Source organism: Mustela nivalis (genome assembly GCF_964662115.1).
Source record: "Mustela nivalis genome assembly, chromosome: 1".
NCBI classification, from domain to species: Eukaryota; Metazoa; Chordata; class Mammalia; order Carnivora; family Mustelidae; genus Mustela; species Mustela nivalis.
In genome coordinates, this window is record NC_139020.1 from 33,303,729 (window position 1) to 33,447,907 (window position 144,179).

General features: G+C 35.4%; 1 pseudogene across 1 annotated transcript; it reads left to right on the plus strand.

Moving 5' to 3' along the window:
* The first annotated feature begins 46,564 nt into the window (after window positions 1-46,564).
* On the plus strand, window positions 46,565-47,748 carry LOC309841197 (dnaJ homolog subfamily A member 1 pseudogene; annotated as a pseudogene). The gene has a single exon. The product of its transcript is annotated as a dnaJ homolog subfamily A member 1 pseudogene (transcript).
* Window positions 47,749-144,179: the final 96,431 nt, after the last annotated feature.

A 144,179-nucleotide genomic window follows, 5' to 3' on the forward strand; every position in this document is an offset into this window, starting at 1 on the left:
TCATTTAAAGGATGAATAAATTAATGTTCACTTGTCCCAGAGGATTATTGGAAAATTCCAAAATTTAAATAAGTATCCTAGATGACTTACAGGGACGTAAAGCAGCATCCTCATACATATTTAAATTTAATTCTTTTTTTTTTAAAGATTTTATTTATTTATTTATTTGACAGGGAGAGATCACAAGTAGACAGAGAGGCAGGCAGAGAGAGAGGAGAAAGCAGGTTCCCTGCTGAGCAGAGAGCCCAATGTGGAGCTCCATGTGGAGCTCAATCCCAGGACCCTGAGATCATGACCTGAGCCAAAAGCAGAGGCTTTAATCCACTGAGCCACCCAGGCACCCCTTAAATTTAATTCTAATTGTGATTTTGTGGGGCACAAATAATTTGTTTTGTTTCTTGAAAAGTTACATAAAGATAATTAAGTCATAATACTTCCTTGAGGGAGTTAAGATTACCTTAAAAACCACTGCTTAACATATTTTTTCATACTTGATACAATTTATAGTCTCACAAAAGCTCTATGACTCCTTTTGTGACGAGATACTGTTCTCCACATCATTCTCCTACTTCTCATGTTCATTTCTTGTTTCTAAAAGACCTCATAGGAAGCAGAAAGATTCCAGTTGTTGAACAGATTACTGAATTTCACAAATCCATACTGAAAGAATGATTAGTTAACCTAGTTCTCACAACCACAACAGTCTGGTTTCCACTTACCTAATTTTAAATAGGTAACTGACAAAACATGAAGCAGTTAAAGGTTGGGAGGTGAGTAGTGGAAAGGAGAAAGGAAGGAGAGAAGAAAGAAGTGTCTGATGTTTGTTTATGAGCAAAACAAAAGGATAGTATAATAGATTTGCCCATTTCCCTTGCTAACCATGCATTTTCAATAGTTCCTTAGTATTTATTTTCTTGAAATTCTTATCCTTTCCAAACACTGTCACCTTTTTTGATAAATGTGAGTTGATTTGTAAATAAGTAAAATTCAACTGCATGAACTCTCAGCATAAAATAGTGAGCAAATACATTCAAATCTTGTCATTGCTCATAAAGCCTTCAAACTCAGAGGTTTCATTTACCAGGAAAAGAGGAAATGAACGTAATTGCTTTTCAACAGTGAAACAAAATGCTTCCTTTATAGGACATTTCAGTTTTGGAAGGCAGTAGGGAGAAGGTGGTACCATTGTTAAATTGCTAACTGCTATTGGGAAGTTTTCCTAAGGTTAAGAGTATAACGAGTCAGTCAACAAACAATATGTGTGGCAAGTTATCCACCAGTACTACACTCAATGTGCCTCCTAGGTTTAATGTTGCATTAACTTCATTTTGCCTTAACTTCAAATCCATTATTGAGTTATGGGTCCACAAATATCCCGTTTCTGCCAGCATTTATTTGTAAGATTCTTCTGATTGCATTGAATTTCCTATGCTGCCTCCCAATAATGACATGTTTCAGCTGTGAGACCTTATTAGGAAATATATGATGCTTGCAGTTTTGCAGAAGTTGATTCCCCCCTGTGGAATAATCTCCATTCTAATTTGACTGTAAAATTCCCATAAATTATTTCAATCTCATTTTAGGCTGGGATATATTTCATTGATTGGTAATAGCCTTAAATTACTTTTTATTGTGATTGTAATGTTTTCTTGTCAAATAGCAGGAAACAGTAAATTACAGAGTAATTTAACAGGTGGAAATATACACAAGCAAAAACGGTTAGAAACAAAGATAAACCATTAGAACAAATTGCAGTCTGCACATACCTAATCATTTCTTTCATGTCTATGGCTTAAAAAGAAAGTTCTTTCTTCCACAAAGTTTAATTAATCTAAAATCCTGAACTAGCATGCAAAATAAAACCTGTAAATTTGGGAACCATGGAATCATAAAATTAGAATGCAACAAAGTATACTCAATGCCATTTATATGGGGATAAGAAGGTTTCAATTTTAATACCAGGAACTCCATACTGAAGGACCACTGCTAATCTGTATTCCTTGGCCTTAAATAAGCTTTTCCACCACACACTCAGACCAAGTGATGTCATCACTCTCAATGAAAGAGAAGTGGGCTGCTTACAAGAAGTATAATTGCATTCAGAGTATTATAAGCATTGGCTTTCGTGGAATTTGTGTGCACACTTCAGATGGAAGCCTTCAGGGATTTCTAATGGTGTCTAATCGGAAGTGAAAATTTATGAAAATCAGTTTCTTTCATAGGAGAGCTGAATCTGCAAAACCTCCTACTTATCTAAGTGGCACTTTTATTTAATCTAACATGAGTACTCTGTTTCCAAACCTAAATCAGATCCATTTTGCTGTCCTTAGAAGATACTTCTTTTCTAGAATCCACTGACATCATTAAAGGAGAACATCATTTTGGAGATTTTTCCACAACCATATAGTCATGACTTGTCTTTTGGAAATTTTGGAAATTATTAAAATTTACTAAATTGATTAAAGAAATTAGTAATAGTGGTTCTTGCATAACCAAAGCACTGAAGGAATGCAGAAACTCAAAACAATGATATCCCAAATAGTAAATGATGTTTTATTTCGAAAAATGTTGAATGCTTGTGTGTATATGGAAGTATGGGAATATATGTGTGTGATTTTGTTTTTGTATTTCTATTTCCTAAAAAGTAAAATTTAAGTTCTTTAACTTAATTCAATATTACACTTTAACCACTGGAATAATATGTAATGTATAGTTAAATTGAAACAAAAGTACTATTTTTTGTTTGTTTGTTTGTTTTTTAGGAGGTAACAATACGGTAAAAATAACATGAGTTCATGAGCCAAAAAGACTTACATTTGATCCCTGGTTTTTCCATATAATTTTTACATAATTTGTTCCTGGAATCCTTTTCTACATAAATTTAAAGTAGGTAGAATAGGGCCTATTTTGAGTTATAGTATGAAGATAAAATATAATATTTACAGTTGCCTTTAAACCTTTCCTGAAATAATGTCATAACTTGTTTAGCATAGACTAAATGCTCAAAAAATGTTAACTAAATTTTAAATTCAATTTTACTAAATCTAAGCTACTAGTTTGTAAGACACAATGTTATATCCCACTAAAACAAGTACAAATAAACAATTATACTAATATTTTAATGGTCCAGTATGACATGTTTAGCCTCATTAGCTTCTATTTGCTTTGAAAGGTCTCTCTCTCTCTCGCTCTCCCTCTCTACTGAAAGGCTTGAAATTTCTTATGCCATCAATTTCATTTCTATAACAAAATATACATAGTTTCAACTTTTTGTATCTTCCTCTTTTAGGTCTCATAAACCACTTTGTAGTTGGCTTGTTTCATTCATATTATGTATGCCCTGTTATTTTCTTCCATGACTGAATGCATTCTCAATAACTTTTTTGTTTCAATGCCAAATCAGTGAATAGTCATTTTTTTCTAAATTTTTAAATAGTTTTTCGAATAATACTTAAATGGAAGTTACATTCAATATGTGAAATGCCAACAATGCATATAAGTCAGTAGAAATGGTTACAATATGAACTGTTATGACCAAATTGATGCCTGCATTGACAATGACAACCAAGTCATCATGACTGCCATCTGGAACAGCAATATACAATAGCAAATATACAATGCTGTTGATTGTAAGTTGCAATTCAATTTGGAAGATGATAAAATGTGAAGTATTTTGCATCTGAGAATGGATGACATACAGGGTTATTACTGTTCTGAGACATTTAGCACCTGTTAAGTTTCTATTATATTCCATAAACGCTTCTTGGAACTGTGCCTGGCCCTAACGATAGCTAGAAGAAGAAAACATTTTCTGTGACCTAGAGAGACCAGTTGAAATGTTATCATGGTGGTAGCAACACATTCTAATCTCTTGTTGGGTTCAGGTCTACCTCTCACCTAGTATATCCCCCAGATCATGGAGTTATCAGTGGGTTTCTATAATTGAGATTCACTGTTAATTCTGGTTAGAGCTCTTTAATGGAAGAGTTTCTAAATGGAATAATCCATTTTAGGTTCTTTTGATCAGCTTCTCTTACATAGCTGGCAGGTAAAATAGCCCCCCTGAAAAGCAGCAATCTAGCCTTTAGGATACCTGATTAAAAATGGGTGGAATGCACAGCAGTTAGAGCTTCCACTAATTCAGCTATTCAACTCATATTAAAACTTAACTACAGTCATTCACTTTTTTCTTCATTAAAAAAAGATTAATTATTGATTCCTTACTGTAAATGAGTCATTATGTTATGTACTCAAGATAGAGCACAATTAGTGAGTTGGAAACAAAATATGTTTTGAATATAAAATCCTAACTAATAATAAAAACTTGAAAATTGCTTAACATATACTCTCTACATATGTGCTGTAGACTTGAGGTAACTGTGGGTATTTAGGTGAGGAATCAGTAATCTGGGTTATTTTTTTTCTCAGAGAAGATTAGTTTAATGGTTAATAATATACTTTAAGGCACTATAGAGTGCATAAATATATGCATTTAAAACATATACATTTCATGAAGTTCCAACTAGGTATGATTTTCATGTGGTTAAATCAGACAATAAATATGCAAACATCTAGTAAATCAAGTGATTCTCACCTGCTCATTTGATAAAGGTTGTTAGACATGAACAGGCAATAGGTCAAAAGAAATACATTGCAGCTTATGAACTGTAATTTACTTAATGTCCACAAGAGTCATGAAGTAAAAAAACTATCTGAACCATATGGAAACAATACAAGATCTATAAAATATTTGTTAATGAACTACACAGGAGAGAATAAAGAGTTTATGAAAACCAAATGAAACATTATTCTACTTAAAAAAGAAAAAAAACTGAAGGGACAAAATGAAAAGAACAAATAACTATGGGAATATCAAACACAAGAACTAAATGAACATAATTACCAAACTGCAATAATTGTAAAAGTTCAAAACACAGAAAAGAGCATTTCTCCTTTTCAGTAGTATAGCAATTTTGGTGTTATTTGCCTATTATATATAGTTCTCATGCCTTCTGAATAGTTCATATAAAAATAAAAAGTTTCTGGCATATTTATCCATTTCTATGGTTATCAGCAAAGGACAAGTCACACTCACCAGAGAACATATTTATAATTACTAAAATTGAGATCAAGTCTATATTTAGCTTTCAGGATTTTACATTGGGAATTCTTATACATAGGGTCTGAGAAGACCATGAAATCAACTAACACTTCTCTGCAAACTCCTCTAGCAATACATTTACGTCTTAGAAACAGTCACAGTAGTTCCCCTTTATCTGAGGTTTCACTTTTCATGGCTTCAGCTACCTGCTGTCAACTGCCATCTAGAAACAGATAATCCTCCTTCTGACATATTATCAGAAGGCCTAATGCATGTAACAATGCCTACACCATTCACCTCACTTCTCATCATGTAGGCATTTCATCATCTCACTTCATCACAAGAAGAAAGGTGAGTAAAATACAAGAAGGTATTTCACATAACTTTTATTATAATATATTCTTATAATTGTTCTATTTTCTTATTATTTTTGTTAATCTCTTACTGTGCCTTACTTCTAAATTAAGCTTTATCATAGAGATGTATATACTGGAAAAAAACATTGTATATGTAGGGTTTGGAATTACCAGCAGTTTCAGGCATCCACTGGGGATCTGGAATTGTATCCCCAGGAAGATAAGGGGGGACTACTGTATTTCCCTTTTTACAAAGGCAAGTTTCACTATATTGAGTTAGAAAAGTCTTGATCTGAACCTCCTGCCAATGTCAGTCAAATGTCATCATTTTTATGGGTTGGTGGCCACTGATATGTTTTCTCTGACTGCAAAAGTTGAACACATTAATTATTAAAGATAGAAAATATTAAAAATAGCCGCAAAACATAAAGAGGAGAAATTTTTAATGTTGTCTCTGGGTATGAGATTTCATTTGGCTTTTGACATGAAACAAATTTTTTTTAAGATTTTATTTATTTATTCAGAGAGAGAGAAAGACAGAGCGAGCAAGCACAAGCAAAAAGAGCAGCAGGCAGAGGGAGAGGGAGAAGCAGGCTCCCCACGGAGCAGGGAGCCCAAGGCAGGGCTTGATTCTAGGACCCTGGGATCATGATCTGAGCCAAAGGCAGATGCTTAACCCACTGAGCCAACCAGGTGTCCCCCCCTTTCTTTTTAAAGATTTTATGACATGAAACAAATTATTAAGAATATCATGAAATATGTAAACCTGAGCACTTCCATTAAAGTCTGAGGGTTTTTTTTGTTATAGAGTTACATTGACCTGGGAGATTATACTTTCCCAGTATATATTAAAATGCCTTAATTGGCCAGACCACTACATCATTTATTCCTAGGTGTTTCTCCAACCATCTAGTCCAAAACATTCCTAGAATATAGACATTTGCCTTTCTCAAATTGAATGAGGTTACCTGAAATGCCTTATGTTTTATCCTGTTATCTCCTGTGCAACTGAAGGAGGCAAAGTTACTTCTGGTTTTTCATATTTAGCAGTAAAACTTGTACTTAAAAAAGCCTTTTAAATTGGCAGCATATTGCCCACTACTTTCTTGTTAACTTAGTCTCATCATCTATTTGTTCTGTAGGTTTTCTCTCTTCACGGAGAGCCTCTCCTTTGCTGCCAAAGTTAGTTATCTTTCAGAGCCACCATGATAGCATAGAATAGCATGAGCATTTTGGGGATTGTTTTTTTCTAACAAAATTAATGTCACAGAAGAATTTTAATTTCAGTGGTTTATAGCAAAATTCAAAATGTCTTTTATGGTGTTTTTCCTCAGTTTTGTTACCATTTTGGCTTAGAAATTTATTGTACTTTAATGACTGAGTTCTGCCTGAGATTAGATTTAATTCTTCGAGGGGTGCCTGGGTGGCTCAGTGGATTAAAGCCTCTGCCTTAGGCTCCGGTCATGATCTCAGGGTCCTGGGATCGAGCCCCGCATCAGGCTCTCTGCCCAGCGGGGAGCCTGCTTCCTTCTCTCTCTCCCTGCCTCTCTGCCTACTTGTGATCTCTCTCTGTCAAATAAATAAATAAAATCTTAAAAAGAAAAAAAGATTTAATTCTTCGATTTAACACAGGATAAATTTCCTAACACAATCAACTATTATGTAGGAATTAATATCTTCAGCAGATTCAGCTAGTGAAAGCAGATAGAAAGCCAATCTTTAGTTCCAGATACAAATTTGACAATGTCTTTTAAACCTGATTTTTTTGTCATAGAAAACTGATATACAAGAATTAAAAAACCAGAGCTACTGAGGGAACTTCCAGAGGTAAATATTCCCAAGGATTTTTTTTTAAATGCTAGATTTAAGTCTATTTGCCCAAATCAATACTTTTAAATGATGACAACAAATATAAATATGTTACACTACTTTAAGAATAAACTATAAATATATATGCACAATAAAAAACATCCGGAAGATGCTAGGAAAAAGAAACAATTGAATGTATAGGCATATTAGACAAATTTTCACTGATCATCTGAATATTTCAAAACCATTTTAGGAATGATGTATTCAAATACAAATGCAAAATGCAGAAATTCCTTCTTTTGCATCATTATAAATAAACTGGAAGTAAATTCTTCAAATGATAAAGATTTTATTTACTATCTCTTAAAGCATCCTCTACTTTGCTGAACTACTCTCTCCTTATAATTTTCTTGTATAGATCCTACTCCTGCCCTGCCTTATTCAAAAACAGTGAATAAGTTTACTCTCTCTACGTGGTTATTCTTTAAATATTTTAAAGCAACTATGAGAGCTTTATCAATTCTTTAACCACCTAAAATAGACTTTAACCATTTACATATATAAAGTATAATTAGAACTAGCTAAACTAGCCTGACTCTGAAGTAATCTTGTTGTCAAATTTCATCTTAAAACATAGTCTTAAAAACTGAATTAATATTTCATAAGTTGCCCAATTAATGCAATACTCATGGAAAGACAAAAGTAATTGGATCAATAAAAGACTTTATAGACTTATAACAATATTCTACTGAAAAATTGATTTCAAATAATTACGTGTCTACAATTGCTCAAGAATCATACATTTATTTTAAGTTTCTCCTTATAAGGAATAGGGAAGAGATTCCTGATTATCTAAATATTTTTTAAAAGCTTTTTTGGTTGTATAAATGTATTTAAATGCATTTGGTCTAAGCTCATTCCTACTTGTCCCTTCATCATCTTGTTCTAGTAGAAACCTGATTCTGAGGACACTGCTTTCTCTGCTCTTCTCTTAAATCTTGGAGGTTTTATTTTATTTTATTTTTTCTCTCCATTTCTGTACCACTGTTTCACTAGCTTTTCATTCAGTCTCCCCTTCTTCTTTCTATAAACCCTCAGCTTCAGTATTATGTCATCAACTTCCTCACATAGTTGCTAACATGTGTGAACCTACTCCCATTTCTCAATTACTTAAGCTCCTGACACACTTACTGCTTACTCAAATAAATACGTAGATATCACTTTCCATATTTGAATTTCTCAATACCTTAGAATTTGCTTCTTCAATTATGCTATTCCTGACCCTTCCTCAGGTACTTCTCTCTTGGCAAACTCTAGAACTTCTCATTACCAAAACCACAGCTCCTTTGAAATATTATTTCCACATATATCAATGACCTCAAGCCTACCCTTTTTTGCCTCTTTCCAATAACCACTTCACTCACTGAGATCTCTAATTAAGTTTTCAGACATCATCTTTCCTTAGATGTCCTCTCTTCCCCTTAACAAACCTGAATAATTAATCCTTAGAATCATTCCCTTAGATACACCCTAGATTCTCTTTTCTCTATCACTTGGTTGTTCTCAGTTGACAACATCACACCTAAGTTCAATCCAATGCTTGGACATTGGATTCCAATGCTTGGACTTCACAGCAGTACCTGCACAGGTAAAAACAGCTGAAAGAAACCACACAAGTGCTTTCACCTCATGTTTATAACCTAAATAGTAAATGAATCACAATTCTGTTCATTTACACTATCTGTCCCTTCCAGTCTCTCTATCATTTTTCTAGAACAGGGTTTGCTAAACATTTTCTTTAAGGGCCAGATAGTAAATATTTTTAGTTTGCAGAGCACACAGATTTGGTTGTAATTATTCAATCCTGCCATTGTAGCTTGAAAGAACCATATACAATATGTAAGCAAACAGGTATAGTTATACAATAGTAAAATTTGAAATAAAGATCTGTGCAGCAGGCAACATTGTCAACCCTCATTCTAAATAATTATTTTCCATCTTATCCTTTCTCTTCAAACCTACAACAGCTTCTCTACTTTCTCATTCAATGGAAGGCTTTGCTTTTCAATTAGAAGATGGAAGCATCAGAAGCAAACGTCCATTGAAAACCACCACTATATTTACCTACTTATCAATATGTCCTTCCATATATCTGTCTTCCCATATTTTACCAGAGAACAACTGTCCATGCTCCTCTTTAAAGCCAGTCCCTTCACTCACTCAGAATATCTCATTCTTTCCCTGGTTTTTAATGACATATTTCCAAAGACTTTTTCATTTTCTCTCCTCTAGCATCAGTATTTATTCTCTATAAAACTATAGGCATACTATTACTTTTCTTATTTAAAAAAAATAATATATACCCATTATCTCTAATTTTTCTTAAAACCATTCCTATTGGTTATCTGTCCTAATAGGATACTAAATTTTTCTTGTCAATGTCATTGATAGCCTTCAAATTGTTAAATCTACTGGATTTCCTCAGTTTACTTGATCTATCAATAGGTGATCACATAATTTATAATCTAAATGAAAACTTTTTTGAGAATGAAAAGGCACATTTTTGTCATAATAAAGATACCAAGTTTCATGAATACTTCCTTGGAAAAACTGAGTTGAATCTTCAATAGCTTTTGACAGGATCAGTCTCCTACTTGATACACTCCTTTATTTGGCTTCCAGGATGCCACCCACTACCTGATATCTTCCTACTTGACTCGTCACTGCTTTTCAGTTCATGTTGTTGATGCCACCTCTTCTTCCCTATCTCAGGCCTGGTGTTCAGTTCCACAGAGCTAAATCTTAGGCCCTTTTTTCCTACTGCCCCTCTACCTTTGTTTATATTACCCACTATCATGAATTTCAATGCCATAGATATGCAATGACTCCTAAATTTATTTTTATGCTGGAGGCGCCTGGGTGGCTCAGTGGTTTAAGCCTCTGCCTTCAGTTCAGGTCCTGATCCTGGGGTCCTGGAATCAAGCCCCACATGGGGCTCTCTGCTCAGCAGGGAGTCTGTTTTCCCCTCTCTCTCTGCCTGCCTCTCTGTCTACTTGTGATCTCTCTCTCTGTCAAATAAATAAATATAATCTTTTAAAAAAATTATTTTTTTTAATTTTTCATTTTTTATAAACATATATTTTTATCCCCAGGGGTACAGGTCTGTGAACCACCAGGTTTACACACTTCACAGCACTCACCAAAGCACATACCCTCCCCAATGTCCATAATCCCACCCCCTTCTCCCAAACCCCCTCCCCCCAGCAACCCTCAGTTTGTTTTGTGAGATTAAGAGTCACTTATGGTTTGTCTCCCTCCCAATCCCATCTTCTTTCATTTATTTTTCTCCTACCCACTTAAGCCCCCATGTTGCATCACCACTTACTCATATCAGGGAGATCATATGATAGTTGTCTTTCTCCGATTGACTTATTCTCTTACCTAGATAAATAGTTTCAGTGACTATAACATTTTCCTCTATGGTACATGTGCAAACCAATCCTCACAGTGATGATTTTAAAACAGAAATTAGGTCATGACCCTCTGTTTCTATGAACTAACCTGCAAGCAAGGTAAAAGCCAAGTATCTTTATTTTGTATGACATCCCTAACCATGTATTCATCTTCAGCCATGACAGTCTCCTTGCTATGTTCCCTACCATCAAAGAGATTTTCTAGACCTAGGGATGTGAGATTGGCTGTTTTTTGTTTGTTTGTTTGTTTGTTTGTTTTTTCTGCCTTAAATGGGCTTCCTAAAGATATCTCTACAGATTGTACCACCTCCTCCAAGTCTTTTCTCACATGTTTTCTTTCACATGTCAATGAGCCTTAACTCGACCATTTATTTAAAAATTTTGTCTGCTATTTGTCACCCTAATTTTGATTCTTCTTTTCCTTGTTTTATTTCTTTCTCTTTAATATTATGTGGTTTATTGCTGTTGTTAGACTTTTCTCTTTTAGAATGTAAGCTCCACAAATGTCTCAAATATTTGCTTTTTTTTCTTATTTAATACATACCAAACACAGAATATATTGCTCAGTAATGAGGCAACTAAAACTATTTATTTATGTAATGAATGGGTTTGTAAGTTATTGAATGCCTTATTTTCACTTATTTATGTAAGTTATAAACCATTAAATAATTTCTCATTCTTTTACTTATTTATTTTTAATCTTACACACTTAACTCATCCTTAGGTAAATTAATAAGAACCTATGCTTTATTTAACAAAAAAATGAAATTTGTATTCTCACATGTGTCAGATATCAATTCTGATTCTAGATAAGAATAACTTTTTAATTCAAAAACAGAATTTAATACAACAAATGAGTCTTGTCCTTTGAAATGACTGCCTTGGGAAGCCAAGTATTTTACTGTAGTCATGCTGTCATATTTGGAAGTATTTTTTATAATGCCTACCTTCAGAATAAAAATCAAATGAGGAAAACCAGTCTCCTAACTATGTATTCACAGCTTATTTTTTGACCAGAAATTGTACTGTCGATTTGATAAGCCATCTTATTCTCTATGTTTAAGACGACATCTGGTTTTTACCTAATTTAAAACCTACCCTCAAGACATAATTATTTACCACCATTTAGGATGTTCAGAAGAATGAGTAAGAGATTAGAAAGGCAATTCAAAAAATACATTTCTGGAAATAGCAACACATTTGAATGCACTTTTAGAAGAAACAGTCATTTGAATATTTGAATTTTGAAATGTTTGTTAAAATATCAGTAGCATCACTCTATAGTTTTACTCTCTCTCCTCCACTGAGATCTAGATATAAAGCTCTTTAAAAATGTGGAATAAGAAAGATGGTGGAGAAGTAGGAGATCCTGTTTCAATTGGTCCCCTATAGTGAGCTAATTATCTACCAGAACACTCTGAACACCCATGAAATCAGCCTGAGATGTAAGATTATACACTTCTGGATCTCTACAGGGGCAGAAGATGTCAGTGGAGAGTGCTGACTTCCAATTGCTCTGAAGCATTCCAGGGTGCACCTTGCCTAGATTGCAGTTGCTATATTTAGCTACACATCCCTTCAACCACCTCTCACCAAAATGATTAGGAGGAGGGACACCCAATAGAGGAAATATTCAGAGACTGTGCCCTCTCCACCAGAACTATTGGATGTGGACATAAACAGTATGTCAGAAAGGGAATTCAGAGTAACAATTTTCCAGGCAATGGCTGGACTGGAGAAAACCATTAGTGATGACAACATGGAATCTCTAAGGGCAGAAGTGAAAGCTGCCCAGGAAAAACTTAAAAATGCTATCACAGATATCCAATCTAATCTAAATACTCTAACAGCTCAGTTAAGTGAGGCAGAAGATAGAATTAGTGATCTAGATGACAAACTGAGAGATAAAAAGGATCAGGAGGAGGACTGGAACAAACAGATTAGAAACCAGGAAAACAGAATTAGGGAAATAAATGATGCCATGAAATTCTCCAGTGTCAGAATTACTGGGATCACTGAGGGGGAAGAAATAGAAAGAAGACTAGAAGATACAGCTGAACAAATTCTCAATGAAAAATTTCCCAATCTGGGAAACACAACCAGCGTTTCTGTCCTTGAGGCAGAAAGATCACCCCCCAAAATCATGAATATAGAAAGACCTCGAGACACTTGATTGTGGGACTAATGAATCATAATTTTAGACAGGAGCTCCTGAAGGCAACTAGGGGGAAGAGATTCCTCATGTACGGAGGAAGGTCCATCAGAATAATGTCAGACCTGTCCACAGAAACCTGGCAAGCCAGCAAGGGCTGGCAAGACATATCCAGGGCACTAAATGAGAAGAACATGCAGCCAAGAATACTTTATTCAGCAAGGGTGACAATCAAAATGGATGGAGAGATAAAGAGCTTCCAAGACTGGCAAGGTTTAAATAAGTAAATGACCACCAAACTGGCACTACAAGAAATATAAAGGGGGTGGGGGCTCTATATAGGAAGAAAGAACCCAAGAGTGACATAGAACAGAAATTTACAGAGACAATCTATAGAAACAAGGACTTCACAGGCAAAATGATGTCAATAAAAACGTATCTTTCAATAATCACTCTCAATATGAATAGCCTAAACACTCCCATAAGAGGACACAGGGTTACAAACTGGATAAAATGGCAGGACCTGTCCATATGTTGTCTACAAGAGACCCATTTGGAATCTAAAGATACATCCAGACTGAAAGTGAAGGGATGGAGAAGAATCTTTCACGCCAATGGGCCTCAAATAAAAGCTGGGGTAGTGATTCTCATATCAGATAAATTAGATTTTAAACTAAAGACTGTAGTGAGAGTTAAAGAAGGTCACTACATCATTCTTAAAGGGTCTATTCACCAAGAAGATCTAACAACTGTAAGTATTTATGCTCCCAGTATAGGAGAAGCCAACTATGTAAGACAATTATTAGTCAAGATAAAGAGTCATACTGATATGAATACATTAATAGTAGGGGATCTTAACATGTCACTCTCAGTAATAGACAGATCATCTAAGCATAAAATCAATAAAGAAACAAGGGCATTGAATGATACATTGGGCCAGATGGACCTCATAGATACATACAGAACATTCCACCCTAAAACAACAGAATAATCATTCTTCTCGAGCGCACATGGAACTTTCTCCAGAATAGACCCCATACTTGGTAACAAATCAGGGCTCAATCATACCGAAAGATTGAGATTATTCCCTGCATATTCTCAGACCACAAGACTTTGAAAATGGAACTCAACCACAAGAAAAGGTATGGAAGGAATTCAAACACTTTAAAGCTAAAGACCACCCTGCTTAAGAATGTTTGGATCAACCAGGAAATCAAAAAAGAAATTAAACAATTCATGGAAACCAATGAGAATGAAGATACATCAGTACAAAACCTATGGGATATGGCAAAGGTGGCCCTAAGGGGGAAATACATAGCCATCCAAGTCTCACTCAAAAATATTGAAAAATCCAGAATACACCAGCTCTTTTTATATGTTAAAGAACTGGAGAATCAACAACAAATTAAGCAAACTCCACACACAAGAAAGGAAATAATCAAGAGAGCAGAGATCAATGAGATAGAAACTAGAGATACATTAGAACACATCAACAAAACTAGAAGCTGGTATTTTGAAAGAATCAATAAGATTGATAAGCCATTAGCCAAAGTAATCTAAAAGAGAAGATAGAGGACCCCAATTAATAAAATTGTGAATGAAAAAGGAAAGATCATGACTAACACCAAGGAAATAGAAACAATCATCAGAAATTATTATCAACAGTTATATGCCAATAAGTTAAGCAACCACGATGAAATGAATGCATTCCTGGAAACGTATAAACTTCCAAAACTGAATCAGGAAGAAATTGACAACCTGAATACACCAATATCTAGTAACGAGATTGAAGCAGTGATGATAAACCTCCCAAAAAATAAGAGCCAAGGTCCTGATGGAGTCCCTGGAGAATTCTATCAAACATTCAAAGAAGAATTAATACCTATTCTCCTGAAGCTGTTTCAAAAAATAGAAACAGAAGGAAAACTTCCAGACTCTTTTTATGAAGCCAGCATTACCCTGATCCCCAAACCAGGCAAAACCCCACCAAAAAGGAGAATTTTGGACCAATATCCCTGATGAATATGGATGCCAAGATTCTCAACAAGATCCTAGCTAATAGGATCTAACAGTACATTAAAAATATTATCCACCATGACGAGGTAGGATTTATCCATGGGACACAAGGGTGGTTCAACATTCACAAATCAATCAAATGTGATAGAACAAATCAATAAGAGAAGAGAGATGAACCGCCTGGTCCTCTCAATTGATGCAGAAAAGGCATTTGACAATATACAGCATCCGTTCCTGATTAAAACGATTCAAAGCTGGGGCGCCAGGGTGGCTCAGTGGGTTAAAGCCTCTGCCTTTGGCTCAGGTCATGATCTCGGGGTCCTGGGATTGAGCCCCGCATCAGGCTCTCTGCTCCTCGGAGAGCCTGCTTCCTCCTCTCTCTCTGCCTACTTGTAGTCTTTGTCTGTCAAATGAATAAATAAAACCTTAAAAAAAAAACAATTCAAAGTATAGGGATACAGGGAACATTCCTCAACTTCATAAAATCTATCTATGAAAATCCCACAGTAAATATCATCCTCAATGGAAAAAAAGCTGACAGCCTTCCCTTTGAGATCAGGAACATGACAAGGATGTCCACTCTCACCACTGTTGTTCAACATAGTACCAGAAGTCCTTGCAACAGCAATCAGACAATAAAAATAAATAAAAGGTATTCAATTGGCAAAGAAGAAGTCAAACTCTCTTTCTTCATATGACATGTGAAGATGACATGATACTTTATATGGAAAATCCAAAAGACTCCATCCCCAAATGCATACAGCAATTCAGTAATGTGTCAGTATATAAAATTAATGTACAGAAATCAGTCGCTTTCTTATACACTCACAATGAAAATATAGAAAGGGAAATGAGAGAATTGTTTGCATTTACTATAGTACCAAGAACCATAAGACACCTGGGAATAAACCTAACCAAAGAGGTAAAGGATCTGAACTTGAGGAACTATAGAACACTCATGAAAGAAATTGAAGACACAAAAAGATGGAAGAGCATTCCATGCTCATGGATCAGAAGAATAAACATTGTTTAAAATGGCTATACTGCCTAGAGCAATCTATACTTTCAATGCTATCCTGATCAAAATTCCACCGGCATTTTTCAAAGAGCTGAACAAACAATCCTTAAATTTGTACAGAACCAGAAGAGAGCCTGAATTGCTAAGGGAATGTTGAAAAAGGAAAACAAAACTGGAGGCATCACGTTGACTGATTTCAAACTTTACTACAAAGCTCTGATCATCAAGACAGCATGGTACTGGCACAAAAACAGACACACAGACCAGTGGAACAGAGTAGAGAGCCCAGATATGGACCCTCAACTCTATGGTCAAATAATCTATGACAAAGCAGGAGAAAATATCCAATGGAAAAAAGACAGTCTCTTCAATAAATGGTGTTGGGAAAATTGGACAGCTATATATAAAAGAATGAAACTTGACCATTTTCTTACACCATACACAAAGATAAACTTGAAATGGATACAAGACCTCTATCAAAATCATAGAGGAAGTCATTGGCAGTAACCCCTTTGACATTGGCCACAGCAACTTCTTTCAAGACATGTCCCCAAAGGCAAAAGAAACAAAAGTGAAAATGAACTTTCAGGACTTCATCAAAATCAAAAGCTTCAGCACAGCAAAGGAAACAGTCAAACAAAGAGGCAACCCAGGGAATGGGAGAAGATATTCTCAAATGACAGTACAAACAAAGGGCTGATATCCAAGATCTATAAAGAACTCCTCAAGCTCAATACACACAAAACAGATAATCACATCAAAAAATGGGCAGAAAACATAAACAGACATACAAATGGCTAACAGACACATGAGAAAATGTTCATCATCACTAGTCATCGAGGAGATTCAAATCAAAACCACATTGAGACACCACCTTACACCAGTCAGGATGGCTGAAATCAACAAGACAGTAAACAAGTGTTGGAGAGCATGTGGAGAAAGGGGAACCCCCTTACACTGTTGGTGGGAATGCAAGTTGGTGCAGCCACTCTGGAGAACAGTGTGGAGATTCCTTAAGAAATTAAAAATAGAGCTTCCTTATGACCCTGCAATTGCACTAGTGGGTATTTACCCCAAAGATACAGATGTAGTAAAAAGAAGGGCCATCTGTACCCAATGTTCATAGCAGCAATGGCCACAGTCACCAAACTGCGGAAAGAACTAAGATGCCCTTCAATGGACCAATGGATAGAGAAGATATGGTGCATATATACAATGGAGTACTATGCCTCCATCAGAAGGGATGAATACCCACTTTTGTATCAACATGGACAGGATTGGAAGAAATTATGTTGAGTGAAATAAGTCAACCAGAGAGTCAATTAGCATATGGTTTCATTTACTTGTGGAGCATAAGGAATAACATGGAAGACATGGAGACATGGAGAGAAGTGAGTTGGGGGAAATCATAGGGGACTAACCATGAGAGACTGTGGACTCTGAGAAACAAACTGAGGGTTTTGGAGGGGAAGGGTGTGGGGTGTTGGGTGAGCCTGATGGTGGGTATTAAGGAGGGCACATACTCCATGGAGCACTGGGTGTGTTGCATAAACAATTTTGGAACACACGCACTCAAAAAAAATTAAAGTAAATTAAATTAAATTTTTACATAATGTTGAATAAGACAGTAGTGAGAAGATTACACAGAATCTTTAATGTTATTCTCATATAGTATCATTATCATCAATAACAATACAAGATTTTTTCATTTCTCCTTTTTACATGCAAATTTTAAATGTCTATCCACTCCTTCTTCTTTTCCTAAGTTTTCTCCATTACTAACATTATGAAAATACTGCTTTCTGCAAACCTAAATACACTGACAATTCTTTTAAGTGTATACTCTCCCTTTGGTCAATGTATCTTATTAATCCTTATCTTAAGACAACTGTAAATATACTAATTATGTATATTTTGAGAATATATACTTCAAAATATTATGACAAAATATGACCCACAAATAGATCAGAACTTAATTTGGAAAGCATTAAAGTTTAATAAATTTTAATAAAATTTAATAACATGTGGGGAATATATTATTAATATAATTTTCACTTAAATCATGCCTCAATTTCTTAGATACATTTCAGTTACCCATCTTTTGGTGGACATAAAAAGCTCATGCTCACCTTTTTTGTTTATTTCATAGTAAAACATGGAATAAAAACAAGTATAATATTAACAAATTTTTCCAAATTATTTGTACTTGCCTCACCTCCTAGAGATTATCATCTACTTCCATTATGTGGTTAAGGTTAAATATATTTAATTTAGTTAAAAAATGTAAGGACATAATAAAATACTAGTGTGTTGATCACATCTCATTTCCGTATACCATTATCTTATTAATACTTTCCTAATTTATCTCCCATTTTAATTAAATTCATGTTATTAAGATAAATATGTCCATCCCAGTTAAAAAATAATTTTAAGATACTTATTTTGTGAGGATGCTGACTTGATGGCATTCTTCACAGAATAAGAGAAAACAACTCTAAAATTAAAAAGGAACTAAATAACTAAAGTAATCTTGAAAAAGAAAAATCTGGAGGCATCACACTTCCTGATTTCAAACTATATTATAAAGCTATGATAATCAAAAAAGCATAGTATTGGCATAAAAACAGACACACAGATCAAGGAAACAGCATAGAGAGCCCAGAAGTAAACCCATACATATGTGGCCAGTTAATTTATGACAAAGAAGCCAAAAATATACAAAGACGGAAAGAAGAGTCTTTACTAAATGGCACTGGGAAGATGGACAGCCAAATGCAAAAGAATGAAACTGCACCACTATCTTATACAATACACAAAAATTAACTCGAAATAGATTAAACACTTAAATATAAGGCATGATTTGGCATCAAAAGCAAAGGCAACAAAGGCAAAAATAAACAAGTGGGATTACATCAAAAAGCTACAGGACAACAAAGGAAACTATCAACAAAATGACAAGCCAATCAATTGACAAAGGAAAATACTTTCATATCATATATTTGATACAGAGTTTGAACTCATATCTCAATAGCAAAACAAAACAAAACCCAAACATTCCAACTAAAAAATTGTCAGATATATCATATCATATATTTGATACAGAGGTTGAACTCATATCTCAATATGATCATATATATGATCATATATTTGATATCATATCATATATTTGATACAGAGGTTGAACTCATATCTCAACAGCAAAACAAAACAAAACCCAAACATTCCAACTAAAAAATTGTCAGAGGATATAAATAAACATTTTTCCAAAAAAGATATACAGATGGCCAACAAGTACATGAAAAGGTGCTCAGCCTTACTCCTCATCAGGAAAATGCAAATCAAACTCACACCTGTTAGAATGACAATTATCAAAAAGAAAGAAATAACAACTGCTGATGACAGTGTGAGAAAACGGAATTCTAGTGCACAGTTAGTGGGAATATAAGTCAGTATGGCCATTATAAAAAGCAGCACAAAGTTTCCTCAAAAAATTAAGAATAGAACTACCCTAGGATTCAGTAATCACACTATTGGGTCTTCACAAAGAACATGAAAACATTAATTCAAAGGCATATTGCACGCCCATGTTTACTGCTGCATTATTTACAATAACCAAACTATGGAAGCAGCCCCAGTGTGCTTCTGGGTATTTAACCAAAGAAAGCTAAAACACTAAGTTGAAAATATATCTGCACTCCCATGTTCATTGGAGCATTAGTTGCAATAGCCAAAATACGGAAGCAACCTAAGTATCCATCAATGGACGAATGCCTAAAGAAAATGTAATATACACATCACACACACACACACACACACACACACACACACACAAATATTATTCAGCCATTAAGAAAAGGGAAAAGGAAATCTGGCCATTTGCAACAGCATGGATGAAACTTGAGGGCATTATGCTCAAATAAGACAAAGATAAATACCATATGATATCAATTGCATGTGAAATCGAAAAAACAAAACCAACCAAACAAAACACTCTGAACTCATAGACACGGAGAAGAGATGGGTGGTTGCCAGAGGCAGATGGTGGGGGGTGGGCAAATGAAAGAAGGCAGGCAAAAAGTATAAACTTTCATTTATAAAACAAATAAATCTTGGGGATATAATATGGTGACTACAGTTAATAATATTGCAATGTATATTTGAAAGTTAAGAAAGCGAATCTTAGAAGTACTCATCACAAATAAACTAAGACAATATGTTTAAGTACCCCCATTCCAATTGCAACAATATTTTAAAGACAATTATATCACTTTATATGGATACTGATTACATTTATAAACATGACAAAATATATAAATCCATATTTTCTTATTCTTTTTTTCTTAAGGCTGTATTTTTAGGATTTATTCATATATGAATGTATGTATAAATTTCCTTAGTGCTTATCTATCTGAAAGGGAAATCAACCAGATTTCTTGAGAAAAATAAAGTTTAGGTGGAAAATGTGAATGGATGAACATTTTACATTGTTGATGTCACAATTCTTATGTTTTATTAGGCTTTAAGCTTCCTTAACATACACATTCTAAGTCATAGGAGAAAGTAACAGAATAGATGTGACAGGATAAATTCAACAGTGCTGGCTTTCAGATGAATTACAGTTATCTGTGTTGAACAAAAGTACACTCTAATGTCTTGCATAAACAACTATTTATGTAACTGTAAACAACAGATTATGTATTGACTTCATGAGCACATAATTCCCTTTATGTACTATATCTTTAACATATAGTTATTTATTGCATTATACAAGTTTCCCCCCAAACACAGAAGTTTAAAACAATAAACATTTATTATCTCACATTTTCATGGGTCAGGAACTTAGGTATGGCTTAGTTGGGTGCCCCTTTATCAAGTTCTTTGAAAGGGCTACAGTGAAGAAGCCCCAGGGTCGCAGTTTCACCCAAAGGCTCCTCTGGGGAGGGATTCACTTCCCAGCTTATTCATGGGGCAGCATTCAGTTCCTCATGAGATGTTGGACTAAGGACCTTCTCTGCTTTTCCCTAAATGTTGACTAAAGACTTCCACTGTTCACTAAATAGGCACTTAACAACACAGACACTCCCTTCCTTTTGAGCAAATGAAGCAGCCAGAGAGCAATATGATGAGGAAGATGAGAGCTAGTCCTCTTTTAACCTAATCTCAGAAGAGATATCCCATCACTTATGCTATAATCTGTTTGTTAGAAGCTAATCACTCGGTCCAGCCCATATTTGATGAGAGGATAATATCAAAGGGTGTGTGCCAGGAAGTGGTATTAAACAACTGACATTAATAATTTAACTTTCTCTTCTCTCTCTGTCTCTCTTTCTCTGTATCTTCTTTGTTTCTTAATTATTAAGGAGGCATCAAAACAGTTGAGGAAACAAATACAAAACTATGTTAATAAAAATGGTGTCTTTTACTGTGTGAAAGAGGTTTTGAATTAATGGCATTAAGGGGAAAAATGACACTTCACATCCTTATTAGTAAATATCAATATTCTCTACTTTGGTCAAAACCACGAAACTGGAATTCTGCATTATTTTCTACCATCATGTTTTTGACTAATTACCTTGCCTGCTACCAGAGTGTCCCACTAGATGTAGATTTCTGGTCCAGACTTGGCCACAGTACCAGTATCATACTTTATATCCTATTTTTATCAACAAATTTCCTTAGAGTTTATAATCTTATCTCTATACTCTAGCTTGTGCCTTAATATCTAATCTCAAACTAAATTTATGATTTGCCTATCTACTCACCCTGAGTCGGCCATGACTGCAACTGTCCTATCATTCTTGATGGCACCTCCCAAACTGTGAGGAATTCCTGATCACACCAATTTTGCTATGCCATTGGCTGTTACATCAACTGAATAACTTTTTAGTCAGGAGTTTTTCTTTGCAAATCATCCTATGGGTGAATCACACTCCTCCAAATCTGTTATACCTGATCTTTCTTCCTTCCCTCACAGGTAACTCTTCTGAGGTTCTACCATTTCTTATCTGAAGCAATAAAGCAAAATAGATGAATCATCATTTTTTAAAAACTATTGATTTTCCTGTCTACTAAAAATCCCTATCCCTCCCCACCTTTATAAAAACACATTCTTGGGGCACCTGGGTGGCTCAGTGGGTTAAGCCTCTGTCTTCACCTCAGGTCATGATCTCAGGGTCCTGGGATTGAGCCCCACAATGGGCTCTCTGCTCAGCAGAGAGCCTGCTTCCCCCCTTCTCCCTCTGCTTGCTTCTGCTTACTTGTGATCTCTATCAAATAAATAAATAAAGTCTTTAAAAATAAATAAATAAAAATAAAAACATTATTTTATTAATTCACATCTCTTTATCTTCACTTTATTGGGTTTACATGTTAAACCCAGTGTAGTATCATAAAAATTTCCTAGTTGACTATTATTCTGTTAGATACAACTGTTCTGTTATGAAAGATTATGTGTATTCTTTGAATATTAATTTTAATTTATTATTACTGCCGATGTACTTCAATATAATAAATCCAGGAAATAATAGGCACATTTCTTACGACTCTGTTAAGGAAACAGTGGGCATTAAAAGAAATCTGTGGCACACATTTAGTTTTTAGAAGTTTGAATATGAAATGTTTGAATATGGATTTCTTCTGCTATATCCTGTTTTGAAGTTGCTGATCTCCTTTAGCATTTAAACTTATGTCCCAAGCCAAATTTGAGATGTTTTCAGCCTGTTTCATCAAATATTTATTCTTTACATTTTTTTTTTTTTCTCTCCTTCTGGGACTCCAGTGACACTGAGGTTAAACTCACTGCTGTTTTTCCACAGCTTCCTGATGATCTGCTACTGTTTTTTTTTTTTTTTTCCTTGCTCATATTTGATAATCTGTATCGATCTATCTTCAAATACCTTGGTTTTCTTCTGTTCTATCCACTATGTTCTTGAGCTCTTCTCATGGATTTTTAAAATTATTTTATATCATTTTGGTTCTGAAGTTTACATTTGATTCTCTTTTATACATCGCATTTATCTGTGAGAAGTTCTATCTTTATTGGTTTCAAGTATATTCACTCATTTCTTGGCACATAGTCATAATGACTACTTTAAAGTCTTTGTCTGATGATTCCAAAATCTGTGTCACCTGGGAGAGAGTACTTGATTATTTTTCCCTCGGAAATTGCTATTGTTTTATGTTTTTCATATTTTAACTATTATTGGATTACATATTGACATTTTAAATATTGTTTTATGTCTCTGAGTCTTGTATGAATTGTATGAGGAGTCTTTGTTTGTTTTGTTTTAGCATGCAATTGACCCAGTTAGGTTCAGGCCATGGCTTCTACCACCCTCTGTGGGCTATCGATCCAAAGTCAGTTCAGTTTTCAAATTCTTTCAAAGCTACTTATTATCTGTCTAGTGTGTATACCACACAATGGTTAGTCTGTGGCTTTGAAGGTGATCTGCATCATTAACTGTGTTTTCAAATCCTTTGCTCAGATGCATGTAAATGAAACTAAGGGGCGAGGCCAGGAGTTCATACATAACTTTTAGGAAGTTACTTATTTTTGGGTTTTTTTTTTTGAGTTTCCTTTTCTCCACGACCTTCCTAACACTCTCCCAGATGCCATCCCTCCTAGTATGTTGGACAGAAATTTAAAACTTTGGCTTCCCCACTTTGCCCCCTCCCATGACTTTTCTGTTCTGTAACCAAAAGAAGATGGGAAGAGAAAAACAAAAACAAACCAAAAAACTACAACTTTCCCTATGCTCTTCCTTCCGGCCAGAGACACTCCCTCCACTCAGACAGCAGTGTTCTCTTTACCACCACAGCCTTGGGATTCTCTAGCAGCTGGAGAAGAGAGAACAGAAAACCAAGGATTTCGGATTTCTCCCTCATTTTAGGGCCACTGTTCCCACTTGCTTGAAGAATAGAGTTCTCGAGGAGTACTTCCTGCATGCATTCAGTATGAAGCTCCAGGTTTTAAGGTCTTTTGTAATCCAAGATAGGAGCTATTGAAGGAAATTTACCACTAATTCTGTGGTATGTGGGGTTGATGCTTTCCTTTCACAATCTATTTGCCACCATTTATTTTTCAGAGTCTCAGGTAGCTGCTCCAAGCATTCACTCTGAAGATTTTTAATGTACTCAGTGGGAGATTTAGGTCCAAGTCCGCTTATGACATTTTCACTAGAGCAGAGATTGTATAAAAGATTTTAATGGTATCATTCATAAGCATTTAAAAAGGAGCCGCAATCAGTAAGGTGTTGTCTAAATTCATTAATGTTATGACACTGAAACCCAGCTTCTTGCTCTCATTGCCAGAATAACTAAACTTGCTACCTGAGGAGTATTTGGCAATGTCTTGTTGAGAAAAGCAAGTGATGGGATCTTCTAGAAACCTTGATATCTGAAACTAGTTTATGAGGAATATAATACAGACTATTTTGTCTTTTTCAAAAGTATTAATTTGTGGGGGAACAAACAGTAACTTCAGAGTGGTTCTGAATATTCATCACACAATTCTAAGCCAGCCACACATTCTGGCTTGTAGCAAATTCCCTCAATAGTATGCCACTTTCTAGGCCACTTTGACAAACTAGACCAAAATAAGAAGAGACTAAACTTATTCAATTTGTTTCTCAGAACTTACTATCCCCAAAAGAAACATATTTAATCTGCCAGTCTATAGTTTTCCAAGCAGCAAAGCAATCAGCTAGCCACTGGCAAAAGCCCAAGAATTAGTAAAAACATACTAACGTTCATCGAGGGGTATCATAGCCTGAGCTATGATAAAAGGCTTGAATCAAGTGAATGGAGCAGTAACGTCCACTTTTGCCTTCTCGTAGCTGACACCAATATTGAGCACCCATGGCATCTCAGTACAGAGATCTGTAAGTCAGAGGAGGCTTTGAAGTAATGGGACTCCAAAGGAACCAGCATGTCTTATAGGCAGCTCTTCCCAATCATGATAACCCACTCAAAACTTAAGAAATGGAGAAATACAAGCATGTAACACATCTACTTCTGCTATAAATTCATATAGGAAGTAACAATACATTGATGTGGACTACAGTGCCCCTATCCCATAGGTCCCATTAACTTCCCTCTCTTCTGCAAGTGTCAGCCAAGCCCCATCAATTGAGGTGGAGTTCACATCCCATCAAATGAGGTGGAGTTGACAATGTGACTTAGAGAGTATATCCAATTTATCCATGAAAACTTAGAGTTCCTCTTCTCCCTAAAGTTTCCCAGCATACTCATATTTATGTATATATGCCTGGACTCCTCTGGTGACAGAGTCATTAGCCACACTCCTAGTCATCTTTCCAATTAAACAACTGCTATCACAGTAGAAAGTAAGTAAAGGATCAGAAGGTACAAAAGAAGAAAATGGCACTTCACTAACATCAAAGAACACTTATTTTCAGTTACAAGTGGCTCAGTGGTTGCTCAGTAACCTAAATTGTAAAATTTATAGTCTACCAAAAGCTAGTAATTTGACTGTAAGACTCTCATGGCCGACAATGTTTACCCTTGGGTAGCCCTTGATGCAACAGCAACAGAAACACTGCTTTCCACTTATGGCAATGTGATTTACACTCTTTGCCTAACTCAGACTTGACTCATAAAGCAATTCTATTCTTTGAGTCCACCTTAATTTGGGACAATAGATGCCCTATTTCTAGAACATCTCTAATTTCTCAATTAGCTAAAGTATAAGGGCTAAATAAGTTTTCCAGGGCAGTGAGGCTGCCAGTTGTAATTTATTTAGATTTCTACATGTTGATTTTTTTTTTTTTTTTATTTTTCAATGGGTCACCTTCATCAGCATTGTAAACACAATCTGAGACAATAAGATTTGAACACTAGTCAGGTTCTCATCTGTAGTTTCCTGGGGGTGTTTGCCTTAGATACAGCTCCCCAAGATGGCCAAAGTTCCCTTCTAAGAGCAGGGATTCACTGAAAAATTTCCGAGATCTTTTATAGTCATCTTCAAACCAATGTAATATTCATATAATAGAATATAAGAAATGCTTAATGGTAAAATGGTCCAACTATCCCCATTCATCCTTAGCAAACCTTACATGCCCTGCTTCTTCATACCACATGTTAACTAGCCAAAATTCTAACAAGTCATCTGTTTTCATTCATATAGATCTTGAATAGGCTCCACCTACCCATCTCTCCCTGCTCCTCTTTCTACTATCGCTATATTTTTGCTTTTCCAGAGCGTCATATATTTAGAAACATAGTTTATCATCTTTTCAGATTGACTTCTTTAACTTATCAATATGCATTTAAGATTCCTTCAGATCATTTCATGGTTTTATAGCCTTTTTTTTTTTTTTTTTCCTGAAAAACATTCCATTGATGGCATGGATGCACCACAGTTTTCACCTGCTGAAGAAGAACATTTTTGCTTCCATCTTCAGCAAAACTTTTTTAAAGCTGTCATAAACAGCAAGCAGGCTTTCATTTAAACATAAGCCTTTAACACATGTGGGTAAATAGGAGTACCATCACTGCATCTTAGGATATGCCTATGTTTACCTTTGTAAGGAACTGCTCAACTGCCTTCCAAAGCAACTAGCATTTTGTATTCTCACCAGCAATGAATAAGAGTTCTGTTCCTGCATATCCTCCTCAGCATATGGTATGTCATTGTCTAGCCATTTTAGCCATTTGAATGCGTATAATTGTACTTCATTGTTGTTTTAATCTGTAGTTCCCTAAAACTATGATGTTAAATACTTTTGCAATGTTTATTTGCCATTTGCGTATCTTCTGTGGTGAGCTGTCTTGATTGTGTACATTTTTTTAAAAGCTCAATAATGTAAATAGTATATGAAAATTATCCTTGCTTATTCCTCCACAAATAAGAATGAGCTTTTGGAATGCCAGACCATTGCTTTTAGGGAGGAGCTGTATTCTTAAGTTTGAAAGAAGTGAAGCAGTTATCTGGAGACCACAGAGTTGACTACAGCTGCTGAGGAACACTATCTTTGCACCATATCTGTCTTCTCTTCTCCTGAACACTAAACACGTTAGCCTCTTCAAAGTTAGATGCAGCCCATGACTGAGTTCTAACCAATAAAAGATGAGTTGACATAGGGTCAGACCCTTCCTATAAGAAACTTTCACTAATGATTCCCTCTGCTAGATGGACATTGGTTAACTCTGGAGTCAAACACTGAAGACAGCAAAGCCTCAGAGCCTGGGGTTCGGAACAACTGTGCAAAACAATATACCACCATGATCATCACTGCCATACTCACCACACGCAGTGTTTGGACCTTATGTAAGGAAGAAGTAAACCTCTATTGCATTAATAACAGGTCTTAAGGCTTATTTGTTATAGCATCTAGAGATATCCTGCACCTACAGGGGTCTACCACCTCAAGGATATTCGAAAATATTGCTTTTAACAGACAAATTTGTTTTCATATATGAAAGGTTTTCTCATTTATATGCATGTCAAATTCCCTTTAATAGTTTTAAAAGATTCAACATCAATAAACTATGAACAGAAAAACAAAAGTAAATTGTTGAGGTGGTTAATCAAACACTCGTATGTCAACTGAAGTCACTAATTCCATTGATAGAATTGTCTGAGGTTTCCATTTTCTTGCTTGTAAATAGTCATATAGCATCCTAAGATTTCTGCAAAATCTCAGGGTCTTATGCCACTTGGTGACCTCCAAGCTCACTGACAACCTTTAAGTTCAGATTTCTGTTAATTTACTTGAATGTGTTAGTCATCTTTTTCTAGTCCCCCCCCCCCCGGAGGAATATAAGCAAAGGAGTCACCTAACCTATTTATTTAATACATGCACAGACAGTCCCATATGCATACATGAGCTCACACATACCAACATTCATTTATACATTCTCACATAAAGTCTCTATGTTTATCAGACTTCACTGAAGATTGAGCAAGATAATTATAGCACAGAAAATATAGCAGTGTAATTATAAGCCTCCCTATCTATTGAAGTTAATTCTATCATCCTACCACTATGTATTTTTTACTTCCCTGTTTTTATCACACCAAAGATAACCTCATATTCTCCTCATCTTTTTGATTCTCTTTTAATTTCTTTCTCCTCCTTTTGATTCCAAAGAAATTTAGACTTTTTTCTTTTGTACCCTCTTTTTCCAGACTCTGGTTTTTCTATACATTCATGGACTATCACGTTATCTTCCTAAACAAGACAGTATTTTTTCCTTAGATGTTCCAAAAGAAATTAATTTATATTTTACCTTTAAGAACAGTTATAAAAACTAATCTGCAGCCCTAACTGCACACAATGAAATAGCACACTCCTTTAAAATACTTGATTCATTCTTTTCTTTTGAATGTCAATGAAAAACATAATTGCTTAGTACATGTAATATTTATTTTAAATTTTTGTTCTTGACTTTTTAAAATTAGACTTATAATACTATAGTAAGACATAACCCATAAGTGACAATGGTTAAAATAATTTATGAAAAAGTCATTCTTTCATTTTATTGTAAAAGCTCAGCTAAGGACCAATGAAATTTAGTAAACTGTTTGTATCCTATACGTTTTCTTATCAGCAAATGTCAAGCCACAGTTAAGACACTGAAGATGGAGTGAGAAAGTATAAAGATTCATGAGAAGATTAGGTAATTGTTAACAACAGCAGACAGGCCTTATGAGTGTTCACTATTTTGCCTTTTGTCTCCATTCTGAGGATTTGAGTGAAGGCCTTTATAGTTATGTACTGCATAATGCTCACTCATTTACACTAACTGGAAAGAGCTATTTTTCAAATTCTGTACACATAAGCTCTAGTGGTTTTATATTTCTATATTGTTCTAAAATACTACATCTTCAGTAGAAGATGTTCAAAACTCCCTGATACGACTGACTGACAGGAACTTCCATGCCAAATTTTAGGAGATGTTCTCTTTGGTATAGCATACAAATTAAAAGATAAGGTTTTTAAAATATCTGGTTGGAAGCAAAGTATGAACAACTTGTGGTTAAAGAGGTACAATCGAGAAAACTCAAGTCCCCTCAACCAAATTTCTCCTACCATCCTACCCAGGAAAAGCCATTCCTACTATTTGAATCATTTACTAGGATTAAGATAGTAACTTCACAGGAAATTACCGAAAGAATAATCCATGAATCTTCATGGGCTATTATCTCAGATAATATATACTTAGATAGATACATTTTAATACTATGAGGTTGGGGACAACAAATTAGAGACATGAAACAAACATTAGATGTTAAGTGGGAAGAGCAGGCAAGACTATGTATACATTACCTAAGAGGTAGTATAGAATAATAGAATGAGGGAGAAAGATGGGGACTTATTTCTAAAATCATAGCAACTTAGCATAGGATTTTTGCTATCACAGCTGCCTAGTATTTTGTTTTGCTTTTTTTCCCTATTGTAACTTCATTCTGGGACATTCATTATCTTAAGATTCTAAAATAACACATAAATGATCTGTGTGGCTTAATAATTAAATTTACCAAATTTGATAGAGGGAAAGTAAATATGGCTATATTGTCTATCAATAAATAGACAATATAATTTTAAATAGTTAATTATTTTTAGTATACCAGAAAATGTCAAACACAAAGAATAAATCTAACTTCCCAAAACCAAAAAAGTGTATAAACTCTATATAGAAAAAAAAATTATTGAAAGTTATTTGGTAATATCTAATTAAATTGAAAAAAGTCATATCTTCCCTTTACATAAAATTGATTCTCTTTATTTCTTAATGCACACAAACTCCCAATATAAAGACACTTTCTGAAACTCTTTGTCAGAGGATTACCCTCAAGCTAAAGGTAAAGTGTGTAAATTATACACTTTAAGTGTGTAAAGTGCACAAGTGTATAAATTACATCTATCAGGGCAGCCTTTTCTAAAGGCCTGATGGATTATGGATATAAATACTCAAATTACACTGGTCTTGATTAGACATTTCTGATGTGTTACCTATATGCTCGCAAGCTTTCTTCTGATACTTAACCAAAGTAATTTAATGGGAATTTACTTGACACAGAATCTTTGTAGGTTATTCACAATAACCAGGGTCCAGAAACAACCTAAGTGTCTGTCAACTGATAAATGACTCAAGAAAATGTGATACACATACCGACACACAATGGAGTAATATTCAGCTAAAAAAAAAGTAGGATATCCTGTCATTTGGGACAATACGGATGAACCTAGAAGGAATTATACTAAGTGAATGAAGATAGAAAGACAAACTACTGCACAGTATCATTTATATGTGGAATCTAAAAACAAAACAAAAGAGAAACAAGCAAATGAACAAACAAAATAAAGCCAAAGTCACAGAAGCAGATAACACAAAAGCAATTGCCAGGAACTAAGAGTGGAGGATGGGAGTAAGGGCGAGGGTGATAAAGGCTGTAAACTTTCAGTTGTAAGATGAATGAGGTTTGAAGATCTAATGCAAAACATGGCAACTGTAGTTGCTAACACTATATTGTATAACTGAAATTTGCTAAGAGAGTAGAACTTAGATGTTCTCATCAAAAAGAAAAAAAAATTGTGAGGTAATGGATGTAAATTAACCTGATGGGACAATCCTTTCACAAGGTGTATGTATATGAAATCATCATGCTGTAGACTTTAAAACATCCTACAACCTTATTTCTCAATTATATCTCAATAAAGCTGAAAAAGAAAGAAATTAAGATCGTGTGACTCTACAACCAAGAAAAGAAAATCTTCAGCCTCCTTCTAATAAGAGTGACTTAAAAATGGTCTTCTAATTATGACAATTATATTCCTTCTATTCCTTCTTTTCCAATCCATATACATATATAGATTTTTTTTTTTTTAAGAGGGGGAGAGAGTGGGGAAGGGTAGAGGAAGATGGAGAGAGAGCAGCTTAAGCAGGTTTACATTCAGCATGGAGCCCCAGTCAGGGCTTGATCTCACGACCCTGAGATCATGACCTGAGCCGAAATCAAAAGTTGGATGCTCAACCAACTGAGTCACCCAGGCACCCCTATATATTTTAATTTTTTTGACTTATTTATTGGTCAGGACTTCCAGTACCATGTTCCATAGAAATGATGAAAGTGAGTAAATCCCACGCCCAGAGAGAAAACACTCATTAATTCAAAATAAACTCATTATTAAATTTTTATTTTGTTTCCATATTTACCAATTCTCTTTGCCTTAAGTTACGCTTAGCAGACATCTAACTGCATCAATTTTCTTTGAATTTCCTTTCATGTTAAAACTACTTCTGTAGAGAAATGCAACTGATTTCTGTGCATTGATTTTATATCCTGACACTTTACTGAATTCATGTATAAGTTCTAGCAGTTTTGGAGTGGAGTCTTTTGGGTTTTCCACATATAGTATCATATCATCTGCGAAGAGTGATAATTTGACTTCTTCTTTGCCGATTTGGATGCCTTTAATTTCCTTTTGTTGTCTGATTGCTGAGGCTAGGACCTCTAGTACTATGTTGAATAGCAGTGGTGATAATGGACATCCCTGCCGTGTTCCTGACCTTAGCGGAAAAGCTTTCAGTTTTTCTCCATTGAGAATGATATTTGCGGTGGGTTTTTCATAGATGGCTTTGATGATATTGAGGTATGTGCCCTCTATCCCTACACTTTGAAGAGTTTTGATCAGGAAGGGATGCTGTACTTTGTCAAATGCTTTTTCAGCATCTATTGAGAGTATCATATAGTTCTTGTTCTTTATTTTATTGATGTGTTGTATCACATTGATTTGCGGATGTTGAACCAACCTTGCAGCCCTGGAATAAATCCCACTTGGTCGTGGTGAATAATCCTTTTAATGTACTGTTGAATCCTATTGGCTAGTATTTTGTTGAGTATTTTCGCATCTGTGTTCATCAAGGATATTGGTCTAGAGCTCTCTTTTTTGGTGGGATCCTTGCCTGGTTTTGGGATCAAGGTGATGCTGGCCTCATAAAATGAGTTTGGAAGTTTTCCTTCCATTTCTATTTTTTGGAACAGTTTTAGGAGAATAGGAATTAGTTCTTTAAATGTTTGGTAGAATTCCCCCGGGAAGCCGTCTGGCCCTGGGCTTTTGTTTGTTTGGAGATTTTTGATGACTGTTTCAATCTCCTTACTGGTTATGGGTCTGTTCAGGCTTTCTATTTCTTCCTGGTTCAGTTGTGGTAGTTTATATGTTTCTAGGAATGCATCCATTTCTTCCAGATTGTCAAATTTATTGCCGTAGAGTTGCTCATAGTATGTGCTTATAATAGTTTGTATTTCTTTGGTGTTAGTTGTGATCTCTCCTCTTTCATTCATGATTTTATTTATTTAGGTCCTTTCTCTTTTCTTTTTGATAAGTCGGGCCAGCGGTTTATCAATTTTATTAATTCTTTCAAAGAACCAGCTCCAACTTTCGTTGATTTGTTCTATTGTTTTTTTGGTTTCTATTTCATTGATTTCTGCTCTGATCTTTATGATTTCTCTTCTCCTGCTGGGCTTAGGGTTTCTTTCTTGTTCTTTCTCCAGCTCCTTTAGGTGTAGGGTTAGGTTGTGTACCTGCGACCTTTCTTGTTTCTTGAGAAAGGCTTGTACTGCTATATATTTTCCGCCCAGGACTGCCTTTGTTGTGTCCGACAGATTTTGAACCGTTGTATTTTCATTATCATTTGTTTCCATGATTTTTTTCAATTCTTCTTTAATTTCCCGGTTGACCCATTCATTCTTTAGAAGGATGCTGTTTAGTCTCTATGTATTTTGGTTCTTTTCAAACTTCCTTTTGTGGTTGAGTTCTAGCTTTAGAGCATTGTGGTCTGAAAATATGCAGGGAATGATCCCAATCTTTTGATACCGGTTGAGTCCTGATTTAGGACCGAGGATGTGATCTATTCTGGAGAATGTTCCATGTGCACTAGAGAAGAATGTGTATTCTGTTGCTTTGGGATGAAATGTTCTGAATATATCTGTGATGTCCATCTGGTCCAGTGTGTCGTTTAAGGCCTTTATTTCCTTGCTTGGATGATCTGTCCATTTCAGTGAGGGAAGTCCCCTACTATTATTGTATTATTGTTGATGTGTTTCTTTGATTTTGTTATTAATTGGTTTATATAGCAAGACAGAAGAAAGGGAAATTAAGGAGTCAATCCCATTTACAATTGCACCCTAAACCATAAGATACCTAGGAATAAACCTAACCAAAGAGACACAGAATCTATACTCAGAAAACTATAAAGTACTCATGAAAGAAATTGAGGAAGACACAAAGAAATGGAAAAATGTTCCATGTTCCTGGATTGGAAGAATAAATATTGTGAAAATGTCTATGCTACCTAAAGCAATCTCCACACTTAATGCAATTCCTATCAAAGTACCATCCATCTTTTTCAAAGAAATGGAACAAATAATGCTAAAATTTATATGGAACCAGAAAAGACCTCGAATAGCCAAAGGGATATTGAAAAAGAAAGCCAACGTTGGTGGCATCACAATTCCGGACTTCAAGCTCTATTACAAAGCTGTCATCATCAAGACAGCATGGTACTGGCACAAAAACAGACACATAGATCAATGGAACAGAATAGAGAGCCCAGAAATAGACCCTCAACTCTATGGTCAACTCATCTTCGACAAAGCAGGAAAGAATGTCCAATGGGAAAAAGACAGCCTCTTCAATAAATGGTGCTGGGAAAATTGGACAACCACATGCAGAAAAATGAAATTGGACCATTTCCTTACACCACACACAAAAATAGACTCAAAATGGATGAAGGACCTCAATGTGCAAAAGGAATCCATCAAAATCCTTGAGGAGAACACAGGCAGCAACCTCTTCCACCTCAGCCGCAGCAACATCTTCCTAGGAACAACGCCAAAGGCAAGGGAAGCAAGGGCAAAAATCAACTATTGGGATTTCATCAAGATCAAAAGCTTTTGCACAGCAAAGGAAACAGTTAACAAAATCAAAAGACAACTGACAGAATGGGAGAAGATATTTGCAAACGACATATCAGATAAAGGACTAGTGCCCAGAATCTATAAAGATCTTAGCAAACTCAACACCCAAAGAACAAGTAATCCAATCAAGAAATGGGCAGAGGACATGAACAGACATTTCTGCAAAGAAGACATCCAGATGGCCAACAGACATATGAAAAAGTGCTCCATATCACTCGGCATCAGGGAAATACAAATCAAAACCACAATGAGATATCACCTCACACCAGTCAGAATGGCTAAAATCAACAAGTCAGGAAATGACAGATGCTGGCGAGGATGCGGAGAAAGGGGAACCCTCCTACACTGTTGGTGAGGATGCAAGCTGGTGCAATCTCTCTGGAAAACAGCATGGAGGTTCCTCAAAATGTTGAAAATAGAACTGCCCTATGACCCAGCAATTGCACTATTGGGTATTTACCCTAAAGATACAAACGTAGTGATCCAAAGGGGCACGTGTACCCAAATGTTTATAGCAGCAATGTCCACAATAGCCAAACTATGGAAAGAACCTAGATGTCCATCAACAGATGAATGGATCAAGAAGATGTGGTATATATACACAATGGAATACTATGCAGCCATCAAAAGAAATGAAATCTTGCCATTTGAGACAACATGGAAGGAACTAGAGCGTATCATGCTTAGTGAAATAAGTCAAGCAGAGAAAGACAACTATCATATGATCTCCCTGATATGAGGAAGTGGTGATGCAACATGGGGGCTTAAGTGGGTAGGAGAAGAATCAATGAAACAAGATGGGATTGGGAGGGAGACAAACCATAAGTGACTCTTAATCTCACAAAACAAACTGAGGGTTGCTGGGGGGAGGGGGTTTGGGAGAAGGGGGTGGGATTATGGACATTGGGGTGGGTATGTGCTTTGGTGAGTGCTGTGAAGTGTGTAAACCTGGTGATTCACAGACCTGTACCCCTGGGGATAAAAATATATGTTTATAAAAAATAAAAAATTATATAAAATAAAAAAACTATTTCTACCCACTACTTCACTACTTTCACCATTTCTTTGTCCTTATTTCTAAACTGTTTCTCCTAAACAGCATAAGCATGATTTGTGTGTGTGCAATATGAAAATTGTCTTTTAATTTAAGCAATTAGCCAATTTGTATTAACTATATTAAAACTTAATCCTCCATCTTAACTATACGTTTTCTATTATCTCTATCTGTATTATGTTTCCTTTCTTCTACCTTTTCTCTATTTTGTCTTCTTTTTTTTTTTTAAGATTTTATTTATTTATTTGACAGACAGAGATCACAAGTAGGCAGAGAGGCAGGCAGAGAGAGAGGAGGAAGCAAGCTCCCTGCTGAGCAGAGAGCCCGATGCGGGGCTGGATCCCAGGGTCCTGGGATCGTGACCTGAGCCGAAGGCGGAGGCTTTAATCCACTGAGCCACCCAGGTGTGCTATCTATTTTGTCTTCTTGAAAGATTAATCAAGTTATTTATTTTGATTTCTATCTCTTGGTATGCTACTGACGCTAAGTCAAATGCCATATATTGTGTTCAAAACATTTGTACTCAATGTCACATTTTCCTGAGAGCCATCAACTTTTTGCCATATAAAGAGTGGGGTCTGATTACAATATTCCAGTAGGGGGTTGAGCTAAAGGTATGATCATCGGAAGTTTGGGTAAAGCCATGTTTAACTTCATTCTACCCACAAGATGCAGTACTCTAGGTTTTTGAACTGATGAACTGTTGTATTTTCTTGGCTCTATCCCCCCAAAGGAACCTGAATTCTAATTGTTGTCTCCTCATCATGACACTGGCAAAGTTCCCATTCTACTCTTCACTAATTTTTAGGGTTTTTTTCCTACTCTATACAACTTTTCAATCCAGTAACTGCTTTGAGAGGAAGATTAGCCTTCCATAAAGCTCAGTTCTCACATACATCCCGCACGGGATTCTCTCAGTTACATTTGCCCTTCGAGGTCTGATTTTGTTTTGCCATTTTCATGAGGCCACCATAATCTCAGGAACACTTTTTTCAAGACCTTACTCCACCTTTTTTATCTTGCCAAATTCAGGGTGCCAACTCACCCTGGTTCACTGTAGACTTCTCTGGGATTAGCACTGAAAAATCTCACATTCTGGGAAATTCATCAATTTCAGTCACCTTCTAGGAAGTCAATATTTGGCTAATAACAATGAATATATCTTATTTGGCTTTTAAATCCTGGCACTGAGATGAGGCTAAGTGCACAATGAAATAATCACAAAGTAACTGACATCAAACCCTGAGTTATTTAGAATGTGTTTCAAACATCAAGAAATTATGCCTTAGAAAAAATAGAGAAAACCAAGCATGGTGAGTAGAGGTGGGGGGGGGGGGGATGGAATAAAAGCTGATTATATTCCACTGAAGAAAATGAATATATTCAATGGTTGAGACAACTTAAATAGCTCATTGAGACTGGATGGTTTGAAAGTTACAAAAACATGGCACATTCATCCACTAGGGCTTCCATAACAAAGTACCATAGACAGGGGCCTTAAAAAGATAGAAACTTACCAACTCACAATTCAGAAGGCTACAAGTCCAAGATAAGGGTATCAGCAGGTTTGGGTCTTAAGACAGTTATGATGGAAAGATGTTTGACTGGACTCTCCTTTTGGTTTTTAGAAAGCTATCTTTACTCTGTGTCTTTTCACATCACCTTCTCTCCATGTGTGCATGTCTCTGTCTCAATTTCCCCTTTTAAAGGACATTAGTTATATTAAATTAGGGTCCATCCTGGTGACCTCATCTTAACTAACTGCATCTGCAATGACCCTATTTCCAAGTAAGTTTACATTTTGAGGTACTGGGATTAGAACTTAAACATATGAATTTGGGGGGCATAAAATTCTACCCCTAACAGGTAGCAATTTAATATGTGACCTGTGAGGAAGAAGTGGGGTAGTGATATACCAAGAAAAAGATAGTTTGGGAGCTGAATTACAACAAAACCCCCTTGTCAGATAAAGATATGAATACCCGTGCACTTATTTTTTAACTATCTTGAACTTAAGTTGTAAGTTTATGAAGCATTATTTAGCTAGCAAATTTAATGGAACTGAAAACAAGTAGAAGTAGAGGTTTTTCCAAATACAAACCTGTTTGTATGAAATCTGTATGTCATACCAGACCATGCACTGTATGAGCCATAGGGAATTCTTTTTTTTTTTTTTTAAGATTTTATTTATTTATTTGACAGAAATCACAAGTAGGCAGAAAGGCATGCAGAGAGAGAGAGGGGGAAGTAGGCTCCCTGCTGAGCAGAGCGCCTCATGTGGGGCTCGATCCCAGGACCCTGGGATAATGACCTGAGCCGAAGGCAGAGGCTTTAACCCACTGAGCCACCAGGCACCTCAGGGAATTCTTATTCTAGATCATGAGAAAGTGTGCCTATATAACTGTCTTGCTGTTATTACTATAGGTGCTATTTTAAATTAATAAATTTTGAAGCCATTAAAATATTCATTTAGCTTTTAAATTTTTAAATTACATTTCATGGTGATTATATTAGACTTCTAGAGAGTTTTAAAATAATTTAAGTGGCTATCCCGTATTATATTATATGAAATGGGAAAAATTATACTAAGTTGTTATTTGCAAAATAGTTCAACTCTGACTTACTAACTTTCTGTATTAAAAAAAGTTAACATTACTCAGTATATAATGAAGATTACTTAGGTCATTATTTATTTTAAAGCTAATTCATTCAGAATTACTTTAAATATCTACCCACCAACAATTTGTTAATACAGGAAATATTTTTCTATCAAAAAAATTTAGCTTGCTAAAAGCAGTTTTATAACCCAAAATAACAGTTAAAAAAGTAAAACTATTCACATTTTATATATCAAGAAACATTTTCCAGCTTTATGAAGAGGGGAGAAAACATATTTATAACCTTTATTTGTTTTTCTTTTCTAGAAGCATCCCTGGTTATATTTTGCTAATCAGTGCTATCCACTTATTTTGAGAAAACCTAATATAATACCATTTGACCTTCCATGCAAATTTCAGGGCACTTAAGCTGAAATCCGTAGCACTCCATCTCTGTGCTAACGGCCAAATTTGCTATCATACCATATGTCCAACATACAATTTGCATTTGAATTGGGAAAAGTAAATGATGTTTTAATGATTTCATGTGCTGAAGAATGGGGTAGATGGCAGAAACGGAAAACAATACACATTCAATAGACTTCTCATTTGTGGTATTCTTTCAGTTATGACACTTTGCCAAAGGAAGGCTACATTCGCTAGAGTTATTAATGAATAATTTCTAAAAATAAATATTAGGTTTAGAAAGAATTATAAGTATATCATAATACTCTTATGAGAGATCAGCTGCAAAGCCATGTTAAATTGAGCATTGACTATCCATTTTCACTAAGATGAATATTATGATTAGATGATAAATAAAATCCCACTTGATGATTTGATGCCTCACATAGAAAAAAAAATGACAACACGCACTCAAGGTGCTTTTGAAAAATGAAACACATTTTATTAATATTTCAAACACTATATATTTTCAAAGAACCTGACCCATTTCACAAAAATACTAAAGAGCAACCCAGAATAAGAGCTGTGTTTCTGTTAAAATGACAAATATCACTTGAGGTCATCAAAGTGGATGGATTCAGGGTTTTTCTTAATTTTTGATTATTCAGTTTTTATTTTATTCTGTGCTGAGGGGGGAGCCAACTCAGGGCTTGATCCCAGGACCCCAAGATCACAACGTGAGCTGAAATAAAGAGTCATTCACTTAACCAACTGAGTCACTCAGGTGCCCCAGTTGATCTCCATTTGTAATGAAACAACCAACAGAAAAGTTTCCAAATAGAGTTGATAGGAATACAGACTGTCATACTTTACTTTGACATTTGTTTTCACCAGATAGCACAGAAAAATAAATAGTTATGGTTAACTGCAATACATGACAATAAGTAACTGCATATCTTGAAATATCCAAAACTTTAACGGAATTTTAATTAGTGTCATACTATCTTCAACTGTATTTTTACAAAGAGATGATGTTTAGAGTCATGTAACCTTAAACTTAAAACATGCTAGGGCAATAATCGAATCCAGCCTTCATTTTACGGAGGTGAAAGCTTAAGGGCAGTGAGATTAGATGGCACACCTATGGTTTCATGGACAATAAACTGGGCTCATAACCCCACTCATCTGACTGATAAATCAAGGGGTAGCACTAGTTGCTTTTCTCTAACCACGTAAACCTCACTGGAAAACAGAGTCGTCATGTGTGTATCACAGAGAACAGGATATAATGTTTTGAGTAACAAACAAGAGTAAATACAAGGTTTAACTCCATAACAAGTAACCTTAGTATTTGTGATGGAGAACGTTATCTTCATGTACCTATAATCTTATTCTTTTCTTTTTTTCCTTCCTTCCTTCTCTCCCACCCTTCCTTCCTTCCTTTAAATAATAGGTTCCACTCATCACCACCTCACCTCAGTTTAAGGTGAAGATACACGCATGCAGCTGGCAAATACACATCCCAGACTGCACAGCAGCAAACGGCAATTTCGTGACTCAGTTGGCTTCAATAGATGTAGCTGGTAATGTTGTGTCTGACTCCTCGTCATCTTACTGACAGAGCTCCTTGCCCTTGCTTTCTTTTTCTCTTCCTTATTTAGCTGAAAGGCAGTGGTTCGGAAGCAGGGATGGCCATCAAGTATTCCTTCTATGGGAATTTTTTGTAGTGTAGCACATAAATATTTTAGTTTTCAAATTCCTGATACACATTCACATTTTCATTCAATTTTATGATTTTTGAATCATTAACTGAATCCAACTGGATCATTTAAAGGCTACTGGAATTTAAAACTTGGTTAAGAGTTTATATCCAAATACTTTGTTCATGGTCTTCCCTGAGCATTACTAACAGAAACACACAGTGAGTGTTAGTGTTATCAGAATGCCCGTGTAACTTAAAGTCAATCTAAAATTAACTTGTTATGTTGTGTGAATTCTCACCAATAGATCTACTTACAAAATACCTTTTTAAATACATGTGTATGTTTACCAGCATTATTTTTGGGCGTGGAGATATAAGTTATGAGCAATCTAACAATTTTTACCTAACAGAGAACAGGATAGTGTATTTGATGCATAAGAATGAAAAAAAAAAAATCAGTATCCAGTCCCAGATCAGAAAGAGACCAATAAGGATGCCTGGGTGGCTCAGTTGGTTGGATGACTGCCTTCAGCTCAGGTCATGATCCCGGAGTCCCGAGATCGAGTCCCACATCGGGCTCCCAGCTCCACGGGGAGTCTGTTTCTCTCTCTGACCTTCTCCTCACTCATGCTCTCTCTCACTGTCTCTCTCTCAAATAAATAAATAAAATCTTAGAAAAAAAAAAGAGAGACCAATAAAATTATGAAGTCCTACACAATGTTTGGAAGCATACCTAAAAAATACCTTTCTAGGGCTTAATACATGTCAAGCAGCTTTCTAAACAAAATACATGCAGTAATTATTTTACTTAATTTCCATAATATTCCTATCACTTAATATTATATCCATTACTATTGATTTATAGATAAAGATAAGGATCTTAAATCTATTAATATCTGAGGCATAACCTAGTAAATATTAGCACTGGGATTCAAATCCAGACAATACAACTTGGGATTATCTACTCCTAGCCACCATCCTATAAGGCTTCCTATGATGCAATAGGGCATCTGAGACATGGAATTGGAAAATCAAGGGACAATATCTTTTGGAGAACAAGGTTACTGGAGAAAAATGTGTCCAGATACACATTTGATCAACGCTTTACACATAAAATGTTGGGATATAATTACACTGATTTTTGAATAGTATCCCTTCTGACCTGATGAGTCACAGGAATAATTCTAGGAACAAAATATTAGAAATAAACAGATCATGAAGTTTCATGTTAAATCCTGCGTTGACACAAGAATTTCTGAATTGTCTTACCTTTTTGTTTTATTCTTAGACAGGCAGCACCAACCTATGTTATCATGTGAATGCTTCCTGTCTGCCCCAAGGAGATTTGCCAGTGTTTATTCATGTCAGTAATTGCTGAGTACTTAGAATCTCTGCCTTTACAGATGCAAAAAAAAAAAAAAAAAAAAATGCATCCTATAGATCCAGAAGATAACCAATAAAAACTTGTGTATTGGAAAAGAAATACAATGAAGAAAAAATAATTTTTAACATCCACTATAAGTCATTTTACACATTGTCTTTTATATTCAACCAAAAACCTTGAGAATAAGCCCCAGGTGTCAAGGAAAATCTTAATATAATATAAGAGCACAAAAGTACAAAATAATAAAAAAGGCATTAGCATAGGGAATTCAAGGGGTGAGAAGATAAATGCTGAGTGTAAAAGGAATAAGGCAGCAGCCCGTCCCAAGTTTTCAAACTGAACAGCTGGTATTCCAGCACGGGCAGGTCACTTTGAGAGTCCTGTCTCTGTGATTTCCAGAGTTAGAGAGTCTTACTCGGGCCAGAAGCAGCCGACACAGTCCCAAACCAAGAAGGGATGCCCAAGTGGTACCCATCAGCAGAAGCAGTAGCAGAGGTGCATATCTGAGCATTACAATGAACACATTTTGCTACAATATCTTCAAGTAATTGGAGGTATTTTCATGAAAGAAGCCCAATACTGCACAGATCCATTTAGACGCGGAATGAGCATCACAGAGAATCTTGCCCTGTGCCTGCTCATTCTCCATACATAGCCTGAATCACTAAGCTTAGACACTCTCATTCATGAGCATGACCTTCCTGCTGAGACTTAAAATAGAAAGAAAAGCACTCAGTAAAGGTTTCAGCTTAATCAGCCATACTTTGGAAAGCTAGCCAACATGTATACCCATCATCCATCTGGGCAAAAGGCTTTACAGCTTTTAGACATTAAATGACTCACTCTGCAAAGCTCTTTCCAGACTAATGGTGGCTCTAATTTCTCTATTAGGCGGACCAGAATATTAGGGAGGCAAATCTTTGCTATTATGCTCCCAGAGAATGAACTCCCCCAAAGCACAGCTGAGTATAATAGCTGATAAAACCTTGAAAAGTGCGAGGTTAAAATTGTGTTTATCCGCACCATGCCATCTGTATCCCCTAACAGCTTGAATAGGAAGGATTTGTTCCTAAAGCATTATTATTTTTACTAAAAATTGTCCTTGTTTTTCACTACCCTGAGGAAATAGATGGCATTGTAAAAATGAGACTGCATTTATTATAACCTGACCTATGGACCACTTTTTCAAAAGTAATTTGGTCATTTGACATCATATACCTCCCAGTGAGAATAAATAGAAATAATGTTTTTTGTTCTCTTCAAGTTCAACTTGCCCTTTATGTCAGCTTCCTTTTCATATCCTTTTTTATCCAGTTATCCATACCATCATTTGTTTATATTAAATGAACCTCTTTCGAAGATATTCCTGAACTTATCTGCCAAATTTAATATTTTACTGTTTTATTAATATGATGCTAGATGCCAATACAGTGTTCCTTGAGAGATATTAACTAGAAGAGGACAAGTAGGACTTCTGGGTACAGGGAGTAGTATTTTGGGAGTTTGTCCTAATTATGTAGCTGTGTTTCACAGTGTGAAAATTCACAAGGCTCCAAACTTAGGATTTGTTTACCTTCTGTCGGAAGGTGTTACACTTCAGTAAAATTTATCAAGAAAAGATGGCCTATTTAATAAAATTCAGTAATACCCAGGACATTGGTTGAATAAAATAGAATAGAATTTGTCAAGAAACAAGTTTTCTGAGGAAGGTGGAACTATTAAGACACTTCTAAATTGCACTTTTAAATAAATTATCAAGGTACAACATCTTAATTATCTCCAACTAAATAAGTAAACACAGGTAAAAAAGATTATCTGAAACTGTAATCTTTACTTCACAAAATAAACTGTTTTCAGGTACTCTAGATGCAGCAGGTACACACTAGCAGCTAGATTTCTACTCAGTTATTATGGGGCAAATACAAAACCTTTACATGTCCCCTAAATGCTCATATACTTTTTTTTTTTAAAGGTTTATAAAAAATAAAAAGTTAAAAAAAAAAAAAGATTTCATTTATTTATTTGTCAGAGAAAGAGAGCACAAGCAGGGGAGCTGCAGGCAGGGGGAAGAGCAGGCTCCCCAAAGAGCAAGGAGCCCTGTGCAGGGCTCAATCCCAGTACCCCGAGATCATGATCTAAGCCAGAGGCAGACACTTAACTGACTGAGCCACCCAGGTGGCCCAAATGCTCACATATTCTTAAAAATAAAGGTAAAAGTACTATACTAACATGTACATCTAGGTTGGCTATGGAGCATCCCTGCTGTGATCAGGGTTTGTTGGGAGCACGTTACATTAAAAAAAAAAAAAATTAGAGGCGCCTGGGTGGCTCAGTGGGTGAAAGCCTCTGCCTTTGGCTCAGGTCATGATCCCAGGGTCCTGGGATCGAGCCCCGCATCGGGCTCTCTGCTCAGCGTGGAACCTGCTTCCCTTCCTCTCTCTCTGCTTGCCTCTCTGTCTCCTTGTGATCTCTGCCTGTCAAATAAATAAATAAAATTTTTATAAAAAAAAATTTAGATGTAAGACTTCAGTAACATGAGAAACTGAAAGACATAAACCCAAAATGCTTTTACCTTGACTAAGGAAGACTGCTTTCAACCTTAGAATGCTGTTTGAATATCAGAAGTTTCTTTCTTTATTAACTACACAAGTGGCGTTATTAAAAATGAATTAAATTATCCCAAATTATCTAGTCCAATCTTTCCTTAACATGACAGCCATCTAAAGGAGAAGGAAGAAGCCATGGAATGTACAGTAAGAAGAAACTATGGAAAGTTAGAAGACAGCTGGCTTAGATTATCAGACATTCTAAGTTTCTCTTATCAGTTCTCTCAGAGGAAGAAAATTCCCCAAATCAAGAATTTGTCCCCTCTGGGGGCCCCTGGGTGGTTCAGTCGGTTGAGCATCTGCCTTAGGCTCAGGTCGCGATGTCTGAGTCCTGGGATTGAGCCCCCTTGTTGGGCTCCCAGCTCAAGAATCTGCTCCTCCCTTGCCCTCTGCCTCTGCCCTCATCCCCCAAGTTGTATGCTCTCTCTCCTGCTCTGCTCTCTCTCAAATTAAAAAAAAAAAAAAAAAAGCATTTGTCCCCTCAAAGATATTTTATATGTGAATAGATCTCCCTGACAGGGCAAGATTATCTGATAGTCTCTGTACATATATATGCATAATTGTTAACTAAGTGAACATTTGAAGACTGGGTACATGGGAATGTTTATTCGCTATAAAGATTGACTAGGTAAATAGATGATTTTTATCAGTGAAGCAATGGGTCCAAGTGAAAGGTTGAAACAAAGAAGATAATATGATAAAAAGTTCCAAATTAGCTTGCCACTCATTGAGGGAGCAAATAAATTTATAAACAGCTTAATGATAATATACTGCAAAATACTTAATATCAAATAATTAACTAATTATAACAGTTTGAGTCAAGGAAAACAAACATTGGAGAATTAACCTTTCAGTATTTGTACCCCTTCTGGGAACATGGTGAAATTGCATTCTCTTGTCCCCACACTATCATGAGAAGAGCCCTCTGTGTGCCCTTCTCATACACTCCCCATGTGCCAACTCATGCTATAAATAAATAAAAGACAAACCTTTTTTTTTTAATTACCAGATTTTTATGTTCATGATTACTGCAGGAACCCGGCCTACACTTACTCATATATACATAACCAAAGGCAAACAGTAATGTCTAATGTTCATCAAACAAGAATCAGAGGTTTAGTAGGTACATTATAATAGTCATAAATGTAATTTAAAATGAATGAAAATTAATGACATCACTAACAAAAACATTCAAGGTGTAATGGGGAAGGTGAGATGCTTTTTTGACTATGGATCTGTATTGTTCAATGAAAGGACTGCAACTTGTTCACATCTCCCTATGTCTACATACATGAACCAGAACCTCTCACACTGGCTCTGGTCTTAACTTCATAATGCATTTTGGTCAAAAGCGCAGTTGCAAATGCAAAAGAGACACATGAAAATGCTTGCATATTTAGCTTATTTCTTTTTAATTTCTCTTGAAAACCTGCTGCCATGTGGATGAACTAGGATAGCCTGGTGCTTGATGAGGGACAGGTGCTCCCAGTCCTTGCCACTGACCCAGCTGACAAGCACCCTGACTGCAAGGCTCTAGAGTGAGGCCATCCAAGCCTAGTGTCAGCGAGGCCCAGTCCAGCCCAGAAAATCTGTGCTCTACAAAAGCATGAGCTGAATAAATGATTGTTGTTTTAAGCCAACTGAGTTTGGGGGATAATTGGCTACATAGGAAAAACTAACCATTACAAATATTGATAGCAAAGTCCTATAGCATTCAACATGCATTCTGCATTTGCTCGATGGCAATTACCACATCAATCTGCAACTATCAAAAGTGAGGGAAAAGGTTCAGGTTGCTAATAATTCCATGCAGTATATAAATACACTTACTTTGGCAGAGTATATGCTCTCCTCTTGTTCTCCTGCTTTATCCTGGGCAAGCTTTAGGGGAAAATTTGGACTGCTGCTAGTGCAACTGCTGTGTATACTGACCCACTGTTGTCATGTCAGCCAGGTGCAAAGGAAGCATAGCTAGTAAGGTATGGAATGTTCTGAGGACATTCTAGACAATGGTTTAGTTCCTTTTTTAAGCTTATTTGTTTTGCTTTTTTTATTCAGTGATTCCAATTATAAATAAAACTTTTAATAATTTTGTTGTACACACACATCATTATAGATATTGGTAACAAAGCACCATTGGGGTGGTTTGTTACGCAGGTGAAAAAATTTCTCAACATACCAGAGGAGAAGAAAATAAGAAAGCTTAAGGAAGTTCAATATAAAATTAGAGGTATTATAATGTTATTTAATATATATTATATAATTATAATGTTATGCAACTATATAGTTATATATAATGTATAATATAATACAAAATAACAAAATAGAATATACTCATAACTATATACTATAGTCATATCATTTATAACATGGAATATAGAATAATATAATATTACTAAAAGTAATGGGACAATCCATCCTAATAATTAAAAAGAGAAATTCTAAAATTATTTACTTGTGAGCAGTAGGAATGGGAAGGGGGTTAAGATATAAAATATTCTTTATTTTGCTCATTTTTATGCCATCTGAATATTTAGTTCCTTCAACATGAAATGTGTTTATAATAAATCCAGAGGTATAAAGGGAATACAATTTTCTTCCCCAATTTAATATGAAGAATACACTGAATATCTGTTTGAAGTAAATAATTTAAATACATAATTTAAAACATTATATATCAGAACAGAGGTTTAACATAGGACAGAAAACAAAATCTGCATTCGTTTTTTATAGTTTTATTGAGACCCAACTGAGATAAAATAGTTAGGTTGCATAATTTGATGTATTTAGAATATATCCAAGAAACTCTCACCACTATCAAGAAAATGAACATTTTGGGAACTTTCCAGAATGCTCGGTGAAACGCAGTTCTGCCCGAGCTGCGCCCAGCTTCGCGCTCCTTCCCGCTCCCCCACACCGGTCTCGGCCCTCTCACTGGCTGTAAAAAATGGTGAAAGAAACCACTTACTATGATGTTTTGGGGGTCAAACCCAATGTCACCCAAGAAGAACCGAAAAAGGCCTACAGGAAACTGGACTTGAAGTACCACCCTGATAAGAATCCAAATGAAGGAAAGAAGTTTAAACAGATTTCTCAAGCTTACGAAATACTCTCTGATGCAAAGAAAAGGGAATTAAATGACAAATGAGGCAAACAGGTAATTAAAGAAGGTGGAGCCAGTGGTGGTTTTGGCTCCTCCATGGACATCTTTGATATGTTTTTTGTAGGAGGAGGAAGAATGCAGAGAGAAAAGAGAGGTAAAAATGTTGTGCATCAGCTCTCAGTAACCCTAGAAGATTTATATAATGGTGCAACAAGAAAACTAGCTCTGCAAAAGAATGTGATTTGCAATAAATGTCAAGGTCAAGGTGGTAAGAAAGGAGCAGTTGAATGTTGTACCAATTGCCGAGGTACTAGAATGCAAATAAAAATTCATCAGCTAGGACCTGGAATTCAGCAAATTCATTCTGTGTGCATGGAGTGCCAGGGTCATGGGGAACAGATCAGTCCTAAAGATAGATGTCAAAGCTTCAATAGAAGGAAGATAGTTCAAGAGAAGAAGATTCTAGAAGTTCATATTGACAAAGGCATGAAAGATGGCCAGAAGATAACATCCCATGGTGAGGGAGACCAAGAACCAGAACTGGAACCAGGAGATAATTATCATTGTTTAGATCAGAAGGACAATGCTGTTTTTACTCCTCAAGGAGCAGACCTTTCCATGTGTATGGACATACAGCTTGTTGAAGCACTGTGCCAATTTTCAAAAGCCAATATCTACTCTTGACAATCAAACCATTGTCATCACCTCTCATCCAGGTCAAATTATCAAGCATGGAGATATCAAGTGTGTGCTGAATGCCAATTTATTGTAGACCATATGAGAAGGGTCACCTCATCATCGAATTTAAGATAAACTTTCCTGAGAATGGCTTTCTCTCTCCTGAAAAACTCTCTTTGCAGGAAAATCTCCTACCTGAGAGGAAGGAAGTAGAAGAGACTGATGAAATGGACCAGGTAGAACTGGTGGACTTTGATCCAAATCAGGAAAGAGGGTACCATTACAATGGGGAAGCACCTGAGGATGATGAACATCATCCCAGGGGTGATGTCCAGTTTCAGACCTCTTAATGGGGCCAGTGAATACACTGTTGGCATTTTATGTGCAGTAGTGAATGAGTGAAGGACTTGAATCATAGCTCACTACTTGCTATTGTTTTTAATATTCAACTATAGTAGTGTTTCAAAAGTTAAATGAAGAATAGACTCAAATATAAAAACTCAAAAAAAAAAAAAAAGAGAGAGAGAGAGAGAAAAGAAAATGAGGGCACCTGGGTGGCTCAGTGGGTTAAAGCTTCTGCCTTCACCTCTGGTCATGATCCCAGAGTCCTGGGATCAAGCCCCGCATTGGGCTCTCTGCACAGCAAGGAGCCTGCTTCTCCCTCTCTCTGCCTGCTGCTCTGCCTACTTGTGATCTCTCCCCCTCTGTCAAATAAATAAATAAAATCTTTTTTAAAAAATGAAGATGAAATGCTGAAATATATATATATATATATATATATATATATATATATTCTAAAGTTTTGCTCTGAAAAGAACATAGAAATTGCATTACAGAGAGATGAACCAATTATGCAATGTTTGAGCTTATGTTTATTTTTTGGCCTGTTGGTTAATTGTTTTGCTTGTTTTGTAAGCTGAGAGGTGCATGATTATAACGTGGAATGCAAGTTCCAGAAGAAGGCAAGACATCTGATTAAATCAGATGTCTTGTCATCTGTGTCACCGGCATAAAATTCATGAGAAAGCTAAGCAAGAAGAGCATTTAACAGAAGTAGTGATATTTTTTACTAATGTAGATGGAAAGCTAAAGGAGTATGAGAATAAATGTACATAGTGGACGCTTTGGGGGTAGGAAGATAAGGAAAACACTATTTCTGTATTCTAAAATAAAAAAGAATAAAAATACAAATTTAAAGATGGTTGTTAGGGAAGGCAAGATAGGAGGTTTAAGAAGACAGAAGGTGAGAGATTATTTTTACCTTCAAACTGAACTTATGGAGCTCTAAAATAAGCATTTTCTTTCTTGAACTAATTAGGATAAACTATTAAAAATATCTGACAAGTAATAAAATAGAGAGATACTAGGATTCAAATCAAAACTCTATTACTAAATGCATGAATTTGAATAACTTGTATCACCATTATTAGCCCCAACTTTTCCATCTATAAAACACAAATGACACCTCAAAATGTGTATTCTAAAATTCCATGTTCCTTTATGGAATTTAGAACCCCATGAGTAGTTTTGAACAAACAGAGTCATTGGTGCTCCTGAAATTATTCTTACCAGTCTGAGCTCAAAAATAAGGTAGTGCACTGCACAAATCTGGAAGTCCGCAGACCTAACAACAGAAGTGATATGGTTGTGCTAGTGTGGGCTTCTCACATACTTGAAGTGGAAGTGAGCATAAAGAAGTGATCCTCTTAGCTTCTTTCTCAGCACAGATTTATTCCCACCGGTTATTTTTTTTTCCCTTTTCTCTTTCCTTTGCTGAATATTCTGTAAGAATGTGCTCCTTTTAGGACATCAGTGGAGTGCCTGGGTGTTGGGATAACTAGTAGAAACACACTATTTTCATTGTCTTCCTCCATATCTAGTTGTTGGCAGCTCCCACTGGATCTTGAACCGGCAGGAAGAGACTGCAGCTGGAGATACCTGATCAGATTCACACTACCTGAGAGCACAGAAGGCCTCAGAGAGCAATGAGCACCAATGAGACTGTAAAGACCTATGAAACAAGAAATTGGCCCAAATCCTTCTTTTTCTTGCTGTTCAGCACAATTCCCTGTTTGCCACTCCGTTGAAGGCCCCATCAGTTTGAGTAATGAGGCTAAAAACCAACTCAAGATTAATTACTCCAAGGCAAGTGAGTTTTAGTCTGGAAGCAGCTTTAGATGGATTAACCACCAATTTCCTAATAGGTGGCACAGAGGAGTGGGGAGCAAATGGAAAGTAATGCACAGAGAAGGAAACTTACACAGATTTCCAGGTAATATAAAACACAAATGAAAATATCCATAATTCCTAATATAAAATATGGAATATCATCATTTAGTAGATAAGCTCAGCCTTGGAAAAATCATGGGATCTCAGAGTTTATTAGGTGGCGGTGCCATACTCAAACCCAATTCTTCCATTTTACTTTAGTCCAGAGAATTAAGTGTCTTCGCTCACTAATCAAATTTTTAAAAAGAAATAGGAAATGTTCTGGGGTCAATTAGCAGCTCCTTTCCTTTTACATGCAAGTTTTCCATAAGAAAATTCAATAAGTGTTTTATGGAATTTGTAGACCAAATTTGGTAACTTAGTAAGAATTACATAAACTGCTGAAAATAATTTTGAGGAGATAGTTTGTAATATTTAATACTTTATGGACAAATTATCTTTAATCAGTAAATTATCATTCATGAATAATTCCATGTTTGGCTACTTTGACTAAAGCAGTTGTATGTTTTAATTATCACAAAGTCTTCTGTAAACAAAACTGTTAAACTCTGCATCCTTCTCGCCTTTCTCCATTCAAAACGAAAGACAATTCTTCAAAGCAACCCGTCTTTTGTCTTACTAATTTTTGCATACCACACCACAGACCCTAGGGTGAATTCAGCATACGCTGCTAAATTTTCAATTAATGCTCTACCAAGCTAAATACATGAGAGCCACTAAATACAGTACATGGAAAGCGATGAGATTATAATGTTGCATTTACTCTTCCGGGTTTTTTTTTTCCCTCAACTCTAGGTAAAGGGTTTTAAGGGAAATTAAAGTAACTGTAACATAATTGCCTGTTTCAGTAAATAAGGTCACAATTTGCTCTTTATGCCAAGAGCTTAAATACAACTGCCAAAATAATACTACTGGTAGAAAAATGAGCAGTAATGACATTTTTGATCTTGTTCAAGAATAATCATTCTTATATCTCTGTTCAGTTTATTTCATGTATACATATATAATTAATTATTCACGGTATTATTCAAAAGTTTACTTACAGTTTTAATTGAGCTATAAGTGACATAAAACATATTTGTTTCAGTTGTATGACATAGTGATTGGATATTTGTATACATTCTGAAATGATCCTCACAGTAAGTCTAGTAAACATTCATAACCTCACATAGTTATAATTTTTTTCTTATGATGAGAACTTTAAAGATGTACTCTCTTAGCAGCTTTATGCAAATATGCAATATGGCATTATTAACTTTAGTCACCATGCTGCATATTAGAACCCCAGGATTTATTTACCTTGTAAGCAGAAGTTTGCACCCCTGATCCCCTTTGCCCTATTTATTTTTATATGATAACGCTTAAACAGCGCTTACTTTGTGCAGACAATACTCTAAATCTTTTTACTAATATTAAATTATTTATTCCAACATCTTATTTTGGGTCCTCCAAGAAGCAGGCACCATGGTAGGATGACATGTGAAAGCCATTTATTAGCAGAGATACCTATGTAGGATAAAGGTGAGGAATGAAGAGTAGAAAAGAAGAAGCTTCAGACTCCAAAGCAGTCTGGGGAAAGGAGAGGAAGAAGGAAGGATGATCAGAGCAAGAAGCTCCGACCTATAGTCGGAGTTTAGTTACCCTAAACTGTAACATTCTAATGCATAATGTAAATGAGAAACATAATCCTTCTTCTTAGTAGGATAATGAAATCTTTTGTATCGAAACTTAAAAATGCACACATATTATCTACAATGACAAGCTAATCAATTATTCGTAGAAATGCTTGCTAATTTATTTGAGACAAAATTTCCCATGACTGGACCTGCATTCCAGGTTATAATCATGCACCTCTCAGCTTACAAAACAAGCAAAACAATTAACCAACAAGCCAAAAAATAAATATAAGCTCAAACATTGCATAATTGGTTCATCTCTCTGTAATGCACCGTTCGCGGAAAGATTCTGCCCAGTCAATGGAAGTCCCTGAACCAACGCAGCCAGTGAGTGAAGCCCCGAATCCTACAGAAGTGGGCGGTACCAGGACCCCTGCCATGATCAGTCAGTGACTGGGAGCATCCTGGGAGAAGGCTGGCTTCCGTGCAAATGCTAACATGGATGCAGAAGGTGGCATCCTGGGACAATGGTCAACTTTGCATTTCCTTGCAGTTGGTTTTAATGAAGGATATCTGAGCACTGCAACTCCATGCCTCTCGCTCCTCACAACAACCCTCTGAGTTACTTATCACTCCATTTTAATTATGAGAAAACAGAGAAATAGAGCTTAATTCAAGTCCCTAAGATCACATCTCAATGTCCAATCAAGCTACACAAATGTCCGCATTTGTTGTGATTATTTCATACGTTCTCTGACAAAATTCCATATGCTACATATATCTTTTGTTAGTTAAATAATTTATGAGAAATTCAGAAGATAATTCTACACTGTAGGTGTTAATATTTAGAATATTAACAGAACATTCAATTTCCATATGATCTGCTTTTAAACTCCTCAGTAAAAATTGTACTGAGCAACAAGGGATTGAGAAGGTTAAAAATGGAAAGAAATAATTTGAAGCTGCCTGCAATAGTAAATTAAAATTCTAGGGGGGGAAAAAAACTCAGAGAGGTTAAAATTCACTTTTCCATTGATTTTCATGCCCTCTTATACCAAAGCAATATGGACAACATTAGGTAAAGGAAGAATCAGATACCGTGAAGCCTTCTTTTCTCGGATTCTCATGGTTGCTAAAATAAACAAATTGGGTCATCTTTTCAGGCCACTGTCCTGTGATCTAAAAGTTAATTTTTATTTTTCAAGTTATAGCTGCTCAAAATCTGTGAGTACTCTCTGCAGTAGGAACACAGTGACCAAGATGCTACACAAGGCAGCATCCTGTCAAACAAGGCTCTAATCTCCCGTTGAACATTTGCCTTAACTCTCTAGGTCTCCAGTTTCTCATGTATGCACAAGCGGAATTGGATTCTATCAGAAATGTGAAAAAAGAGAGGGTCATCAGTCACCTGAGAAGTCTGGAAAAAAAAAAAATCAGGTTTCCTGGCTCAGATGCAGAGAATCAATTTAATTAAATTAGAGTGAGGACAGGGAATTTTCTAAAAGTGCATTAGGATAGATTTGGTTTGGGAATCACTAAACTAGATTAGCTTAGTTATAAAATTCTTAAAAAAAAAAAAAAACCTCTCTACTTACTTACTTAATGCTAACATTTAAAACTCATTTACAAAACTGCTTATATTCAATTAAATTTATTATGATTTCTTTTCATCTATGCCATGTAATCAGGAAGACTATCAAAATATATTGCAATTGGTTTTTAGCCAAAGATCACCTAAACTGTAACATTCTAATGCATAATGTAAATGAGAAACATAATCCATCTGCTTAGTAGGATAATGAAATCTTTTGTATCGAAACTTAAAAATGTACACATATTATCTACAATGACAAGCTAATCAATTATTCGTAGAAATGCTTGCTAATTTATTTGAGACAAAATTTCCCATGACTGGGGTGCAAAATTCTTTTCAAGTGGGCATTCTTTGTGCATCTGGAAGCCCAGCCTTCCACAGTGCAGTCTAAAATTTCAGTTGAATGATGTTTTTAATTTCAGTTTCTCTATTTTCATATATCAGTGGTAGATTACCACTTCATGTTACAATTACTCACAGTGCTTATCTGTAAAGGAAATTCAAAAACATGATGTGAACATAATGTGCTACCAGCACAAGCAGACACCACCGCTCCTGCTCCTATCATACCTTCTGTCAATGTGTTCATTCATAATAATAAAAAAAAATACACCTTCAAGGAAATAATTTGATTAAACCTTATCAGAGCAACTAACATTTCCTATTTGTGTGTAACATTCCAAATACTCAAGAATCAAAAAAGCTCATCTGCATAGCAGGCAGGTACACTTCATGGCAACATTTTTCAACATACAGCAAGGAGACAGTGAGCTCTGTTCTTGTCTTTGTTTCTGTGACACTGCAGGTGTGCAGCAAAGAAAACCGTGCGGTGCTGTCTTGATGTTATGGTTTGGAAACTCGCCCAATCGCTGCTTAAAGCCTCTTTAGTAGCTGCATTAGATAGCTTACCTGTATTATGTAACTTAAACTTGCTTCCTGCTGCTTCTACCACAGCTCCCTCCCAATTATATACACTTAGATATTATTTTAACCCAGAGCTTATCACTCGTTTATACAAAGACCATTAAAAACATTGTTATGGGGGAGCCTGAGTGGCTCAGTCAGTTAAGGGTCTGCCAGCCCCTTTAGGTCATGATCCCAGGATCCTGGAATGGAGTCCCACATCCGGCTCCCTGCTCCACGGGGACTCTGCTTCTCCCTCTATGCCTTCCCCTGCTCATTTTTTCTCTCTTTCTCTCTAAGAAATAAAGTCTTAAAAAAAAAAAAGAAAGAAAGAAAGAAAGAAAGAAAGAGAAAGAAACATTGTTATCATGCTAATTAACTATATTCTCCACTCAATTCTGAAATCAGGAAGAACTACGGAGTGAACTGAAGATGAAAGACCAAAAGGGACAAGAGTTTTTATCATCCTTTTAGGGATGGTAAGGGAAAATATTCTTAAAACCACATTTGAATTTTGAAGTATGTACTTAAAAGAATGATTTAAGATCCCTGCCATAAATCAAGCAGTACAAACATGCAGAACGAAAAACGTATTTTATCAGCTTCATCCCATTATTCTTAAATTATCTTTATCCCATTCTAATCCCATTTCTCTGGAGGAATCAGTATTCACTGGTAAGTGTCCACTCTGCCACATCTTTCCTTACACTGTTCATGTGTACACGTAGAGATTTTTGAGCTTTCCATGTTTATTTTAACACAAATTACACAGTCTAGTAACTTGCTTTTTTCCCACTTGCTTTTTTTTCTGTCAACACTTAACTTCTCCCTTCCCTAACCAGCTCACTCCCTCAAGCTCCCTTTTCTCTCTCTCTCTCCCTAATCTCCTTCCTTCCCGCCTTCCCTGCTTCCTTCCTTCCTTTCTCTCCCTTTTCTCTTCTTCCTTTAATCATCCTATGACTGACTGTGCATGGGAGGCCCATTAGAGCTCCATCAGGAACCTGAAAGCAATCTAGATTTTCCAAGCCTGGAGAAACTAGGAGAGCAGAGTTCAAAATAGAAACTGCTCTTGGCTTTCGGGAGAGATCTGCAGTGCAGGGGTTTGTTGCCTGCAGGATTAAGAAAGAGTTCCCACAGAATCCACTGCAAACCTCCTGCTCTCTGTCCTTGGACCTGCCCGTCATTTTCTTTCCAAAAGTTGTGTAATAGCCTCTCAATGGTAGCATCTAGCCCAGATTTCTGCTGGCAAGAGAGCCTGGTAGAACAGATCAGCTTCATCCCTTGAGAGGCAAAGGATAGTGTGGAAGTGGAGGAACAACCCAGTAGAAGATTTGACATTTTTGAGACTTCACATAACTCTAATTTTTTTTTTTTTTTACATCACAAAAGATTTTTTAAACATGGCTAAGGATCGGTTTATGTTAGAAATCTCCATCCCTTCTCAATCTTTTAGTCTCTATCTCTTGCTTGCTCTCACTTTCTCTTCCATATGATTTTCCAACCTCCAATTTTTTTTAAAATTTCATAAGTATAAACTTCCCTGTAGGTATTTGGTGGGGGGGGGGATATTTTAATTCCTTGGACTAGGGACTAAATGGGTCTTGCAATATGCAAACTAATGCTTTTCAATTTTATTAAATTTCCTCATACATTTTTCTTTGAGAATCTCCCAACAGCATTTCTGTGTGACTTTCAGAAGCTTCTACTCATTGGATATATGCTTTACTGAATTGATATCTATTATTTTCTTTCATTTTCCATTTATTTACTTTCTAGTTCTATTTTCTGAAAGATGTTTCCCAAATTTTATCTTCTAGCCTTCTTTGAGTGTTGTTGGTTTTTTTTTTTTAATTTATAAAATTTTGTACTTTAAAAAAAAGTTCCTTTTATATTACTTTTTTTCCTCCATAGATGGAATATCTTCTATTAGATCTCTTCTTAGGCACTGAAGCTGCTTTGCATACATGTCAGCACTAAAGTTGGCAGTAGGTTGGGAAGGACTGGACATCTCTGATAACAGGGCTAACACAGTGGTCCTGCTACCTCTGGACAAGCATATCTTGCTGATGTCACTGCTATTTCTAGTCACCTTTTCCAGTGGTTAGAGAAAGGCAACTTACTTCTACTTATTGACTTGTCAGTCAGATGACTATCATGTTCAAATTCTATAGGTTATAAGTGAAGAAAAGTGAAAGGTGATATTCTAGGAGCTTCTACTACCAATTCTCCCCTAAGTCTCTGACTAGTTCACAGTCATAATGAATAAATAATTCATTATTTGCAAAGAGTCTGGGAAAAGAGTGTGTGTGTGTGTGTGTGTGTGTGTGTGTGTGTGTGTGTGTGTTGAGGACACTACACCTCAATAATTTGGGTTTCTGTTTCTGTGTAAATAACTAATCCTTTTATAGTCCATCCCTTTGGCAAGCTTACTATCAAGTGGCATACTGATTCCCATATATTGAAAGATGCAATCTTTTCACAAGGGACAGACCCCAAATTTCACCCAGTTACCAAACAACCTCAAAGCCCAGGATGTTTGCTTCCTGTGTATGTCTATATCAAGACAGTAGATGATACGTCATAGTCCACTAACTTGAAGTTAGTAGGCGCGTCCTCTGTCTTCAATAGTAATGAATGTATAATGATGGGGAAAGAATCATATATCTGTAAAAAAACATTTCCCTTTAGAAAGCATACGAAGAAATTACTAGTGTATAGTTCTACCAAATACAACTGTGCAAACATAACATAAACTCCTATCTGGAGGGAGGCTCTGGCTCTGCTCTCTGGAAGGTATTTCCTTATCAATTTCACTGGGCTAAAACAAAGGTGGACAATGGGAAGGATATCCAGAATTCCTAAGGGATATATAGTTTTAACAGCTGACTCTGTGATGGTATATGCTCAGGGGCCTTGAAATTATTTTGAGGTACTTACAGGCACAGGCTGCTATAGGTTGAGAATGGAGTTTCCTTCACAAAGGAAATAACAATAATAATAAAATATTAATACTCTCATTCACAAACATAATAGATTTCAAAAATTCCCTTACACAGTAACATCAGTGGCTACATTTGCAGGATATGCCATCCTAGTGAGAGATCTAGTATCTTTGTAGGAGATTTAGGATATTTTGGAACACATCATTTTTTAAGGATATAAGAAAACACAATAAAGAAAGTCCAAAATAAGATGTCACAAAATCCAGTTTGTCTCTACATCTGTATTTACTAGATATTTGGCTTTGAACAAGAAACAGACATTTCTTAACTTAGTTTTGCCTTCTTTAAAATGCTATTAACCTCTATAGGAACAAATGAGATAATATGAAGGAAAGTGTTTTGTGGATTATAAAATAGCCCATTATATTAGGTATTATTGTTATGACAGCAATCACTGAAAAGCACCTACTATAATAGAAAATTTTCTTTATATCAAGTATGTCATAAAAGAAAAGAATTATATAATCTGCTGAGCATGCTATCAAGTATTGTATATTGCTCAAGGGACATTTCTATGAGAACTTGGCATTGCTATTCTCTCAGTGTCAAATGCATCATTGTGGCTGCATTACAGAGCATCATTATTCGGGGCATCTTTCACAAATTTCACATTTAATGAATATATATAATTTTATTTTTTGAAGCAAAAATAGAGGGTGTGGGTTCTTATGATTGAAAAGGATTATAATTTATTGTAGAAATAAATTCTTATCAAGGGCTGTGTGCCCTTGTTTCAACAAGCCTTTATTAAAACCCCAGTTCAGCTATATTTCTTAATAGCTGATGAACTATGCAAAAACATACTGGACACTGGGAAAAAAATCTGGGGCTAGTCACAATGTGCAAATATAGATGTATCAGTCTACACTTCCTATTGTGCAGATGGATTTTTTTTCCTAGTGCTCCTGGAATGAATCCATAATATTCTGTCTTATACACATATCTAGGGCTCCAGCCCAGGGCAATCTTTTCATTGTCAAGAACCAGTGTCAAAACACTGGCATCAGATCAGTAAAATGTAGACAACAAAGCTACATTTTAACCACCCAGACAAAGAATGCTGGACTGGTTGCACAGATATTACTTTTGTGTAGAGAAAATTATTTAAATAGAGTGAATGACTCATTTTCATATAACCCAAGCAAATTTTTAAAATTTAATTTTCAGGAGTTTGTATATGTAAACATCACACATATGTGGTGAAATGTGCAATTTTTATGTTTGTATCATTTTATATATATATATATATATATATATATATCATTATATATACATGCATACATTTGCATATAAACATATACACACTTATATGTACACATCATGTATACACACATTTTCACAAGTGTACATATGCATATTATACATGACATATGATTATCATATTTTTACAGTGGGCAATCTATCTCTGTTCCAACTTCATCTAACCTATACAAACAATAAGGATTATTACTGTTTTGAGCTTTTATGTTCTTGATGTTGACTACATTTATACAAGTGACAAAGAACATATGACCTAATACTCTATTACATAAAAAGTAACATATCATAGCACTCTTTTGCACCTTCGTTTAAAAGGTATATGCATACTATATGCATATTAATACACACCTTCTTCATACTTATAAAAGGTACATAAATTCTACTCTATGATGATTCATAATTTAAGTGGTCCCTTCCTGATAGACAGTAGCATATTAAATATCATTTAATGTTTAAAGATTACTCCAAAGGGAATCTTCAATATATTATTTCCTAAGAGTGTAATCAGACATCCTGGTCAACCTAGACAACCTACAACCTGGGTTTCTCATAGGCCAACATAGAAGAATCAGAAAGAAATAGAACATCTGAATGACAAATGCCAAGTAAAGAGATTGAATTAGTATTCAAAACCAGGGAAGAAAAGACAGGACCAGATGACTTCACTAATAAATTTTACTAAACATTTGAAGAAGAATTAATGTCAGTCCTTCACAAATTTTTCCAAAATTTGATGAAGACAAAACACTCTCAAGCTTATTTTATGAGGCAAGAATTACTTTGATATTAAATTCAGATTAAGGGGCACCTGGGTGGCTCAGTGGGTTAAGCCGCTGCCTTTGGCTCAGGTCATGATCTCAGGGTCCTGGGATCGAGTCCCACATCAGGCTCTCTGCTCAGCAGGGAGCCTGTTGCCTCCTCTCTCTCTCTCTCTGCCTGCCTCTCTGCCTACTTGTGATCTCTCTCTGTCAAATAAATAAATAAAATCTTTAAAAAAAATTTCAGATTAAGAACAATGTAAGAAAATAAAACTATAGGTCAATATCCCTGATGGATATAGATACAAAAATTCTCAACAGGATACTAGCAAACCCAATTCAGCAGCAACTTAAAAGGATTATACACTATGCTCAAGAAGAATTCATCTTTGCAATGCAAAGATGGTTCTACATACCCAAAGCAATAAATGTGATATGTCATATTAATAGAATAAAAGAAAAAAGTCACATGATCATCTCAATAAATGAGAAAAAAGTATTTGATAAAATTAAACATCAATTTATGATAGTCTCACTCAATTAAGTACAGAAGGAATGTACCTAAAGGCCATATGTGACAAGTCCATAGCTAACATCACATTCAATCATTACAGGTTTAAACCTTGGGGAGTCTGGGTAGCTCCGTGAGTTAAACATCTGCCTCTGGCTCGGGTCATGATCCAGGGTGCTAGGATCAAGTCCTGCATCGGGCTTCCTGCTCTGTGAGAAGTCTGCTTCTCCCTCTCCCCCACTGCTGCTCCACTTACTTGTATTCCCTCTCTCTCTCTCTCTGTCAAATCAATAAATAAAATCTTAAAAAAAAAAGCCTTAAACCTTTCCTCTTAGATAAGAATTCCCATTCATACCACTCTTATTCAGCATAGTTTTTGGAACGCTGCCAGAGCATCAGGCAAGAAAAACAAAATTTGAAAGGAAAAATTATCTCTGTTGACAACGTGAATTTATATACAGGAACTCCTAAAAATGCCATTAAAAACTTATTTGATCTAATCAACAGATTCAGTGAAATTTCCAGATAGAGAATTAACATGCAGAAAAAAATAATAATAAGGTTTCTATACACTAACAATGAATTATCAGAGAAAGGTAAAGAAAACAATCCATTTTATAACGTCATAAAAAGTAATAGATACTTAGAAATAAATTTAACCAAGAAGGTGAGAGATCTCTACAGTGAAAACTGTTAAGACACTGAGGATAGATACTGAAAAAAATAAAAATAAATGGAAATATTTCCTGTGTTCATACGCTTGAAGAAAGAATTAATATTGTTAAAATCCCGTGCTAGACGAAGCCATCTTTAGATTCAATGCAATCACTATCAAGATTCCAATGGGATATTTTACAGAAAAAAAGAAAAAATTCTAACATTTGTATAGAACCACAAAAGATCTCAAGTGGCCAAAGCAAACCTGAATAGGAAGAATGAAGTTGGAGGCATCACACATCCTGATTTCAAAGTATATTACAAAGTTAGGAGTCAAAATACTATGATGCTGGCATAGAAACAGAACATAGATCAACAGAACAGGTTCAGAGCCAGAAATAAACCCATGCATATATGGTCAACTAACATTTAATAAGCAAGACAAGAGTACCCAAAGTACCCAAGACAAGAGTACCCAAAGAGTACTAACATTTAATAAGCAAGACAAGAGTACCCAAAGGAAAAAAGATAGTTTCTTCAATACATAGCACCGTGAAGACTGGAAGGTCACATGCAAAAGCATGAAATTGGACACCTATCTTGTCTTAATCACAAAAATGAATTCAAAATGGATTAAAGACTGAAATGTAAGACTAGAAACAATAAAATTCATAGAAGAAAACATAGGGAAAAATCTTCCTAATATAGGTCCTGGCAGTGGTATTTTTTTTTTTTTTTAAATACATAACATCTAAAGCACAAGCAACAAAATAGAAAAAGAAACAAGTGAGACTACATCAAACTAGAAAGCTAGTGCATGGCAAAAGAAATGGTCAACAAAATGAGAGGCAACCTATGAAATAGGAGAAAATACCTGTGAACCACACATGTGATAATGGGTTAATATCCAAAATATATAACTCATACAACTCATACAATATATAACTTCATACAACTCAATAGAATATAATAATAATAGTAATAATAACACTCGAAATTTAAAAAAATGGGGAAAGGACCTGAACAGACATTTTTCTAAAGACATACAGATACCAACAAGTACATGACAGGATACTCAATCTCACTCATCATCAGGGAAATGCAAATCAAAACCATAATGAGATATCACCTCATACCTGTCTGAATGGCTATTACCAAAGAGACAAGAGATAACAAATGCTGAAGAGGATGTGGAGAACAGGGAATTTTGTGCACTGTGGCTGAAAATGTAATTGGTGTAGTCACTATGGAAAACAATATGGTTGTCCCTTTAAAAATTAAAAAGAGAAATACCATATAATCCAGCAATTCCCGTTCTTGACATATATCTAAAGGAAACAAAATTGTTATCCCCAAAGCTATGTGCACTCCCATATTCATTGCAGCATTATGTACAATAGCCAAGACATAGAAACAACTTAAATGTCCATCAGTGGATGAATGGATAAAGGAAATACAATGTTATTCATTCATAAAGAGAAGAAAATCCTTTAAAAAATTTTGTTGTTTTTTTAATAATGGAAGATTTATCAAACAAGGATTATGTTATTTTATTATTTCTTTATAGTTTCAGGTTTAGAATTTAGTGATTCATTACTTATATACAACACTCAGTGTTTGTCACAAGTGCCCTCCTTAACATCCACTACCCATTTAACCCATCTTCCCACCTACCTACCCTCCCTGCAGCCCTCAAAAGATATCTGCAAGTGACATATCTGATAAAGGGTTATTACCCAATATATGTAAATAATTTATCAAAGTCAACACCCCAAAAATAAATAATCCAGTTTAAAAATGGACAGAAGACATGAATAGATATTTTTGAAAGACATACAGATGGTAGGCTAACAGACACCTGAAAAGATGCTCAACATCACTCATCATCAGGGAAATAGAAATCAAAACTACAGTAAGATATCACCTCACACCTGTCAGAATGGCTAAAATTAACAATATAAGAAAGGTAAGGAAATCCTGCCATTTGTGACAACATGGATGGAACGTGAAGTCATTAAGTGAAGTAAGTTAGAGAAAGACAAAATGTCTGCATGATACCACTTTTTATGCGGATTCTAAGAAACAAAAACAAAAACAAAACTCATAAAAACTGAAATTAGATTTTCCAGATTTGTAGAGAGTGGAGGAATGGGAGAAATATGTGAAGATGGTCAAGAGGTACAAACTTCTGGTTAGAAGTCCTGAGGATGTGATGCACAGGTTGGTGACTCCTAGTTGACAGTATCGATTCTATATTTGAAAGTTGCTAGGAGGGGGCACCTGGGTGGCTCAGTGAGTTAAGCCGCTGCCTTCGGCTCAGGTCATGATCTCAGGGTCCTGGGATCGAGTCCCGCATCGGGCTCTCTGCTCAGCAGGGAGCCTGCTTCCTCCTCTCTCTCTCTCTGCCTGCCTCTCTGCCTACTTGTGATCTCTCCCTGTCAAATAAATAAAATCTTTAAAAAAAAAAAAAAAAAAAAAGAAAGTTGCTAGGAGAGTAAATCTTAAAACTTTTCAGCACTAGAAAAAAGCTGTAACTACGTGAGGCGATGGGGAGTTAACTAAACTTTGTGGTCATCATTTCAATATATATACATACTCACATATACACATATATAAAGTCATCATGTTATGCACCCAAAAGTAATACAGTATTATATGCCAATTATATCTATATAAAGCTAAAAAAAAGAAATAAAGTGAAATTAAAATCTAAAAATATATATATTCTCCACTTTGAGATTTTCAAAACACAGTATTATTGTAATTAAAAATAAAGCATTTTTCCAAGTCCCTGTGTAGAGGGATATGTAAATAACCTCCATGCTGCAACTTTATCTCACATCTTTCATACCACCAGAAAATTCTCAAAAAGACTTCTGAAAATTCATTGCATTTTAAAAATACTTTTAAATTTTTAATTCCAGTTAGTTAATATACAGTATTATATTAGTTTCAGGTACATGATACAGTGATTAAACAATTCTATATATCAGCTGGTGCTCATCATGACAAGTGCACACCTTAATCCCTATCCCCTATTTAATCTACTAACCCCCTCCCTGTAGTGATGATCAGTTTGTTCTCTACAGTTAAGAGTCTCTTTCTTGTTTTTTTTTCTTTTCCCCTTTGTTTCTTAAATTCCACAGGAGTGAAATCATTTGGTATCTGTCTTTTCTCTGACTGACTTATTTTGCTTAGCGTTGTACTCTCTAGTTCCATCCATATCATTGCAAATGGCAAGATTTAATTCTTTTTATGGTTGAATACTATTCCATTGTATGTGTGTGCTTGTGTCTATATACATACATATATATCTCTTCTTTCTCTCCCTCCCTCCCCTACTTCTCTCTCTCTACACACACACACACACACATAGATGGGTATTTATATATATTTATATTTGTATATATATTTATACATAGATATATTTACATAAATATGTATATATGTATATGTTTATATATAAATAATATATGTATACATTATATAAATATGTATATCTATATCTATGTATAAAGAATGTATGTATACATATCCCATCTTCTTTATCCACTTATCAACTGATGGATACTTTAGCTGCTTCTGTATCTTGGCTATTGTACATAATATTGTTATAAACATAGGGGTGCATTTATCTTTATGAAATAGTGTTTTGCATTCTTTGGGTAAATATCTAGTAGTGCAATTGCTGAATCATAAGGTAGTTCTATTTTTAAATTTTTGAGGGAACTCCATATTGTTTTCCACAGTGGTTGCTCCAGCTTTCAATCCCACCAATAGTTCAAACAGTTTCCTCTTTTTTGCATTTTTGCCTTACTCTTCCTTGGCTTGTTGATTTTAGCCATTCAGACAGGTGTGACACAATATCTCATGGTAGTTTTGATTTGCATTTTCCTGATAAATAATGATAAGCATCTTTTCATGTGCCTGTTGGCCATCTGAATGTCTTCTTTAGAGAAATGTTTTTTCATGTGTTTTGCTCACTTTTTAATTACATTGTTTGGGGTTTTTTTATATTGAGTCTTATAAGATCTTTATATGTTTTGTATACTAACACTTTATTTATTGACATGTCATTTGCAATTATCTTCTGCTATTCTGTGGGTTTCCTTTTAGTTCTGTTAATTGTTTCCTTTTCTGTGGATAAGTGCTTTTTTTGTTTTTTGTTTTTTTTTTAAGATTCCATTTATTTATTTGAAAGAGATCACAAGCAGGCAGAGAGGCAGACAAGAGAGAGAGAGGAGGAAGCAGGCTCCCCGCTGAGCAGAGAGCCCTATGTGGGGCTCGATCCCAGAACCTTGGGATCATGACCTGAGCCAAAGGCAGAAGCTTTAACCCACTGAGCCACCCAGGTGTCCCTGTGGAGAAGTTTTGTAGGTTTTTTGTAGGTTTTGTTTTCATTTTTGTTTTTGATGCAGTACCAATGGTTTATTTTTGTTTTTATTCCCCTTGCCTCAAGGGATCTATGTAGAAAAAATCACCTAGAGCCAATATCAAAGAAGTTCTATGTTTTTTATGGTTTCCAATTTCACATTTAGATCTTTCACCCATTCTGAATTTATTTTTGTGTTTGGTGTAAGAAAGTGGTCCAGGTTCATTCTTTTGCATGTGTCTATCCAGTTTTCTCAACACCATTTGTTGAAGACATTGCCTTTTTTTCCATTGGATATTCTTTCCTGCTTTGTGAAAGATTAATTGACCATGTAATTACAGGCTTATTTCTGGGTTTCTATTCTGTTCCATTGATCTATGTGTCTGTTTTTGTGCCAGTACAATACTGTTTTGATTACTGTAGCTTTGTAATATAACGTGAAGTCTGGAATTGTGATGCCTCTGCTTTGCTTTTCTTTTTCAAGATTGCTTTGGCTATTCAGGGTCTTTTGTGGTTCTATACAAATTTTAGATTATTTGTTCTAGCTCTGTGAAAAATGCTATCTATTTTTTAAATACTGAAAGGAAAATCTAATTCTAAAATCTTCACCCAGAAGTCTATGCATTATTAAAATATTGAGAAATAGATGTATCCTTGTCCTCATCAGCTCAGACCTCTATAATAGAATACCATAAACTGGATGGTTTATACACAACAAGAATTTAATTCTCACAGTTCTAGGGACTGAAAATACAAGATCAGGATGCTGACATGGTCAGGTTCGGGTAAGAGCCCTCTTCTAGGCTGCATACTGCCTTGCAAAGAGCAGATCATTTTCTGTTTCTCTTTTATAAAAGCACTAATCCCATTCATGAGGGCTCCACCCTTATGGCCTAATCACCTCCCAAAATCTTTACCTCTGAATACTATCACATTGGGTATTATGTTTCAGCATATGAATTTTAGAGGAACACAATCATTTTATAGCAAACCCACAATTAAAATACCACTAATTTTATTGTCTTCAATACTTGAAATATACTTTTAAATTTTATCAATTAAAAATTGCTGATAATAGATTCACACTTACTTAGGCATCAATAGAGAAGTAGAAAAAAACAGAGAGATTCAAAAAACTACATTCAGTGTCATTGGATAGCTCACAGAATCATAAGGAAATTTAATACAATCAGATTTCCAAAAGTACACAATTTTGAGTTTTATAAAGAGAAGTACTCATTTTCAGGTTCTTTAAATTGAGATTCTTATTATAAAAAGAGAAAATCAGATTAGTTCAGATTTTATTTTGCTTAATAGCATGTCAGTTCTCCCCCCTTATGTGCCCAGCACTATCAAAAGCTAAAGAACTAGGAAAGAGCATAACCACTATGAAAGAGTTGTTACCTCACCAAAAGAAAAGCCAGAGTTGCTGATGATAACATGTTTTCAGAAAACCTTTTAAAATAGTAATCTGTGATTAATAATTTTATTTATATATACATATATATTTCACATTTAGAAACATATTTCAGACATCTATAATTGTCATTTTGGTTCATTTCTCAAAATTATGTATAATAACTTTACCAAAAGTAAGGAATAATAAAAACACATCTCAACTTTTGCTATTAGGAAGTAATTTCTTTCACATTTTTCAGGCAAATGAAAGACAACCACACGATTAATTTCCCTACCTTTTCTTGGCATGCAGGAAAATCTTTGAGCTATCTCTTAAAATTTTTCATGACATACTTTTTTTTATCTTAATCTCTTCTCAAATACATTTATCAGAGGCAATATAATTTAATATTTATATGAAGTAACCCATGGCTGTTAACATATTTTGGCAATATTATTATGAAACAAATGTTTCCCTGTTACAGGATGAGCTGATTCATAAGGATTATTATGCTACTGACTACAATGTCAAATGGTGATGTCCAAATAGCAAGCCACAGAATTAATCACTATCAAAACACATATTTTTGGTATCACAATGAGGCAGTGGAACTACACAGGTACTCTCTTTAACTTCTATACTGTAACTAGATAAGGAAGAAAGAATTGTTATCATTACTGCTTTTTCTAGAAGTCCTGGTTTATCATGGAGAAACCTCTCCAAGATTATTTTTAAAAATTTTTTATTTAAATGCAATTTAGTTAATAATAATATATAATATATATTAGTTTCAGTGATAAAATTTAGCAATTCATAAGTTGCATATAACCCCAGTGCTCATTACCTCAAGTGTCCTCCTTAACACCCATCATCCAATTGCCCCTTACCCCAACCACCTCCCCTCCAACAACACTGTTTGTTTTGTAGATTTCAGTGTCTCTTATGGTTTGCCTTCCTCTCTGTTTTTATCTTCTTTTATTTTTCCTTCCCTTCCCGTATGTTCATCTGTTTGGTTTCTTACATTCTAAATATGAGTGAAATACCACCTTTTATTAAAACTTAAAAGATAATGTCCATATTTCATAATATAATGTAATATACAGTTAAAACTCATTTTTACGATGTATATAAAACATCAACAGCCAAACTGATACAATGACATTTGCTTTTAGAAAACAGATGGTAAGAAAGCATAAATATATTGGCATAATATGTGTATCTCAAATGTGACTCTAGAAATATATTGCAGAGTGATGGTTATAAGATTATTGAATAAAAAACCATCAGAGTGCCTTCTTATCAATTAATTGACTACTCTGATACATGGCTCTGTTTAGAAACCGTTACTAAAACGTTAATGGTTATAAGCACAATGCAAACTATTTCATCATCATTTAATTGACCATTCTGAATACGGTATAAGGTACTGAGAGTAAAATGGAGTAGAGAGTATATTAAAAGCTTAAATTTTTAATAAGCTTTATATAAAGTAACTAATTAAATACATTAACTGCAAGGTTAACGTTGAGGCCCCAGTCTAAAACGTTGGAAATATAGCTTTAAATGTTCTAATTAAAAGCCCTTTCAATTGAAGTTATTTCTTTAATAGGAAGTTTAATTTTATAGAGTAGTACAGGGAACTAAAATTAAAATTCTGATTTCATACACATACACTCACAGAGTCAGTCATATACACCTTATTAGTAACTCAGGCTTCCCGTAACTCTATGCCATTTATACTAAGGCAAAAAATTTTATCTCAGTGCCTCATTTGGTTAAGCCTCTGCCTCTTGGGTTGGGCTCAGGTCATGATCTCAGGGTCACAGGATCCAGCCATGTATCACACTCGAGCTCACAGCAGAGGGTGCTTGAGATTCTCTCCCTTGCCCTCTGCCCCTCCCCTGCTTACGTGTGCTCTCCTCTCTCTAAAATAAATAATTTTAAAAAATTAAATTCTGATCTTGCTATAGTTGACCTCTTATTGCAATGTCTGGATTTTAACTATGATTCTTTTTTTTTTTTTTTTTAAGATTTTATTTATTTATTTGACAGAGAGAAATCACAAGTAGATGGAGAGGCAGGCAGAGAGAGAGAGGGAAGCAGGCTCTCCGCTGAGCAGAGAGCCCGATGCGGGACTCGATCCCAGGACTCTGAGATCATGACCTGAGCCGAAGGCAGCAGCTTAACCCACTGAGCCACCCAGGCGCCCCTTAACTATGATTCTTATATGCACAGTACAGCCTGTCAGTCTCAACTTTATGTACTTAATAACCCTAACTTCATTTATCTTTATCACATTCACTAATAATAAATATTTTGAAAGTGTGGAACCAAGACAGACTCTCATCTTCTCACTATAGAACTTTATCAAGCTAAACATCAATCAATTCATGTTGGATAAGTATATTTAATAATCTAAAAGGCCACCTATTTCCTTTATATTCTAGCCCACATTTTTTCATCTTGTCCAAAACCTATAATGAAAGACTTTATCAGGGCTTTTCTGCACCCAAGATTCATAAGAAAACTAATGTAATGTCAGAAAACCATGTCAATACAGGCAATCCCTTAGCATCTCAGGAATTCAGTCTTTTTTTTTTTTTTTTAAGATATTATATATTTATTTGAGAGGAGAGAGATAAGGCAGAGAGGAGTGGGGGGCTGGAGGAAACAGAGGGAGAGGGAGAAGGAGACTCCCTACTGAGCAGGAAGCCCTGGGGCTCCATGCCAGGACCCTGGGGATTATGACCTGAGTTAAAGGCAGACTGTTACCTCAGCCCAACCTGGTGGTGGTACCTGTCATCCCAGCTGCCTAAGAGGCTGAATGAAGCAGGAGGATCACCAGAAGTCCAGGAGTTCTGGACTGTAATGCACTATACAGATGCAGTGAACACACTACGTCAGGCCTCAATATGGTGACCTCCCAGGAGTCGGGGACCTACCACCAGGTTGCCTAAAGAGGGGTGAATCGGCCCAGGTGGGAAATAGGAACAGATCAAAATCCCTGTGCTGATCAGGAATTCAGTCTTAATAAGATTATTAATATATCATTTGCCTAATAATCAGAATTGTGGTGAATATCACAGAGCATTAGAGCTAAAAGAAAGATAAGTGGTATTATCATGCAAATTCCGTTTGTCTTGAGAGAACTGCCATAAAGGTAAATAAGCCTAGTTTGACCCAACTATTCTTTGAATTCATGGGGCATCCCAATAATCACTCCGTTCCAGCCCAGGGCTATCTCCTTCCACAATCTGTTTAATTCTATGAACTCTTTAGCAAATCTATGATACTAAATATCGGATGATATAATGTTTCCTTAGAAACGATGTTATAAATAATACTGAAGTTCACAAGTCAGCCTCCAGAGACCTAATTTTCTGAAATGCTGATATTTCTACCTTTGCTTACCTTTACCTTTGCTAGATATTAAGATCCCCTGAGTACCTTAAGACATTCTAATGATTAAGCAATTGAATGCAAACAATTGAGTCACAGCCTCTACAGAGATAATTTTTAAAGCTCTCAAAACTGGTTTTAATGTAGAGTCTCATTTGAGAATTCTGATGCCATTTCTTAGATTCTAATACTAGAACTATGGGAAGAACATTTTTGCACAGCCTAGTTAAATTGACTCAATAGGAAACATCTATCTTTAACTTTCAACTACCCTTTCTCCAAACTCTAGTTTTTTTTTTTTCCTCTTCCCTGGGTAGTACTATCTCTAGGTAACCAGTCTTTATGCCTCTTCCACAGCATGGCTTTTTTTTTATTCCTATGGGTAATTTTTTTTTCATCAATAATTATTTTATTCTTCCTCCTCCACATTTAAAATTGTCTTGCCCTCTTAACACCCAACATATGTGCTTTGAAAGCATCTTGTCTGTGAACTGGTGTTAGTCAACTGAGGTAAGAAGCTTGGGTCAGAATATAAATCTACTGGGTCATTAAGAACACTATTTAGTTCACCTGTCATTCTTTTAACAACTGTGACCATGAAAGAAATGGGCATTTATTTATAACCTTCTACAAGTTTCTTATCATTGCAGAAGAAAAATAGTTTCCAGACTGCAACAGGTCCACAGACCTGGCCTCCAGTGTCACAGTATTACTAATGTTTATCTACTAAAAATATGGTGTAGGGGTGCCGGGGTGGCTCAGTCAGTTGAGCATTGGACTCTTGGTTTGGGCTCAGGTCATGATCTTCCAGTGGAAAGATCTGCCCTGCACTGGGTTCCTCACTCAGCTCAGAGTCCGCTTTCCCTCTTCTACTCCCTCTGTCCCTCCCCTTGCTCCTGTGCATGCTCTCTCTGTCTCTGTCTCTCTCTAACAATAAATAAATACATCTTTTACAAATAGGTAAATAGGCCATGGTCTGCAGACCAGCAACATCAGCATCACATAGGAGTGTGTGAGAATTGCAGAATCTCAGGCCACATCTGAGGCAGAATCTGAATTTTAATAAGATCCCCAGGGGATTCATATGTATAATAAATTTTGAGAATTAGTGATCTACAGTAAACCTTAAAAAGGAAACAAGCTGATAGAAAAATTTATGCATATTCTGGTTGACATGTTAACAGAGGAATTATATTTCCTAAATGTAGCACAGTAATGGCATAAAATTAGGAAGCATGAACAGAATACCATTTTTATATATGAAGCATACCACCTGTTCTACTTACTGACCATGTGACATTAGGTTAGTAATTCAATCATAATGAGTTTCATTTTCTTATAAAGGAAAGTTAATAATACTTACATTTTGGAGTTTTCAGAAGAGTTAGTTCTAATGTGAATAAAGCACCTAGTACAGGTCTGAGGTATTACAGATGCTAAATCTAGAGTTTCTTATGATATTGGAAAGTAAGCCAATTTGGAAGACAGGCCCCAGGCAAGGGTAGTCATTTGATTTATCATTCAGGGGTTATGCTGTCACTTAAAAACAGTGAGCTGATGTTTAGGAGATATGGATTCTTGTTCAATTTGCCATTTGCCCAGCAGGCTGATCTATCATCATGGACCCAAATGTTCAAAGCTTTAGTTCTCTCATTTATAAAAAAGAGATTTAAAACAAGTAAGATTAAGGCCATTTGACATTTATATTTTTTGAATCTTATAGTTAAGCAAAAGTTTACCTCTTTAATTATATCAATAATCTCAATATGTTGAGTTATATTAAATTGGATCTTGAAGAGCTGAAATTATTTAAAATGGCTAGAAATCTGTAATGATTCCCTTAACTCTTCTTTTTGGTCTACTCTTCTTCTATCTGAACATTTTATTTACATGATAGGAATGATATAGCCAAGTATTGAAGATATTGCTTTAAGTTCTCTGTCATATCAATATTACACAATTTATCAAGCCAAAGGGTCATGCCTCCCTTTTCTTTCATATTTTGACCTTCAAAACCTCTATTCAGTGTCTCCTTGTTGACTCTTTTTTGCAATATAAAATACATTCCTAGCACTGGCTTTTCTGAGACTTTCCTACCAATGTTAGTGCCCCCTTCCTACGTTTATAAAACAAAAGATAGCTTTTCCTAAGTTCTACCTTCATTTTTTCTGAGAAGAGACTTCTACCTGTTATATTACCCTGTTGTTGTAGGTGAGGAAAAAGAACTTTCCCTCTACTCTTCTAAGTTCTTGGCTGAGAACTTTGTAATAAAAGATTAACAAGAGAAGGAAAAAAACCAAACAAACAAAAAGAATTTTATTAACATGTAAACTTCAGGTATATATGGAAGAGACCCTGGGAAAAATGAGTAACTCCCTGAGGCAGCCTAAGATACTAGCTTAAATACCATTTCCTGCAAAAGACAAAAGAAAGTTGTGGGGAGGCCAGTTATGGTAAGGTTACCAGGAAAGATCAGATTTTCCTGGTAAGGTAAGAGTAGTATTTCTTATGCTTAAGCAAGGTCTTCTCCATTGTTAAGATTTTCTTGTGATTTAGAGTTGTCTTTTCTTCCCAATACAGAGAGACATCCTTACCAATGGAGATCTCCTTTGTAAAAGTAAATTTCCCTACAAACAGATTACTTCTACTTTGTTTTTAGAATTTCTCCTGTGTCTGCTCTTACTCAAAATAACCCGTCTGCCAAAGAGGCATATTTTTTTGGTGGCATATTCTGTTACCCTTTACTGTATTTTTCATATTTTACCCATAAGCACCATCTGCAGATCCTTTTCTGCTCCCAAGAATTAGCAACTACCATGAACTAAAAGCAGTAGTAGGGCTACATTTTTTAGACCCTAAAAATACAGGGTGTTGGGGAGATTTTAATGGACAAAAACTGAGGTAAGCTGTAGATATTTATTTTACCACATGTAGAGAGCAAGATGGATTCCCTGTCAAGCAGGGGCCTGTGTCAAGCAATGACACAAGAAGTTAAGGGCACTGCACATACCAGATGCCATTAAGACCAGCACCAGCTGTTAACATCTCAGAAGTGATTAACAGAGTAGGTCTGCAGGATTCCACAACTGATTAAATCCCTTTAATAAGGGAGGACTTTTGCAGCGAACTGTCAGACTCCTCAGATATTGACCTGTCCCCCACTTCAAAGGGCAGCTGTTCTGCTCAATCCATCTCCCAAGAGAAATGAGATCCTTCACTCCTTGAACATCATAAACAGTAATGCCAAGAACTGACCCAGATCCAACCAAGGCTTTATCTCAACTGTACGCCCACAAACGGACTTTGTGTTTGGTTCATTAACTTTCTACACCCTGTGCTATCTTGTCTGTTATGCGATTTGTCTTGTGTTCAGCTTTTTGTGCAGTGTAAAAAGCCAACTTAACCACGTAGTGAGATGTCATTGAGTTTGGAATCCTGAACCTGCTTTATAATTATATTAACCTTGCTTTATGACTGAATAAGCTGACATTGTGGCAAGATACAACTCATGTGTGCATCTTCTTAGCTCATGACAACAACTCACAATGTCTCTAAAATCTTCTGAATAGGATGCATAAGCCATGGGTCATGGCTGCTTGTCATCCTACTGACCAAAGCAAGTCACATGATCAATAACAAAGAAAATGGAAGAAGGGACAAAATAATATCAGATACTACTATTATCTATGAGAGCCATAGAAGGGTCACAATTACAAGAGTAAGGAGAAAATAAAGCAGGATTAGTACTGCATATAGAAATAGTGAAAACTGAATCTAAGGGATCAATTATTTTTACTATAATTCTAGACTACATGCCATTCATGAAACTTTATATTTAATTATTATATCTCTGGATATATATATTTATGTGTTTTTACATTAAGCATAACTTTAGAAATTTGATGACTAATACAATATTAGTCAGTCTTATAGTTCAATAGTTTTTCTACTACAAAGAACTAAATCTAGATGAATGCTACTATAAAGAATAATGAGTAAAGAGATAAATGGATATAGGAGAGTCTACAGAACATAGAATTAGTGAAAAATCTGGTATTACCTATAGTTTATCTTATTTGTATAGTCTTGGGGAGGTCATCTCCTATATATTGACTAAAATTTCTCAAGAAGTCTTGTGATCTACCCACTGTGAGCTGGAGAACCAGGAAAACTGGTGGTAAAATTTAGTCAAAGTCTTAAGGTCTGGGAACCTAAGGTCTGGGAGCCAATGGTGTAAGAAGTCCCATTCCAAGACTGAAGGCCTAAGAATTGGAGGGCTGCCAGTTTTCTCAGATTTCAAAGGCCCCAGAACTTTGATACCCAAGGGCAGGAAAAGATGGAGAAAGAATTCACTTTTCTTTTGACTTTTTGTTCTATTCAAGCCCTCAACTGGTAAACTGTAGGTTTTCTTTACTCAGTCTACTGATACAAATGCAAATCTCTTCCAAAAATCTACTTGCAGACACACCCAGAAGTAATTTTACCAGCATTCCAGGCATCTCTCAGCCCAGTCATATAGGCACATAAAATAAATCATCATACTTCCCATACTACTAAAATCAGCCTCATTATATAGCCTGCAAGAAGATACCACAAGCTAATTTCCTTGAAAGTCTGAGCTGCAGCTGCATAGAGCTACACTTCCAAATTTCTAGCTTCCTTATACTTTTATTTAAGGCAAACGTCAAGTAGGAAATGTGGGTTTATAAGAAGCGGGGATGAGAAAGAACAATAAATAATGTCAAGATGAGAGAAAATGCAAAAAAAAAAAAAAAAAAGCAATCCTTGGGGTTCTGTTCTCAGGGTGCTTATGGTTACCTATGGCACTAATTATCCTTATAAGGCATGCAAATAAATACTAGTTTTTCCACATTTCTTTTGTTGTTGTTGGGCAGAGCCTATATAAACATAACATAATATAAATAATAAAATTATAAATTATATAAAATTATATATAATAATAAAATTATATATAATTATAATAAAATTATATAATAAAATTAAAATTAAATTATTATAAAATTATATTATATTTATAATATAAATAATAAAATTGTATTAAAATAAAGTTATAAATAAAATTATAATATAATTATAAAATTATATTTTTATGAATAAAAATATAGATGAAAATTATTTTTAAAATATGAGGATTTAAAAATCTGTCATCAAGAAATAAAATCTCATAAACATTTCTACCTCCTGCTTTCCCCAAGTACCTATTCATACTCTTGCCATATTGCTTTAGCCATATTGCTAAAATCTTTTAGATTTCTCATATCTTTTGTAATCTTAATTTTTCCACCAGTCCAAGTCTTACACACCTGGTAAGGCAAGATAAAGCCAGGATCAAATGTCACCATCTCAGAGAAGTGTCCCCAACCTGCCTGTCAGTGTTGACAACTGTCTTTGCTGGACTCCCACAGGCTACATAGATATAGACAGATAGATCAATAGATCGATAGATTGACAGATAGATCTATATCCATCCAGTTCCAACACCAGTTCTGACATGTGTGTTCTCCCCTACACCACCAAGCAGTTGTCCAACATCAGATGGATGTCCTACAATTTAGCTCAATTCTGACACTATATACCTGGATATTAAAGGCTCATGTGTGCACCTTACAAGACTATTTCCTCAAGCCTACTTCAGATGCCAGTCGCAAGCTTAGGTTGTCACCTGTGCTTTTGACCAAACCAGCTATAGATCCGAGGTTCCAATGAACTCCTAGGGTATGATTCATTTGCTAGATTAGCTCACAAAACTCAGAGAAACATTTTACTCAATGGATTACTGGTTTATTATAAAAGGATAACTTGGGAACAACTAATTAGAAGAAATTCATAGGGTAAGGAATGCTGGAAGGGGTTATGTAGCTTCCGTGCCCTCTTAGGCCATTCTCTCAGCTCTTTCATTTGTTCATCAAACCAGATATTCTCCAAACCACATCGTTTTGGGGTTTTAGGGAGGCTTCATTACAGTCATGGCTGATTTCAATCACTGGCCATTGTTGACTGAACTAAACTTCTACCCTTCTCCCCTCCCCAGAGTTGGGGATAAGACTGAAAGTTCCAACCTTCTGATCACATGGTTGGCTCCACTGGCAACCAACCCCATCATCAGGCACTTTCATAAATTTACCTCATTAATATAACAAAGGACATTTTTATGTCTTTCATCATCTAGGAAATTCTTGGTGTTTTAGGAGCTGTACATTGGAAACAGTAGATGAGGACCAAATATATATTTCTTATTAGTCACAATATGACAATATGATATATATAATACTGATATGACATTAAAATATAAAATATAATATTGAGGCACCTGGGTGGCTCAGCTGGTTAAGTGGCCAACTCTTGATTTCAGCTGAGGTCGTGATCTCAGTCAGGGTTGAGAGATTGAGCCCTGCATCCAGCTCCCCACTCAGGTCTGCTTGAAATTTATTCCCTTTCCTCCTTCACCCCTGCTCGCTCTCTTATTGTCTCTCAAATAAAGTAAATAAATCTTAAGTAAATAAATAAAAATAAATATATAAATATATATGTATATATGTAATTGTATATGTAAATATATATAAATATATAAGTATATTTATATAAGTATATATAAATATACATATAATATTGATTCTAATTACATATTTGGCTATTTCCATTTTGACTGTGTTCTGCTAGTATAGTTTATTTATGTAGCTGGCATTCAAAAATGATTGATTAATGAGCAAGTAACTAAAAATTAAGTTGTGTTATGACCATTAGCTGAGTATATTGACAAAGTATGTATATTGAAAACTCTACACAACAAGTAGTATATAAAATTTTCCATGCTTAAGTTTTCCATGGCTAACAGTTCATGTTTTCTTTAAGTTATTTTCTATTTACACAGAGTTGCTGCTACCATTTCAAAGCTAGGATCTGGGTCTAGCAATCTGATCGGGGGAAAAGAATTAAGAAATAAACATGAAAAGCAATGGTTTATGTGGGCATGTCTACTGGAAATGTACTCTATATTGACTATTAAATTTTAAATATACTAGATATTTTGTTATATTCTTGCCTTCTTTTTCAGAACTATTACTTATTTTATGTGATTTTTTTCACCTAATTCTTTGAATCCTAAGACACAAGATCTTGGATTTGGTCTAGGTTTAATCAATGAACCTCAGTGATTATTCTAAGAATAAAACAAAAAGTACACAAAAGGGACAATGCAAACACTTATTGTACAATCCCTCTAAAGGCTAGAGAAAGTAGACCTTTATGCTTTCTGAGATCAAGAAATTTAAGAAGAGAACTTGCAAGAAAATGTAGCACAACAGACAAAGACCCAATATAAAAAATGGAGAAAGAGGAGAAGGAAAATTTCTAATATCATTTGATCACTTGGATATAGTAATGCCTGAATCTACTATTCTACTCCGAGACTACATTGCTAAGTGACTTTATAAATTTCTTTTGGGGTTAAGCTGGTTTGAGTTTGTTCTTGCTTCTGCTGTGAGTTTTCATCATACCTTTTCTTGTTTCTTTTCATTAGCACTGTTCTATAACAGATAACATAATTGATATATTTCACATTCTAGAACAGAGTTATTAGCATTGAAGTTTTTTTTTAATCCATAACTCGGCTTCACTACAGACAGACTAAACACTATTTATTAACCACTAAATTCCATAGAACCTACAGTTAAAGGAACCTTGATGTCTTCCAGTCTACACTTGGAACAAATTCAACAATTTCACCCATACCTTGGGGAGATGATTGCTAGCTTAAGTCTTCATCATCAACTGGGAGCTCTCAACTTTACACTCTAGACTGTGGCAATGATAAGGATGGCATAGGAATTTCTGCATATATTGACTCCATATCTGCATTCTTTTAATTTCTGACTTCAGAAAGATACTGAGTAAGCATCATCTTTCTTATATTTGACAACTCCTCACCTAATCAGATACAGCTATTTTATTTTCTCTTGTGTTTTCTTCTAAGTTAAACTTATTTCTTCAACTACTTCTCTTGAATAAAATCAAGACTACCTACTATTTTCTTTTATTTCTATGGATGCTCTCTGTTTTGATTTGGTCATTTTCCCCATAAAATATGTTACCTTGAATCAAAATCAATTTGCAAAATGCTTTTCTGGCTGGCTTAGCATATAATGAAAACATTCCTAATCATGACTACGATACTACATAATTATTGGTGCAGTCACTCTGTATTATATTTTAGGACATTTTTGAACACTGTTCAGCTGTGGTCAACTAAAACCCACATATCATTTACACACAAATTGCTGTAAACATTGAACTTCACTAACATGATGATGTAGAAAACTAAGTGATCTATCTACTATTTGCTTCTCTGCATATTTTGTTAATCATAAACTATTTAGCACTATTATTTTGAAGGTCCTTAGCACAGAATTTTACAAAAACAATTTAACCTAAGTTGACTGAAATAATTATAGTAAGAGTACAGTAATCATACAAATGACTAGTGGATTGCCTTTTCATTCATAACTAAACTGCGTAGTTCCATTTATTTCATTAAATAAATCAAATAGGTTAATACCTTCATAGACCCCAAATATCATGTTATATCATATTCTGAGAGCCAAATTTTCATCAACATATATTTTATATGTTTTCTGATGGTAGAATTTAAATATGCTAATTTTAGAAAATCTGGAAGGGGCGCCCAAAGGCATGAATTATTTATAACTAATAGAGTAGAACATTTTGTGTTTTAGTAATCAGTCATTAAGAGTTTTTTGGACTTTAAAAAAATATGTTATTTCTATGTAAACCCAAGGGGCCTATAAAACAAGACTTGTGGCTGCTCTGAGGGCCCATTAGTATAATTCCAAAAATGTCAGGATAACAGATCTTTTTGTCCAGGTAGCTCCTGGGTGAAGTTCAGGAAAGTCCTTGGATCTTTTGTTAGTCAGTGGGAGTTGAGAGTGATAAATGCAGGCTGACTTCATGTCTGTGTGCACCGTACTCCATGGTGGTCTGTAGTCCTAATGTATATCTCATAATACCAAGATTTATGAGGTGTACCTGGACCAGGAGAGGTATTTCCTGGCACAAAACCAGATCCATCCCTGTGCTGAATTTCATCAACCTAAAGCATGCCAGGTTGAGTCTGGATGGTAGCAGTGGAGCATCCAGATGGCCTGAAATAATCCTAATGTCTTAGACTGTGATCCACAAGCTTGTATCTCATGGTCATGCGTTCTGGGGACCAGAAATTGACACCTCCTTTGGAGAGTGTTTCTGGTCATGCTGCTCTGTCTCCTGACCATGCTGACTTCCTTCTGACTCTTCACACATTTAAACCTTATTTTATTTACACGTGTGGCCTCTACATCTCTCCCTTTTATTAATAAAAATCATGATGAAAATTTTTCTATGTAGTAGTCATGCCTTTGTACCCTAGAAAGTACAGCATGCAAGAGAAGGAAAAGAGGTCTTTTTTTCTCATAAAAACATCAATCACTAACCCCATCACATTTTGAGGTAACAACTTACAGAGTAATTAGAATATAATTTCCCTCATTTTCATGGTTTTAGATTTTACTTTTTATTTTAATTGTCTTTGTCTAGAATAGGGATTTCTGCCACTATTGGCCAGATGATGGGAAAATGTTGAAAATGTGCTAAAAAAGGACACAGAGTATTTCACATAAATGCTAAGACTCTTCTAATACCAGAATATTCTGTGCTATTTGAAGTGCACTCAACAACTCAGTATTAGAGAAATACACATTTCCCATAATAAAGAAACCTTGCACAGAGAAGGTGTCTTTTAGAGATAAGAGGTGTGGCTTCCCAAACAAGCCATTCTGCTGAGGCTCTGACTGACAAGGAATATGTTCATGAATATGTAGGTTTATATATTTTTTATCATATATCATGAATCAGATGAATATAATACATTGCAACTATACTGTTACACCCTCCAAACTTCTGGCCTCTGTTCTCTTTCTGGCTTCTAAAGTTGTGTGTTTATATTTGAGGCCAGCCTGATCCATCCTCCTTTGCAGATTAAAAAGAAAAAGTTTTTTTCCAGTTGAATTGTATTTTATTTATGTTTAAAATTCATATTTTGTATCTGAATCTCAATATTCTCTTATCCTGGGCAATGCTTTTCTATATTCAGAATCTGGCACTAAGTACAGAAATATTGCCTTTTACTACATATTTAATTACTGGTTTATTCAACTTCTCTTTTCTTTAGGCATGAATAGTAATATTCTGAACTTGGGATTTCTGTTTTCTTTTAGGTATCTTTATCATCTCTTCCATCATCATTTTTAATTCCTATCTTTTCCCCATCTTTGATTTTTAATGACACTTCTGTGTTTTACTTCTTTTTATGTAAATATTCCTTGTGATATTTGTTTATAATTTTCTTACCCTTCCTTATCTCATCTATCTTCAATTTTATTTTTGTCATGACAGTTAGCACTTTCTCCAATTTTGTTGGCCTCCTCTTCATTCTGTGAATCTAATTGACAACATAAAGTAAATGATTTCTAAATATTTTGCTATTGTCACTCTTCAATGTGAATATTATTTTCTCCTTTGCAGACTTCAGAGATCTCACCCTTACGTATTTTCAGTGCTCCCATATTTCAACCACAAAGATCTCTCCTATTCAGAGTTTTGTCAATAACTAAGGTGGAATGTTTTCCTTGTCTCTCCTTCCTAACTGTGTATTTTGATACTAGGAAGTACTCCCTAACATAATAGCCTGGGAGACTGGTAGACATGTCCAACTCTTCCCTAAATTCCAGGTAGCAAGAATTATTTAATATTGTATAGCTGTTGAATTAAAGAATAGTGGTTTGTTTGGACTTTCTGGCTATCTTGAACAGTTTGGATTATTTCTGTTAAAGTGAGAAAGAGGGAGACAGAGAAAGTGTAAGTGATAATCAAGAGCTCTCAGCAAGCATCTTTCCTACAAATTACCCCCACATACATTCTTTGCACTACTCAATGTATGTCTGATGGAAAATCGCAAGGTCTGTTCACTAATTCTCCAGATCTGTAGTATTTCTGGGAAACACTATGTAAGCTAGGATGGGAAAAAATAATGTTATGGTTGTGTAGACATAAGGAAAAACAAACAGTGGGTCATCAATAGTAGCTCCCAACAGTAAAGCAGCACTATTCTGGTTGATGTACACCAGGAGTTTTCTCCTTTTATGGTGTATTTAGTTGGGTATACATAGTTCTTTCATATTTTTTTTTTAATTTCAATGCTTTTGGATAGGCAATTTATCCATTTTATATAAAAGCCCAATTTTCCCTATGGATGAGAGCAGAGTCTGATTGACATGTTTGTATTGCCTGCCTCTAACAGGTACCTGAATTTACAATCACAGGATAGATCTCCCGTCTACAGGAGAAGGCCAGCCAGTTAAATTGTGATCCATCCAGAAGATCAGCATAGTCCATACATTTGAATACATTTTAGTCTTACAATTACTGGACGTGTGTCCCAAATTTTAGGAATAGTGTGGCTCAATATTATTCTAAGTTTGGTCTTCTGCTAAGGTACTACAGATATTTCATTTGGAAATTAATTCAATCATAAACTCGAAAACGTATTTCCACTTCTTGATCTAATCAAATTATTTGATTCCTAGAAAGTTCCTTAGAAGATAATTCTGTCTAATCACTTCATTTTATAGATGCACTTCAAGAATCTGAAATTACTTTGCAAAGATTATATTACTTGTATATGAGACTTCAAACTAGAAGCCAATATTTTTTCCATACTTCTTTGTACATTTTACATATTTCATATTGAACTTGTTATTTTGTGAATCCTGTCCAGCAGATCTACTTCTAAGTTTTTTTAACCTACTTATTTCCTTGTTCTAAGGGCATACATGAAAACCATCATTAGAAAATTCATGTAGTTCAAAAAAAATTCATAGTTCTAATAAAATAAAAACAATTTTAGATAATATTTTTTAAAAAAATTTTTAGATTCAATTTCCAAAGCACCAGCAGCCACCACTTATTTTATTTATTTTTACCTAAAGCGACATATAATCACTACCTTTGTGATCATTAAGACATTTTGTGGGTTGTGAAATATATTTTCTAAATCATTCACCTTAACTCCTAATTTGTTTTCAACTCAGGCATTCTGAATCCTTGTTTGTATGTTTTTTCCCCAAGCAGACAGTCCTCACTCTTTATTTGTGATCTTCAAAACTTAATCACTTATTCACTTATACTTTATTACCATAAGTAATCTACAGAATATTTGCAGCAACGCATGGCTAAATTTGTGAAGTCAGAGCCATAGGAATGAATAGCTCTATATTGAACTTTTTTGCTGTTCTTAGTTTTTGTAGAAATGTTACCAGGCTTTTTTTTAAGCATTCAAAATTAACATTAATTAAAGACATTGTAAGCTAATGTGTATTACCAATACAACTTCATTAAGAAAAAGAAAAACAAAGTAATTGAGATATTATCCCCATAAAATGAAAATATATATATATATATATATTTATATTTATATATACAAGAATTAAAATGGAAAGCAATTCTCAAGTTTTAGAAGTTAATCCTTTCCTTTTATGTGGGCATACTTTTTTTTTTTTTTTGGACTTCTAATGTTACTGACAGAGAAAATTATGGGCAATGCCTATCCCCAAAAAGGGACATTTTTCATGCTTCCAAGAGTAATCATCAACTTTATTTAGGGGTTTTACTGATACTTGAATAATCTTTTATATATATAGCTAGTGTTATCTGAGTAACCCTTTGTGGAATGTTTAATTACTTTCTTTTCAACGTAGTTTCAAACTATCTCTTTGTCAGCTCATTGAGGGTTATGTGTTAGGTCCAACATTCTAAAGTAGTGAACAGCTCCATAATACATGCTCAAATAATATACTTATTTACTTGAATTTATATTTAAAAAAATGACCTTAAGTTAATCAGAATATACTCTAGTTCCACTAAACAGATATCTGGTTTACCCTAACTAATCTTAAAGAAGATGTTAATATTTTATATCATATAGAAATACCCATTGACTATTCAAGCATTATGATAACGAGTACTGTAACTCCTAAATCTACACACATCCTAAGACAATGAAAATTTCAACTTGGATACGATTTTAAGTGGATAAGATTTGGAGAGTATCCCTGGACTACTTGTCATGCCTTTCTTTCTTCATTTATTATTTCCTTCAGCTACTATATGTAAAAAGGTAGCAAGATCAAATTCTTAAATATATACCACAATTGGTAGAACTGATTAAACAGATAACTCCTCCCTAATACACCAGGTGTCAGAATATAAATTATTTACAATAATGGGTTCAAAATACTCAATTTTAAATTTATTTACAGTAAAATTTATTTTTTATTCTTGGTATTTGCTAATGTTATACATTATGAACTTCTAGTAAACTTGGAAAAGGAACTGGCCTTCTCTGTAGTTCATTATATCACCCCCACTTTACCTATAGGCATCATTTAAAAGCATTTTATCCTCAACAGTACTTTCTATAGTTCTAACTAGTTGAAACTGAAACCTTAACAGCCCAGAGCTTATCTCACAGCAATTTCCCCTTCTGTGCTGGATTTGAATGTCTTTGTAAAGGAGGCCTAGCTATATATACACTACTATTTTGCAAAGCCCTATTACTATTCTGATTTTCTCCATCCATATATATCAAGACAACCAGTAACTTGACAAACACATTCACATGCTTGTATGGCCTCAAGGCCATATCTGAAATTAAATAAACTAACCACCTCAAAACAAAAACTTTCTTTTGTCCTAAAAGGTGGCTCCCTTTCTTATATCCAGCTTAATAATTAAATGTCTATTGCACTGAGGGACAGTATCTAAGAAATACAGAATTAGACACTTTTTTTCTTTTTTCTTCTTCTCCTTCTTTCTCTCATCCATTAGGCCTTAAACACCAAAGAAATACTTAGTTTCCATAACTTAACCTGTACATTAATGTGTCTTCTAGTTAAGAGTTTATTTTCTAGTATAGCCCTGATTCTCAAAGTGGGGTTAAAATCCTTTGAGAACTCGAAGAGATCTGAATTATTTTTGTTCCCTCAGAGCAGACCCTTACTTTTGTCCTTGCAAAGATATTTCATTCTCTCTAGAGTTTGAGAACATGTCTATGTCACCACTTACAAAGTTACTCTCCTTCATGGAAGGGTCACCTACGGTAAATTCTAAGTTTAAGTGATTTTCATTAGTGTTCTGCTTGTTTGTTTGCTTGTTTGTTTTTTACATAAGGGACTATGTGACATATCTTAGATATTTAAACTCTTTTAGTATGGAATTAACTAGGAAAGGAAATGAATGAACTCTAAAGGATAAAGAGCACTTTGAAAACAAGCAAAAGAAAACATTTCCCCCAAAAATAAAAATTTAAATTTATAAATGAAAACACAAGTGTGATTAATTTAATACTTATGGATTATTTGGAAGTTTTTAATATAAAAATGGTAAAAACTGTGGAAGTCTTAGAAATAAGGATAAAGGAGATTACTGAGTTTTCTTTCAGTGGAATGCTGGGCATTTTCTAGTAGAGTCTCTGGGGTCTTCTTATACTGCAGAATATATACTTCTGAACGTCTTTGACTAAACTATTTTACAATTCTGTAGAAGTTAACTTGTAGACAACTGAAAGCAATAGAGATTTTTCTTGTTCATAGTAACTAAATGGTTCTCATTTAATTACTGGTAAAGGATATAAATCTCTGTGATTCAAATTTTTATTTTATTCATTTTAAACTCTTACTAGTTCTCTCATTAACTTAAGTTAAAAAATATTTGACATATGTTCACTTGACATTTGCATAAAAATAAAGGTTAACTTTTTAAAAATCACTGAAACACCTTTGGGGTCTCTCCAGACATGACAGACCCGGAAGGAATCTCAAAGAAAAGTCTGTTTACTTGAGCCAGCAAATATGGACTTTATTCTTGTGACCTCTTTTGTTTCCATAAACTTCTGAGACCTGAAGGACAATCCTTGAGATTATGACAAAAGCCTGGAGATACCACTTATTAAATGTGCACTGACCTGTAGTGGAAGGAATTTCATAGACTTTCTTGACTTAAATCAAATAGATTTTGTTGAAAACTTTCTTCAACTACTAATAATTTTTCCTAAAAGCTGTATTCTTACCCACTATCAAAGTTCATGTTACTAGTAGCAGATGAAGTTAAAATTAATATGTAAGTTGCTTTGTGGAGATTTTTGCTTTCTCTTATATTTGACCTGCATGACAAACTTTCTTTTTTAAGATTTTATTTATTTATTTGACAGACAGAGATCACAAGTAGGCAGAGACAGGCAGAGAGTGGGGGGAAGAAGTCTCCCTGCCAAACAGAGAGCCCGATGTGGGGCTCTATCCCAGGACCCTGAGATCATGACCTGAGCTGAAGGCAGAGGCTTTAACCCACTGAGCCACCCAGGCACCCCATGACAAACTTTTATAACTTTTAAAATACTTATAAACGAGGTCTGATAACACTTAACCTGAGGGACAGAAGATCATGGCCATGAAAAAATTTCAAGAAATCCAAGCATACAGGTACATTTATGAAATATTTATGCAATATTTTGCTACATAAATCTACTTTAGGAAAAAAAAAACTGTTATCTGTTGAAATATAAAACAGCAAGAAGCTGTTAGTTATATCTATATTATTTTCCTTTGAAAAATTATTTCTTGTCTCCTTCGTGTGATAATTCTTAGATTTAAATTTAGATAATAAGGAATTAACCTTAGTCCCCAAAATTAAATATATTAAGTTGTAAATAATGGGTATGATATTTTTAACTAAATTCTTAATTGAGCTGCCTCCTACTTTATATGCAATCCCTGTGATATTAGCATTATTTTAAAATCTGGAAAAATGCATTTATGATTTGAAAACAAGAACAAAGATTGTAATAGGATCAAATTAATTCTGTATCCATCAGTACATTTTTATTGAGCTCTGCCTATGGTGCAAGGCAAAGGCAAGGAGGAAATCAGAAAAGCATGTAGTCTAAACTTCAGGACCTTGCAAATTAATGGCTGTAGGTTCCAGGGCAGTCTGCCCCAAGGTGGGCCACTTTGGCATAAAGATTATTTCTAGTTAAAGGTAAGCAAAACTCAGCAGATGCAGGAAAAGCTTTCCACCTCCTCCTCAATCCCTAAACTTTAATCGGAAGGGAGAGCATGTAACAATAAGAGAGCTATTAACAACTACTCCCCTTTACCTAAGTAACTTATCTGCATAATAGGACAACCTTGCTTTTCTTTTTCTTTCTTTATTTATTAGAGAGAGAGAGAGAGAGCACAAGTAGGAGGTAGGGGAAGAGGGAGAAGCAGACTCCCAGCTCAGCAGGAAGCCTGAGGAAGGGCTTAGTTCTAAAATCCTGAGATCAGGACCTGAGCTGGAGGCAGATGCTGAACCGACTAAACCAGCCAGGCTCCCTGGGTAACAAACCTTTTTTTTCCTAAATATCTCCTCTCACCTTCCTATTAATGGTCTTTGTCCCTTTTGCATCCTCAGGCCCTGCCCTTACCCTTAGCTCATACAAGCATCCTATTGCCCTACTGTCTGGAATTTTCACATCTGTGTGGAATCTCTGTCTGCACGCTATGAAGTTTAAGTTTCTCCTGTTAATCTGTCTCATGTCAATTTGATTCTAAGTTCAGCCAGAAGGAACTTTTAAAGCAGAGGAAGGTCTTCCTTCCTGACATAGTAAAGGCAGATACATAGGCTCACAGCTATTTTTCAAATCAAACTGGCTGACACATTAGAAGAGTGGTAAACAGGGCACTATACGACTTATAAAGCTGTAAGTACTATAAGAAGGAAGAAATTAATTCCAAGTGGGATAATGTATAAAGATTTCAAGGGCTAAGTAGGATTTTATTTGAGCTGTGAAGTTCGGTACAGAGCAGAGACGTAGGGAAGATGGATGAGCACGCACTCTCCAGGCAGAGACAATCCAGAGACAGAGCCATAATACATGGAGAATAGTAGAAAAAGTAAGAAGTTCAGGACAACTGGAGGATTGTATACATACAGAATAAAAGGAGAGATGTGGTGTACAGTGTAATATGTGGCTAGAAATTGAGATCGTGGAGTACACTGCGTGCAAAATAAGGAATACTGATGACATTAGGGCCTGGTGAGGAGCCACTAACATATTGTTCCATTGTGAAGGAATATAACAAAGCTTCACATGTGCATACTTCAGGGGTTTTATAACAATTATATTATTCTACAAAAATTAATATTTAAATTAATAACTTGAAAACAGTATACAACAAAACTAATAGCAGAACCCAAATCTTCATTCCGTATCAGTTCAAATCTAAAACTGTGAAAGTTTCCTTAAGTTTCAGGAAGTTTGTACCTTTTGAGAAAGGTCACCTTTTTAAAAAGCATGGACCTCAGGATCCAAAATAATTTGTGAAAGTTTCTTCAAACTACCAGCATGTATTTAGAATATATTTCCTGAATTTTAAACATACGATTTAGAGCTTTATCTTTTAATGTGCAAAAATTCAACAACCTTGGTAAAATTATACAATATGTTAAGTACAACATAAGTACATTTTATTCACAAAAATATCTAAACATATGTTTTAGTTTTATGTTTTATGTTTTATGAAGTGAAAAATTAGCAAAAAGGCATCCCTTAAAGTTTCTTAAACCTTTCATTTTTTTCTCACAAAGTCTTTATTACACACAGCTTTAAAACATAACTAAAAGCCCTCAAGCTAGAGTTTATAGCAATCTATGCCATACTGAAAAGTCAAGTGAACTTTTGACTCATGATTTGAATCATGGAGACTTCTCTCCTATTATGAAATGGTCAATATTATGAAGTCTGCTATTATACATTCATGACGCTATTTGACTTCTACATACAAACAATAATATTCAATTTGCCAAACTAGCCCGAGTCATCTTAAAGGGCTCAGTAGGCAGAGAAGCGTTAGATATTTTGTGTTGGTTTTTATAGAGGGTCTTATAGTGACCAGACAGGTACCTTCCATTTTTCTCTTTTAACAGTCGGGTTGCTGATCTCACAAATCATATTTCGGTTGGAAATGAAAGGTGCACCACTGCCAGCATTTTGTTAGAAATAATGACACACTTTACTACCTGTAAGTGCTGACCGAGTGGTTCTGCCTTTCCTTCCCAAGGTGACTATAACACAGATTGATGAAAGATTCTGCAGGACGACAAAGGTTAAAGATGCAGACCCCGAGCTAGAAGCCAGTGTTGACACTGATGGAGTGGACTGCGATGCGGATGCCCACATTATTGTCCTATCCTCTGATAACCAATGTAATATGAAAACTGACTACAGAAGAAAGGAACAAATTAAATCCATTAATCAAGCATATCTCGGCTAAACAGTTGTTCTAAAGAGATGAACAAATGAAAAATTTACTGTTTGTTTTCATGCTTTCAAGGATTGGGGAAGAAAATTAATTATAAGGTACTGGCCACACAATTAGTTAAGTTTTTCTTGAGGAAAACTTTATTGTGTTGTCAAAGGACAAATGAACCTCATTAGGGAGATTAGTTGCAGCTGGTAGTTTTGCATTAGGACAAACTAATAATACACATTTCAAAAGATACCCTAAGCAGAATTATGGAAATTGAAAATCCATTTTTTACTTCTTAATTTATGAACTGTTCGAAAATGACCACTCTATTACCTGGCATGCAACCAGAAGGAAATCACACGTAGCCCCACTTTTCACCCAAGTGCCTGGAGGAGAACTATTCCAGCGTGGGTTTCGCAAGTGTTGAGATGATGAACTTATGTATTCAGGGGTTAGAACTCGGCTGTGGCATTTTACTCTTACGTTGAAGCATGTCAAGTCGAGTTCCACACCAAAAGCAATTTTTGATAAGCTCCTTTGAAACCCTTTTCTTTTCAAAATGTTTTAAGTGCCCTGGATAAATAGCAAGCTGATGTCTGGTATTCTGAATTTCCCTTTCAATCCACACAGGGCAAGGCAGGAAAAGGCAAATGCTACTTTGCTATCAACCCTGTCTGGCCAGTGGACAGAAGATCGTCAGCTGGCCACAGCCAGCACCACTCAGTTTCCACATTCATTCCATCCCTGGCCTTTCTGTCAAGGCAGCTAACAAGGGGGCCAATTACCGAGCTGTATGAGGGGGAGTGCTAGGCTGCAGACACCTGTCTTCCAAAACCTGGAGTGAAACCAGACTCATTCCACAGAGTATATAAATCAGCTATGAAATAATAATGACTTTTTTGGATTCAACTGACCTGGACTGGATTCAGACTGCTGACCCAGAAAGAAAAGGCTTCACATATCCCATTACCAGTCCGGTGAGCCATTGAAGACATCCTTATCCTATTCTGACTTGCTTTTATTTATAGAAGTCTTGCTTTTGTTTATGGGAATGCAAGCCAAATTGACTTTTACTTACTGTTTTTGTTTGGTTTGTAGGTTTAACTTCTCCAATTTAACAGTATCTTTAGGGGCATGGCCGTTGACTGAATCAGGTCAAAATGGTATCAAAGTTCACTGCTTCAATCCCTAAGTCCTATTATTGAGGAATGATGAAGGCAGAGTTTTAAAATATTTTTCTTAATATAAAACTAAAGGGTTTTCTTCAGACAGATTATCTCATGAGATTTAAAAAAAAAAGGAAGGAAGGAAAGAAAAAGGGAAAAAAAGAAAAAAAAATGTTATGTGAATCTATAACAGTGATACACCCACTGTCTGCCCCATTGGCCTGGGGCAGCTAGGGGGACTTCAGAATTAGCTAAGGATTTTCTTTTTCCAAAATAAGTATGCCACCTTAGAGAAAAATCCTGGTTGTGTAGCGCTTAAAGGTTACACAACATAGAGGGCCCTTTTAAATTAAAGTAATATAATTTGAAAATACGAAACCAGATCTCTTAGTTTGGGTGTCCCAAATGCAAACTTCAAAAGGAGAATGTGAATAAAATTAGCTTATGTGGGAAGTGACCCAATAAGCACAATGAGGAAGTGAGGTAATGACATGGAGATGGGAGAAAGCCAGTAAGAGCATCAACAATAAAGTAATCACTTTGAGCAGTTGGGGCTCACACTTGTTGTGGTTCCTATGGAAGATAATTTAGAAAATATATGTGTGTGTGTGTGAGTGTGTGTGTGTGTGTGTGTGTGTATTTATTTACTGTAGAGAAGCAAGGAGGGGGCAGAGGAAGAAGAAAAGTGGGAATCTCAAGCAGACTCCCTGCTGAGTGCAGAGCCTGATGCCAGGCTCGATCTCACGACCCTGAAATTATGATCTAAGCCAAAGTCAGATGCTCAACTGATTGAGTCACCCAGATGCCCCACTTTGAGGTCACATCTCAAAATACCAAATTAAAGGACAAGGAAATTGAGGTCTATACCTCTTTTATTCCTCATTGATTGAAAATTATAACTGAGAGGTATGTAACTCCCTGGCATTTTGGACCTTCTTTATGCTTGAGTATGTTCATGGGTTGTGCATACCACACAACCAGAGAAACGCCATAAGAAGGGAAGGCCTTGAGGTAACAACTATGGAAGTGGACAGGTTCTGTCCAGCAAAGCCCTAGTTGACTTCTGGCGTAAGCTTGGGTAGGGAATACAGGAAGGGTACTGAAAGCGCCTTCTATATGAAGTATGAAAGCACATATTTAATTAAATCATAAATCACAGCCGATCACAAATTTAAAAATGTGACAATTATGGTCATTCAGTGTTACACTGAAGGTAAGTATGACATAGGGGAGGCCAAACTGGGGTGTGATAACAATCTTAACTGAATGCTGCTAAGCTATTTTATAGTTGCCATGGTATAATAATAATAATAAAAATAAATTTAATAATAATAATAATAATAATAACAGCAGCAGTAATAGTAAATGTATGAACACACTGCTAGATCTTTCCCAATCTCTCAAAAGCAATCAGGATTAAGTGAGGCCCCTGGAATTTGGGTTTAAGTAATTTCTCAGTAAATTAACAATAACTGCTATTACTGAGTTTTTCTTATAACCCTCATATGTGCAACTCAGAAATCAAGTTGAGCACCACCTGTCAAAGTATTTTTGAGTGAGAAAAAGAAATACATGGGCACTTGGTTGACTCAGTTGGTTAAGTGTTTGACTCTTGATCTCAGTTCAGGTCTTGGTCTCAGGATTGTTAAGTGTAAGTGCTGTGTTGGGCTTCAGGCTGGGTGTAGAGCCTACTTTAAAAAAAACACAAAAATTTTAATATTTAAATACATGCAAATATTTGTGATAACTAATAAACTATATTTGTCTGATTTCTCAACCATGACACTATTGATATTTTGAGCTGAATAATTCTTTGTTGGAGGAGCACCCTATGAATTTTAGGATGTTTAGTAACATCCCTGGCCTTCATTACTGAATACGATAGCCTGTCTCCCCAGTTGAAACAAACAATATGTCTCTAGACATTGCCAAAATGTCCCTAGGGCCAAATCACCAGTTGAGAACCGCTGAATTAGAGGACAGGAAAAGTTGCAAACTAGAGCTTTGACGAATAAAATATATCGGGGGTTTGTTTCAGTTTGGCTCACTTGCCCACATATCTTAAATCTACCTCTATGCTACTACATGAGTAAAACAGTCCTTTTATTCAATTTTTTTTTTATTTGACAGACAGAGGTCACAAGTAGGCAGAAAGGCAGGCCGAGAGAGAGGAGGAAGCAGGCTCCCTGCTGAGCAGAGAGCCCGACGTGGGGCTCGATCCCAGGACCCTGAGATCATGACCTGAGCCGAAGGCAGAGGCTTTAACCCACTGAGCCACCCAAGCGCCCCTTATTCAATTTTTAATATTCACACTAGGATGTTACTTACACATTGTGTGAAGGAGCAAAAGTCTTAATGACTGAACCATAAACTGGAATTGAAGTTATAATTGAAGATTATAAAGTTACAAAGACACTTTAAGGAGCTATTTAGTTATCCCAACATTCCAGAAAAGAACATCTCCTATTTTTAAACAATTCTGAGATAGAATCCAAATATTCTATTAGTTATTTAAAATGTTTCTGTAAAAATGGTGGGCTTAGAGTAATATTCAATTTCTCTCTGGTACAATATACAATGAAGTATGTAATATACAATGAAAACTGTTTTATATGTAAGAAATATTTATGATCGATGATTCATGTATAAAAAGTGTTTAACCTAAAATACACACTAATAAAGAAGAGTTTTTTATTCTTTTCTTTTTTTAAAAGATTTTGTTTATTTATTTGACAGAGAGAGAGATCACAAGTAGACAGAGAGAGTGGGGGAAGCAGGCGCCCTGCTGAGCAGAGAGCCCGATGCAGGGCTTGATCCCAGGACCCTGAGATCATGACCTGAGCCGAAGGCAGAGGTTTAACCCACTGAGCCACCCAGGCACCCAAGAACAGTGTTTTGTTCTTGAAAACCATAATTGTATAGTAAAAACTCCATTAAATTCAACTACCACTTAAACAGTGACTACATGCTATAAAACTTTGCCAGGTTCTTAAAGGTAAATAAGTAGGGCTGATCTCTGAACAACACAGGGTTAAGGGTACCCATCCCCGTTGTAGTCAAAATCCACCTATAACATATGACTCCCCCAAAACTTAGCCACAACTATAGCCTAGTTGGCTAGTAGCCTTACTGATAACAAAAACAGTTATTAACACATATTTTTATGTTATATGTATTATACACTGTATTCTTACAATAAAGTAGGCTGGAACAAAGAAAATATTATTAGGAAAGTCATAAGGAAAAGAAAATACATTAACAATATTGTGTTCCATTTTTCAAAAAATCTGCATAAAAATAGACTTACATAGTTCAAATCTGTGTTGTTCAAGGGTCAATTGTATAAGCAAGATAAACTTTTTCCCCCTATGAAATCACAATCAAGTAAGGAAAGGAATACAAGTTCATGAATAATTACAACACAGTTACAAATAATAAATGTTAACCAAGTAGTGCTACAGAATGTTATTTTTTCCAAATAGTAATCCAGTAATACTAAGAAATATTCAGAAATGTCCGCAAAAAAAGGTAAGTTCCATAGTTAACTAACTTTGGTAAATATTGGATAGCATATTCATAGAGAGACACATTATCATATAAAAGCCTCTGGGAGGTTTGTCAGAAGAAACATCTATTAGAGTTTGCTTACCTCAACATTTTACAAACTAATTTGTACAGAGCACAATTCTTTCACAAAATTTAAATTTGTTGAGCTATCAAATTAGAAAAGATGTATTAGAGAATTTAATTTCCACTGAAATATATAAACAAGTATAATAGAGAAAGTGAAATTTGAAGGAGATACTATATAATGGAGAAAAATTTCCTGTAAAGGAATGTGGAAAGAGGCCACAGTCAATATATGAAATACCAAGATTTTCAAACTTTAGGTTTTATCATGAGGCAGCCTAATGGAAGTATAAATACATGCGGGAAGCTCTTCCAGGAGAAGTAAAATCTCAGCAGTATAAAGCAACTGCTTCTGAAATTTTAGGTTGAGGTCAGTGAATTCCAGGGGAAGGTACCTGGACTGTATTCTGTAGGCCATGCAGAGACACAGATGTTTTGTGAGAACATGATCAGAATAGTGGTTTAATATTGGAAGATGAAAAATTAAATGCACAAAATTAAAGTAGAAAGTAAGTTACAAAGTCCCAGAGACCTTAAGAACATTTATTCTAGAACCAGGTCTTCTGAAACATAAGCAAGTACAGAGTTCCAACCAGAGACCCTACTGGCCCCTTGGCTTGGAGATAAATGCCATGACCCTTGGCCTGATGGTTAAGGTCCTTCACAAACTGACCCCTTTTTTCTTATTTAATAGCTACCCTTCCCCATCTTGTGTCAGATACCCCTTCTACATTCTAGTCTAAATGAATTACTCAGTGTTCAAGTAGTTTATCTATAAATCAGGAACAAGATTAGGAATAGAGGTTCAGATATAGAAGTAAACCACTTGAGACAGAAATGTTACGTTACATAAAATTACTCCTCCAAAAAACTTACCCACAAAACACATCTAAATAAATTGTGGTATTTACTATATTTATAGCAGATATTATTTAATTATTGCTTTTAGAATAGACTAGTTCAGGTCCTGGCCATCTCAGCAACTAGCTGAATTTGACAGGTCATCTAACTACTAGTTGTGTGCTTCTGGAAAGGCCTCAACCCTTCTGTGTCACAGCTTTCTTGGTTCTTAAATGGGGGTCATAACAGAATTTATCTACAGGTTTGTCATGAGGATTAAATATATATGCATAGTGCAAATTTTGGCATATATCCTAAGTAGTCAATAAATGTTATATCTCATTATCATTATAATATGATTAGGTATTACATGAATATCACTATTTTCATCTAGAGAATGGGTCTATTGATTCACTGAGTTCCTCACAAAGGCATCATGAATCTCAGATATCTATTGTATGTGAAAGTTCTATTTATACTCTAAGATGCTACTTAAGTGGAAAATACTATGAGTATCACTTGACTGGTTTTCACTCCTATCTACAGTGACTCAACGAATCAACTACTTTCCTCTTCTATCCTGTTTAATCAGGATTGTTTGGCAAGAAAATTGGATTTTCAAGTCTAGGTTTTGCTAAAAGAAACTACTTTGTTGGAACAATGTTGGGGTAAAATTGAGTTGAAGAAAAATCTGCAGAAACCAGGGCTTGTCTAGGGGCCACATTAACTATAAAACACATATTTAATCCAAGAAGGACTTTTATCCCCTTTTCCCATCTCATCTCTGCTTCTTATGTGGGTCACTTTCATTCACTTAGCTTTTTCCATGGAAACATGAAATCTGATGGCTCTGAAATACAGAGCTTTAGGACCTGGAAAAAAAAAAGTTGGGGGGGCGGGATTTCCCTGCCAACTAATAATTCTTGGAAAACTCCAGGTGAAGAAATTAGATTGTGTGTTGTATAACATTCTTTTTCATGTGTCATTCCATTAATTCAGTAAATACTTGAAAACCTATTAAACTCCAGGTCATGTTCTCAGCCTATGTACAAAAGAGTGAAGAAGATTGTGTGTCTGTGTCTCTCTCTCTTTCTCTGTGTGTGTGTGTTGAATAACAATGAGGGAATCAGAGAACCATTAAGAAAAAAAAATAAAATTTAGTTAAGTGAAAATTCAATGAAGAGCTTAATACAGAATAGTGTGTGACACAAAGAGGGCACATTTAGATCTCCAGAAGAATGGCAGCACCATACTGGGTCAGTTTGGTTAGGGTTTTCTGAAAGAAAGTGGATCGGAAACATAAAATTGAGGTGAAGAAGCCACAGTTCCCTCAAAGAAAAGGGATGCGGTTAACTCCCATTTTGTTATCCCCACAGACAGGATGCTGAGTAAACAAAGCAAAGATGTCCATTTCATCCTCTTCTTCTGTTCTTTTCACTAGCCTCAGTAATTTTAAGCTTCAGGCCAGACATGATAAAATCCCACGGTCACATTACAGATGGCCTCCTGGCCACCCTAGCTACAGATGGCGCCGTAGAAGATGCTGCTTAGCACCATTCCATCCTTTCGTAGTTTACACAACCCTTAAGTTTACAAGCCTCTCATTAAGAAAGTAATAAAATTTATTAAGCAGTAATCCTGAGAAATCATTTGACACTGGGAAATAAAAGTATATTCCTAAAAATGTATGAAAAACTATTACATAATAATGTGTAAGTTGGAATGTATCTCTTGCACAACTGAAAGTTTTAAAAAGTGATCCTTGAGACAGTGGTTGAAGACATAAAGTGTAATGAATGACCAAGCTACATTCAAATTTAGATATTACCAGTTAATTCGTACTGCTAATAAACTTCCCACTTAAATTTTCATTCTTTTTATGTGTTTTGTCTTTCTGTTGATGGAGTTGCGAGAGTCTGCAGGTATAGGAAGAATATAAAGAGAGACAGTTAATCATTTCCTCCTCGGTACTGCTTCTCATCCTTGTACACAATCTTATTAAAGCACTCCATATACATTATTTTAATGTATTTGTTTATGGCTCTGTCTCCCCTGCCAGCCAGGATGTTCATTAGGGCTGGTACTATTCAGGGTTCTTTTTCTAATCTCTAATTCCTCTCCTTAGAGAACATTTCACCTCAGAGAAACTAAATGGAAGAAGCAAACTGATCACTTATTTCACTTCTCAGCATAATGTCGGAAGAGTCATAAAATTGTTTCCGTTCATCGGGGGTGCAATGTGGCAATACAGGGGTGGTCGTGCAGGCTCAGCTCAACCTTTCCAGCAATTTAATTGGATGCCATTGGGTGCTGTCTCGGTGGAGCATTTCCCATAAGAAAAGGATTCTTTTCTGTGACCTCCAATGTAGTGAAAACTATTTGGCTCAATTTCATCTTTTCCAGAAGAACAGATCCAAAGAGAAATTACAAAAGAAATGTAATAGCATTTTTACTCCTTTCTGCTGGAGGGGTTTGCAATGTGACTGCTTTAAAACTTACTATTTTGCAAAAGCCAATTTTCTTCAAGAGGCCGTTGGCACTCATATCAGCAGCACAATAAACTTGCCAGAATCAGACTATGTGTTGAATGATGGGAAAAAAATCGCTGCAATTTTATAAAGCAGAATGACTCGCTTTGTTATATTATTTATTTATTTTACTATATAATACATGTTAGAATTGAGATGAAATGGGTGTTTCTGGTTTAAGTTCAATGCTTACTCCACAATTTGGTAACCCAAAAGCAGATACTCTATTATACTTTCAGAATAGGTAGCGTCATAAGGGTGGACTGTTCAGACATCTGAGCCCGACAAGCCTGGATTCGATCCCCAGCTCCGTCACTTCCCAGCCCTGTAAAATTAGGTAGCTTCCCTGTGCCTCATTCTTTTTCTGAAAAGTTAGAATTATATATACATGTATCTCTATATAAATATATATATATATATGCCAAGACATATTCGTAATATACATTTATATGTATGTATACATGTGCTGAAAAGTCAATCCCAGTTATGTATTCAAAAATTGGTAAACATCCACCAGATAGGTCCACAGAGCTACTGCACCACTGGACTTTAGCTATTATAGTGAACTGGATTTGCCCATTTGTCACCTGTCCTCCACATAGCCGCATTCTAAGAGGAGGGCCATAATGATACTTCAGGTCTTGATGTCAACTCAAACCCTGTGTGCAATGATCTTGGGAATACCTAAGAATTTCCCTTTTCTCAGTGAACAGTCACCTGAGCAACCATCCTCCATGGCTGTTGCACTCACCATGTTATGAACTAGTTCCTTACTTTTATCTAAAGTAACTGCTTATTTAGGCTTTCTTTTTCTTTCTTTCTTTTTTATTTTATTTTATTTTATTTTATTTGAGAGAGAGAGAGAGCCTGAGAAGGGGGAGGGTCAGAGGGAGAAGCAGACTCCCCACCCAGCAGGGAGCCCGATGCAGGACTCCAGGATCATGACCTGAGCTGAAGGCAGTCTCTTAACCAACTGAGCCATCCAGGTGCCCCTGCTTATTCAGGTTTGATGAAAATGTGCTTCAACTTCCGTTTCCCTGAAATCCAAAACCGTGACTACCACTTCTTACTTCTCACTCCATTTCCTTCTTAATTATCAGCTTGTGTATATTTCAGGCTTATAATCCCTCAACCCTCCCCTATATTTTGCATAAGCTCCCCAACCATGGCCTCTCAGTGACACCACGATGTTCTTCTGTTCATAGTTTCAGTCCAAATAAACATCACCAGCAAGCGTGTATCCCATAGCAACTCACCTAAAATGCCCACTTTTTCCCTTCAAACTTTCTCTATCCCTCTATTGCTGAACTTACTAATTCCTCTGTGGTCTCAATAAATGTTTACTTCTTAACTTTCCCAGCCACTTAAGTAGCACTTACACATGATTTTACAAAAGACATGGTCACCTATGTTGTTTTCTTACTATCATTCTCTAAATGGATTTTTTTTTTTTTTTTAAGATTACCACTACCATCTACTTTGTTGTTTTCATTGCTGTTCTGGATGCCAAAACAAAAACTGGCTGAAAATTCAGAATACTGTGAGGTATTAGAAAAATATATGACATTTAATTCTAACTGAATACTCATTCTGCTCAAATGTTTTAAGCCCTAGAATACTCCCCTGAGTACTGTTTCATACTTTTATGCTTTTCTAAATCTTTGCAGTTGGCATAATAGTCACATAACATACAGATATAGCATTCTGATATCTTCCTTTTGAATTGAACTCTTTATCATTATGTCATGCCCTTCTTTAGATTTAGTTATGAGTTAGGGAAGGGCTCTCTACTAGTAAGACTCCATCAACTTCTGGTGCTCCTTTGTTCTAAAGCACTACTTTTCTTCTTGGGCTTCTAATTGACATCTTATGGATCTTTATCTCATCACTGCATGACTGCAGGATACTGAGTTTTGTCCTTCAGAAGTTTTTAGTTTAGTTCTTAAACATTTTACCTCACACTGTTTCAAAGTTTGGTTAAAGTCTTGAGGTTAAAAAAAAAAAAAAGATATGTTTGAGGTCTCTCACATGTCTTTTCAGCCCCATGTGAAGGCCAAAGAACATTCTGGATCTCTATTCCTCAGCTGTGTTTTTTGACCAGGACTATTCCTGGTTCTCAGACTCTAAGTAGCCCCCAAATAAATGTGTACCAGCAAAATTGAACTTTAAATCTTAGTGTCAATTCACCCCTACCTTCTATCATATCTAATCTCTCTTGTTCTCAGGCTCCTTCCCCTGAGGTGGGTGGGCCTTTATTCCTAAGCACTGGGAGATACTGGGTCATTTCCCTCACTCTTTGAGATTCAGAAACTGTCTGGTATAAAAAATTAACCATATATTCAAAGCCCTCCATGCTCAGCTGGAAAAATAAGACAAGACAAACAAACAAGCAAGAGAACCGCCCCCCCCCAAAAAAAAGCCCTCCAGTCTCCAAATTTATCATTTTAGCAATTCATACTACCATTAAAATATTTGGTGATTTGGATCTTGATCCAGGAGAGGCCTTTGGCTTGCTCCATGCTCCAATCTACAGTCCATGCCCAGCACCAGCAAACTGCTTACACAGAAAAATAATAGCTGCCAATTGTCAGTTCACATATGAACAATTCTCCCTTCTCTGGGGCTTTCGTTCACTTTAGTCCTTCTACAGCTTCCACTGCTCTTGGCTTTAAAAATACAGTGTTTGGAACATATCCAGGCTTCTTTAGTAGTTGTCAGAGAAAGCACTGCCCTGCCAAGACCAACTACACCTAACTAAAAAGCGAGAGTCTGGTTTTGTTTTAATGTTCAATTTGTCCCTCTTGGCCTCTAGTTTTCTCTCCTACAAGTTGAAATTTCTATCTAATCCTACTGAATACAATCTTCAGTACCCATGAAAAAATATTTTCCTTCTGGCAAGGCTCATCTTGAGTTTTACTATCTGAAATACTGAATCAGTTATTCCACTAAGAATCCTGGTGCTTTTAGTGAAGAACAGCATTAGAGCAGTGGAGAGCAAAATCTGGGCCCTAAGTCTGTATTTCAGATTATTTCATGGGACAGCTGGGAAAGGCGTACCAAAAATCCAATAGTTATGAAAAATTATCCCTTGAAAAATAATGAGTTTGTGTTATTTATAATTTGATTATAAATATTACTATAATAAATTTATTGAAAACTTGCTCCTTTCAATGAAATTTTATGTACTACTCTTTAATATTATACTGTATTTAATTTATTATCAAATCTTCCCTTATTTCTTTTAATTCTTGGATTAAGTATCCAGATATTAGTTGTACAGCAAGGAAGTCAGTAGATAACACTGTCAAACTCATTTTAATATAAACTACCCAGAAAATATTAAAAAAAAAAGAACTGTTAACTTTTCTCTGAAAGCTAATCATACAAACAAATTCACTAACGTAGGTCATATGTATTTCAGATAAAGTAACAAAGAAAAGTATAAGCAAACCAATAAAACATTTTGTTGTTTTTTTTTCCCCCTAAAACTTTTCTTCCCTCTGTGACAATGCCATCATTTAGAGGGTCAATTGCTCTGATCTAAAAGGATAAGTGTTCTTTTATCTCCCCAAGAGAGTCAAGTGATTGTAAGCCAGACTAGGTTTTTACATTAACTCACCCAAGTGCTAGGAGACTGGAATGCTGTCGTCCTAAATAGTTATATTCCCAAAGAATGAAGTACAGAGCTGAGAGAGATCTCTAGATCATAAAAGCCAGAGAAAGTAGGCATTTGTTCAGTCCTTGGAAATATGTATTTATATTCCAAAAAGTTAGTATGAGATCAAAGGACCTTTCTATCAAAGGAATAAAGGTGTTCCCCTTCTTTCAGGAATCTCTCTGTATATATTTTTGGGGAAAAAAAATACATATGTATACATACACACATACTACCTATGTATATATAAATGTGCATATATGTGTACCTATGTGTACATACATGTATATATTTATATGCATGCATATGCATGCAAATTGGGAAAAAACACCTATTTTTGTCCCTTATCAATGAAGTACTGGCCACTTGTGTAGAAGATAAGATTTTTCCATATGAGGTTCTTTTTTTTTTTTTTAAGATTTTATTTATTTATTCATGAGAGGCAGAGGCAGAAGGAGAAGGAGGCACCCCACTGAGCAGGGAGCCTGATGCGGAGCTCTGTCCCAGGACCCTGGGATCATGACCTGAGCCAAATCCATCTGGGTTTCATCATGCTAATAGAGCTAAGGTCTGGGGCAAGAAGTGTTGAAGCACTTATTATTTTCTATATGGTAATTAACTAGAAATAAGTTTTTGACTCAGGGCATACTCAGGAATGCATGCAAGACAATAGCACTTTTAGTTGCTAACATATATTTGTAGCTTAAAATTTACATTATATTTAGGTACCTACAAAATCAAAACATGAACAGGGGCATGGTGTATGGTCTGCTGCACTATATTCTGATATAGTTGTTTCAATGCAAGTTTTCTCCATTGATTATTGCCCTAAACACTCGACTCATAAGCTCACATTTAGAACTCCTAATGCCGTTAGATTTATGTGTATGTGATGTGTTGTGTAACATTCATATATATATATATATATATTTAATCGTCTTCATGGTGGTACCCAGTTAGCATCCTCACAACTTTAATAACTTAAAAAATATTCTACAGCATGTCACTTGTTTTTTGTTTTTTGTTTTTTGCCCCCAAAGGTTTGTAGATGGATACAGTGCTACTATACTCCACTTACTTCTTCATTCAGAAACTACCAAAATTATAGCCATTAGTCAACCAAAGCAATTTCACTGTTTGTAGTCCTGAGGAAGAATAATCTTAAAATAATTACATAAGCATTTTTTGGAACTCCATCTTACTTTTAAACTAAGAAAAGCATATTCCCCTAAAGAAGATTACAACGGGAGGGGAAAAGTCAGGCAATATTAGTTATAGTGCCTTGAGACTATCTCAATGTATTATACAGAGTAACACCAGAAATGAAGACACTTAGAGTTATTAATATCTCAGGTATGGATAAATTACTTTACCCAGCCTGGCATCACATACACATTCATAAATCCATTTAATGAAATCAAAGGTTTCTTCTTATATACTTTACAAAATTTTCTACTGCCAATTGAAGAAATTCAGGACATGCCACCTCAAGCTCTGATGCTTTGATATATTGATTATTTTGATCTGAAGGCAGTTGAAAAACAACAAATGCAAGGAGAGGCTTTCTCTAAACTCCCTTTTTCTGCTTAAAGAAGATCCTCCAAATGGGAATCAATTGTCATAACCACCCCCCCCCCCAAAGTGTTTCATCAACCAGGAAGTTTGACTCTTATCACAGGAAAGGAGACAAAGAATTCACCACCATACCCACACAAACTGTCATCAATTATCTACTCTCCATCTATTCTTCTAAGGGCCCATTCATCATTCCTAAAAATAATTTACACTACCCTAAGTTACCCCATCCTCTATTAAGGCAATATATAAGCTCTTAAATCTCACAGGCTTTTTTGTGATTTTTGCTATTTTGTTTCTTCTTTTCCCCTGTGATGCCCCCATGCATGTAATATTAAAAGAAATAAATTTATAGACTTTCTCTCTTATTAATATTAATGCCTGCTGTCAGTTTATTTCATAGACTCAGCTATAGAACTTAGGGTAGAAGGAAAGTCTTGCCCTCCTTTGTACAATTAATAATAGTATCCCTATTTTTACTTTTACACACAGAAGTGTTCAAATCATCTCTATAATGATGAGCTAAAGCTTTCCAGTCCTTCCTTAAAATAGCTTTGATCCAATTTTCTGCCACTCTGATCCTTGTTCCCAGAAAAGAAATTCTCAGATCCGGTTTGATTTGATACTCCCTGTCACCTAAAAGCACCACAGGATTGCTGGGTCATATGAGGAAGTGGTGATGCAACATGGGGGCTTAAGTGGGTAGGAGAAGAATAAATGAAACAAGATGGGATTGGGAGGGAGACAAACCATAAGTGACTCTTAATCTCACAAAACAAACTGAGGGTTGCTGGGGGGAGGGGGTTTGGGAGAAGGGGGTGGGATTATGGACATTGGGGAGGGTATGTGCTTTGGTGAGTGCTGTGAAGTGTGTAAACCTGGTGATTCACAGACCTGTACCCCTGGGGATAAAAATATATGTTTATAAAAAATAAAAAATTAAAAAAAAAAAAGCACCACAGGATTTTTTTGTATCATATTTTCTCATCACTTTCTCCCATCAATGATGGCTTTCTCCAATTTCTTACACATTAAACTTCCTATTTTAGAAACAAATTAGAGTAGATATTTGAGTTTTTGTAATTCAAGTACCATTTCCCCTTCACCTTGTGGATGAACCTACATTTTCCTCAGGGAATTATTCCCAACTCTCCCTTCATCTTGATTTAAATGTTACATACACGGCTTCTCCTCCCCCACATCTTAACTGAGAAAGGCAGTGGACTCTGCCCTTTGCAGACCATATGTTCCACTCTTCTGACTATAGGTCAGTGATGGTCACATGACTCAAGTCAGTCTAATCAGACATATCTGTAGGATTGTAGCTGGGTAATCTGGAGGAAAGGATTTCTTTTTCTACTGTGCCTGGGAGTTCTGTGAATTTATGCCTGAAGTTGTAAGGGATAAAATGTGGAAAAAGCTTGGTTAATTCTGCTGGATGGCAAACATTTTTCTCTATCCACCAAGGTTCTTCTGAGTGGTCTAAGACCCAAACTGACAGAAGACAGATCAACAGAAGAAAATCAAACAAAACTTTAATACATGTATGTCTCCTGTATACATGGGAGGGACCCAGGAAAACTGAATAACTCCTCAAAATGGCTGAAGCCATCACTTTAAATAACATCTTCAGATAAAAACAAAAGAAGATATTGGGGGAAAGGAGAGGAAGAGTAAGGAGCGAGGAGTCAGTTACGGCAGGTTACCAGGAAAAGCACAGGAAATAAGAGTAAGGTTTTTATGAAGATGTAAGTATATCTTTTCCATTGATAAGTTTTTAGAAATTTAAAGTCCTTCCCACCCCTGCCCCCTATACATCTCTGAGGAGACACCCTTCTAAATGGAAATCCCTCTTATACATGTATGTATCTTTTACAGAAGGATAACTCCTCCTTGATTTTCAGAGCTGTCTTGTGTCTGTACTTTCTTAAATATAATCAGCATAAAATTATCAATTTGCCAAAGAAGTATAGCTTCAGGCGGCAAAATATGCACACCTGTACAGTCCAATGACAGCAAAGAGGCACACAGAAAAGAGTGAGAAAAGACGAGGAAAAGAAAACTTGGGTTTTCAAGACATGGTTAGAGTCCTAAAAGCAAGCCTTGCTTGAAGCAATTTCTTTGCTTAAATATTCCCCCTGCATTTTTTCAATTCAGGAAACCATCACATCCCACATCTCTTTGCCCTAAACCAAATGTTTAGAAGGAATAGTTCCTGAATCATGCACAGACTTACACATTGAAATTACATTAAGTATGATATATATTTTATCTTTATAAAATCAGGATTGTAGTTTTAAGATATACTCTCTTTTAGAGATTGCTTTAAAACATAAATGCATAATAGTTCACTGGCATGGTTTATTTGTGAAAGAAGTAGACATTGATAGATTTTATTTTCCTTTTATCTCGTGGTTCAAATTTTTAGTTATAAAGTTACATTCATCTAAACAAAAGGGCATAACATATGCTAACTTTTTACTATTAAAAGTGGTATTTAACTCAAAATTAATTTGGGGATGATTTTATTTTCTTTGAGAAGTATCATTCCTTATTATTCTTGATAATTACAATAAATATCACAATTTTAGGTAAAACCTGAGACAATATCCTTAAAGGAAGTTATTTTATGTTTTATATTATTGAATAAACACATATATCCTTGACAAAGAAAAAAATGTTTTGTATAAACAGGATAATTAAAAAATAAAAACATATTTCCTACAAATCTTCTACTTTTTTCTCAAAATAATTTAGTCATGAAAATTATATAAGAATATAGAAATGTGGGGCACCTGGGTGGCTCAGTGGGTTAAACATCTTCCTTCGGTTCAGGTCATGATCTCAGGGTCCTGAGATGGAGCCCTGCATCGGGCTCTCTGCTGAGCAGGAAGCCTGCTTCCCTCTCCCTCTCTCTCTCTGCCTGCCTCTCTGCCTACTGGTGATCTCTCTGTCAAATAAATAATAAATAAAATCTTTTAAAAAAAAAGAATATAGAAATGTAACTGCTACTTTAATAATTCCATTTTCACTGTTTCTCAAGTTGATATGATTTTATATAGAATCGTTGTTATATTTGATTCTCAGTCCTACAGTCTGTTAGATTAACTGCATATATAACTATTTACCTTAATCTTAGTAGTGACTATGCCTCAGGTATGATTATTTGACAAATCATCTAATCAAGCATTGTCCTAGGCTCTGTGGGAGAATTGTTAAAGCATTACGAAAAAGCCCCTCTTTTAATACAATAGAATAGGGACAAAAAGACAGTTTATCCAATTATACTATGATTCATGCAACTTTCATCATTCTAATACATATTAGCATTGAGGTAGGTGTATAGATCCTATTCATGATAGGAAGTCACATAACTTTTAGGTGCCACTGTAAATATTTCATATTCTAACAATACTACTTCTCCTTATGTACATTAATTTCTTTTTCTGTACCTGAAGCAAAATTTTCACCGCTTCCTAAATAAAAGATATGAGAAAATACAATATAATGAGCAACAAGCCTAGACAGGACTAAGCTTGACTAATAAAATATTCTATAAAACATGTATTTTCTTTAGTGGCCCGATTCTGCATGCTAAAATATTATTTTCATTCTGAGTTAGGGCGCATGAAATTAAACCACCTCTCTACAACAATATCAGTAAGGAAAATTTTCTAGGACATGTAGAGACAGTTAAAACACTAATATGTGATGGTTAAACCTACATTAAACATAAAAATGAATACAGTTCACTACACAATTAAAGCATAAATATATATATATGCAAAATATATATATTTTAAAATATATATATTTTAAAGGTAGGTTTACCTTTAAATCTCATTATGCAAGTGTATTCTTATCACAGTAGTTTTAGAATACAGTAGGTTCTTTCCTGATATGTAAAGATATAAGAAAAGTGGCAAAGTAAATATATCTTTCTGGAATGTGAATTGAAGAACATTATTTTATTCAATTAGGGACCATATTTCTGGAATATAAACTTAGCAGAAGAATCTTCAAAACTAAAATGAGGAACTGCTTTAAATTGATATTGATTTCACATGAGGTTTTCAACTTTTATTTTTTAAGTACATAATACATTTATTTTTTAAAAGATTTTATTTATTTATTTGAGAGACAGAGGGTGAGAGAGAGAGCATGAGAAGGGGAGGGTCAGAGGGAGAAGAGGCAGACTCCCTGCTGAGCAGAGAGCCCAATGTGGGACTCCAGCATCATGACCTGAGCTGAAGGCAGTCGCTTAACTGACTGAGCCTCCCAGGCACCCCCATAATACATTTATATAATACAAATTTCAAGAGATTTTTTTTTAAAATTTGGGTCCTACCTCTCTCTATCCTTTGTCCAAGACTATATTTTCAATGACGTTTCTATAATGAACACTCTTAGAAGTGAGACATAGTGTCTCCTTTAGAGGAAAGAAGGGTCATGTGTATGCCATCATAAAAGATTTGGGTTTCCGAATCACAATGCTCCTGAAGTTCAATAGTCCTGTAACACAAACCATTGCATGTACAAGTATTTAGCTGAGCCATTTGCATCACCCTCAAAGAACTTGGAGGCAAGAGAAAATGACAGAAATGTGCCGATGCACATGTTGCTTGCCTGACTTGAGATATAAAGTCCTTTATCCCTGACCTAAGATTTTGTCTTCAGTCAGCACTGATAAAATTGGAACAGGCTAACTGATTAGCTTGTTAGTAGGTTAAAATCTCAGAGCTTTCATAGTTCTTCACAATTCTGCAGTAAGGACAAAATGCTAGCAGACATGGTTTACTGGATAAGGAAATACAAGGGTCCCAGTGGCAGCTGCAGGTATACAAGCTGCAGGTATACAAGCCAGTGATCTGGCTATGAATGCTCTGGTCTAAGTTGAGGTTAAGGAGATTGAGGTGTATGTCTCTCACTGTCCTAATCCTAACGTTCAGAAATTGAGTTACGAGAAGCAGGCTTGACAGGGTGTCTTGGGAGACACCTGGGTGGCTCAGTTGGTTAAACATCTGCCTTTAGCTCAGGTCATGATCCCAGGGTCCGGGGATTGAGTCCTGCATCAAGTCCTGCATTTGGCTCCTTGTTCAACCACACAAAAAAATGTTCCTTGTTCAACCACCAAAACAAAATGAATTCAGAGGCTTGATTATGAGGGCAGAGCTGCTCTCTCCCTAAATATCTTCTGATTCCTCCCTGTTGCTCTGCTTCAATTTAGCTGTTTTAAAGGGGAAGATAATCACAGTTGAGGTCTGTCTATGCCCAAGGAGGACTATAGGCCATACACAGCCATTCATGTATTCTTGGAAACTTTGAGAAGAGGAAGAATTCAAATTTAATGGCTCTGCTGGAAACCGTATCTAACCCTTCTCATCCCATAGCAGAATAAAAGGTGCTAATTTAGGTAGGGAAAGAGAAAATAATCTGACCTTGTGTGTAGAACAATTTTGATCAATTTAATTTACTTTTGTTGCTACACTAAAAACTCCAACAATTAAAAATAATGATATTAATTTTAGCTATTATAAACACTGAATGTATTATGTAAAAATCTTTGCTATATTAATGACCTCAATTCAATTTACTCATTCAGTGATGACTTCTGAGTTTCTATAATAACACATTGCTGGAGCTATAAGGATATAGTATCTTAATACCTCGTATACAGTAGGCACTTAAGTGATCTCTTGAACTGATCTGAAGTGAGATGAATCAATTTCATTAAAATCTTCTTATTAATGGAGCTTACAATGTATTGGGTAGTAGGGAACTGATAAAAATTAAACATCACACTGAATATATGTTGAAGTTCTCTGGCAGAGGAACTAAAAAATCAGTAAATATTTAGTTGCAAAAGCAAATAATTACCAAGGAGATGACAGAGGCATAGTTCTAGGAGAGCATTCGCTAGTCTTTAGAGCAAATGAAATTTGAGAGAGAAAATAAATTTGAATGATACCACCTCAATCCCCAACCATCTAATATTCAATTTTCTACCTATAGTCACCAGCCTGAAATGCATCCTGTGTCCTGAAAACTACTTGATTTGGGTAATGTATATACAGCCATACCTCATTTTATTGTGTTTCACTTTATTACACTTTGTAGATATTGCATTTGTTTTTATAAATTGAAGGTTTGTGGCAACCTTGTGTTGAGCAAGTCTATTGGTGCCATTTTTCCAACCAAATTTGCTCATTTCATGTCTGTGTCACATTCTGGAAATTCTCACAATATTTCAAACTTTTTCATGATGTTTATTATACTGATCTGTGATCAGTGATGATGACTCACTGAAAGCTCAGATGCTGATTCGCATTTTTTTTAAAAAGTAATTTTTTTTTTTTTTAAGGAATGTACATTTTCTTTTTAGACATAATGCCAGTACACACAGAAGAAACTGCATTATAATGTAAACGTACTTTTTATTGGCACTGGAAAACCAAGGAATTCATTTGACTCGCTTTATTGTGATTTTGCTTTATTATGATAATTACTTTATTGCAATGGTCTGGAACCAAACCCACAATATCTCTGAGGTATGCCTGTACTGTAAGGATATCAGAGTTTAGGATAAATTACCTCACAGAATTTTCACAGTACTCAAAAGCAGGTTTCATGAAATAGCCTGGAGAAAGTGAGCTCTGTGGGAAGCAACATAAACAGATATCTACTTTTCCCTGAAATATTAAATTCATAAGAACTAGAATTTTCAGAAAACTCACGTATAAAGTGGGTGGGAAAATTAAAGTAATTAATGGGATACAAGGCAAAATTTTTAAAATGCAAATCAAATGTCCACTAGATGATTCAGAAATCAGGATATTTTCTCCCCTCACATACACTGAGTTGTTGAAGTCATAGATATTTTGAATTAGTAAAAATAACAGAGGTCAAAACTTGTTCCGCATGTTGAGTAATATAACTACAGAAAATAAATTTTTCCCAAATTCTCTAAATATTTAGGGCAAAAACAAAACAACAACAACAAAAAACCCTGAAGGATTTGTTTTATTTGCCTACTGAGGTATCACATATAATTATTAATACAGTTCCGATAAAAGCTAAATTTCTCCTAGGATTATTCACAAAGAATTTCACAGAGTTTTTTGTTTGTTTGTTTGTTTGTTTGTTTGTTTTTTCTTCTTTTGCTATGAAGTACCAACTCTTATGATTCTAAAACTTTTCTAGTCCAGCTAGTTTGTCTCTGGGTAGGGAGACACTGGCATTGGCTAGAATAAGGAGCTAATTAGGTCTGCAAAGGTTTAACAGTGAAATTACTCTTTCCCAGTGGTTAGGCTCAACCCTGGAAAAAGGGTGTAGGTCACTTCTTAATTTAAGCAGAGTGGGTAGCTCTTCCCTAATGTGTTACAACATTAGTATGCTCCTACAGTTAAATGTTGGATTTATTAATTGGGAAGAGCTTTAAGAGGCAATGCTGTGGAGGGCAAGGTGAGCTTTCCAGGTTTCTGCTCACCTGAAAGTCCACTGGGACATTTTTAGAATATAACTGAATTCTGCAGTTATGCTATACTGACCAAACACTATAAAAATTGAAGATTAACTTAAGTCAACTGTAGCATGAGAAACTTTAAATTAAGTTAATATGCAATAAAAATAAGTTTAACTTCTAATGTTTTCTGTTTGGGGTAAAAAATCTCAGGATTTTTTCTTAAATATTAAAAATTAGCAGATTTATGGAATGCAAGTTAATTTTTCATTATAATATCTAACATATGATTTAAAGATGTAACTCCATTTTGAGGATTTAGGTGAATACTTTTATTACCTTCTCAAAATACTCAAATATAAACATTTGAGACCCAATTTTTATTTTTCAATGTCACATTTAATAGATGGCACCTTGGCCTCCATTATGAATTAGATGGTGTAATGTAAATAATTAGTGCTTAGAAACCATTAAGCAAATTCTGATGCACAGGTAAACATTTTACATAAGCAATAAGTTCTCATTATCTTAATCATAACTTCAACCATCCCATTCATCCACTCAGACCATACCAATCCACCTTTGGAATAGCAGTACAGTTACCTTAAGAATATGCTGAATTATCTATCTTCCTCAATAGAGTTCAAGCTCCTTGAGGAGAGGGATCATATATTCAACTTGTACAATGTTGGGTCTCCAGTACATAGTACAGCCTCTGGAACCAAATGGGCATTTAATAACTCTTTGATTAATTAAGTTAAACAGAGAAATGGAAGCAGCCCAACCAGAGGATTAAGAGAAAATGTATTTTTTCTAGTGTAGTCCTCTTATAAGCTAAGACCATTTGTGCTGATTAACTCCTGCTTCTAAGCTTTGGACTATTGTACTTTGGTATTAAGTCAGAGCTAAACATTTCCTTAAGCCACAACTGGGAGAATCCCTTTCTTGAATGTTATCCATTTGAATTTTGTCTGGTTAATATTTAGACATTGTTTTGTATGTTAGTCTGTTACCTACTAATATTACCCAAATTTTATTATGGTATAGAAAAAAGAAGGGGTGGGGGGTGGGAGTTTGGGGTACTAGGTGGTGGGTATTATAAAGGGCACGAATTGCATGGAGCACTGGGTGTGGTGAAAAATAATGAATACTGTTATGCTGAACAAAAAAATAAATTTAAAAAAAAAAAAAAAGAATCTAAAAAAAAAAAAAAAAAAAAGGAAAAAAAAAAAAAAAAAAAAAAAAAAGAAAAAACAAGTCTGACTTGAACTTTCTCTGAAGCATAAACATACTATTGATTGATTGAGATCATAATATTTCTAAATAACTTTGCTCCTAAGGACATTATTAAAATATTGTTAATCGTACTGTGGAACACTAATTGGAATAGGAGAACTGGTAACTCACTTATTTTATCATCTTATAAATCTCACCTTCATTATTTGCAATTCACTTAAACTTCCATTTCACTTTATTGTTGTATGTATGTATTAGATTTTGACAATTAATATCTGCAAAATGTTATTTACATATATGTTTGGCTTCCTCCACTATTCCTTTCATTATATGTATGGTTACTATTACAATTCTCAACTGACATTTAAGTATAAGGCATCAAACAACTTATTAAAACTTTTTCCAATAAAATCTTTGTGTGTGTGTGTGTGTGTGTGTGCGTGCGTGTGTGTGCGTGTGCACACTGTGTGTGGTGTATAAAATATACTAGTCTAGGACTTCATTTCTGGCAGGTCCTATCTTATTCTGGTCAATTTTATTCCCCTCACTGTCTAATTATCAACTTATCCTTTTATAAGAAGTTTGTTTTTTCAAGAATGTTTCCATGGTGTGATAAAATAATTGTTCTCTGATATAATGTGGTAGAGGTGTTAATTATCACTACAAGGGCAACCATCTTACAATACATAAATGTTTAAATTAATACGCTGTGCACCTTAACTTTATGCAGTATTATATGTCAAATATATTTCCCAAAAAAGTGGAAAATTAATTGTAATCTGATATAACTGAATAAAATTCCTGCTGACTTTTTTTTGTAGTCTATATTTTGCCCTTTTACTCTCATGAATCTGTCATAATTGGTAAAATAATGCATACCATCTTCTTCTGGAAGCACTCATTTTATCAAACCTAATTAGTGCACTCTCTCTGGTACTTTAAATAGAGAGGAGAGCTCAAATGAGTAAGTGCCTCCATTGTTCATTCTTATCCCTGTCAGAGAGTACTCCTTAGCTGTCTCCTGGTATTTCTGAAGTTTGTGTCTCTAGGTAATCCCAAAACAAATGAGGAGAAAATAAGAGAAAGTAAGCAGAAATTCAATTAATCAAATAGTTCCTGAACTCTTACTCTGTGGCTGGTGATATTCTAGGCTAGAGGAATACCTCAGTGAACAAAAGAGACAAAACTTAGCCCTCATGAAGTTTTCTCTATATGCTATGCGGGCCTCTAGAACTTTCTATGATAATGAAAATGTTTTCTGTCTGTACTTTCAATATAGGAGCTAGCCACTAGCCACATACAGTTATTGAGCACATAAAATGTGGCTAGTCTGACTAAATCTTAAAATTTCTACTTTTATTTAATTTTAAGAAATTTAAACTGCCTGTGTCTAGTAGCTTCTGTACTGCACAGCATGATCCTACAGTGTTTGTATGGGTCTTTGTCGGTGGGAGGTATGAATCATGGCAGTCTGGGTGGACATGGATAAGAAAATGAAAATGAATGAGACTCCTTCTTTCAGACTTCTTAGTCCTTTTCAAGACTGAAAGTCTGGTTAAAATTATTCTGAAAGCCACAAGATATATGAGTCCCTGAAATACATAATTAAGCTGCAAAATGGTCTTTTTACTGATAGGCAATCATGTTGATGTCACAATTAACGCCTGAACACCAGTTAATGTCCACATAGGGAAGAATAATTACAAAAAGTCATTAATTAGGGTCTATTTACTATTCCATTGTCAAAACTAATTGCCTGGAGTAAGATGTTCTCCCTTGATTAATGGCTTTATAAGTGCAAGGCCAAACCTATGAAGACTACTGTTTCCCAGGAAAAGTGCTTAAGGTTCTAGTAGCAGCTAATACCAGGTAACAACCATCACTTGTGCTTTGGCAGTCCAGGCCAGACTTAAGTGTTAATTTCAAGACACTTAATTGAGTTTGGGGCATTCAGTAGGTGACCCACACTCCACTTTTTCTATAAAGATGCAACCCTTTCCAAAAATAGAAACTTCTGTTCTTGAAGTATTGCTTTTATTTTGGAAACTTCAGCCAATATGTAATCTGGAGTTATGTTGAAAAACTTAAGTTCCTCTTTGGTACAGACTCCTGTGTGCATTCTCTATCCTATTCAGTGATCTTTCTACCTTAATTCAACCTTAGATTTTTGGTGGGTTTATATTTTTGGTTTTGTTTTGTTTGGGGTTTTATTGTCCCCCCCCCAAATTCACGCTTTTAATAAAAGGTACCAATTCTCAAATAATCAAAAAAATACATATATAACAAAAGTGAAAAAGGTAAAAGTAACTATAGTGAGATGAAGTTCTTCAAAAAACTGTCTTATCAAGCATGCTAAAGTCTGAGCCAAAGAAAAACCACCATTTTGTTCATTCCTTCACCCATACACTGACACCTCCTCTTATCTACCTTCACACCCAGCTAACTTTATTAATCCCTCTAGGGAAGGTTCCATATTAGTCCCAGGGCTCACCAGCTCCTCAGTAAACAGTCGGAAATGTGAAAAAGCCAACAGCTGTCCAACATGGCCAATGGTGATGAAGGTGCAGTGCTCTGTCCTTCCTGGTAGAGAAGGATGTGGGTGCTGACCGGCTAAGGAGGGCTGGGCCAGGAGCAGTCACCACAGTGTCTCAGCCCTGCGACCACAGACTGCAAAACCCCAGCAGGTTTGGAATGACACCCAGGAAGACTTAGCAGTACCTAATACATGACAGATACAACTCACAGGACCTCACGGAAGTAGACGGTCACTGAAAACAATGAGCATAGGGTTATTTACCTGACCCATAGTTTTGGTAGAAAGATAAGAAAAGTAACTTTACACTGTCCACTAAAGCTTCCTCCTCTTGGCTTTGCCTGCCCTGAGCTTCCTACCTTCTTAGTCCCAGGGTTTCTAAAGGTGAGGTGAGGACAGCCCAGGGCAGGCGCTAGCCACCAGAAACAGCTTCTCTTCACCCTTTTCCACATGGAGGGTGGTTTTAGTATTGAAGTTACTCATTTTTAAACCTTTTCACTTGCACAAACTTAAAGCTATAGTTGCAGCCCTAAAAGGTGAACATTTACCCAATTCTTCTGTCCTTTTCTCAGAAAAGAGGCAGAACAGCTAAAATTGGGTAGGAGTGCTTCCAGAGACAAGTTAAAGGAATGCATTGAAATGCCATCCGGAAAGGTATTTAGGGCGTCAATTCTGCAGAGACACAAAACAGACTGTAGACATTTGCAGGAAATGTCACTCTGATTCAGCCAACACAGCCAGTGGTGGAGCATTCACCCGATCCTAAAATTAGCAACTGTTACTCATATAAATCTTACTACAATCTGATTGCAGATAACCCTACCTCAGACTAAAATAAAACCACAAATAGTGCTGCATGTAAAAAAAAAAAACACCAAAGGGAGAGAAAGTCTAACACAGCCAGGCCATCCAACGTGGCGTCCTACCCCTGGAGGGCTGCTGGGGAGGAAAGTCTGTAGGGGAACCATGTAAGAGTGCTTTGAATGTTTCCCCCCATTTGATTTAGTCCTGCAGTTCTTTAAGTTATTCTCTTGACTGATAGAATAAAATATATCCAGGGGACGCCTGGGTGGCTCAGTTGGTTAAGCGGCTGCCTTCGGCTCAGGTCATGATCCCAGCGTCCTGGGATCGAGTCCCACATCGGGCTCCTTGCTCAGCGGGGAGCCTGCCTCTCCCTCTGCCTCTGCTGCCACTCTGCCTGCCTGTGCTCACTCTCTCTCCCTCTCTCTCTCTCTCTGGCAAATAAAGAAATAAAATCTTAAAAAAAAAAAAAAAAAGAATAAAATATATCCAGAATGGGGCGCCTGGGTGGCTAAGTGGGTTAAAGCCTCTGCTTTCAGCTCAGGTCATAATCCCATGATCCCAGGGTCCTGGGATCAAGCCCCGCATCAGGCTCTCTGCTCAGCAGGGAGCCTGCTTCCTCCTCTCTCTCTGCCTGCCTCTCTGCCTACTTGTGATCTCTGTCTGTCAAATAAATAAATAAAATCTTTAAAATATATATATATATATATATATATATCCAGATTCTAAATTTTTTGATACATCTGATGCCAGGCCATAGAGTTCCTCAATAGCTTGGGCATCTCTTTTCTCTACAATGTCATCATCAAACCAAAGCCCAAAGCCACGACTCTTCACAATAGTAATACAATGCCAGGGATTAAGACCACTGCCACAGTGAACCACCTCAGCCACCAACTCGTACATGTGGTCCATTTGCACGACATCGCTGGAAGTGCTGAAGAGGGAGAGTTCCAGGGCGAAGACCACCTGGTGAGACAGCTTGGTGTACCTGTGGAGCTGCTCCATGTACTTGAACCGCTTCAGGTGCGGGGCCCAAATCATGGGCAGCTTTTTCACTCTCATCCTTTTCTGGGCCTCCTGCTTCCTCCAGCACATTTGACAGTAACAGGTCTGTTCACTACACAGTGTTTCTGCGTTGCTGAAGTCTCTCAGACAGTGGGTAATAGATGTATTCTGCTCCACGTCAACAGAAATCCTCTTTTAGGCAATGTTTAGATAGTCGTTAGTCCCAAGGTTGCAGCAATCCCACTCCACTATCTTTATAAAATGGAAACAGGACTGTCCATGGTGGAGCGCTGGTGGGGAGGTGGCCTGGGATCCCGCTTGCAGTTTGGCCTGACGGGAAGGGCGGGGGCAGGTTTGTTTTTTGTATAATCCAGGATGCACATATTTACTGGGCCCTTCTGTGTTGAGGTGGTACCCAAAGAGCAAAATAGTCCAGCAGCAAAGCTGGATGCTTTCTCTGGCCTCTCCGGTTGTAATTCCTACACCCTTCCTTTGAGCTTCCAGAACTTCTTTCCTCTTCCAAACTTATTCGTTCCATGAAACAACCTGAGGATTGAGACAAGTATTCAATGATGGCAAATCTTTCCCTGTCCAGGAATTCAGTACAAACTCGTAGAATTAAATGAGGAAATGAATTGTTTGAGTAAATGAGTAAATGAAAGTAAGTTCAATTGTTCAACTGAATCCCATGAGGAAATAAAAGCACATTGGAATCTCCCACATTTTGTATTTCGATAACAAAAATTGAAGCTTAATGAATAACTTCATATAATTTTGTTCTCATTAACGTATTAGTAAAATAAACAGAGTCCTAGTTCGATGATTAAAGATGGCATTCCTCTGATGAGAGTAAGTGCTACCGTTCAGTATTTTATTCTGAACTATTTACTATTTATTAGTGGTTTGTAATTGTGGAGTGAAAATACACAGAGAATCCCCGGGCAAGGAGCAGTCATAATTCCCACATTTCAGAATAATTTATTAAACCATTATGTATTACTTTAGTGCTGCATGACAATAAAATGGAAAATATTAAATACAGTAAATACAATAGAATGTTGTTGCTTTCCATTCATTTCCATATATTACCGATATATATACATATATATATATATATATATATATATATATATATGTATATGTGTATATACACGTATGTCTGTGGTATAAGAAAGAGAGAAACCATAATGAGTGTAAAGAGAATTTTTCACATTTCTCGCACCACTTTTTTTTTTTTTAATCATTTCAGGACCTCCAAAAGTCACCAGGACAGAAGTAGATATGTAAGAAATCGGCTAGAAGAAACCGGGGAAGAGAGAGTAAGGCCTCTGAGTGAAAGCTGAGGTGAAACCTAAACGTACAGCAACTAAAGGCTGTCAGCTGACCATACTCTCCACCACAAGGTTTCTGTGTCGAGAAGGTCTGAGCAAATGTCCTGTGGCAGCTGCTACAACAACCAACCATCCTAACAAGATGAAGGGTACAACTATCATCATAAAGTATTACCCCTTACAATATTTCAGTGACTATCATTAAAAAATCTCATGTTAGAACTGTTCTAGATTAAAGGACTAAAGAGATATAATAAAATGTACAGATGCTAGTCTTAAAATAGTATAAAAATTTTAAAAATATAAAATAAACAACAGTATATAAATAAAAAATTTAAACTAGGGGCACCTGGGTGGCTCAATCGTTAAGCATCTGCCTTCAGCTCAGGTCATAATCCCAGGGTCCTGGGATCGAGCCCCGCAGCAGGCTCCCTGCTCCTTGCAGAAAGCCTGCTTCTCTCTCTCCCAGGCCCCCTGCTTGTGTTCCCTCTCTCACTGTGTCTCTCTCTGTCAAATAAATAAAAATCCTTAAAAAACTTTTTTTAAATAATAAAAAAATATAAAATAAAAAAGTATAAAATTTTAAAAAAACAGTATAAAATAAAACAGCTATAAAATATATTTTGGGGATAGTTGGTAACATCTGAATATAGACTGGATAATAAATCATTTTTGGAAAATATTTTAAACTTTCAGATGAGCTAACAGTATTGTGGTTATATCAGAGATTTTCAAATTTACTATAGATGTATATGTGATATTTGAAGATAAAAGATAAAACATCTTTTATCTTTATCTTTTATCTTTATCTTTAATAAAAGATTAAAGATAAAACACCATGATATCTTTATTTATAAATACATTCATAACAACAAAAAAGTAGCAAAAATGTCCAAATGTTAATAGGAATTAAATAGGTTTAAGTAAGAGGCACCTGGGTGGCTCAGTGGGTTAAGCCTCTGCCTTTGGCTCAGATCATGATCCCAGGGTCCTGGGATTGAGCCCCACATCAGGCTCGCTGCTCAGCAGGGAGTCTGCTTCCTCCTCTCTCTCTGCCTGCCTCTCTGCCTACTTGTGATCTCTCTATATAAATAAATAAAAAAATTTAAATAAATAAATAAATAGGTTTAAGCGTATATCTGTCCATTAAATATTTCTCTAGTGTAATGTGAGTTTGGATATTTCACAGTTAAGATTTTAAAGAAAAATATGAGCCAGTGTCTTTCTTTTCAAACATATTCTAGGGGTACCGGGTGGCTCAGTTGTCTGAGCATCTGACTCTCAGTTTGGCTCAGGTCATGATCTCTGGGTCCTGAGATGGAGCCCCCAGGTGGGGCTCTGTGCTGAGCACATAGCCTGCTTGGGATTCTGTCTCTTCCTCTTACTCTGCCCCACCTCCCCCCTGCATGCCCATGGGCCCTCTGTCTCTAAAACAAAACAAAACAAATTCTAAGCAAAAGAAGAAATATAATAACTAATGCAATAACTAATGATACAAAATGTTATTACTCAGGACGCCTGAGTTGCTCGGTTGCTTAAATGGCTGCCTGTGGCTCAGGTCATGATCCCAGGGTCCTGGGATTAAGTTCTGCAGAAAGCCTAATTCTCTTTCTGCCTGTTGCTCCCTGTGCTTTTGCACTCTCTCTCTTTCTCTCTCTGCCAAATAAATAAATAAAATCTATTTTTAAAATGTCATTATTCTACATTCATGGTAAATTACGAATAAAGATATAAATAAATTTTATTTCATCTATAGATGAAAACTGTTTTTTTTTTTTTTAATTTTCTAACAGAAATTTTATTGTAACTACTTTCAGAATCACACATGGAGCACCAGTGTGGCTCAAGTCCATTAAGCAAATGACTCTTGATTTCAATGATCTCAGGGTTGTGAGATTGAGTCTGCATGGGGCTCTGTGCTGAGCATTGGGCCTGCTTAAGATTCTCTCTTCTTCTCCCTCTGCTCCTCTCCACTGCCCACAAGCACACATGATCAAAAAAAGAAAGAAATAAAGAAAGAAAGAAAGACAGAAAGAAAGCCACACTACAATGAGATGTACTTTTAATATGCATCACTCAGATGCCAAAGGATCCATTTCTACAATTTTTTATATAAAGGAATATTTGTTGTGAAATTTATTTCAAAATGCTGATTTTGCTTTAGTTAGAGAATCTTTAAGAAACAAATAGTATTACTGGTATGTGACTGGTGAACAGATTGGCAGGTCCTAAAACTCCCAACTACATACTACATCTCTCATTTTCTGTGGTTATCTCTCGAGGCTCAACATTACCCTACGTAGCATATGAACACAGATGGTGTCTACACCTATCGTAGCAAAGCACTGCATAATGTGTAGAATTTCCAAATCACTTTGTTGTATACCTGAAACTAATACAGCATTATATGTCAACTCTACTTCAGTAGTAGTTAACTTCAAAAGTAATCAGATCATGAGATTAAGGTATACTACCTACAAAGTTTATAATATGTTGAACAGTGAGAGAATTACTCTAGTCATCTAGATACATAAAAAAAAAAAAAGGCACTGAGAAGGATGCCATTTTTTTTGAAAGATTTATTTATTTATTCATTTGACAGACAGAGATCACAAGTAGGCAGAGAGAGAGGGGGAAGCAGGCTCCCTGCTGAGCAGAGAGCCCAATGAGGGGCTCGATCCCAGGACACTGGGATCATGACCTGAGTCAAAAGCAGAGGTTTTAACCCACTGAGCCACCCAGGCGCCCCAAGAGAAGGATGCCATTTTGGCCAAAAGCTAATACTGTGGTTACAAAGGATCCATTTCTACAATTTTTTATATAAAGGAATATTTGTTGTGAAATTTACATAAAGAGATTTAAGGGGTACCTGGGTGGATCAGTGGGTTAAGCCTCTGCCTTCAGCTCAGTCATGATCTCAGGGTCCTGGGATCAAGCCCCAAATTGGGTTCTCTGCTCAGCAGGAAGCCTGCTTTCCCCCTCTCTCTTCCTACTTGTAATCTCTCTCTCTTTGTCAAATAAATAAATTCTTTAAAACAAAGCAAAACAAAACAAAAACAAAGATTTAAGTGTGTGCCATATTTATCATCACTTTAGTCCTCCAAATTAACACTTTCAGTAAGGTCTGACTTCATACACACGATAGAGATCACTACAAAATGATAATCTAGCTTAAAAAGGATAAAATTCTCTTGGGGCGCCTGGGTGGCTCAGTGGGTTAAAGCCTCTGCTTTCGGCTCGGGTCTTGATCCCAGAGTCCTGGGATTGAGCCCCACCTAGGGCTCTCTGCTCCGTGGGAAGCCGGCTTCCTCCTCTCTCTCTGCCTGTCTCTCTGCCTACTTGTGATCTCTGTCAAATAAATAAATAAAGATCTAAAATTCTCTGAGATTCTACAGCAACATAAATACAGCCAATAATTAAAAACGCATTTATACTTCACGTGCTTTTAACATTAGCCGCTTATACATATGACAGAGAAAGGAATCTTATTCATGTACATTACGCAGTATGATGAAGCTAAATTATCAACCCAGCATCTTATACATTTGAATTTTCCTTTCTAGATAACACGATGGACTTTTAATAGTGCCTTAGTATCTATGTTTCAAGCTCTGCAGAAGTCCTAAATACCATTTCAATTGATGAAGAAGTATCAGTGTCTTGGTAATACAAAATATCTATTCTCATATCATCTTAGTAATTATTCTATGCTATGTTAAATTCTACTTTTCTGAGTGGGATCCATATCCCATCTGCAGTGCAATCTAGCAATCAAATACTCCAAGTACTTCAGTTCTTAGGAAACATTAATATTTTTCCCTCTGCTAGGAGAAATAATTACCAACACAATGTATTTATTCAATTATTATTTTTCACTCAGTCGTACACACATTCACTCAACATTTCAATATTACACAAGATTCTAAGGATATAAAATTAAATAGTCAAGGCACTCTCCCTAAAGGAATTATGTAAAGGGAGACGAAACTATTAATTTTAATGCAAAATGTAAGCCCTATCCTAGAAGTAAGCTGAATCTCTCTCCTATTTCATTTCCCCAGGTATAGGACCATCTCTACATGTAGAAAAATTCAGTTCTTCTAGATTCAAATTTATTAGAGTCTATGGCATTTGTTATTGTTGTCTCCAAGTCATTGCATCAAAACTGTGTTTAAGGATGAGTGGCCCCTATTACAAAAACAACAGTCAAAACACACATCTCCGTCCCTACTCCCTCTAATTATGATTCCATTGATTTTATACAGGTTCCCTGTTCATGTTCTGTCTCTTCTTGGGGGCACGGCAATCGTGGTAATTTTCCACACACCTTCATTTGTTATATAATATTTTCGGTGTGGAAGGTAGTTTGCACTCATCCTCTCGCTGTCACAGTCCTCCTCCTGCCCCACATTCTCTTCAAACCAAGGCTATCTTCTCTTTTCTGATAATGTTTGCCTTATGTGTGTCCATATTCAAGGCAGCTAAAAATTTATGCAATACAGTAATGTCTACTGTAAACAGACAAAGAAGTTAAGGAAGGCAAGGACATCAAAGTTCTTTTATAATAATGTAAGGGTAGGGTGACATATGATTGGATCACCAACCATTTGCCAACGTGCACATAGAGTTATGATAGCAGAAAAGCACAGACAACTAATATTTTCTATGAAATTCAAAAAATTTGTCCTATGAGCTAAGGATGAGTATACCAGATTGTACAGCAAAGAAAAGACAGTTCCAGAAGATAATATGACTCTTTTTTTGTAAAGTAAGACAGAATGTGTTGTGTATTGGGAATGGCACATAATTTATTATTGTTGGATTACAAGGTTTGTTGAAGAGAGTTTCAGAAATTAACCCAGACAGGTAGCAAGTACCCGCTAATAGAGGACTTTATACTATACAAAGTCTGGATTTTATGTTATATATGAAAATATACAATAAATAACTTTAAGCAGAAAACTTACATGATTTAAATTTGAATTTAGAAAGATCATCCTTTCTCAACTGTAAGGATGAATAGTCAAGAGTAGTTCAGAATCTATGAAGATAGAATTACCTAGCGTTGAGGTTAACAAAACCTAGAAGAATATGATTTATTTCCTTTGTCTTCTTATGGTGTACCTGTTAGATAGAAATAAGTGGATATATGATTATATGTGTTTCAATAGGAAATATTACCCATAGCAAAAACATTTTTTTTCATTTGTTTGTTTGGTAGTAATTTCCCAGTAAATCTAACATCCTGACCTTAGACCTTATCTATAGTACACCATCCGGCAAGTCCCTGCATTCTTTACCTGACAGACATCTAACCAGCACCAATCTGCCAGCAAAGACCAGGCTAATGATTGATGAAATGTCCCCTAATTACTCTAAAAGCTTTCAAGTCTTTCAAGTATTTCCTTGAAGTTTCATTTAATGAGTGTAAGAGATCAAGTATAACATAGGTCAAAATACTTTCTAAGCCACAGTTGTTGTTTTTTAGCTGTCTATTTATTTAGATGTCTATTTATTTAGCTTCTCAATGACTACTTCACTTACTTATCTAGTTTGCTTTACACTCCCTAATTTCACAACATATGGGAAACCAACAACAAGACAAGTATAAAGGCAACTACAAAGCCTAAGTGAAAACTGGTATAGGGGAAAGGAAGTGTTATGGGATGAGAGACAGAGTAAACAAATGTGCAAGAACTAAAGGCCAACAAGGTGGCTAGAATTAACCCGTATTTGAAGCTCAGCTCCTTGTTGACCAAAGAGAAAGGAAAATACTATCAGTTATAAAAATACTCATTTTCAACAGAATACATTTGAACTTTTAAAAGAACAAAAACTTCTCCTAATGCATGGTTCTAACAATGATTTCTCAGAGGCAACTAGAGTCAGAAAATGCTCTACTCATTTATTGGCTTTAAATAAATAACTGGCTTTATTTTCACCTCTTAACCTTCAAAAAAGTAGTGCATGGCCAATTAATTCTCAGAGAGGGTCATTTACATGTTAAAGGGTAAACATTTAGATTACAACAGTTAGGCAATTCTTTGCCTAAGTTTGCAAGACAAGATAGAAATCTTAAGTTTTACTTGGATAACGTGTCTATATTTAACAGAACAAGTACTATTTCAGTAAGATATTATCTATGAAGATAGATTAATCCATCTTTAAAATGCTTATTATAAAAATACTATTTTTCCAGGTTAATTTTAAATTATTTATTGTATGAATAAATCTGAACCCTCAAAAACTTTCTCAAGCATTTGTTACTATCAAAAGGTGAGGGGCAAGAAAGCATTTTTTCTCATCACACACGAGAAAATACTGTACCATAAAAAAAAAAAAAGAATAAGTAAAAGGAAAACTGGTTCAAATGGGTGCAAATGAGAGTAACAGTTTTATATATTCTCTTCATACAAATGATCTCTTTTTGATCTTGCATTATAATAATAATATTGCTAATAGAAAAGACAAATTTTATTGAGGAATCACAAAACAAACACAAACAATATAATAGCATGGGAAGCAATAAATGTTAGGATTCTAAGTAAAGAAAAATCAATGATAAGTTCTCTACTTTGAATGATATATATAAGTGATAGATGAATAATAAATTTATAGAAAAAATTACAGATATATAGATAAATAGTCAAATAAAGATATAAATGGATAAATTTTAAAGGAATTTGAAGAAGATTCTGGGAAAATGGCACTTTAAATTAGCGTCCTTCTGCTAAATCAAAAGGATCGCCTCATCTGAGCCAAGCTAAGGGCACCTTTGGAAGGCAGGTGGTGCAAGACTGTATGAATGAAGCTTCAAGTTTCTGTTTTGAGTTCTGAAGGAAAGATATGTTCCTGAATTCCTTTCTGGCCAGGAGGAGATGCTGAGGAACATTGTAAATGGATCCTGAGGAGTAGGTAGATCCCCAATCTAAAATGACACCATAGAGGAAAGTTAACCAAAGCTGGAATGAATGTATCATTTTTGTCTAGTCTCACATTACTGAAGAGACCTTAAAAGTAAAACAACATTATCACTAATACTAAAAGTAGGAAAGTGGCAGTAGGGAATAAGATAAGGGCTTTCTGCCATCTTAAATGATACTGACAATAGGCTTGTTAATATCTGCTAGTCTCAATAGGAAGAAAATTCTACTATTTGTGTCATGATTTAAGTAGCCCAGAACTGGGTCAGGCCACAGGCCATGAAATTTGCAAGAAATGTAACATGCAAAATACATTGCTAATAAGTTTTGGAAAAAAAGACCAGAAAAGAACAGGAAACTTGTACCAATAATTAAATCACTTAAGGGACTAGATAGCATTCAAATTAAACTTTATGGAAATTACCAAAATTAAGAGTTTATTAAATGGAAAAAATCAGTTGACAAATTGGAGATTGAAATACAAATTAAAAGTCTGGAACACTAAGTTTAAGAAATATATTAAAGCAATACTTCAGACAAACTCATCAAAAAGACAGAGAGAGAGAGAGAGAGAGGATCCAAATAAACTCAGAAATGAAAGAAAAGAAATAACAATGTAACACCACAAAAAAAAGGGGGGGGGGGAATCCTGCCATTTGCAATCATGCATGGATCGACCTAGACCCTAGCTGAAATAAGAGTCAGAGAAAGATAAAAACCATATGATTTCACTCATATGTGGGACTTAAAAAACAAAACAAATGAATAAAGAAAAAAGAGACAATAAAACAGACTTTTATATATAGAGAACAAACTGATGGTTACCAGAGAGGAGGTGGATGGGGGAATGGGTGATACAGGTGATGGCGATTAAAGAGTACACTTATTCTGATGAGCACTGAGTAATGTGCAGAGTTGTTAAATCGCTATATTGTATACTTGAAACTAATATAACACTATATGTCAATTATATAGGAATGAAAATAAATAAGTAAATAAATAAATTTTTTAAAAAGGAAATGCATACGTAATTTTGTTAGGGACGGCTGAACTGCTCACTGTAATGGGTTCTATCATCTGCATTTCCACCAGTAATTAAGGAAGATGCCACTCAGTCTTGCCAGTAGAATGTGTTGCCAAACTTTAAATTGCCAACCCAAGAAAAGAGAAAAAGTATCTCACTGTAGTTTTATTTTTCTCTTATTTTGAGTAAAATTCAATTTCATATAAAAGAAGAGAAATATATTAATAGAACAAAAAAGACAGAAAGTCTATGAAAATGGAGTAAAAATGTAGAATGATAAGCCTCACTGTCTACAAATTATTCCTCAATCTGATAACAAAACAGTATCCAAGTCCAAATTAAACCCAATTTCAGTAGACCCCATGTTATGATTCTCCTATTATACTGGAGTTCGATTATATTTAATACTACTTAAAAAGATGTATCATTTAAAATTCAAAAAAGAAAGAAAAACAAAATAAGCAAATAGAAATCATAAATTGTAACTCAGAGGAAAGCTAGAGGAGATAAAGCATAGGTAAATAAGAGGTTCTAAAGAATACAAAGAAAAATATGGAGGAAAGAGATATAGAGACCTGGTCCTATAGATTGCAAAAACTCAGAGTTCTAGTTGTGATTGACTTAAAGAAAGAAAAAAAAAAAAAAAAAAAAGATAAACCCTGATAAAATTCCAGAACTGTAGGCTGACCGAGAATGCATTACAAATAAAAAGAATCTGCTATGGACAAAGAATAAAAAATTCCACCCACACACTCTATCTGAGAAAACAATAAAAAAATGACCCTGATAAAATAGCAAAATGAATAAGCTCAGAAATCTTAAGAGACAAAGATAAAGAAGAAATAAAAGAATGGGGAAAAATGTACTCTTCTTTATAACTTAGAGTTAAATTTAAAAGGATAAAATCAGATCTCTGTATATTTAACAGAAGTACTGAAAAACCTTTTCAATGGATGAGACATGTGACAATAAAAATGCATCTGCTAATTTAGAAAAAAAGGTACTAAATCTAGGACAGCAAAACTTAGGGAAAAGAAAAAGGAAATAATCCAGCATTCTTAACTGGTGGAGAAGAGAAAACACAGAAAAATCATACATGCAAATATTGTGAAGGTCTTATAAGGGGAGAGGAAGGAAAGCAGATGGGAAAGAGTTGAGAAAGAAAGGCTACTGCTGGAACCAATGGTTGCAACTTCATTTTCATGTAAGAGTAAGGAATACTAGGTTTCATTATGAACATTGGAAAACAGCTACTGACAATAGGAAAAGATAGAGGAAAATTCCCAAATTAACACGAGGGGCATAAAAGGAAGGGTTACAACATTATTAGATCTTATAAAAAAAGGAGAAGAAAAAGACAACAATGAAGTTAAATGAAACATAAATATAAATTTAAGTTAGAAAAAATACCAAGTATGTAAGTTATTAGGCTGAATTCTCCACTAAAAGTTGAAAAAAATCAGATTTTTTTAAAGTCTGAAAATGAATGGATTAGATAAGGGGATATTAAGTAAACATAATACAAAGCAGGTATTAAAATACTGATACCAGAGGGGGTAACTGGGAGATGGACCTTAAGGAGGGCATGTGATGACAGGAGCACTAGGTATTATATAAGACTGATGAATCACAGATTTATATACCTCTGAAACCAATAATATATTCTGTGTTAATTAACTGAATTGAAATAAATAGTAAATAATAGTGATACCAGGCAATACGGAATTTAACATCGATTAACAAAAATACGCAAATTTGAGGGTATGGACATTCTACTAATTATAAAATAATCAGTATTAAAGAGATGCTTGTATGAAAGTAGTCTCAGTTATCTATACATATATGTTGTGTTTTTTGTGGATTAAGATAATTTTTAAGACCAGGATTATAGCTTCACTAAATATTGAGCACATTCACTGGGACACTTCACTTTATCAGTCTGGTGAAATACATTTAAGGAATACAAACAATACATACAATACAAATAAAAATGGAAACTGAAAAATCAAAAAAGAAATATTAATAAAACATAATAGAAACATACATATATATGTATTAATATCTCTCATTAATAGTCAAGAAGGATGGAAGGAAAAACCACACAAAGCACAGAGAGAAAAATGGAAGAATCTATCAATGTGCATTATTCTTGGGTGATCAGGAATGTACTGATTGGAGAGAAGAGAAAGGACAAGCATGTAATGGAAAATAAACTTCTTCAAAACTCATTGGTCATATGATACAATCATATGATGTGCATGTGAATATGCAGAAAGAAAATTGTAAAGTCTATCCTGTTAAACATCAAGACTTTCTATCTGCATTGGAAAAGCAGAAGAATATCCGTAAGATTTAGAAAAAGACATTGGGGGTTGGAGAGGACAGGAGAGAACTTTTTGTTACGATGTTTTTATACCATTTAACTCTCTTTCATATGTGTTGCTTTTGCAATTTTAAAATAAAACCCCCTTAAAGCAAATAAATGAGTATGTATCACAACATATGCAATAGGGACGCCTGGGTGGCTCAGTCTTTAAGCGTCTGCCTTCCACTCAGATCATGATCCTAGCATCCTGGGATGGAGCCCCACATGGGGCTCCCTGCTCCGCAGAAAGGCTGCTTCTCCCTCTCCTGCTTTCCCTGTTTGTATTCCCTCTCTCAGTCTCTCTTTGTGTCAAATAAATAAAATCTTAAAAAAAAAAGAATATATGCAATAAAAACCTATAGCCTTTGAGATGCTTTGAACCATATATCACCACTTTCAAAATTATCTTTACAGAACTACAAACATTTAAATAGACAAGAATGGCTCTTTTAAATACTGCCTTATAGTTTAGGAAGTCATCATTTAACCATGAGCTTGTTTTAAAAGTCCCTCACAATAAATAAATGTTTCTAAAAGTCCCCCAGAAATAAAAATAGAAGTCCCCCATAACAAACAAATGCACCTAACATTACTGGCAAACAAGCTGTTTATACATCTGGGACTACATATATAATTTTGTTGATATAAAAAACAATGCTTAGTTTTCTTAACTCCAAATGAGCAGTTTAAAATGCCAGCAAACATCCAAACTAGTGAATGTGACTCTGATATATTCCTTTTCAGGAAAATATAGACAGTTCAATCTTGTATATGGTTCTAACAATCAGTATTTCAGAAGAATAAAAGACATTTCTGGAACATCCCTGTAGAATCTTCTTATTGCCCTTGTCCCACTTGTTGAGGGACCTATATGTTCCAGTTTCTTGCAGAAGATTTCTGTGCATGCATTTGTTGTACACATATAGCTATAGACCATATAGGGAGAGGTGTTTTGAAATTGCCAGAGAAGTTAAATTCTTTCCTGTAAATAAAATTTTTCTTTGTATTTTTGGAGAAGTATCTTATGTGACAGCTGAAAGTTATTTTTGAACTCCCATAAAGAGCTTCTCACTAGGGAGATATCTGATCTGACACCTAAGGGCAGGTGACAAGCTAAACACTCTTCTGCCCGAGTCAAAATCCTTGGAGGAACTGGCTTGCATTGGTAATGCATCTCACCACCTGTTAGCATGATATTTATGTTTAGTGGGAAAGAGGCTGTGTCTATATTGAGGCAAAATGCTGGTCATCTCAGCTAATGAAAAGTAAAGTATGGAGCCGAAAGAGTAGAGCTCTAGAAACCAAAGACCTGGCAAGACCAGTAAGACCCTGTGGCTTTGGCACAGCCATTTAGCCTGCTCGGACCTTACTTCCTTTACTATTAGAACTGTTTTGCAATTTACTCACTGACCTTTGCTTATAAGAAAAGTTGGGTCCCTAAGGATGTTAATGTCAGTACCAAAGCAATCAATTTAGGAAATGCTGCTGATCCAATGAACGTCATGGTACGAAATACTGTGTGAAATCATGCATTAGATAAACCAGTGTAAATGGCTGAATTCCTTCCAGATACCCAAAACTGTTTAACCTCGGACAGTTTTGTTTTTATTTGTTTGCTCAGTTTTTGAAACTTCATGCAATACAATTTGGGAAATGATGTGCTAAGTGATATTTGACGTCCCTTCTAGGTATAAAAATATATAATTTATTAAATAAATCATTCTAAGTAGAAAAGTTATAACACCTGTGCTTTTGCATCACAAAGTTGGCACAATTTTTTTACATTTAGCTGTGTTCTGGCATAACCTAGACTAAACAACAAGTACACTTTCTCCCTTGTAACATAAACAATAACAACAACAAAAGAACAGTTTTCTCTCTGCAACTCTTTTCTGACTCATCTGCTCACCAATTTTACTTATCACTTGCTTTTAATACAGAAACACATTTCTCAGGATAGCACATAAGTATGATTGCCAAAAATATTTATTATATTCTATTAAGTAGTGATTTCATGCACTTTTTCTAAATGTATATAAATTCTGTTTAAATCAAGTGCTGGTTTCCACCCATCCAACTGAAAATTATAACTTTTTTTTCCTACAAAAGCTTCCAAAGTAGTTCTCACAAGTACACTGAATATGCACAAATCCAAAATTAATTATTTTCCTGCCTTCTTGAAAGATGTCTGAGCCCAGAAGATACTGCCATAAAAGGAACATACTTAATTTACACCAACTTTAAAATAACCTGGCTGTGGCAAAGCATGACCAGACAGCTGCCTGTAGCCACAGTCCTGCAGTCACTTTGCATTTAATGAACTATTTTGGTTCTATAATGAGGCTCCCTCAGCTCCCCCAGACCTGTGCTATCTTGAGCAGCTTCTAAGGCTTTGAGAGCTTGAGCAAAGAAATAGTAAGAGGCAAAAAAAGGTAAATGGTTCCTGATCATTGCCACCGTTGGCACCAAACAAAAGGGATGGTAGGCATCGCTGAGTTGACTCAACTGCAGAACGTATGCTCACCCAGAGGCAGGCGTAACACACAGCACCTCATCAGTGTACATGTTTCCCTTCTGTTTTCTGCTCTGTTAGGTTTTTATTTAAATGCAGAGATCTGACTGGAACATCAGAGAATTGCTTTCCATGGACTGGATATCCAATTATTATGACAATAGTCAGCAAAGAAAAATTAATTTCATGTGAAAAGTGACAAAGCTCAAACAAAATGTGACCTTGAATACAGATGTATTCATATTGGGCAAAGAAACTGCTCTTTCTTGTCAGTCATGCAGATATTAGCTAACTTACATAGGGGGATGTGGCTTCTTGCAAATTTATTTTAAATATTCAGTATTAAAAGAATGTGGGTATATTATTTTTCACATCCAACCTGAAAATTTTCATCAAAATATGCAAAACTTTAAAGATAGTATCAGACTCTTGGGCCTTACTGTATATTTTTCACACTATTTGAGAGTCTTCTACATTAGTGAACAGGAAATACATCATCATAAGATAGATAGGAACCTAACTTGTTCTAGAAATAGAAAGAAGGAAAGCTGGTACAAATGTAAAGAGGTGGAGGAGGGGGTAAAATCATATGAATAACTATTAGCAACGAGAATGCCATTAACCCACTGTAGACTTTATAAACAAAGTAGCAGGATACGAATCATAAGAGGAAGAAGTCACACGGTCTACCATTAGAAAATGGATGCTAGGGCAGGGTTGGGGGATGATGCCTTGCACTAGTACAGAAATACTAGAAATGAAAGAAGTAATGAAATTCAGAATACATTTTTAGTGGTACTGAAAGATTTTCTGATGGATGAGATAGTGCTGAGTGGGGAGTCAGTTCCCTTAACCGAGTATGACACCTTGAACCACTTCCTGTTAGATTCAGGGACAATATGGTGTTGAGGAAAAATCACTGGGCAGAAAAACTAGACACAGTTATAATATTCCTCGTTCTTCCCCTTTGATAAGTTGTGAAGGCTCCCTACGTCTCTTTATTCCTCTGTAAAATGACCTTCACATTGCCTTCCTACTTGAGAATGCTGCGAATGTTATACACAGCAATCTGTGTTACTGCTCATTGTTCTCATGCAACTCCTTTCTCTGTCTTAATTGCATTATGCTACACTTGTTCCTACTGAATGTCAGTTCCATTTGTTTTTCATAACTTCCCCAATTTATCAAAGTCAACAATCCAATCTTATCCTCCCAAGGTGCTGACCTTCCTTTTTTTCCCCTTTTATTCCCATGCGCGCTCCTAATGAGGTAAATTTTCTACTCCATCATTTAGATTTTGGATTCTTCTTTTGCTAATCTACCTCCACTCTTGACTCACTTTTCCCATGGCTGGATGATAACCAGGCTTTTAAAACCTCTTGCTTCCTATGAGTACTATCTGTAAAATGGTTTTAGCTTTTAACACAAAAGATGAAGTTATGCTTAGTAAAGCTACATTACAATCAAAATTCTCCACAATATACTATATCCAGCATCCTAGATTCAGTATAAGATTAATCAAACTTCCCTGCAGAAACATAAGGCATCGTACTGTCAATTTTGCCCATTTGAACACATATTTTACATTGTGATAAATCTTTCAGATGTACAAAGTAAAAATATAAGTATGTGATTTCAGGTTCTACAGGTAAACAGCATAGATGGGCTGGCTAAAAAATCACCTATGTAAAATATATACTGAAATAATATAAATAATATTATACAATTAAAATTATATAAATAATATAAATATTACTATGTGTATGTATTTTATGTTTATGTATATATTAATCAATATGTCTTTCACCATACCAGTTGATGTCTAATTATTTCCACTCTGCCTGCTTTTATTTAATGCTCTTTTTTTGATAAAAGTAGAAAAGAAAAAAGCATTAAAAATCTATTTTTTGGCAGAACTAGTGTATTTATTTTAATTTCTCATCTTTTATATACAAGATATATATATATATATGACCTATATTAGGAATATAATCTAATATATAATGCCCTTTGCTTATATTTAATTATGACCTTTAAATAATAAGTATTTTAATCCTGTAAACTCCAATCTGCAGAGAATAAATGTCTAATTACATGGGGAAAATAATTAGAAATTGACTGACCTTTCCCTATGATTGCATATTGTATGTTTTTAATTAGAAAAAAATTAATATAAACCTATGAATACAGATAATTATTTTAAAATATCAGTGTGTGTCCAACTTAATATGGCTTACTTTTCTGGATCAATGACTACTTTCTATTCATTAATGCTAATATATTAAACTTTGTAAAAATATGACATTTTATAGCAGTGTGCAATTCTTGTATTTGTCATTTTAAAATTAAAAATGGAAGAGTTAGCCCTGAACACTAAAAGAAATCTACTAACCCACCTAAAAATACACTAACAGCATGAGGTAATACAGTATGGAATGTAGTTTTTCTAATGCTTCATATATACATATATGAAAGTTTATTTCCAAGCTTTCTCAATATTTCTCAGCTAACCCATATCCTAAATGACACATATATAAAACAGTTCATATACTTGTGGGTTTGCCCTGAAAGTATACAGCTTGAATACAGTAATCATTTAAATATATATAAATATTGTGATTTAATATTATAAAATATTATGATTTTATATATATTTAAAATCATAATATTGTATAACTTTTATATGTACACAATTTTATTTAAATAATAAAGTAGAAAAAGAAAAATTTTACCCTAATAGAAAATGTATATTATTTAAAACAGCAAATATAAACTCTTCCAATATTAGATTCCATTTTATATATTTCTTTTATCATAGGATAAATACATATAATGTGACTAAATACAGCAGTTCCTTATCTACTAAGTATCTTTAACATGACTAAAACGAGTGATTCTTTATATTTTTCCACCATTGAGACAAGTTTATTCTTTTTCCCTTGTGTTTCCACCCTTCTGAAATAGAAGCCTTAAAATTTACCAGTGGAGCAAAACAGGTAGCAATAGTGCATTATAACATGACTATAATAAACAACAAGGGAGAAGAAATATATTCTAAAAATTCTAAGAATGAAATTTAAATTCTTTTTATTAGATCTAAGGTATGCCATCCATCACTATTATGGGGAATATGCTCAAAATAACAGCATGTCAGTTGCTCTACCCACAGTTCAGAAGCACTTTGGGACAATTCCTATGATGGGAATTTCCTTAGATACACAATAATAAATGTCTCAATTTTGTGACAGGTTTTATAAATTATTTTGGCTATATAAAACTGTCACTCTCAAAATACCAACAAATGAAACATGCATTTTAATCAAGTGAAGATTTCATCATTAAAAGCCTTGAAATAAATACTTGAAAAATGTATTTTAAAAAGCAGGCATTCAGCAAGAAGTCAATTGGTCCTAGAAAGTGTAATGGAGGGCTTTATGAAAAGTCATTTATTTACAAAAGAAATGCCATTAAAAGTTGAAAGTAGTCATCATATAAAAGAAACAATTATGGAAGAAAATTATTTTGGGTAACATAATTATATGTCCTTCTATGCTCATCATCATTTGAGTCACTTATTTGAAAACAGAACTTTGTTGCACGAATATTAAAGATAAAGGATTGGAAAGTTTTCATGGCTTGTAATTCAAAGTCTGATCATTTTTTTTAAAACCACCACAGTGACAGTTGTAGACTCCTCAACAATGTTTGATATGTTAATTAGAAAAATACCAGCATAGTTTTAGTAAAATGCTAAGAAGACAGGAAGGTCAAAAGTTGATTGAATGTTCTCCATCTGTACTGTCCAATATGGCAGTCACTACCACAATATGTCCAATATTTCAACTCTTGAAATAAAAATTAAAATAGTTAAAATTAAGTTAAATTAAAGATTCAGCCCCTCAGTTATACTACCAACATTTCAAGTAATCAACAGCCACATTGTTACAGTCTACAGTAAAGGGCAATGCACATAAAGAACAGCTCCATCATTGCAGAATATTCTTTAGGCAGCATCAAATCACAACTGTTTTCACATTTGTTTTCATACTTTTTATGACTGTCTATACACCAGATGAGATGAAATTAAATAATAAGCTGTTAAAGGTGAAAACAATTACAAGTTATTCAGCTTGGATGTGAATCCTATTCAGAAAGCCAGAGGACAGGAAACAAATTCTAGCCCTAAATATCATTGATTAAACTTGGCAAAGTAAAGAATTAGTCATTTATATTAAAAAACTGAGAATCACACTAACAACTGATAACACTAATCCATGTTTCTCATGAATTTGAAATGGAGGGATACATTCACAAAGAAACAAAAGTCCTCTAACCAATGTCTTTTGCTAAGAATAATATGGACCAGGAATCACAAAGGTTTAGTTTCAGGGATGAATGGTTCTATGGACAAACACAAATATAAAAATCAATATTTCTTCAACCCAAAATCAAAACTGCTGATTAAACACTTTATATCAAGTACCCCAACCCTCTACAGACTAATATGCCAATGCTTTTGGGAGTACATTTTCATGAATTTCTAATAATTAGCCACTCAATTAGCAAATAAACTCTGACCTTTTAGGCTGAGAAGAAAAATAAATCTGACCCTTTAGTTTTGAGACCCTTTAATGACTCTGAATCACCCATTCCATCAACCTACTAACATGTTCAAAATGTCTGAAGGAGTTGAAGTCTCTCATATATATGTCCTCAATATAACGTGAATTTAACACATAATTTTGTTAATCAAAGGAGTGTTGGGAAAAAAACTACTTCCCTTATTTATAGCCATCTTTCTAAACACATTCATCATGTGAGGTATTTTGTTTTGGTTTGGTTTTTGTGGCGGGAGTCTCTCTCCCTTTAATGTGGTTGTCATGGTAAGGCACATACTGAATGTTTTTGATATTAAAAAAAGTTATAGGTAATTATTTATTAATATGTTTATATATGTGAGATATGGACCCCCCCAGAATAAGTAAAAGTAAGGAGGTCTGAAGTTGAGAAAAGGAGTAAGAGAGGGTATGGAAATAGATGGGATGGTACCTACACCACCTGTTGTCATGGCTAGAGTGGAGACGAAAGCCAGCAGCTATGGAGTGGTCTGGAATGTGTCCAAGACCAGGCAGAGGTCTAGAAAAAGACTAAAAATGAGGACAAGTTCAAGAAAAATCTCAGTAATGGTAAAAAACGTAAGTAGTCAAGCACCAAGTGGAAGTAACGGTGGTAACATGTATAAGCAGACAAAGGAAAAAATTCCAGTAGAGAAATTAAATTAATAGCTTGAGCAGTAGGGGATTCTGACACAAGTATCATTCTTTTAACTCTATGTGGAACCTCAAGCCCTTAATGATATGTCCACAAGCTGGATTCCACTAGAAACTATCAACAGGCTACAAATGGCTTTTGTTTATAAATTGAAACATTAGTCTATGGCACTTTTCCTCAGTCTACCTTCTTTGTTGGCCACCAACTAAATTATCTTTTTTTCAAACAATGTATTATATTATTTCATTTCTTCTCATAATCTCTATTTCATTGACATCCTCATTATCTCTGACGTCAACTGCTATGCAACTCAACATACTCTCACTTGTCCCTTCCTTTGCTCCAACCATGACCATGACATTTATCTCCTAATCAGTGTCCAACGGAAAAGGACAGAATGACTCCATGGGATAAGTAAGATTTATCTAATCAACCATTTTATAATACAAATTCTCTCTGACTCGATTTCTCCACTGTAGTAACAGTGATCATCTTAGGGTTCTCCAATCACACCAGCAAGGAAATGGGCACCAAGTCTTTGCACATGCTATCTTGTATCTACTTGAGACTTTCTCTTTGTTTCTCCTCCTTGGGTTTCCAAAATTATTCGTAAAAGAAAGCACAAAGTCTACTTTCACTATAAACCAATTATAGTGTTATTTGCATGGTAGCCTTTCCAAACCAATATCTTTAACATTTGGACCAAATCTTGAAGAGGAGAAGCTGAATTTTTGAAAGGAATAACAGACCCATAAATTACACACACACACACACACACACACACACACACACACACACACATACACACAAAATGCCTACAGACTGTATAAACACCACACAGAATTATACAAAAATATTTAAAATACATATATAATTTTATGTATATATAGGTACAACTTCTTTAAAACATACTTTATAGTCACTTTTTACTTAAGAATATTTGTTATGCAAAATATAGTGGTTTCTTACCTCCTTCCTTAGAGGTCTTTCATCTAATCAAATTGCAAGGATATAAATTCTACTACTATTTAACATTTGATGTTGGTTAACGTTTTTTTTTTTTAATAATTCAGGCCAGTGATTCTGGGATAAAATACTAATGAATAATTTTTTTCTTCTATAGATAAAACCTCATTAATTCTGAGGTTAGATGCTTTGAGCAAAATATAAGCAACTTCTTTCTGCTTCATGTATTAAACAATCTATAGCCTTAATAACTTTATGAAAAATATTTTCTTAAGAAAAGGAATATCTGAAAAAAAAATTGGACATCCAAAATTATATCAATCAAACTTTACTGGCCTATAAAGCATATTAGGAAATTGTACTCCTAATATGACTTAGGCAATAAATACTAATATTTGCTCTATTTTCAGTGTTATATGTTACTGTGTACCTACATCTATCCATTATCCCATTTTATTTTAAGTTAGGAGAATGGTTTTATATTTAATTTATCTTGCCAAGGCCTACATGTACTCTGACAACTGAAGAAAATCACAAAAAATATAAACTGCTCTGAATCTTTTTGAATGACAAAACTTTGTCATTATTCATCTGGTCTTTAAAATATAGTATTTAGGCGGTATTTATATTTCTAAAAAATACAAATGACTTTAGCTGAGTATGTGTAATGAGAGGAATACTTTAAAATACACTAGTTATGTTAGTCCAGTATTTTAATGGAAAAAATAAAACATGCAATAACAGATTCCTACATCCTCAACATTTCTATTTTCCATGAAAAGTACCAAATCCAATATCCTATGAAATTCAACATGATTGAAACATTTTTTAGGGGCACCTTGGTGGCACAGTTGGTTAAGCATACAACTCTTGGTTTAGGTGTAGGTCATGATAACCGGGTCATGAGTTCAAGCCCCATGTGAGCTTCATGGTCTGCTTAAGATTCTCTCTCCCTCTCCTTCTGCCTGACCCCTGCACTCCCACACATGCTCTAGCTCTTTCTCTCCCTAAAAGAAATAAATGTTTTTTAAGAAGAAACATTTTCTTTTAATTTAAATTGTTGACAAAATATAATCAATCTGTATAAAAACCCAGTTCAATTTGGATCAAGTTTTTGGGAAGCAAACCTCATTTCTACCTGAGGGTAAAACCTATACTTCAATAACTTTAAATATGGGTTGATCTTACAGAAAATAAAAATAATTTATTCAAGGGACATCTGGATGGCTCAACTGATTAAGTGTCTTCCTTAGGCTCAGATCATGATCCCAGGGTCCTGAGATCGAGTTCCACACTGGGCTCTTTGCTCAGCAGAGAGCCTGCTTCTCCCTTTGCCTGCTGCTCCCTGTGCTTGTGTTCTCTCTCTCTCTCTTTCTGACAAATAAACACAAAATCTTTTAAAAAATAAAAATAAAAAATAAAGATAATTTATTCAAGTCATCTTGACTTTGATTAAGACTCTCAGGTAAGTCTGGACTTGCCTCAAAAACAATGCTTCAATTTGCAAAGAGAATAAATCTAAGACCTCTTCTGCTGGGAGAAGGATAGTAGAATTAGGTTGAAATGTATTTCTAGTTTGTAGAAAATGACATAAACTTTTTTCTGAACACTCCCCAAAGCAAGTACTTCCATTCTTTATTCATGAATGAAAATGCTCTCTACTATGTACCTTATTTCTGAGTAACTCCTCTGAAGAATGAGTATCAAATAAGAGTGACAACATCTGGAAACAAAAGGAAGGCCTAGCTCAACTGAAAGATAATTTTTTCTATGATTTATATAGATAAAAAATTTCTATCTGATATCCCCAGTTATTATCTCTTAAGTAAAATATTTAGTTCTGACCCTGCTCAACTACAAACTTGGTTCAAATGAGCTAGTAAATTTGCTAATTGGTTATCAAGATAAGTACCTTCATGATGCTTTTAAAACGTTTTCTCTAAAAATTTTCCCCATTAAGAAACAAAATTCGGGCGCCTGGGTGGCTCAGTTGGTTGGGCAACTGCCTTCAGCTCAGGTCATGATCCTGGAGTCCTGGGATCGAGTTCCACACTGGGCTTCCTGCTTGGCAGGGAGTCTGCTTCTCCCTCTAACCCTCCTTCTTCTCGTGCTCTTTCTCTCTCACACACTCTCTCTCACTCTCAAATAAATAAGTAAAATCTTAAAAAAAAAAAAAACACAAAATTTTTTTGAAAACTTGTGTCAATATACAAACACAGCCAAAAAAGATCAATCAAGGAAAATATTAATTTGAATGAAAAAGCAATGCAGACTTATTTACAAAATAAAATAAATTTTGGTTCTCTTCTCCTTATAAAGGGATTTTAATAAATATTAATGTAGCAACTTAGCAAGATTACAAGGAAAAAATTGTGTTCAAAAAAGAATCTGTAATTCCTGCATAGGACTGATAATTTTGGAGGATGTAAAGATCACAGAAAAAATACTGACAAACTGGAAACCTTTTTGTGTGTTTTCTTCCAAGGAATTGGTTGGCACAAGGTTAAACATAAAATTCATGTGCTTGAAAATCTGATGTTAAGATTTCTAATATATATTAGGTGATCTTCTTCTTGAGTCTCATGGCAATAGTGATAAACTGTGAACTCAAGAGTTGGGTAGATTTGGGTTCAAATTAAAACTTCACCCTTTACTCTTTTTGAACTTACATACTATATTTCTATTTCTTACTCAGAAAAAGTCTAAAGTAAATGCTTCTGGTGAGTGTTGGGCTGGCAGAAAGAAAGGGCTACTTAAGATGGCAAAGTCCCCACCACAAAACCTGAGCTCAGACAGGAGAACAAAGACCCAAGCAGGAATCTGAAAACCCTCTTGACCCGGGCTCTGTGGACCAATGGGACCCTGATGAGCAGGCAAAATATCCAAGTAAGGGAAACTTGCCAAAAGACCCCTGAACTCCCCTTGAGGCTCCTTAAAAGCCCCCTTCTCCCTGCCTTGGGCGTGACTTCTGGCACTCTGCTTTCCAGAGTCGTGGAACCTTGCCCAAGGGTGCCCACCTTCTCCCGGTGCAACTTTCCTGGCTCCCCTTCTCCTGAGCCCCGAAACTTCGCCGGAGAGTGTTTTTAATAAATCTTGCCTTGCACCCACTTTGCCTGGTGTTGTGTTTATCTCGCTAGAGAAACTTTACAGTGAGCCAGCAGTGTGTAGTAGGGAGAAATGGGCATGAATTGGTAGAGTACTGACAGAAAAATAAATGTTCTGCCACCGCCAATTTGTAATTACTTATATTGCCTGGATTCTGCTCATGAGAGAAGAGAATGCAGAATCAAGTGTGGAAGTTGTGTCAATCACATATCACTTCTGCTCATCTTCCATTGATTAAAATTTTATTAAGTGACCACATCTAACTGTAAGGGAGGCTGAGATGCCATTTGGCTAAATGTCTAGGAAGAAGAGAAAATAGATTTATTGAATATGTAGAAGACTCTGCCACAAGGTTACATAATGCTACCTACCACACAGAGCTGTATTACAGATTAAATGGAATAATGTACAGTTCAGTATTCACCATGTGGGGGCTAACAAAATATTTGCTATTATTATTAATGTCAGTGTTACCATTCTGAACTTCATTTCTTATTATAGAGCTTTAAGGTTGTGAAACAGATTGGAAATTGGTTAAATATTTACTCTTACCCAGAAAGCGACTGAAAAATTTCCTTTCTAATACTCTGATACAACTTTCTTATTTTGATATAATGAAAAGAGAATAAACTTTGGAGTTGCACTAACTGGAGACTAAACCTCTACTTTGCCACTTAATATCTGGGCAACTACAAGTTAATAAATGGTTACTAAGTACCTACAAAGAGTTGACCTTGTAGTGTGCTTTAAGAACATAAAGAAAATTAGTTCTGTCAGATTAACATTAAGCAATAGTAATATTTTTGAATGAGTCCAATTATGGTGGTAAATTCAGAAGGCAAATGTAGTTATGGTGAAATATATCAGGGGACATCAAGGAGGAAGATTATTGTGCTAGTGCAGATGAGAAATGACAGGGACTGAAACTTGAAGTGTGGCTGAAGAAAAGAAAAAAGAAAAAAATATATTTGAAGGGCACCTGGGTAGCTCAGCTGGTTAAGCATCCAACTCTTGATCTCAGCTCAGGTCTTGATCTTAGGGTTGTGAATTCAAGCCTCACACTGGGCTCTACATTGAGCAGGGAGCCTACTTAAAAAATATATATTAAAAAACAAAAGAAACCCATATTTAAATAACATTTTAGAGGTGAATTAGTAAATAGTACTTAATTTAAAGTTGGGGAAATAAAGAAAACTTCAAAGGTATTTGGGGGATTTTTCACCTATTGAAGGTATACTATTACCCAGACAGAGAACACATGAGAAAAAGTAGGCTTAATAGAGAAGGTAGTAATTTAAGTATTACATATGTAAGTTTGAATGTCCAATATTAATTACACTGAAAATGCCTTATTTGTATTTAAAAATTGTCTGGAAAGCAGAAGCAACTCATGGTTAAAAATTTCATAATAATGAACATAAATGTGAATTACTGGTGAAAAAGGTGGTCAGAAAAGGCAAAGAAAGGAATGTGAAAAGGCAAAGCCTGGAATGTGATTAGGGGGGCTGGGAGTAAGTTGTGATATGCAAAATGAGCGTGAAAAGAAGGGGTGTGTGTGTGGGGGGCAGGGATAGTCCACAAAATTCTTAGGGGCCTTTTAAGCATTAATTTTTAGTTTGGTTAGATATTTTAGAAATGTTAGTTTGTGCCATGACCAAATCAACTAGAGGTCTGGAATGCAGTGGGTTAAGAAAGGAGAGTGATGAGAGGAAATGGAAGGCTAGCTGCAGAAAACTCATTCAACAACATTCTTGTAGGTAGAAGGAAAGAAGGACACAAGAAACATAAGGGAACAAGAAAACAGGTCTGAGATTTTAAGTTTGAGGACAGAGAATACCTCCTTATGTATGAAAATTAAGATCAAGAACATCAGCGGGAAAGAGATTTATATTACTGTGTGGAAGGGGGGGAAGAGGGAAGAAAAAGACAAAATGAAATCATCCGCTTGAAAAGGAGCTGAAATACTGCTTCCAGTAAGACAAGAGGAAGTCAGAGACGTTCCATGGAGGATGAAAGGGCAGATGAGCAGATTATGACTCTGTTTCTCAGTGAATAATGAACATGGTTTTATGTAGCAGGTGAAGAGAGTGATTTTCAAGATGCAGATTTTATTTATTCATTTATTCAAAAAAATACACTGTGAGAACTGAGTTCCAAAACACTAAGATAGGCACTGACAACACAAAATTGAATTCAACATGTTTCCTAACCTCAAAGTGCTTACATTTCTTCAATAGGGAAGACAAATCAGGAAACCACTGATTGGGAAACTGTGTGAGAAGTGCTGTAGTGGAGGTGGGAACAGGGTGCTTCTTAGAGAGGGAACAGCTAATAGAATGCCTGGGGAGGAGAGAAGGAAGGAATTCTTCCTGAGGAAAGCTTTCAAGCTGAAGATGAATCTCAAGGGTGAGTAGCCTTAAAGTAGGCAATTAAGGAATTGGGAAGTGTGTTCCTGATAGAGAAAGCAGCGAGACTCTGAAGGCAAAGTTAGAAAACAGCATAATGAATTCAAAAAATGGAATCTGTTTATAAGGTTAGAGCTCAGAACTTGAGTGAGGAATTTATAAGTGAGGTTAGAGGCACTCAGGAGCCAAACTGCAAAGCACATTTGCAGTTTAAGCTGTATTTTCAAATAAGGTATGGGGAACTATTTTAACACTGAAAATGTGAAGGTAGGCTCACTAGACTTGCACTTGAGAAAGAACACTCAGATTCAAGGAAGAAAATGTCCTCCTGAAGGCAGGAAGTAGTCAAGGCATTATTGCCTAAACTGATCTAAGGCAAGAGAGATGGAAAAAAGATGAAAAATACTTTAGGACTTGGAACCTGAATGATCAGGTTTGGAAAAGAAAAGAAATGTTCTAATATGAAGCATGGGTCTCTGGCTGATGGTACCAATAATGAGATAGGGACAAGAGAAAACTGAACTGGGGAGGATGACAATGTAGCACTGGACTTTTGTTAATACATCTAATTCAGCAAAGATTCATAAGCACATACTCTTTTCCAGGAGCAAAGCTAAATGCTGATATACTGAGCTTGACTTATCTATGGAACACTCAAGTGGAGAATAAGTGAATAATAAATGAATCAGTCATAGTTCAACCAGAGAAGCAGAACCAGTAGGAGATATATATATATATACTACAGAATATCAAATATATTTATAGATATATATTTATAGATAGATATTTATAGATATATATTTATAGATATATATTTATATAGATAGATATTTGTATCTCTCTGTATCTGTGTCTGTTTATAGATATCATGATATATATATGGATAGGGAGAAAGATATATATATAAAGAGAAAGAGAGAGAGAAAGATTCATTATAAGAAACTGGTTTACATGGTTATAAGGACTGGGGTGGCAAAGAACAGCCAAAATCCACAGAACTCCCTTTATCTCCCTCTCCCTTCTCTCTCCCCCTCTCTCAGAAGCCTCAACTCTGCCTCAACCTCCTACGTAGTGATTAAGTTAGGCCCACCCAGATTATCCAGAATATTATCCTTTATTTACAGTCAGCTGATTTGGACTTTAATTACATCTACAAAATCCCTTCACAACAACAACTAGATTAATGTTTGATTGAGTACAGAAGCTAGTTTTAAGTTGCCACATCAAAAAAGCCACTAACTATTGGTAAATCAGAAGGGAGGTATGGGCTAGGGACATATATTTTAGTATCAGATTGCAGGTGGTGGTTTAAAGCATAAAGTTACATGAGTTCTCTAAGAATTAAAAATAGAGAGTATAATACTAGCAAAGTGTAGCTGTATAGTCCATTATTAAAACCTTCTTATTATCCCATCACTCAGACATACATACAAACACACACCCCAGAAGAAGGTACAAAATCTTATTAAAATTAAATCTTGTTATTAAATTAAATCTTATTAAATCTTATTTAAATAAGGGGGTCACTTCTGGAAACACGTGTGGAGTAGACAGGTAGCATATCCGATGTACCTCTTCTATTTAACTTGGCATTGTCAGCTCCTTGAGAGCCATGGCTGGATTGACCAATACTCTTAGGGCCACTGAAGTAAATCTCCTGAGGTCAGTAGGGAAAAACATACTCTGGTTTCACCCATTCTCTATCTTCGTGTTGTCTCCAAATTAAGATCCCTTTATGCTCTTCTCACAATACCTCATTTTGTTAACTTCACTGTATGTAAGACAGATGTTTGATTCAGAGTGAAAGGATTACAAAGGGGGGGGGGGGGGTCTGACCAGGAGAGTAAGAGATGAAGCACAACAGGGGAGCTGGTACTGGTGAGTAGACTTTGTATGAGGTGGGGAAGGGAGGTGAGAACAAAGTGAATCGAGAGGTGAATTAGAGGTAAGGAACTTCATGTGGAAGATTTCTGAAAAGTGAGAAAGGTGTTATAAAAAAAAAATGACAATCTGAACAAGGATGATTTCTAAGGTTTAAGAAACTTGAGCTTATTTGTATGCTGAAGGAGAGACTCTTCTGAAAGCCAGGAGGAGTATGAGTACAAGAGTGGAATAGGAGGGAGCAAAACAGTGACCTGAGTAAGGCAGCGGAAAATCAGGATTTGGACAGCTCCAACTTGCCCCTGGATAGGTAGATTAGAGGGAAATAAAAGCCTTGAATTGAGAGGTGACATGGATATCAATGCTGCAGGAACAAAACCTTGAGAACACGGTAGGGGGCTAGGGGTGTGGAGAGGGCCCCCCACATGCACCTGGAGGAAAACATGGATTGAACTCTCTGTTGTTTCTCTTTCATAAATTTTCAGCATGTTCATAAAGTCTCTGCTCAGTTATATCCTCCCAGCTAATTTCTCCATTCATGTTTGATCCCCAGCACCTAGCAGCAGTGTTTAGAACATAACACACCCATTATGTAAAAGGGAAAAAAAAAAAAGTAAAAGAAAAGAAAAGAAAAGTAAAGTGGGGGGTGCCTGGATGTCTCAGTTGATTAAGTGACTGCCTTCAGCTCAGGTCATAATGCCAGAGTCCTAGGATCAAGGCCCACATCAGATTCCGAGCTGATCTTCCCCCTCTCTCATTCTCATTCTCCCCAGTAAATAAATAAATAAATAAAATCTTAAAAAAAAAACAAAACCTGTATATATACAAAGGTCAAAACAAAGTAAAAGAATTTAAGAAATTGTCTTGGCAAGAGGCACAATGATCATAATTTAGTTGTAATGATAATATTAGATCATGTGGAATCAGAAGATAAATAGAAATGATATAGGGAAAAATTGGACCATGGTCTTCCATCTAATATCTGGGTATGAAGTTGTGATGCTTCTACTTTTAGCACCACATTTTTGGCCCATTGTATCAGTTTTGAGTTTCTGTGCTAAAGAAATATACTGTATTGCCATTGTCAGAATAGCAGAGCCACAAAGGTAAATGAAAGTTAAGATTTCCTGAGCTGGGAGTCCTTCCCTTACCGGGTTTTGATTGTCAGCCCAGGGAGATATAACTCAACAATTTATTCTTCTGTACATATGTCCTGAATATTCCCTGAGTATCCTTCGGGTCACTTATCTCAGGGAGGCTCTTGAATATTACGAAAATAAATCAATAAGTAAATTGCATGTATATTTAGATTTCTAGGGGAAATTTTTCTGATTCTAAAATCAAAAAAGAGATGAGAGTGTGGGAAGAAAAGAAGGAAAACCCAGAGAGAGAGAAAGGATGATAAGGAGTGAGTAAAGGAATGAGTATGAATAAACTAAGCAATTCCTCATCTTGGTAAACAGATAAAGTAAAAAACATCACTATACAATAATAGCAATAGTGTTTTCATTTCCTAGGGCTGCCATAAGAAGCAAGGTGGAAATTTATTTTCTCGAAGTTTTAGAGGCTAGAAGCTCAAAATCCAGGTGTCAACAGGGCCATGATCTGTCTGAAGACTCTAAGGAAAGAATCCATTGTGGCCTCTTTCAGCTTGTGGTTGTCTGTAATCCTTGGTAATCCTTGGTTTATAGTTACATCATTCCAGTTTCTGCCTCTGTCTTCACAGGGCCATCTTCCCTTTCTGTGTCTGTCTCCAAATGTAAAGACACCAGTCATTGGATGTTGCGCCCACCCTCATACAATATAGCCTCTTAGGGGCGCCTGGGTGGCTCAGTGGGTTAAGCCGCTGCCTTCAGCTCAGGTCATGATCTCAGGGTCCTGGGATCGAGTCCTGCATCGGGCTCTCTGCTCAGCAGGGAGCCTGCTTCCCTCTCTCTCTCTCTCTCTGCCTGCCTCTCCATCTACTTGTGATTTCTCTCTGTCAAATAAATAAATAAAATCTTAAAAAAAAAAAAAACTATCCTTTAAAAAAAAACAACAAAAAAAAACCAATATAGCCTCTTAGCTTGATTATATACACAATGATCCTACTTCTAAATAAGGTTATATTCACAGGTCCCAGGGTTTAGGATTAAACAGATCTTTTGGGGAAGTAATTAAATCCACTAGAGCAATAATTGTTTATCAAAGAAAGAAACTGCTCTTAAATCTTAAATCAAATTCAGTTCAGCTCTAAAATAATTGAACTATCATTTCTTTCTAGTCTGCTCTCAATAACTTAGTTCCCTCATCTATAAAATGGGGACAATAGTAATTTCTACCCTCTCAGATTGTTGCGAAGACTTCGTTAGAAGATGTCTACTGTTTAGAACAGCTCCTAGCTATCATAAGCATTTCGTAGGTGTGAGATGGGCTGCCTTGAAATATTTGTTAGCCTCTCCTACACAATGATCC